Source organism: Enoplosus armatus, chromosome 21, assembly GCF_043641665.1.
Source record: "Enoplosus armatus isolate fEnoArm2 chromosome 21, fEnoArm2.hap1, whole genome shotgun sequence".
NCBI lineage: Eukaryota > Metazoa > Chordata > Actinopteri > Centrarchiformes > Enoplosidae > Enoplosus > Enoplosus armatus.
In genome coordinates, this window is record NC_092200.1 from 19,009,744 (window position 1) to 19,153,922 (window position 144,179).

The 144,179-nt window shown below is 44.5% G+C and overlaps 3 protein-coding genes across 3 annotated transcripts; 2 read left to right on the forward strand and 1 right to left on the reverse strand.

Moving 5' to 3' along the window:
* The first annotated feature begins 17,653 nt into the window (after nt 1-17,653).
* Nucleotides 17,654-57,036, forward strand: tgfbr1b (transforming growth factor, beta receptor 1 b). Its single transcript, XM_070928388.1, has 9 exons — nt 17,654-17,717; nt 37,885-38,136; nt 42,276-42,545; nt 45,336-45,566; nt 46,813-46,980; nt 48,026-48,182; nt 51,138-51,262; nt 51,368-51,498; nt 56,911-57,036. Exons 1-9 carry the CDS (start codon nt 17,654-17,656, stop codon nt 57,034-57,036), a joined length of 1,524 nt encoding a protein of 507 aa, XP_070784489.1.
* A 19,698-nt stretch (nt 57,037-76,734) lies between these two features.
* On the forward strand, nt 76,735-93,857 carry lancl2 (LanC lantibiotic synthetase component C-like 2 (bacterial)). Its single transcript, XM_070928351.1, has 9 exons — nt 76,735-76,917; nt 82,103-82,220; nt 82,323-82,530; nt 83,317-83,464; nt 87,963-88,109; nt 89,497-89,679; nt 92,519-92,695; nt 92,969-93,041; nt 93,781-93,857. Exons 1-9 carry the CDS (start codon nt 76,753-76,755, stop codon nt 93,855-93,857), a joined length of 1,296 nt encoding a protein of 431 aa, XP_070784452.1. The 5' UTR covers nt 76,735-76,752.
* Nucleotides 93,858-115,522: 21,665 nt separating this feature from the next.
* Nucleotides 115,523-124,191, reverse strand: vopp1b (VOPP1 WW domain binding protein b; the record flags this gene model as incomplete). The annotated part of the gene is made up of 4 exons (XM_070928574.1): nt 115,523-115,728; nt 118,872-119,005; nt 120,534-120,611; nt 124,127-124,191. Coding segments are annotated over 4 exons (483 nt in total), but the record flags the coding sequence as incomplete, so codon positions are not given.
* Between the last annotated feature and the right edge of the window lie 19,988 nt (nt 124,192-144,179).

The following is a 144,179-nucleotide window of genomic DNA, read 5'->3' on the forward strand; positions in this document are numbered from 1 at the left end:
TGCATTTTGGCGACTTCACACTGTCGTCAAACCCAGCTTTTCTCACTTGCACTTTCCATCTTAATGGAATATTACACTGGGAGTTCTGGGCATTTAAGCCCTTAAAGGATAAGTCCAGTTTATTACAACTCTGGCTGTGTTTTTGTGGTCCTGGCTGTCATTTGTGTGGCCTTACTTACTGCTGAGGTCCGGGATTCCCATTGGATTTTGTTGGAGCAAGCTCTGAACAATTAGTTTGGTACATTTGCTGACATACGTCCAAACTACAAAAATAAGACCCAAGTTGTAATAAACCAGAAGGAGCTTAAGCTGTGAACACCATTGCCATTTGAGGCTGCCAACATTGTGTTTTAAATAATGCAGCAGGGTGTGATCACACCTGCAGGTTGCTTTCTTTGGTATGAAACATAGCAGAAAGTCTTGCATGGACTCATAAAGCTCATTCATTGGACAGCATTTTTTTTTTTTTTTTTTTTAAACATTGGCTGCCATGTTGCAATTGAAATGTCACAGGAATTCTTATACCAGCCAGAGTCCAAACCGTGGCCTCCCACTGCGTCCAATACAGTGTGACAAGTCACATGTCCCAAAGCCACGAAATGTTCAGCCGAAGAGTTTGGCTTGACTGGGACAGGACTGCAATCGTGCAAACAGAGCACAGTCCATGTTTGCAGAGATGATCGACACACCTACAGTGTTTGGTGAGGATGAAGTCCAGCTCTCTTGCTGTAACTGTGACATCCTTGTTCAAAGTCCAGCTTCAAATCTAGTCGGATGTTTCTAAAATTCCATTTGGAGCCAGTTGTGGAGAGAAAACGGTCAAACTCGGATGGGAATTGGGGTCGAACTGCAACTGTTCAATCAATGTCTTTCCTGTGATTTTGCTCACAAAAAAAAAAAAAAACTATACTGAGGATCACACCAGATTTCATCCATGGCCGCCGGTGGCTTATGAGTCAAAAGCCAGTTTGCGCGCACCCACACGCTGTAGCTGCCAGCATTAATGTGGTCAATTTACAACATTAGAATGTTCTGGAGACCTGTGCGGTCCGAACATGCCGTTCTCCACCTCATTAGGCGGGAGAGTGGATGGCCCTCCAGGCTGGAGAGAGCCGTAGGTATTGCCATAAATAAAGAATCTCATGCAAATTGATTCCTCCTCATCGTCATTTACTTCATGACTGCGCCCTTGAAAAAGTTGTGTTGGACACTCTCCATTTTCTTGGCTGCGCCTCGAGGTCCTGTTCTTAAAAATCGCATAACCCCGGTGGAGCCCAACGCCCATACAGAACGCTCTTGACTTTCAGCTGAGAATACAGATACAGCTCCCACTTGTGCAAGGGACTGGACTGCACCTAGGAAATGGGCCCTGGAACCCTGTACTACTCAGAGGCGACCTCACAAGACGACCCGAGGGTCACGGTCGTAAGCCTTCGCCAAGGCTACGAAGCCCCTTTAGACTGGATGAGCAAATGTGACCCCTCCAGTATTTTTTGCAAGAACAAAGAGCTGGTTCACTGGCCCAAAAAACCCGTATGGAACCTACTTTGCTCCTCCTAAATCCGAGGTTCGATAATTGGCCGGAGCCTCCATTCCAGGTAACCTTTGAGCCTGAGCCTACGCTAAGAATTAGTAATGTTAAAACGTTTGTAATAAGCAGTAGTAGTGGTATTAGTAGCAGTTGTACTACAAAAACCAGCAGTAGTTTTAGTGGTAACAGTGCAGGGATCAACCTTTAGCTTCACTTGCCCAGTTGAACATTTATTGCAGGTTTTAATTGACCTTCTAAAAAAGACTCAACCCAGCCAAATAACATTTCTGGCAGTGCTACACCAGCTGCATAATAAACATGCTGGGCGTCCTTGCCCTGTCTGAGTTCGCCAGCCATCTGCCAGCTCTTTGCATCCAGCTACGTCATTTCACTACAAAAGACTGCTTGTCATTTGAACCGGCTGGCTAAAAGGTAAGACGCTGCTCCTTGCGAATCAGCAACAGATTTGTGAGAGTCAAAGCTTAGTAAGTCCTGTGCTTGCCAACCTCTTGTGTCAGAACTCGCACCGGAGCGTCCAAAACATTTTCACTCGTGTATGCGGCAAAATGCTGGCCCCGTGGATCAGTGGGCAGAGTATCAGATTATCGGCTTTATTTTATCGGATCCATACCAATCCATGAAAGTAGAGCCGGATCAGCTCCGATACCGATCTTTAGGATCGACCCGGGACGTCTCTAATCATTAATCCCCCTTGGGAAGTGCTTCTTTGCTTTTGCAGTTGCACCAAACAGGGCTTGATGCAGGTGGCTCGCCATCTCTTATATTAATTCAATGCAATGGAATTCATGTCATTCAATTTTTTTCTTCATGCTAATCTGTTATTGGCCAAAAACACGATGGTGAACTGGCACTCCAATGGAGGACGTCCTCCCTAACCAACCAGCAACCAGGATACAATATTGACATCGCGTTGGTCCAGTGATAACTTCCAAATTTCATCTACAATTCTCTACCACCGTGACAAACTGGCGGCGAAGCGACGGATAGATTCGTCATTTCATACAGTCGCGTGCTTGAAAAGAAATTATAGACAGACACGTGACGAGCGAATTATTTCCTCAAACTCAAACTGTTACCTGCTGCTGCAGGAACGCCTCTACGGGGACCACTACAAATGTCCTCAATAAACTGGACCACAGACCACATCCTCTCTGACCTGCCTCAGGTCCAGCAGGTCCCTCTCTCCGGAGCTTTTTGCCATCCCACATTAAGGGGTCCCTCGCCCTCTCAACGTTTAATAATTGGCCGATGATTCCGTCTCATTGAAAAAGCAAACAAGCCCCTCATGGGTCCTTGTGGGATTCTCCGCTGTGGCTCAGGCCAAAGGTCAGTCTCCTGCCGTCCCATCTTTCCGGAACACGGCAACCCCTTCGACAGTGAAGTGAAGCTGCCAGGGATTTTGGGCCCCCCCCATGAAAAGGCATCACGTTGGGCCCCACCACCACAGGCCATGCCAACCCTACAAACAAAAAAAACGTATCACTTCAAACTGTCCACTATCCAACACAGACTACTTCTTATCATTGAAAAGGATTTCATATTTCTTCTTTTTTTCATAATAATAATAATAATAATAATAAAGTGTTGTTGTTTTTTGCAGATAGGAATGGCGGTCCGAGCTATGAAAATCAGACTTTAATACCGTGCGTGCAAATGCGCGTTCATTTGTTTGTAGAAAATTCTAAAATGGTCCACTCAGTCTGTGAAAAGTCAAGGAGCAAATGACGCCGCATCAGAATCAGAATCAGAATCAGAATCAGAAACTGTTTATTGCCAAGTAACATACATTACAAGGAATTTGCTGTGGTCTGAAGGTGCTATTGTTTTGATAACAAATAAGTAGAATATAAAAGCTAAAATAACAATAAGAATAAAAATAAAAATAAGATAAGATAAATAACAAACAGTGCAGTGACCAGAATAAAGTAAAGTAAAGTGTCCAGATAAAGTGTCCAGTAGGGGGTGAGTGCGTTAATGTAACGCAGTGGGGACAGGGGTGATGTACGTTAATATAACGTATAGCTTGTGGTAGTGTTCGGGGGGGTGTCAGTGAGAGTGTCAGTGAGAGTTTGTCAACATCCGTATTCAACACAATCACGTCTGGAGCACATGAAGGACGCTGTGAGGTGATCTGACACGTTCTTACAGGGGGACCAGATTAAAAAAAAAAAAACATAAGACATTTAGGAAATGGCTGTCGCTAAAAGTCTAATCAGTTGGCCCAGGAGGGACGGAGCTGCTCATGCACAGCTCACAGCGGTGGCCTTGGGGCCCTGGCCTTGGCTTTCGCTCCGCTAGAGCGTTCGCAAGTAATCTGCTGTAGTTTTTCTCTCATTGTACGTAGGCAGACATGGACTGTCTGCGTCACGTTCCATCTGTTTGTCGTGTCGGAGGCGGGGGGGGGTGGCACAAAACACAAAGCGCAGCGGAGCCGTGTAACAAAACAATCGACCTTTAACCTGAAGAACTCAGCTGGAGAACTCTGCTTTTAGTGGTCAACGACAAACAGGGGGGGGGGATTCAGGGTCGCATTTTTAAGCCCTAACCTTGCTGTAATGTTGATAGTGTTTTGTTAAGAGCTTTATATCAGATTTGACATTTCGCATGTCAGTGTGTTGGAATTTAGTTTCATGAGTGGTGACAAGAACAAAACTTAGTGGGGAACACTGATTCCCAATGCAACATCCTCGTCTCCTTTCACAGTTCGTGGAGGAAAGGGCAGCGTAGTGCAATAGAACGAAATGTGTTCCGTCAAAGCGTGATTTCCTCGCGTTGGTAGCGGGAGAAAATCCATAGACCTTTTATTTTTGTTTTTTCTTTCCAGTCTTTGGTGAAAGGATGAAAGGCTGATGTAAGAAGTATTCAGATCCTTTACGTCAAAGTAAAAGTTACCAATGCAACAATGTAAAATGACTTTGTTAAGACTTCTAAAGTAGAAGTACAGACAGAAAAATGTACCTAAAGTATCAAAATTAGAAATAAAAGTAAAACAAAGGTTCTGCAATAAAAAAATAAAAAAAAAGTCTCCTGACTGATATAATATTATTAGATTGTTTAGACTGATGCAACAATGTGTAAGCAGCATTTTACTGTTGTAGCTGCTCGAGGTGGAGCTCCTTTTGACTGCTTTATTCGGTTTCGAACCGGTGGTTCCCAGCCCAGGGGTCGGGCCCCGTCCAAAGGGTCACCAGATGCATCTGGAGGGGTCAAGAGATTCATTTTTTGGCTCTAATTGCTTGACACATTGGATCATTTTACTCTTCGGTGGAACTCCCCTATCAACTCATAGACGTCCGAAATGTGACATGGGGTCCCAAGAAGTCACAGGTCAACACACCGGTTTTGTCTTGTTTCAACGATTTGTTGTATTTTCTAATATTATCATGTTTTTCTGTCCGTCCTCTTAATCTGAAAAGCAACTGTAACTACCAAGTGAATGTAGGGGAGTAAAATGTACAATATTTCTCTCTGAAAAGTAGAAAAGTACAAGTGTAACACAACAAACGTTGCCAAAACGGATTACTTTTGCAACCCGTTTACCTCATATTCGGCAACTTTGGTCACGTTTGATATGCACATCCGACACTGTGACATTATTTCTATGACAGGAAATAAGGAAAAGCATAATAGGTCCCCTTTAAAGTGCCTAAAACTTGTAGTATAGCGCTTCAGGAAATGTACTTTCCAGCACTGACAATCTACCAAAATATGATATAAGCTCCAGGTATATAATGTATAAGTTATTAGGACAGAAGCAGGATCTAATTTTGTTTGTTCTGTGTTTGTGAAAAGGAAAGTTTGGCACCACCGTGACACAACCAGCGTTGGTCTTTTTGGTGCGTGCCACGTTTTCAACATTGCTCTGCGGTTGCACCACCTTTAAGATCATAAGCTGCTGCGACTTCTCGGGGGGGGGGGGGGGGCCTCTGCGACCAACGCTGGGAAACTCCCACACACAAGTCGGCGGCCTTCGGCTCGGTGAAATTAACTCGGTGACAGGTTCTTTCGTCATTCCCCCTGGAGACGCATTTCATACAGAACGACAATGTGCACATGTGCACAAAGCGCCCGAGCCATCGGGAAATACGCTCGACCACGTGGTTTCTTATAATTAGGAGAAAGTAATTGTGAGATATTTATTTCGCTTTCCAGTAGAGGACAATGAAAGCTGATGGCTCACTACACCACTACACCTTTAGCAGCCTCATTACTCACATGTCATCTTTGCTGTATCACATAGTTTTTGGTTGGCTGCCACGAACCAACAGTCGCCTATGGGGACCGCTCTTCCTCTCCCTCTTCCTCCATCATCTGTGACTCCTGTCTTTTCCTCTCTCCTCTACCCACCTGTGTGCCCACCATCCATGCAGGTGACCGAGGGGTGAGATGGCGGCGGCGGCGGCGGCGGCGGCGGCCCGCCCCTTCCGTGAGTGTTAATGGGAGCAGCGTCCCCATCTGTCCCATCAGGAGCCGCTCGTTCCTCCTGGACGCCATCTGTTGCCAACGCGTCCTTCGCCACCACAGGAAGGCAGGGTGGGAGGGAGGGAGGGGGAGGAAGGGGAGAAGGGCGGTGTCATTACGTTCTAGAATGATCTGATTCTGCTATGTCAACAGGCCAATCCCCACAAAGGTCTGATTGTCATTTATTCAGCCTGTTTCCATTTGCACTCATCACCTTTTTGTTTTTATTAATACTTTCACATTCTTCCACTCAGGGTTTTTTTTCTTTTTTTTTTTAATGTGCAAATTAAATATTTGCATAAAAGCAGGTGGACGGAGACGCACTTAGTGGCTCGTCGCGTTTGCAGCAGGTCCACTCAATGTTGTTCACCTTTTCACCATCGGGGACAACCCTCAGACGAGGACGCTCGTTGCAATACCACACGTTTTGGCCGCGCGTCAGCTTGGAAACAGTTAAAGATCTCCCCCAGGCACGTTTTAAAACATAAATCCTCTGCACCCCTGCCACTGAAGGCAACGCAGAGAAGTCAAGGTGCTGCTTCCACCAGTCAATCTGCGGCCTCTGCTGGGAACAATGGCCTCAAAGAAGCATGATAAGCGACGAAGCAGGAGACAAATTACTTTTTTACTACCGAAGCACGGCTAATTAAGCATCACACACACACACACTGGGTAAAAAGACTCCCGGCCCCCCACGGCAGCAGACTTAATTAAGCAGAAATTAATGGAAAACTAATATATGGGGCAAAAAAATATGGCATATAGCAGTTGGGGCAGTGGTGGCCCAAAGGTCAGAGAAGAAGACTTGTGACCTGGGGGGGGGGTTAAGGCCTGAATGTGTTCAAATGGCACCGTGGCTTATGGGGTTGGGGAGGAGGGGGGGGGGCTACTTTTTGGGTCGGGAGAAAGACTAAGAACAATAATTCGCCGTTGCAAATGCTTGCTCTAATCGCTCTCCACAGAGAAACACTATAAAATTCCATCCCGTTAGATTTATGAACACGGCCACAGCCTCAAACGTTGGTCTTATGGAAAACATAAGACCCCCCCCCCACCCTCCCCTCCATGCATGAATGGCCACAGCAGGAATAGAAAGCGTTGTGTTTGTGTTTGGGCACAAATGATCTGAAATTGTTGGGAATAAACACACACGTTTGACAAGTACTTTAATAGTTGCCTATTACTTAAATCCTAAATATACGGGAAAGTATACAGTTTACACACAGAAAAAAAAAACACCCAGTTGCACCAAGAATTACAGTATTTTAGAGCTCTAACTAAATTCCGGGGAGCTCTCACTTCCTCCTGGAAAGTGCAACATGCTGAAAAGTCAAAATGGAGTAACACTTTCAGTGTATTTATACGTCAGCTCTGTGACCTCGTCCACGCATGGATCTCTGAAATCTGGCCATTAGTAGATAAGAATTTGACCTTGATTGGTGAATTTTGTTTGAAAGCTGCTGTGTTTATATTGCAATGTACGACAGGGAAGGACGTGTTGAATAGGTTCAGCTCGGCTGGCTGATGTTTTGCTGCTGCTGTGTTATGTTTGGTGTTTATTGCTGCTGTGTTATGTTTGGTGTTTATTGCTGCTGTGTTATGTTTGGTGGTTGCTGCTGTTGGAACATGTTTGGTGTTGAGGTTAAAGTTTTCTGAACACTTGGGACACAGGGAGGGATTTCCTAAATTTATCTCCAAATTATAAATTAGGGATTAGGGCCTTCGAGGCGGGCCCAGCGTAAAGCCAGGCGAGTGTCTGCCACCCTTCACTGTGGACCTCCCCCAGCATTGATCTTTTCCTTCAGGGGTCTTACTGGGGTACCACCAATCTCCAAACACCTACCGCACACACAGATATTCCTGCTGATATCCGGCCGTCTGCACATAGTCGACTATATAAGCCCTAGAGACGTGGTATTCCGGGAACGTAACTACGCTGCCCTCGCTACCTACAATCTACGCCGCTCCCCCTTAATCATATACCTGAAGACAGCCACGTCTGGAGCCACGGATGTTTGCAATATGTTAGTATGTGGACCCAGATGTACTATATTACCCCCAGTGATTGGTATACCTTATATCTCTACTTTGGGTGAGGTCAGGAATTCAAATGAGAAACGTTTTTTTCTTAGAGGTTAATAGAAATATTACCCTCCAAGCACATTTTGCCGCAGCATCCGATGCCTCTGGGCACATCTTCAGTGATGGTCCTGGAATCATCGGGTGTTTGGCGTCCTTCGATATCATACACCCTCCTCCGGGTGAGCTGGGGCTGATCAGACTGAGGCTGTGTGTGTGTGTGTGTGTGTGTGTGTGTGTGTGTGAACAAGTACATAGCAATAGATGAGAAAGAACTAAAATTTGACTAAAACTACTGTACATTTTAGTCAAAGCTAAACCAAAATCAGGTGCTGAAATGAGCGCTCCTTTGATCAAGTATGCCCAGTATGTGTGTGTATACATGCAGTACATAATAACATATCTTGGATCTTGGATCTTGGTTATGCTTGCAGCCTGTGTTTACACTCGCAACCTTTAAAGTGCTTCATTTGTGCATGTTTGCGGTTTTGACATCATTTTTCCAATCCAATCCGTATGTGCTTTGCGTGTTTTTGGGGTCCAACGTGCTGATACAGTGCGCCACAGTGGAAAAGGTCATACAGGTGATGTTGTGCTAAACACCAGAATGGCACACATGAGTTTAGAGTGGTGTGTAAAGGCAAGATCCAGAGTGATTCAAAAATGGCCAGAATAGCCCGAGACCTCCTGAGGGTTTAAGCATGAGGAGGAATCTACCACTGCAATCAGCTGCCGCGGGGTTTTGGCTGGAAACCTGCTGACTCATGGCCTCTGTGAGGCACGCAGCTTCCGTGTGCATTGTTTTGCACGCCGCGCTCCTTAATAAACAGCCATACATGGGAGAAAAAGAGGCTGAAATCCCAAGCGGGGTCAAGAGAATAACACATGATCGGAGTAGGAGCTGGCGGGCGTGGGCGGCGGAGGGGCTCCCTCTTATCAGCCTCCCACAAGGCTTGTCTCTGTGGGAAGCGAAAACAAAACCTTGCTGCTGGACACTCTCTCATTACCAACGGCGATCATATCGACTTTTGTTTGTTTGCTTTCGGGCTGAAAAGGAACTCGCTGTGCCGGCTACTTTTCTGGGCCAAATGGACAAAGATGTTTCCACCTCAAGATAACAGAGCCATGGTGAACTCCCACCGCCGGGGGGGCTGTCCATGTGCTGTGTGCTGTCCGCTGACGTTTGAGATAAATGGAAAAACTGCAGGTGGGGGGGGGGGGGGGGGGGGGACTCCCAGTAAAATGAGGGAGAAGCTGTTTCCTTACTCCGACAGAGCCGATTTTATAGCTGATGAAAAAATGAAAATGATTTAGAATCAAAATTAAAGTGTCTGCCGTCATGGCAACAGCTGCTCCGTCCTCCTGTCTCCCCCTTTCTGCCTCCAGCCTTTTCTGATTCATCATCTGCATTGTGCATACTAACCCTCTCCTGTCGTCCCAGGCCTTCATACCTGTCCACACTCCGTCCCTGTTTACTTTTTACCACCTCATCCCGTCAGCTGACCGCCGGGCCGCTCCTCGTTCCCAGTCAGCACCAGTGCAAAGTCCTGCTGTGTGGCAGAGTTTCAGTGGTTCCGTCCCATTCTCGGGAACGCTTTGAGGGAATTCCTTCACATTTGGCGCCAACGTCCACTGGTCACACACGTTTTTGGCCATAACTCAAAAACTGATGCAGTAATTGCAATATCAAAAGGTCAAAGGTCACCTTCCCTGTGACATCATAATGTTTTGTGGGGGGGGGGGTTGGGCCATTATTCAACACCATAACTCAAGGGAACAGACGGGGAGATTGTGACCATACTTCACAGCCGGTCGAACGCTGAATAAGTGACACTTTTTGACTCAAAGGTCAAAGGTCACTGTGACCTCAACATAGGTGTTTTTGGACAATAACTAGCACTAACTAGCAATAACTTGCCTTTCACTTCCCGCCTCGTTCTGAAGTTCGAGCGTCCACAGGAATCGCGCGACCGCAAACGACGTGTACATCCATGATAATCCCTCGTTAATCAGTTCAACAATGTATATTCACTGGAATCAGACACAATTATGTTTCACCAATATACTGATAACTTGCCATTCTAGTTTCTCTCTCCAAATCTGCTACTTCCTCCGTGTAATACTGCATTACAGGACGGATCGCTTGTGAAATACTCCAGATTTAAAATGAATCCATGAACCTCTGTTGAGTTCGTTCCAGCACACACTGATTGAGAGACGCCATTGGACAGGTCACCAGTGTATCACAGGCCTGACGCAAATACAGACAGATAGTCACATCTACAGGAAACTCAGAGTCTCCAGTTCTCATAACCTGCATGCTGCTTTGGACTCTTGGTGGGGGGGGGGGGGGGGTGCAGGCCCCAGCCAGCTAGTGGATGTGAACTCTCATTAACCATCTTGACAGCCATAACCCAGGTTTAAACCGGTTTTGAGTCATTTCTCCCACGTGAGTCAAGGTCAACGCACGTTCGTCAATGTCCACCTTTTAGCCGACGCACAGTCGCTGGGATGAAGCCAGTGGGATCAAGTAAAAAGGGAAAATGGCACATCCCAACCTGACGGCACCGGTGTGCGGAGCTTAGACTGACCCCGAACCCCAGAACCTGAACCCCAGAACCTGAACCTCAGACTGGTTTTATTGGCTAAATAACAAATGCATTGCACACATAAATTGGTTTAGCAAGAGCACAGCAACAAAATCACAGACTCTCACACATTTAAATGAACTAATTCATCCATGTATTGCTGAATTCCATCCAGCATTATTGAATAAATGTAATTTATCATTTAAAGCTGCAATAGGAAATATTATTGAATTATAATTTTGGTTGAGATAACCAATTCTGACCATTGCATGTCACTAACAATATCTAATTGAAGGGCTCCTTTAAAAAAAAAAAAAATGTGTGGGAATTTTCATATCTTAAATGTGAGTCACGTCCCTGGTATGTGAACTTGAACAGATCAGACTCAAGCACACACACACACACACACACACACACACACACACACACACACTCAGCGCGCCAGCAAAGCGGAGTTTCGATGAAACAACAGACCAGAGTATGCGATGAATGATTTCAAAGAAACTGAGAACATATTACACTTTCATTGATGCAGTGGCATGTGGATACATCTTAACTTTTCAGCATTACGCTTGAGGCCCAAGGCGCCAAAACTTTTTTTTTTTTTTTTTTTTTACATCAAAGGCAAATGTTGAATATTTTAGTTTGATGTTGCTTTTTGGAACTCTTTTGCGCATTTAAAATATGTTTGGCATTAATCTGGAGAGCTCAGTGATGCAAATTGGATGATACTCACTGGAAAAGGGCATAAATGTGTCTGTTGAGTGGAAGAGAATTTAGCTTATGCTAAATGACAGCTACAGTAACTTAGCAATATGGGGCAGGGAACTTGATGAATTTAAGTAGGTTGGAGAAACAAGTGTTTCGCACAACACGCACCTTAATTCGCGGATTTTAGTGAAACTGGATCAAATTTTATGGAGAAAACATGCTGTGGTTTCTCCTCCGGCTGCTCTGCCTAAAACTCTCCTGATGGACAGACAGCTTTAAAGTAACCGTAACTGCTGCTAACTGTTGCCGGGCAGAGTCAGCGAAGCTAATAGGGCCGCTAGCTGCACGGCTAACTAGCTGGCGGCCCTATTAGCTTCCCTGACTCTGCCCGGAATGGGAGCTCAGAGCGCCAGGGGGGTGTTGGTGAAGGGGCGTCCCTGTACTTTGTAGGTGTGCTGTGATTGGAGCAGATGACCTACTGGGGGCGTGGCTGTAGAGTTGTGACATCACAACCTTACGGAAGTCCTGGCGGCTGGTTTAAAGGCACCGTTCCTCAATAAGGGGTTGTGTGCATTTTCATACCAAGCACCCAGATCTGCTTTATTATCAGACACGGTAATCTCACTTTCTTCACTATGGGACCTTTAAATAATGTTCCATGGCTTCCATGTTTTGTAGACTCCAAGAGCTCACTTGAGCATTCAGAGGACATAAAACTATAATAAGCCACAGTGTGGCTATAATTATTCATGCCCTACCATGTAATTCGCTAAACAGGTGTAAGTTGGAACCAAAGCAGCGCTCTTTAATTAGCATATTTCCCCCTGCCCTACTCACTGTTAAATACCTTTTACATTACAGCGCCTGAGAGCCATGCATAATGTAAATGGATATATCCTCCACTGTAGGCAGACTGATTACCCCCGCCGCAGTCTCATCTGCTAAAAGACGTGTTGGGCATAATATGCTACTTTTAGCTTTAGAGGAAAATGACGTCTGGAGAATATCAAGGTGCTTTCAGCCTGCCTCCTTCCTCTGCCCCCTGCCCTCCATCCACGGACTCTTAATATTCAAAATTAGCGACAGAGATCCCTCGGTGTGTCATTTAGTAAGGAGTTGTCCCTCAGCCCAGGGGCTTCAAAGGCTTTTAAAGCTCCCACCTCCCAGTAAGGTTAGTAAGTATGGAAGATGATTCTATATATCAGTTGCTCTTCAAAGCAAGTTACTGCAAAGGCAGCATGCAAGGAACATGATCCAATAGGCAAGGGCCTATAAAAAGGTGTTAAACGCCCTGCCCAAAGGCTACTTTGGTGCAGGACTCCTTTGGTGGAATATTACACAACACTGGTTAGTGTGGATTAAATACTGCAGGAGCCACTGTATCCGATCTGAGCTGTGGCGAAAGAAAACAAGTAAAGTGGTGTGATATTCATTATTCTCAGAGCAGGCAATGGGGCAGAAGCTGCGAGGTTCATCCTCTGCATATTGTTTTTCATATTTGTATATACAGTACATATGTTGTTGGAGGATCAGGCCCTAGAAGGGCTAAATGAAAGGTCAAGGGGTCACCAAAAACATTGCCACTCATCCCATGGGGACCCCGAATTTGGCCAATTTGACGGAAATTCAAACATTTTAGTTTTTCTGCATTCCTTGTCTTGAACCGAAGTGCCAACCCTGTCTTCTAGGAATTAAGTGTATGTGCCAGCCGGTTCGCAACAGCAAGTACACGTTTGGATTAAATGTTACGTCACCGGGATTACATTTTCAGCGGCTGCTGAACAGTAAGGAGACCCCGTGAAATGAAAATGACCTGGACGTAACTCCAGTTCAATCAAGTATTTTGGGGCGGCTCTATATCACGAGGTAGCTGAACGAATGTAAACACGGTGGGGGATACACTGAGAGCGTGATCCCGTATGACACATGATTTTAAGGGCTGAAATCCTCCGCAAGACTGCACCCCCTTGCGACAAGGTTCCCTCCTCCTCCGTTAAAGGGTTTGTCCTTATCCGACTCGAGGTTCTAAGCATGGAGAATGTTGTGTGGGGCACAGATTGTGAATCCCTTTGAGGCGTTTATTTGTGTCATTCTGGGCTACATAAATGAATTGATTGTGACTGATTCATGCAGTCTCATACAGACTGACAGCGAGTGTGACTCCATGGGCGGTCTCTTGTCAGAGTCCCATGTATAACACGGCGAGAACAGAAAAATAATGAAAGGAAAAGAGAGATGTTTTAAAAGGAGGACTGCTCCGAGTATTTAGGCTATCTTTAACAATTCAAACATCTTGAACTAAAACTAAATCCCAATAAAAAATGGGGGGAAAAAAGGCGAAGAGGTGGATATATCATTTGTTTCTCGCGGTGTTTGGAAAGAGCTGGTGTCTTGGCGCCTGGGCTCCTTTGTAGGGTCGGGTCTGAGTCTAAAATAAAAGCAGAGTAGCGGTATGACTGGCAGAGCTCCATCCACACCACCAGATATCAGGGTGGAGTCCGAGAACGATCCCTGAACAGGGCACAGTCCGTTCCCTATAAACACTATGTAACAGCCACACTGTGAGTGTGTGTGTGTGTGTGTGTGTGTGTGTGAAGACAAAAACAACAAATGGTATTTTAGTGTATCAGCTAAAATAGTGTGTTTGCATGTAGGAAACAGCACATGTGACATTCTAAATAGTGAAATAATGGCTACACAACACAGGCTTGCAATCAGAAAGTACTCTTGTAACGGCTCAGAATCAGATAAGAATCCAAAAGCACAGCTCACAGACAGACTAAGGTTAAGATAAAAGTCCAAGTTTACTTTGGACAAAAGGCAGGCAAGGGTCAAGACAGCTAGATCAGGCGAACACGTCCAATAAGAGAATCATTTATACAGAATCAGTATTGAACTGTTTAGAATGATCTATTTATCTGACTGCGGCAACATCATTTATTCCTGAAATGCATTTTCAGTACTATTCATAACATGGACTGGGGCTTGAACAACTGAGAGGCATTCATAATGTGACCCTCTGCGACCCAGATCTGTACCCCCACAAAGGTGGCATTTTATTTTGCCTCTTCCTGCGATTCCCTTTTCAAATCATGCAACAAATTTGAACTGAAAAACTAAAATGAGCACCGGATTAAACTGCAGAATACAAACAAACTCAAATTAAGTCATTTTCCTAGTTATCTAAAAATAATAATAATAATAATAATGAATAAAAAACATTGATTAAGCCAAATGTTTACTTTCATGCATGCAATAAAAATATGAAACAAATGACTCGGGGATTAAACAGAGCATGCCATGCTACAGTGGCGCTCTTGAACAGTTCATGCATTTGCGAATCAACATCAAATCGTCTGCCTGTGATCTGGAATTTCATCCCTCAATCATTCCGGCGCATGCATGAATTTTTCATTAAACATCAAACCTGAGAATGTAGTGGTTAAATGTGCTCCGCATGTGAAAGACGGCGAATGGTGCCAGCTCCAGGCCTGGGTCCTGTGCAGGAACGGATCTAAGGATCTTGTGAATACACAAAGGGGGGAATAAAAGGTACTCGATTGTCAGACCGAGGTCAGCTGCATGTGCACTTGAAATAAGTAGGAGAGGAGTTAGCATAAAAAGTGTAGGCAACAAAAGAGGACGACACGCTTAAATGCTCACAGTGACAATGCCAACAGGCTAATGTATGGCAGGTATTATGTTTACCATGGTCACCATCTTGGTTTAGCATGTTTGCAAACTAAAATTTGCTAAAGTAGCACTGAACACAAAGTACTGCTGAGGCTGATGGGAATGTCATTCGTTTTTTGCAGGCTTTTGGACATAAACCAAAGCAATTAAAAATTCCACCTGAAGATGAAGTCAGAGGATCACCAAAGTTGTTGCAATTCATCCTTTGGGGACCATGAATGTGGGTTAGGGGTTAGGGGTTAGGGTTAGGGCTCCTCTGCTGACATGTGTGACATATATTACGTCGACGACTCCATGCTGTGAGGATCTAGTTATCTACGTCCACATGTGATGTTTAGAGTTTCCTGCATCAGTCAGTACAACCAGGGTTTTCTTGGGAGCCGGAATCTAGTGGCCTATAGAGGAACTGCAGCCGGAGACGCCCCCGACTTTGGCTTCAGCGCCCCTCGCTCTCCACCGCGTCTGCTTGCAGGAAGTGACACACCAGCCGTGTGTGTTGATACATTCTCTGTAGGACTGAAATGACGAATAGTGTGCGAACGCATTCTGGGCACGATTCACCATCGACTGCTGCAACTGTCGCTGTGCTCACACGCTCGGGCCAGTTGAACGGTTGGCTCTCAGTAAGTTTCGCGCTAATGGGACAGCACTTAAGATGGCAGCAGAGGTTCTCCTGAATGAGAGCGCCAAAGGGAGGTGAACGAGGACATATTAGAATCGCTAATGAAACGGAGCTTTCGTCATCTGTGCTCACCCCTGTCCTTCCCACCGACGGAGAGACCTTTGACCTTCCCACTCCGGACAGAACCACAGAGGGCTATTTACCTCCCCCCGCCGAATCTCCAATCATTGATTTAGTTTTTTTTTTTTTTAAAAACCAAACACATTTCCTCTCTCTGCCCTTCACTTGTGTCCTTTTCTTTTTTTGCAACATCATTCTGTGCTTATAGAGCTATCGTCACCGACCTTTGCGCTGCTTGCGGTTGCTTGCAATTTTGTGATTAAAAATGGGGGCTTATTCCGCCGCTTCCACACATTGCAAGTCACTCTGGATGAATGCGTCAGCTAAATGCCAAAATGCCAAAATTGTAAATGCAAATAAGACAGGTACAAGCGCGAAAACATGAATAGCAATGTGATTACTGCCAAGAGCAGGTGGTGCCTTTGTGTGTGTGTTTTAGGGGGATGGGGTGCCTAACCCTCTACATTTAGCAACATCTGTTGAAGTGAATATAACATTTAGGGGTTTTAAATAAGACCCTACATATTCTGTATTTTCTATCTATCTATATGTCGCTCCGTTCGTTTGGCCAGCAGCATATTTCTTATTCTCCATCGGCAATAACTACAATAAATATGCATGAGAGTGTGCCAGCCAGTGTGTGAGTGAATGAGTGTGTGCGTGTGCGTGCAGGCCTGTGCAGGGCTCAGTTGGACATCAAATAATAGGCCATCATTAATCCCTGTCACACTCTCCAGGGACTAGGGAGGATGTGTGTGTGTGTGTGTGTGTGTGTGTGTGTGTGTGTGGGTGTGAGAGTGAGGGTGTGCATCGGAAGAAGGGGGAATGGGGGCCAGGTCAAGTGCGTGCGTGCGTGTGTGTGTGTGTGTGTACTCAAGAGATGGGGTAAATGTAGAGGAAACAAAGGAAGGGTTACGGGCTTTAGAACAATGTACGTGGGATGTGTGTGTGTGTGTGTGTGTGTGTGTGTGTGTGTGTGTGTGTACGGTGCAGTGAGTGTGTAGGGCATCTGTCTTTGTGTGTGTGTGTGTGTGTGTGTGTGTGTGAGTGTGAGTGTGTGAAAGACTGACATATGGACGATGCACACGGGTCTAGCCACAGCATGTTATTGAGGATATCTTATCTGGGAAGAGTGGCAGCAGTAAGTAATGTTATCTCTCGTTTTCTGATGTTATTATTATGATGTTATATTGTGTTCCCTCAGCCAGAGCCACTGTGACACGTTCTTTCTGTCTGACAAAATCACATGAGTGTCACCTTCCTCTGTCTTCCTCAGGCACAAAATACTTTTTTCCCCCCCTCCTCACAAAGACATACTTCTCTGCAGAGGATTCTGTTTAATGTTGGCTGCGTGAGAGATGTATACGTTTAGCCTTTGACTACATTTTCTAACCATTTTTTAAGATTTTCTAATCTCAAGACACCTCCCGGGGAACAGTAAAGTATTTCTGATCTGATTTCCCAGTGTTCAGGCTGTTTAAGGAGTTTAATACAAGTTTTGTGGTTGTTAAAAGGTTATAATAGAACGTGTTGTTCATCAAAACATCTCTTATTATAGAAGTAATATGAGTGTAACCTGATAGATATGTATTATATATATTATTATATATTTTGTCATTATAGTGAATAGCAACAGTGTTTGTTTACAGCAGTGGTAGTTGCTCCAGTGGGGCGGGGTGTGGCAGGTCTCTCCGCCAATCGGCATCGACCTTCCCCCGAGAAAGCGCTGCTAAGGCGGGATCCGCGGCTTCAGCGGCCAATCAGCGTCTACCTTCCTCAGCGCTGGGAGAAGTTAGCAGTCGGCTGCCAGTCTGGTCCGTAGCCACGATGGATGCAATACCATGCCTTCTGATTGTCCTCCTGTTCTGGACAAGGATACAAGAAAACACCGGTGAGTGCTCGCAGAAGGACAACGTGGACTTGTGTTTTTGTGTTTCTCGTGTGCTTCTCGAAAGTTACGCTCTCGGGTCCGGACAGTTCCGCCAGAAAAGCTCTTTGTTCAAGAAGCCTGAAGAAGCAGAGTGTGTCTAACTAAGATGGCGCAGGGTCGGCGGCCAGCCTGCTGCTGCCTGTCTGAGGAATGTTTATTGTCTGGGGGAGAGAGAAAAAAAAGGAGCGGGGGTCTAAAAAGTCACATTGGGCATAAAAGGGCCGACGGCCGTAGCTCAGGACCAAAGCTGGCCTCTCTTCGGCCATGCTTCGGTCCCAGCTTTTTTTTTTTTGGATTCCGCTTTGCCAACAAAGAGCACCGGAGTCCGTCCCGGAGGAACAGTCCTCAGTTTCGAAAATGCAAAGTTTGCATCACTGAGTTGATGTTTGCTTTTCTGCCAAGCGCTGGTTATTCATTCACCTTGTGATTGTTGCCCATAATTGAACTGCATAAGTTTATGCTTTCTCGGGGCAGAATGCCTGTCTTGTTCCAGCGGACCGTTATCTCTCGGTGCAACCTCACGTTTGTCCCCCGGTTACTATTTTTCCTCGTCTCAAGATGCTATGACAATGATGTCCTAGCTCAGAAATGTTTGGACTCTTTTGAGTAAAGTGGGCAGTTGAATTCCTGACTTATTCCTCTGCCTAATATTTGTTGTCCAGTCTGGTAAATGCCTCCTCTAGCCTAGTTTGTCCTCTTGTCTAATTAGTGAGTCAATAAGCAGCAGGGAGTGCTAACTCGTATTTAAACTTGCCGTCTGACAGATGCTTATCTAACGTTACTCTGCACCATCTCGTTAGCCTGCTAGCATTTAGCCGCGGCTAGTGGCAGTGTTGAACTGGAACGCAAAGTCTTTCCGTTCTCGTGTTTTGCTGTAACTTGCCGTAACGGTGCTATAGTGGCTTGTTGTGTGATATGTAATGGTGACATTGGTCTTATTAGTTTAGACATGTGACATAGCGGGGGTTGGGAGGGGAGGGGGGACCGCTTGCTGTCAAACAATTTCTTCAGCACTTCTCGTTCTCCCCAGTTTAACAGTATACAACCCACCCGAGTACGCAAAACTCCATTCAAAAGCTGCCAAATTTAATGCTGCTCCGCACTATCCAAGTCTAATAACCGTTTTGTTGAAGTCCCCTGGTGCGTTTCTAAACTCCGCTCTGGGAGTAGCTTTTCAGTGATAGTTTTACTTCACTGCGTGCGATTGCCGAGGAAGGAAGGAGGCTGCAGTTGAAATGTTTTTGAGTCATGTGTAATGGGAGTGCTTGTGGTCGCCGACAAGCACTACTGAGTTACCCCCGAAAGATTTGCGAACCGGACTCGGCGTTTATGGCTCCTCATCAGAGAACGGCACTGTTCACACCAGTCACCAGCCGCTGGTGCCGTCCATGCTTGCCGTTGCTACGCTGAGATTTTGTGTTTTCATTTCGCAGCGGAACTGTGCGCGTTCTTCCTTGTTTCAGTGGTCAGCGTATTGCAAAAGGGGCGATAGTGTGTGTGTGTGCGCGCCCCCCCCCCCTATTGACTCGCAGACTCACGCGTTTCCTTTGTGTGACATTCCTTTGTGTGGAGAGAGAGAGAGAGAGAGAGAGAGAGAGAGAGAGAGAGAGACTCATCATGAGTGGAGGAGCATGCATACATAAAGATCTCATCTGAAACCTCCCCATGCCAGAAGCACGGTGGTGTCCTCATATACCCCACCTACCGCCGCCGCCGCCGCTGCTGCTGCTGCTGCCGCCTCGGATGCAGGCTGGCTATTAAATTGATATGTTGGCTCGGGGACACGCACAGAAGAAGGGAGGGAATTCCGCTCTCTTTGTCCAGCAATGGGATTGTCATGGCGTGGTTCCGCGGCTGGAGCTGCATCATTTACATCAGAAAAGCATCCAACATTATAGATGCAGATAATCTGACCCACAGATTTAAGAAAGGAAAAAAAAAAAAAAAAGAATCGGTGCACCAGTGCACATTTCAGCCGTTATGTGAGTGACATGAATATCAAGGCTGTATATTTAGATATTGCATAGTACATTCACAAAAGGATACACATGATTTAGCCAGAGAGCACCTTCACTGACACCTTTTGCATGACACGTTTCTGTTCAGTGTTCAGGACCACACCCCTGCAGCTCACACACACTTGCTTTAGCTGCATTCGCACGCGCACACACACACACACACACTAAAGCATCCGCACACATCCACAAGCGCTGGCAGTGGGTTAAATCAGGTGGTGTCACTACTACTCTCCTCATCCTACCAGCCCTCAGTCATCCTCCCATCGACCTCATGCTCTGTCACTCGTCCCCCCCCCCCCGCCTTCCAGTTTAATTTGTCTACTCTGAGTCCTGTGCATCTCCCCTCTGCGCCCTTTAGGCATAGTAAGTAAATGGGCCCATATTTAGCTGGAGTGGCTGGTATAAAGGATGAGCGTTGTGTCAGCACTCTCGAGTCAAATGCAAGCCGCTGTCAAGGGAGACTCCAGATCTATCCCGACTATCCCTGGCAACAGAGGGTGGGGGGGGGTTAGGATGAGCTTGTCTTGCTCCAGGGTCGCTCCTGGTCTTGGAATTAATTAAATTAATAAATAACTATGAATTCAGAGAGGTGTATATCCTGCAGTGTGTCCCAGTCTCATACTGCGAAGTTACAATGCTGTGGCAGTTTGAATGCAACAGGAAATGACACAAGGCATGTGCGGAAACTGCGGCACACGAGCCTTTATCCCAGTTTTGAGAAACCTGGGTATGCCAAAAGATAAGGCAATGAATCAATTAGTCCATCAACATAGAACTAATTGACAACTAATTTGATAATCGATTCCCGTGCTGCTTTTGTTGGTCTTATATGATAATAACTGGAATGTCTTTGGGTTTAGACTGTTTTGTGGGACAAAACAAGATATTTGAAAATGTCACTGTTACTGTCTGGTAAATTGTGATCAGGTCGATTTTTAATCAAGGAAATAATCAGCAGATTAATCTGTGATGACAATAGTTGGTGGTATAAATAGTTCTTTAATGCAGTCATTTTCCACCACCACTCAAAGCAAGGTTAGAACTAGTTTAAAGCATCCCCGGGGGGGATGTTACGGCCAGTCATTGAAACTCTGAAATTCTGATAACTGATGCAGTAAAATTCATCGAAAGCTCGAGGGATGTGGCTGTACACTGAAATAGCAAGTGCTTTTTTTTTTCTTCTTCCAAATTGATCGATGCACATTGCACTTAAAGTGCTCCATAGCCCAGGTGCGGTTGAAACCAGTGTTCACTCGTTTGGAAAAGCGCCAGCAAATCAGGATGGAATATTTTACAGTAAAGCAGCAGTCATGGAATTTCTCATCAAGGCCACTGTGGGAGTTCCGCTTCTTCTTTTTCTGTAGGCTTCAACTGATATGTTGCCTTGATACAGTAAAAACTCCACTGAGACCGCCGAGAGACGATATTTTGCACTTACTTTCATCTGCACCATGTTGTTGACCCCCCCCCCCCCCCCCCCAGCTGCCAGGGGGCCTTTTTTGTGTGTGTGACGGTTTTGTGTTTCTATGGAGAAAAAAAAGCTTGTGTAGCATTGTTTTTGTGGGTGCTGTGCTGCCGCTGTCAGTACTAGCAGTAGAGGAATGCCAGGCATGCGGGTGACCCTGGAAGCCCGTTGTCCCGGCCTAAGGGACCACAACTAATTTGAGAGGTTGTAGCCATGCCAATGGCCATCGGATTCAAAGGCAGCAATGCGTTAATGAATGCCCCCCCCTCACTCACTCACACACACACACACACACACACACACTCTGCTCTCCTTCATCATGGGGAGGCCAGGGAATCACAAGCTCCACTGCTGGGTTCTGTGTTTACGAGAGGGGCAAGTTTTGCTTGTTCATGTCAGATGGGAATAAGATTCCCAGTGCCAGTAGTTGATCTCTGCAGACGGGTTCCACCTGATCAGCTTTTGTTCTTTTTACTCCTGAGCCTTTGAGATAAAATGTTTTTAGACGGACACACCCAGCCTACCTTTTTTTTTTTTTAAAGTTCAATTTTGTACGGTGTCTGTCTGAAGTCCTTTTTTGGAGCATTTCTTTTCCAGATTTTGGCAAAGCCTCCCGCCCCACACCGCCTCTACCAAGCCAGAGCACACCATGTTGCCCCCCCACCACCAGCTCTCGTTTGTTTCCTCCATAGTAATGCAGCCAATTCACTGAATGTCATTGTGTAGTCATATGCGATGTGTTTCTCGCACCAGAAGCCGGTGTCTGTGTTTCCACGTACCACATTTTTGTGGCTTCTCTGGCACTGTTGCACCACTTGACTTGGCCATTTGAGGATCAGTGAGTTGGTATGCACTTTTTTTTTTGTCAGCATTGTTCAACGGGGGTCAGTGACAACAACAATATTATTGTTGCAGGGCTGACCCATGGGATGGTATTTACTCACCACTGCGCTAATGTATTCCTGATTATTCTAGGTCATTGTAGGATTTCTGAGACTGAAACTGCTTTCCCTTAATAGGTGTTCAGGGACCGACAAAAACCTGGCTGAACGGCTCCATCTCAAATAAAGGAGCCTGGGTAGCATATATTTAGGCTACCTGTGCAATAACTCAGGGTTCAGACCGTGCAACCACGTATCCTAATTGGATCCAAAGTCCAAATGATGCTCACAGACACTAATAAGTGTAAATAAGTGGACTTCCACAGCCGAACAGTGGGTTATTTGTTTCAGACATATGCTCACAGGTGAGCATAGTGTGATCTCCCACTTAAGAGCCTGTATTCGCATTGCGTTGCCAGTCCAAAAGCTCTCGGGGCTGCAGTGTAAAGTCTCACGAACACACTTACAAGTCTCAACAGTAATGTCGAGGTCACAGCTGAAACCGATTGCTGACCAGCTTTGTGTAAACGTTGGTTTCATCAGGTTATGACAGCACATCAGTCTCTCTTCCAGTCACCTAGTCCGAACCGAACTTTGATACCGGCACTGATCGTTTCGATACCTAAGGAGTAAATCTCATCAGCGTCAGCGCGCAAATAAGCTGCAGCACGCTTGTACTGAGATCTAATAATGCTGGTGATTGGCTGTCCGATGTTAGACAGTTGAAACGGACAATTTAAAGGGAACTTCTGGTATTTTTAAATCTGGACCCAATTTGTCGTAAGTGTCCTAACATTATGGAAAGGATCGCTACAGAGACAGACCTTTTTTTTTTTTTTGTGAAAGAGTGTTTTGTGTCCATTTTTGCTGTAATTACATCAGCATGCGACAGCATCGGTTCACTGCCAAAATGCTCCAGAATTTCTGTTCCGCGCGTGCGACTAGTAGACATAATGGTTCAGGACGAGTACATGTACTGCTACACCCTACAACTCTCTCTCTCTCGACTGGCTGTACAGCCTAGAAGAATAATCACTTCAGTGTGCTTTACCTTCTTTGTGTTCTGTTTTCTTCCACCGGAGGAAAACCACAAGCTGACAGCGCCAGTGCAGAGCAAAGCTGAAACAAAGCTCTGCAACCTTTTTTAGCAGACATGTCACTTTGTATTGTGAACATAAGAAAACAGGAAGAAACTAAAGCGGTCCGCTTTCTGCAATGACTCCGATTTGAAAATGCAGACTTTTAGTTGTTGCTTCTCACAGAGGAGTAGAAGCCATGTTGCATGCGGTACATCAGCTGGCTGTAGCCCGTAGTGTTTGTGGTGTTTTCCTTTTTTTCTCAAAAGTCACCCAAGACACTACCTGCCACCACATTACTGTCATTTGTTCTAATAACATTGCCGTGTGGGTTGACGTTTCTCTTTTATTTTGAAAGCCCAGCGTTATCCAGCGGAGGGTCTGTTTTGTTGTCAGACTCTGAATGTCGACCCAGGAAGCAAACGGAGAGAAATGTTCTTTCAAAGAAAAAAAAAAAGTTTTGTGTTGTGTGAGGAAGATATGATAAATTATGAAATTATAGGAAATAACTATTTACAAGAGTTTCAGTGCAATTTGTTGTTTTTATCTGGTGTTTTTTTTTAAATGAAAACAACTTGTTATTGTCAATTTCTTCATGTTTTTGACGTGTTCTTCACGTTTGTTTGGATTAAGTAGGAAAATGCTCATTGAAGTGAGGGTTCTCGGTGAACTGCAGCAGCGTTCCAGGGTTCTACCGGGGTCCAGAGGGTTAACTGAAGACATGAGGCGATGCAAAGTGTTTGGTCAGTCTGCCTTTTGATGATGTTAGTTTGGCTTGGTGTGTCACGGCCTAACTGAAAGCTTAGTGATGATGTGTGCTGATTTGTGCTTGCAGTCTTTCGCCAAAACAGCCAGTCAGCCTTTTCTGAGATCTGGGTTTTTGCGTGAAGTGGCTGCCGATGCCTGATGACTTGTTTTCTTTTTTTTTATATATGAATGGGAGTAATAAAACGGCGTGCCCTGGGGCAAACAGATCTTATTTGGCGAAATCTCTGTTGTCGGGCGGGATTTAAAGAAAGGAAATGTCTGCGTTGGAGACAGAAGGAAAATGACTATTATTGAAACAGTGAAGCCTAGAGCAGGAGAGCGAAACATCCAGGTAAAAATATTCCCAGGAAAAGCAAACGGGCCAGGTGATGAGATGCACCGATGGTCACATTTGAAGCTTTTTGAACACTTCTTGAGACGATTCCACACAAATTGAATCTGTGAACGATGGTTCAGATTCTCCTGAGGCCGCTGGTGCTGGTGAGAAAAGTAATTTGCCCAATTTGTTGTTGTTGTTTTGTTATTTTTAACCTCATTCCAGTCGCATTATTCCAGACGTACTCAGGAGTAATGTGGGGGAGACAAAAGACAAACATGGGATGTGTTAAAGGAAAAGGGACGACACTGTTTAAGGCCAAAACTGCATACAAAATATTTTATATTACATTATATTTGTTCCTTTCTGTTGCACATACTGCATAGAAAATGTCATTGTATGCACCACGCTAAATGTCTTGTCATCAATAGCTGTTGCTCTTGATAAAGTGAAGACAGACAAGACACCGGTGCAGCCAGCGGTGCAGCCAGCGGTGCAGCCAGCGGTGCAGCCAGCCAGACAGTCAGCCGGTTGAGTCTGAGCTGTGAGTCAGCTGCTTGAAACAGCTCTCCCCCCTCTCTGGCCTCCATTAACTTCCTCTGGTGCTCTCCTCCACCCCCGCCTCTTCCACTATCCCTGCATCACTCAGGAGGGTTTCCTCTGCGCGTGTGTGTGTGACGTAGTTTATCTGAAACTGCACTCCTGTTGGGACTGTCCAGCTTAGATAATGCTGTGTAGAAGGAGAAAGGAGTTACTGGGGTTGTTATTTCTTTTGTTGAAGACCCAAAACGGTGACAGTCCATGTTTATTATCCTAATCAACCCACGTTCTCTGTGTGCTCAGTGAGAATTAAATAGAACTGAAATAGAATCTGATTAAACTACATCCCTGAAATCGACATTTAGAGTCCCTGCGTCGCCTTTCGCCCTCTCTCAGTATGCGTAGATTGAAAAGTGGGAAGCCGGGCGGGTTTGTTTGTCTGTGTAATCCACCAACTGTAACGCCAGATGACTGTTTGTTTGAGAAACAAACTGAAGGCAGGAAAAGGAAGCTGGCAGGGAAGAATAAACACAGAAGAAGAATCCTTCTGAGGGTGTGTATAAGCATAACGGAACACAAAATCACTGCATTGAACATGAATTCTGTTGTTGTACCCGCAGTTCTGCGTACATTTGCCACGTCATAATATATATGTTGATGTGTTTTCCTATGCATCTAGTTTGTGGTACCCTCTCTGCTGTGGCGGCCCTGCCCTGCCTCACTGTCAGGCTCACACGACGAGAAATGCCGTTTTAGTGAAGTCATCTGTGTGAGGAAGGGGACTTCTGGAAGATGATGATGGCGGTTATTTGGTTTGGACTCCTTGATTAAGGACTCGTCCTTGAGCTCTCTCTATTGTAAATGGCTGTGTGTTTGTGTGTGTTTGTGTGTGTGTGTGGGGGGGGGGTTGGAGCAGCTGCCAGGGTGCAGGCTGTCTAACCTTTAGATCAAGCTGCTGCATATTTATAAGACCAGCGGCTCAGACAGATGTACAGCCCCCCCCTCCCTCCATTCTCAGTCTGTATGGCCTATACCTCCTCCTTTGTTTTGTCGGAAGAAAAAGCTGCCTCAGCTTTATTTCCTCTTTTGTGACGAAACATACAGGTTGCATGGCGCACCCATTGTTTTGCGGCCGACGCAGCTGTCGGCAAACGCTGCGGATGTCCAAATGTTCTGCAAAGTGCAACACATTTTGATAATTGATAAATCGTTTCAGTCATTTTTCAAGCCAAAATGTGAAACGTATGCTGGTTCCAGCTTCTTAAATGTGAGGATCTGCTGCTTTTCTTTGTTCCTTTATGACAGTAAAAGAAGAGTCTTTGGCTTTTGGACTGTTGGTTGGTGTCACTTTGGCCTTTTTTCTTTTTTTTGGACATTTTATAGACCAAACGAATCAATTCGCACACACACACATCGATGGTAATACTAATACCGCTACATCAGAGTAGCCTCTCTGGACCTTTTTAAGTTAATGCAGACTGTACTGAAAGTGTGTTGTTTTCAGGCTACCGCTGCACTCCCCTAGCCAGCGTGTTACAGTGTGGGCCACTGTTTGGTTTACACCAAGCGGCCGAGCTGCGGCTCCAGCTTCCACCCGCGAGGACAAACAATTCAGCAGGCCAGATAGCAGCCTTTCTGGTCCGTGCGAGGGAGGAGGAGGTTCATCCGGGTCTGGGGCAGTGGGCCCCTTTGCCCAACACACACACACATACAGAGGGCACATCTGGTATGGACAAAAGGCCGGCCATAATGGAGCTTGATGGGTGGATGGGACAGGCGTTTGGTGCGGGTAGGGGCCATGACCTATGGAAATGACTGTGGGAGCTGAATAAATCCCACTGAATAGGGGTGATCCACATCTAAGGAATGGAGTGGGGTGGGGGCAGGGCAACATGTGGACAGTAACATTTTGTGTTTAAACATAATGTGTGATATTTATGTGCTACCTGTGTAGGCTGTGGCTCTTGAGGATGGATCACAGTGTTGTCTACAGCTTTTACAGTGTAGCTTTGCGCTAATGCTGTTTACCTGGCAAATGTTGACAGCGGAAGAAAATGCTGCCACACTGGGGTCAGTCCATATATATTCTGGAAAGTAGTGTTTCTGCGTCAAAGGTACACAGGTGAACCCGTGTGTGCTTTTGTGTTTTTAACACAAGCCTGTACTCCAGGTTATCCGCCAGGGTGTACATTGCTTTTATTTTTCTCAAACACAGTACAAGTCTGGTTTCACACAGTTTTTTGTGTAAAAGGCGATATGCGAGATGTAGAGGTCAGAAAATCCTGAAAAGAACAGTGAGCCCGTCAGTCGCTATTAAAGCAGGCCCCCAGAGTGTCATGATGATGATAATAATAACAAAAGTTCACATTTAGATGGAAAATAATTACAACAGGGTCTCTAAGCATAATGCCATACAGGAGAGCACATCTCTCTGCAGAGATTGTGGTTGCCATGGCGATAGCGGCAATTAATTCTCCGCACGACCGGGGTGAGGAGAGGGTCTGATGTGTCCATGTGACTGCACATTCGCCAAGGTGTTGCTTCGAAAGCAGACAATGGCATGCCTCAGATTGTTGTTGGTGGGTGGGGGTGGAGGGGCAGAGTATTCATGACAGATGAGGCACTGCACTTTTTATTAAAAGACATTATATATCAGTGAAACACAATAGAGGGGCCCTCGGAAAACTAGTTTTCACCCTAGAAACAAGCGGAGGTGGGTGTGAAGGGGCTTTAAACAGGGGCTGTGGCTTAGTCTCGGTCAGCCCACCAATTCTTGAACCCAGAAGTGTTCTGAATTGCGTGCTCCTGCTGAATGAAGGTATCGACACAGATGTATGAAGACGGTATTGAAAAAATCGCACTATTGTAGGAGCTTTTTCCTGCTGCAAGCACAGTCTGACTATTTCAGACCCAGCAAGAGACTTCAATCAGAAAGAACTCCAGTCTACCAAGCTCTGTTATACAAACATGATGAAATGCTTTCGTAACATTCATTAGAGGAAATTTGCCTCACTGATCTGTTTTTATATCGAGGTTTGGAGAGGCAGTTCTGTCTTTTATCCGCCTGTGTTTTTATAGCAAAGAAGAAACCTGTCAGTTTGCGTTATTTGTCCCCACTGGCAAAGACCGACTTCATCTACAGGGGAGGCGCGGCTCCTCCAAAAGGCTTGTCAAGTTCAGAGGCATCTCCCGGTCGCAGACGACGCGAGGCTGAGATGCAAGCTGGGTGACAGTTCAGTCGGGACTGTTGTTTAATTCACGACGGGCGTTTTGGTGTTTGAAACGGCGCCGCTCTCCTTCAGATCCCAGGGAAGGCGAAGCACTGAACGTTTTGATTCTCATTCCAAGTGCCTCATGCCAAACTTGGGCTCTTTTATGTTTTTTTCTATCTATCTATCTATCTATCTATCTATATACTGTATATATATATAAATATATATATATATATATATATATATATATATATATTTGTGCAGCCTGGAAACGGGAGAAACACCCCCTCCCCCGGAGGGAGGCGAGGCGTCTTAAGTGCTTGACAGGTATTTGCTTCGTTGGAACGATGATATTAGCCTCTATCAGACAGGTTTGAGAGTGGTTATACTGTGAAGTGGACCCCTAAATGAAATGTCGTCACAGTCTCAAATGAATCCATACCCTGGAAGAGGAGGTCTGTGTTTTTTGGGGCATGGTCTTGTTTTGACCTGCACCGTGCGGGCCAGATGGGTGAATGAAGAATGCATGAGATCACGTGAATGTTGGCTTATTTGTCAGACACATGAATAAAAATTTTAAAAAAGTCAAAAATCTGTTGGGAACATATTCCAGCGACGGACTTGAGGGAAGTGGAAGCAAAGGCTGAGGTATCTTGACTTTTTAGTTCCTAGTATTGATTCAGTTTCAAAACACTGGGTCCTACATTTCCCATAATGCCACTCCACAGTGTTTTTCATCTTTCAAACTCCACGCTTCCAGTTTGCAGCACAGACTTTGTGTTTTGAAATCGCCCCTTAATAATTGCATTCATTTCTGACTTTAAAATGAATAAAATATCTGTCTTGAAATGAATACAATGCATATATTTAGATGTTAAATTTAGCTTCAGGTTGTGACCAAGAGGAAATGCTCAGTTGTCATTTGGTTAAAGGGTTGTAACTATGAATAAAGAACGTGTTCTAAGCCCCCCCCCCCCTTTTTTTTTTTTTAAATCTTCATTGCATGTCTACCCATCATCAGTCACTCACTGAAGCCCCTGAAACGTCCAAACCAGAACTCCCACACCCTCCTGCATTCGGCCTGCTGAGGCTCTCACTTCAGACATGCGTATAACCGTATGCCTGGCAGCAGAATAATAGGCTCTCAGCGCACAGTCCCAGCTTCCAGTAGACTGGTAGTAAGAGCCCACACACACACACACACACACACACACACACACACACACACACACACTCTCTCTCTCTGGAGTGTGCAGGCGCCGCTCTGTTTTCATTGACAATGTGCATCAGAAGTTATTCACCACAAAAAAAGGCACCATTTTAGTAGTAAATAGCTGAATGATGCAGAGAGAAAATAGTGTAGTAGTGGTAGTATAAAACCTACTTGTTCGCGGTGGTAATTTGGGCACAGGCCAACCAGGCACAGTTTTCAGGGACACCAAGGCTCTGGGCTTCCGGGGCCCTAAGCCACAGCCCCAGTTTAAACCTGAACTGAGTCCCCTTTTTAGTACTTAGTGTCTGCTGATATTTCTTTTTTGTTATATTTCTGCTCTCCCACATCATCTCATAATCCCTTTATGGCCCGGAGCATGTCGACGAAGCCCCATACTGACCTGCTGACTCTCAACAGTAGCATGCAAGCTAACGTTAGCCTCAAGGGTTACAATATTTCCCGTCGCTTGACTCCGGGCCTGAACCCCGGGCCTGGACCCCTCTCCCTCTCTCTCTCTCTCTCTCTCTCTCTCTCTCTCTCTCTCTCTCTCTCTCTCTCTCTCTCTCTCTCTCATCGGCTCATTGTGGTCCCGCTCGGAAAGCACTGGCGTAATGATCTCGCAAATATCATATCCGTGAGCAGGCCGCGGGGAGGTTTAAGACCGGATCTGTAAACCCCTCACACCCCGATTGCCGGGAGAGGTGAATCAGGGATAAATTGGCCCCCAACTCCCGTACTCCCTTTACTTACCCTTCTGTGGATTCAATTAACTTAAGCACTTCTACTAAAACCAGTAGCGATTGCTTGCATATGGTGAATTAAAAACTACGGCAAAAATGGTGCCAAAACAAGCCGCCTGTTTTCCTCTGCAGCACTTCACCCTCTCCCTCTCCTCCTCTCTGTGCTGCATAGAGCCCGAGCACTGACTGCTAGATAATTCAATTACTGGCTTGGACATTTCAAGGCTGCGTGTGTGTGTGTGTGTGTGTGTGTGTGTGTGTGTTCGTGTGTTCGCCCAGGTATGTGTGACTTTATGGTTTTGCGTAGGGGTTGTTGAATTGAATCACTATTGATTTTTTTTGTGCAATGTGAAGCCATTGTCTTTTGCCGTGCCTCTTTTCCCTCCTGCCCTCTGCTGCAAGTCGATGTATTAGATTACAGTTTATCCTCTCTTTTCATTTGCAGCATCTCCTGGGGGTCCTCTCTTTCTCCAACTCCCCCCCCCCCCCCCCCCCGTCTTCCTTTCCCCCAACAGTGTTTACAATAATGGCTCAGCCCTAATCAGATCGTCCAGAATGGCATCAGGTTCATTTAAAGGAATTACAGATGTTCAGTGTGTGTACTGTTTCTGAACTGCATCTGGACTGGATGTCTCCGATGTTTCACATTACTGGAGAGTTAATTACGAAGTTCCAATAGAAACCACCCTTCCTCCCTTTGTTGTTTGGTGCCATATATTTCCCCAACCCCACTTGGTACCCGTCTAAACAGTAATTTCAACATATTTGACCATCATGAAGGTAAAAATGTTTTCATATTCAACCTCTCAGAAGAATACAGAAGTTGCGTTTGATTCAGAGCTATTGATGATTAGTCAATTAATTGAGCAGCTATTTTTAACTGTCCTTGCAACATTTGCTTGTTCCAGCTTCTCAAATGTGAGGATTTGCTGCCTTTTCTTTGTGTAAATTGAAGACCTCTACCAGACGTCATCTTGTGCTCTGGGAAATTGTAACGGTGCACCACTTCCAAGCAGCGTGCTTTGCAGCTTTATTGGCCCTGCTGGAGGGAAGCTTGTAAAGGTTCAAATAAATGTCATTAAAAAAAAAAAAAAAAAAACCCACAAAAAAATATTCTTGGCATTCAGGATACTGATAATTATATGGATAATACTGTCACCATTGTTGAGCAGCATGTTTCAGGGACACTTCTCAGCAGTGGCGATGTTGATCACCAATGAGGCATGGCTCCGAGGCGGGGCGGGGCGAGGGTGGGGGCGTGGGGGGTAGGAAATTCATTCAAATCAATTTTATTAATAAATTATTTCTGGTGCGTCAGTCAGCCACACTGTCACACTGGGTGACACGTTTCCTCCATCACCACAAACACACACACAGTTGTTTATTCGGACTTTACACCGTCCTGCTGCCCCCCCCCCCCCCCCCCCCAAGACTCACTCAGCGGCGGTCGAAAGTGCAAGTGATGCTTGAGGTTTCAAAGAATTGGATGGGCTTCTTCTGATTGTGGTGTAGAAATCGAAAGATATCTCAACACAATGGATAAGACCCACTGTGGCACCAGACTACAGTCAGAATTGTTTCCATGGCAGCAGAGGAAATGTACTGACATGTTCAATCTAGGCCAGACTCAGATTCCCGGGGATCATGGGTCTCTAATACCCGCCACCAGGCCTCCCTATGATATAGACAGACAAGCCGAAACACTTTTACACTTTTAAATCCGCATCTCCTCCTGCGGAAGGTAGAATATATATATATATATATATATATATATATATATATATATATATATATATATATATTTTTTTTTTAATTGATGTATATGATAGCTGGTGTTGTGCCCCAGCTCCGTCTCTGCGGCGGGTTCAAATGTCCAGTCAAAGTGTTCAGACGCTCCGCTTCTCAGACACATTTCTGATTTATAGTTTAGAATTGATTTGAATTGATTTGAGCATTGAATACGTCTTTTAGCTCATTTATAATCAAACAAACAAAAGGTGTATGCAGCGGAGGTCCAATTGGGAAAGTGTTGTTTATGTTCTTTTCTTTCTTTTTTTCGTTGTTTTTTTCTTTTTTTAATCCCTCAAATTACGGTAAATAGTGTTCAGTATGATTTGACTCTTTAAAATGTGAACATCCAAGTGCTGAAGTTCACCAGCCACTCAATAGTTAATCATTGTTTTGTGTCAGAAATCCACCGGCCACTCTAATATTTGAATATATGCTCATTTCCCACCCTGTTTACGTTACTTCACTGGCTAACGTGCAATGGGAAATGCATTATTTACACCGACTTGCAGCGTAACGTAAATGGAAATCATTTTAGGTGCATGTACGCGCTGGAATGCGGCGTCGCCATACTAGCTATTAGCGGCTGCTTTAGGGCGTCTTCGTCGGGTTCTTGTCTGAAACAGACAACAGATACGGACGCAAAGAGGACTCCCAGGCGCCGGCTACCAACCAACAGTGAAGACAAAACTCAAAACGCGTGCGCTGCTGTCTCGCCGTTTTGAGGTGCTCGTCCAATAGCAGTTGCTGCTGCTGCCAGAAGTGACATGAACAGCACTAATGCTTTGTGTAGGGATGCACCGATCCAACACAGTTCCACTCACGTTTGCACTAAACCTGCTGTGCTCAGGTCTCTCTTGCGAAATATTGATCTCAAAGAGATTACCTGATTGAATAAAGGTTGTATAATCTTTTCCTCTCCTGACACCTCAACCCAGGGTGTCTGTCGATACCAATTACCGCTGCAACACCGGTGCTCTCACTAACCCCCAAATTTTAAGATCGGTCTACCGCATCGCGTGGCAGAACAAACTGAGCCAAGCTCCAGAAAGCCCCCCCCCCCCCTGTAGTCATGGCTCTGCGATGTCACCACGGTTCAGAAATAAGGTCTGTGGTTAACACAGACATAAAATACATCAACAGATACCCCTGCTCGTGAATTTTGAAGCATTTACGTGTCTTAAAAAAGGCTTCCGGGTTGGCCCACAAAAATACGTCATCCCTGCAGTGCTCTATTTCATGCTTGCATAGACTGCATTCTATTCACACACACACACACACACACACATAGTAACAAGCGCTCTGCCTTCACACCTCAGTGTTAGTCAGAAACGTCTCTCAGATGCATGCTGTGTAACTACAGCTCTAGTCTCTCCAAACACCTCCACCTCCCAGAGGAGCACACACACACACACACACACACACACACACACACACACACACACACACACAGACACTCTTCATATTAAAGTAGGCCAGATCAGCCTTGGGAGCAGCGAGACAGGCCATTGGTCCATGGTGTGTGTGTGTGTTGTGTGTTGTGTGTGTGTTTAGTCTGCATGTCTGCCTGGCGTCATTCTAAGCAGCGTCTCAGATTAGTCGACCGCATTCTGTCTGACCACATTGTTAAGAGCCTGGCCTTGTCTGTCTGCCCTCTCAAAATTTGTCTATCATATCAGACACACTGTGTGTGTGTGTGTGTGTGTGTGTGTGTGTGTGTGTGTGTGTGTGTGTGTGTGTGTGTGTGTGTCGCCCTGTGCTAATTTTAACACTGTAACTGTCCTTATTACAACAGAGCCACACTTCCTCAACAAGTGTCAAATCTTTTTAGGGTCAATTAGAAGCACGCTGTCCTCAATACTGACGTTACACCACGTGACAGATGTTCCTCATTTGACACTCATCAAAACATCTGTAAATCTATACTATCACATGTGTGCATGTGCATTTGTAGAGCGATCCCTTTTTGTTTTGAATGTCACTGGTGTCCTGTACTGACCCAAGAGCACATTGAGGGCACATTATTACGCGGATTATTGTTCATTCAGTTGATTTATTTTGGGACTGCAGCTGGGAGCTGAAATTTGAAATCTCTGCAGGTGACTGCTTTTTAATACACCCCCCCCCCCCGCTCACACTGAGCCATGGAGGAATGAGGAATAGTAGGATCAGACATTGTTGCCCTATTAATTACAGAAGTAATTGGTGTGTGTGTGTGTGTATTTTGTTTGTTTTTCCTCTACGTCTGCTGCTGACACATCTGTGTCGACTCAAAAGGCAAACAGCCGCTGTCTGCAGACCGATCGGTCTGGTCAGCTGACAGTGTGTCTACACACTGACTGACTCACAAGCTGCTGGAAGACACATAACCGGGTCCAATCCTTATCACTCATCGCCGCAAACTGCATGTCAGAGCCTGTGTGTTTTGAAGCCTTTTTGGTGTGTGTGTGTGTGTGTGTGTGTGTGTGTGTGTGTGTGTGTGTGTGTGTGTGTGTGTGTGTGTGTGTGTGTGTGTGTGTGTGGTGCACACAGGGCTTCTCCTGTCGCACGAAAAGACCAGGAGCTCTCACAGTAGCCCCTCTTTGACATGGAGTACACAACATCAGTGGCTTGTAATCATTTTGGCGACCCAGTGCCGGCGTCAGGTCCAAATCATGTTTCTCTAACACTCGTTCACAATCAATTACCTGCTGAAGTAAAAGACCCTCCCCATCAGCCATTGCATCCACTCGTCGTTAAGCGCGCGTTAGCATTTAGCTTAGTACAGCCTCACAGAGCTGCTAGCTGTCTCTTAATGTCGGTACGACATTTTTATTGTGCTCACACTGCAAGAACTGGGAGCGATCGTAGCTCTTAGAACGCTTTAGCTCCGGCTCCAGAGCAGGTAGACCTCCAGCACAGGAGGCACCTTGAGTGACGCTAAGCGTACGGCGATTGGTCGAAACACAAGCCAATGCGGCAGCGGGGAAACGTGTGTGAAACCCCGTGTGTGTTGTCTTTTGCCACCCAATGAGCCTTCAAACTCACGGATCTGTTGCTCAAACTGGACTTTCTGGATCATGTTTTATCCTCCTTGCTGGTACCTGAAACCACACAGCCCCACCTTTTTTCTTCTTCTTTTTTTTTCTTTCATAACACCATTCATAACTAATAAGAATCTACTCCAACTTATGCCAGTTCCAGCATGTCACCTTCTGTTCTACTGGCACAACCTGTACACACACACCACTTCCCCAAAAGCAAGGGACTTTTTTTTAAATACACGCAACAACACACGTGGAACATTTCAGCTGTTTGTAGTCTAGACATCTGAGACATACCTCATCGACAAAGTGCTGTGTGTGTTGGACTTGATCTGACTTATTTGTTCTAAGGCTGAGTCAGCAGAGATCAGTCTCAGCTGGCTTTTATTTAGCCGCTTCCTGTCGCACATACTCGCACAGTTTCGGGTTGTTTTGCTATTCACCTCCCCTCCCTTTGTCCGTCTGGAATTCTCCTCCAGACAATTCCAGGGATTCCTCGATCGAGGGAGGCTGCTGTTACATCAAAACTCATAATAGTGTTCTAACATTCTCAGACTGGTAGTGTATTTCTTCCCAGTAATGTAATGTAATGTAGTGTAATGGACAATATTACTTAATAATTGATGGCGTTTTAAATCCTCTCATTCCCACTGTGATGTTGCACCACAGGGCAGGTTTCCACTTGTGTACCTTTTCACACTGTTAATACCATCTTCCTGTGTTGTGTGTGTGGGGATGTCAGACACACTCGGCTTCCGTTCCTCAGCAGACCGCGTGCCCGCCCTGTTAATTATTCAGAGGTCTTGTCTTGGGAGATGTGTGTTGCTCTAACCCGGCCAGCCGTGCACGATGTGTTTCTGAGCCGCGTAATGATACCAGGCGCCCTCGGCTGTCTGTCTGTCTGCCTGCCCTGTGCTGGGGCGGGCAAGGACACCGTAGGGAGGGAGGGAGGGAGGGAGAGAGAGGGGGGGGGGGGGGGGGGGCTGGTTGTATTCACAGCACTCCAGAACAGCACCACTGATGGTTTGAGGCCTAAGGGATTGCTAAGCACACGTCCTTACATTAAGCACATTTCCTGACTGTGCTAGTTTTTCTAGTCTGCTAAGGTGGTTAGAGACGAGTTCAGTTGAGTTGAACCATGAAGAAGATTGTATGACTTCCATTCTAACTAAGTAATTTCAAGGTAATTAATATATGATAACACTCCATATCAACACAAACCCTGGAGGCACATCAAGTTAGTGGTTAGCTTTAATTAGCAATGCAGAAGATGAAGTGTTTATAATTGACTAGCCAGAGGCCAGATGCACAATACGACGTCGATTTAGGTTCAATTACGAGCAGTAATTTCCTCTCTGAAGCGACATTTCTGCACCGTATCGTTGTGGCGCAAAACGGAACGTTCAAACTCGCAGGGGAACTCGATGCTAGTCCTCGCCATGCGATGGTGAGATGTGACGTTGTTAGCTGACGGAATGAGAGCTGGTCTCGGAGCTGTTGGAGGAAGATAGTGCTGTCTCTTTATAACAGGAGCATCATTCATACAACGGTGCTCTCTCTCTCTCTTTTTTTTTTTCTTCTTCATTTGATCGAACGCTTCTCAAACAGGATCTGTTGGGGACTGTTTTCAGCTGCGGATTAATCCACTTTTGGTGCTGCAGTGAGTGTTTGGGGTGGCAGGACAGGCGTGTGTGTGTGTGTGTGTGTGTGGGACACTGAGTCAAAACAAACTACAGCGTGTGTGTCCGTGGCGGTGAAGGAACATGTCAGCCAGTGCAACAGTGCGGCTCACTGATGTGTTTTTTTTTAACAACAATGGAGCTCTATGGCACCAAGGAAGAAGACACACCAGGCTGTGGTACACACACTGTTAGTAGATACAGTCACTGTTGGTTTTGGGTCTTTTTTTTTTGTTGACAATAAGACAAAATCTAGAATCGCCTGACTTCAAATGTCCCATTATTGAATTTGCTTAAACATCAGATGTCACACAGATGTTTTCTGCAGCTGCTGCCGGGGGTTACCAAAGAGAAAGCGTTTCACTGAAAGTGCAGTGCAGCACTTGGCTAGATGTATAAACAAAGTCTAGCCTTGAAATTGGGTTGGACTTTGTAACTTCATGTTAATTATTAACATTAAGATCTGACTATTGCGACGACATTTTCTGGAAAGGATGACGAAAGGGCCTGACGTGCGTTTCCAGTCTTAGTGAGTTTGCGCAACTGTAAATTTTTTTTTGGTCTGATGTCAGCTGCTCGCTCTCCAGCTGTACTACAGCTGTCGGTGTGTGTGTGTGTGTGTGTGTGTGTGTGTGTGTGTGTGTGTGTGTGTGTGTGTGTGTGTGTGTAGAGACGCACACAGAGGCAGACAGACACACAAAGCAAAAATTTGGAGGAAAATTAGTCAGTGTGTGTGCGTAAAGTAGGACCAGAGTGATGTAACGTCTCACATTCCCTCAGTGAGAGTTCCCTTCCCAAATACCCCCCCCCCCCCCCCACACACACACACACACACACACACACACACACGCACCCACCCACACACACCCACAGACCTATACACCCAAACACACACACACTGTCAACATAGGACAGTGAAAGAAAACTCATTATTTAGAAATGTTGGAAAAAAAGGTTTCATTTTCTCATGTAAAATGTAACGTGGTGTGCAGGCTTGACAGCCCAGTATATAAACTCAGCCCCCCCCCCCTCAGACATGGGCAAATGAATTCCCCCCGAGATGTGCAACAGTGAATTGAAAAGAGTAAAGCGCATGTCATCTATAAAAAAAAAAAAAAAAAAAAGTGAACTTCAGATTGGTATGGGGAATGAAAAAGTAGTGTTGAGTCATCTCTAGTGCTTTCAGATTTATAGGTTTTCAGTCGAGGCAAAATGTCAAATATTTTTGTCTCTAAAATGGGACAAAATTTCAGGAAATCAGTGTTTTAAACCTACATGGCCTTCATTTTGTTGGATTATGACCGGATCTACCTTGACATTTGCATAAATAGGAAAGAAAAAAAAAAAAAAAAAGTCCAGCCTCAAACGTGTCTCACTCTTCTTCTCTTCTCTCCCCCCTCTTCCTCCAGCCCTCCAGTGTTACTGTGACCGCTGCAGCGCCAACTCCAGCTGCACCACGGATGGCGTCTGTTTCGTCGCCATCCGCAAGGCGGGAAGCCGGCTCACCACCGAGCAGCGCCAGTGCGTACACGAAAACGAGCTGATCCCGCGGGACCGGCCCTTCATCTGCGCCCCGTCTGTCAAACACGACTCGGGCATTTACCCGATGTGCTGCACCACAGACTACTGCAACAAGGAGCCCAACCACACCATCATCCCTGGTAAAGACACACACACACACACACACACACACACACACACACACACAGTCGTGTTTAATGTACTTGTTAGTGACGTTGGTGCACAGTCCAACCCCATCAGGACGGGACCTTTTTTAGGTTATTTTTTTTTCCCCCCAGGGTGACTGTTCAGTAATATAGTCAACAAGCCAAGTTATCCCTCCGAGCTAATGCGCGCTAACTGCGCTGACGGATTGAAAATATGCAACGGCATTTTTGTGCCAACGCTAAATTCCAAACGAAAGCCAGGGACTGTATCGTGACTTGACATAGCGGAATGATTTTTAGCCCCAGAGAGCAGCTTGAAGGTGAGGGGCGCTCACTCTGCAGCTACTTCTGGGGACCGAAATGTCCGACTGATTCAAATCTTCAGTATTTCTTACAATGTGGGGACATTTTCAGGTCTGAGATGTGAGTGTAGCTACGTCGGAGAACATTGCTTGCTAGAAGGGGAGGAGCGGGTTGACACTGTGCACTCAGCTGACACTCTGTAATTAATCACTGATTTTAATGCACCACCCGGTGAGCACACCAAGTGACCCAAAATCAATCGCATGTTTCAACCATAGACTGTATATAAAGATGGCTGACGTGTCTCCACCTACTCCCACTGTACAAGCTGCCATCTTGACAGAAACCATCTTTGGGAGAAATTTATTTGACGTGTACTTTCTGCTTTTTTAGTTTGGCCCATGTCCCATGCGCTAACATGGAGGGGGCGGGGCTTAAGTAGGTTATAGGTCATCTATGGTTGCAACCAACAGGTGAATGCTGGGTCTGGCTAACATGCTAAATGATAAAATGCTCATGGTGCGTCCTCTTACTTTCAGAGCGGCTGAGTGGACTGGTTATAGTGGGACGGAGTGGCTGAGTGGACTGGTTATAGTGGGCACATAGCTCACAGAATGTCATTCAGACAGGTGGGCATAACAACAAACTCAATTGTTGTTGCCACTCACTGTACAGATGAGAGCGTCGGCAACCACCGCGTTGCCTAGCAACGTAGCGCTGCTAGGTGATCAGTTGTAGGCTCAGGCTGCAAGTTGTTCCTTTTAGTGTTTATGCCGACATTAAACGTATTTTGTAGCCTAATGGTGTTCTTCAATTTAAAATTACGCGACCAAAGTCAAGCTTTTGAAGTTTGCCAAAGGTGGCAACTGTTACAGGGAGGTTTATTGGATTAGCTTCCACACTGGCTTCTTTTCATCTGGCTCTCAAGTGTAGGTGTCAAGGACTTTCAGATCAGAAAAATGGAATTGGTCTTTAACTCGTTGCCCGTGGCGAATAATGTGACAGCAATCTTACAGCAAGTTTGAATGGCACGCACAAATATCGACATTAAAAGGCCGCGTCGCACATAACAACTCACAACTTAACTTTACTTCAGCAACAAGTAAAGCTATCTGTCGTCCAGGAGGACATCAGACAGCACGCTTTGAGTGTCCTCCATCCACGAGAATCTGTATCGCCCATTTTGAGTGAGCGCGTACTTGGTTTTACTTGTAGAGCAACGCATACAGCAGAGTTAAAAATGACAGGCAAGGAATACGCCGTCTGTTTATTTGTAAAGTATGTAGGGATCACCAGACTGCATGCATGCCTACCCCGGCGGATTTTATCTGTCTGGACCAGACTGCTCCTCCTTCACTGGTTTAGCAAAGAAAGTTGGCGTGCTCTCACAGATAAGGCCGCATTTCCGCTACAGCTGCAAGTGCACGGAAAAGAACCTTTTTTTTTTTTACCCACAAACGCCCTTCGGATTGGATTACACCGACCAATTGTTCATTTTTATTGTCGGATTTTCGCTACTTTTTTTCCACTAACATATGGTTGGCTCGTTTCACTTTAGTTAACCGCTAATGCAGTGAGAAGCATACCTACTGTTGCTATGGTTACATGCAGTTGAATGTACAGTACCTTTCCACAGACTTATATAAATTTAATGAATACCTGCCAACCAGCCAGTTTTCATACCCCATGGACACCATAAACAATGTAGAACACATTTACAGTGGGCTTTGTGAAAACTGCACTGCGATACTGATGCATTATTGCTATTACGCTCACTATTACATCCTCAGTCTTTTCTGCGTATCCACCGTCTCTTGCCTTTCACTTTCCATCTCTGTTGCTTTAGCTCCCTTTATTTGATTTTTTTTCCCTGTTTTTTTTTTTTTCTTTCCTCTCCACTGTTATTTTCATCCACAGCGGTGGAGTTCTGACAACAGCAGCAGCCTTGAAAGGGTTTTTCCTGTTGTTCCTGCGCTTCGGCCACATTTTAGCTGAATCACCCAAACAAAGTCAAAGCCTTTGTAAGCTATTAAGTACCGCGGTAGCATGACATATCTATAGATAGATGTATGGCAGTCTTTTAAAACTGAACATTCCATTTTAGCCGTGCTTACGTTGGACCAAGTAGCATTTTAATATCTCCTTTTACACGGCACAGTCTGAATTGAATGGTGTCACATTGAGGTAAAGGGTACAGCAGCACAAGGTTAGTGTGTTTAGAGTGTTTCTTAAAAGCATTTCATTCATTTCATTTTGTTATATGTGCAAAAGCATTCCTGAGTGAGACAATGGATTCTTTGTGTCCGTATCAGTTCTTTTTCATCATACATCTTTACCTCTTTTTCATCTTGCGCTGTTTGGGCAAGAGGGGAGGAGAAGCCTTGCAAGGTTATTTCTTCTTTTAAAAAGTGTTCAGTTTCCAATAAAAATCTCATTTTCTAAAGGTGTCCTGTCTGTCACCCTTGTGACATAAAGAAACGTCTTCATCTTTTTTTGTCTGCATTCCTTTTTATAACGATACCAGCGAGGCCAAACCGGAAACGCCACAAGCGCATGCCATGAAAAGGTCTTTAAAGGATTTAGTTGAGCATTTTGCCTCCATTGTCGTGGATGGCGTTAGTGTCTTTTAGAAGCTTCGATTAGGCTACGAAGACCAACAAGCCATCCATCGGTTTAATCGGAGACATCACGGAACACTTGACGCGTAATGGAGACCTTTTTTTTTTTTAGTTTAATCGGCAAAAAGCCATTAGTTCAACAGATACTGCAGACGAAGCCAGCAATGTTACAGATTCCATGTTTGAAAAGGGCCTTCAATAGATAACATTGGGGGTCACTGTCACCCAAGTATATTTACGATTTTGATTTATTTGTGTATTGGTACGAGGCGATTTAACAGACCTGTAACATGCACGCTGACAGGAGTTTGGAACAAGGTACACTTGTGATCTTCCTTCACTACCCTGCCCTCATCCATCACACAGACAGTAATAAACTATTCGGTGAAGCTCCGCTTCCCGACTGTTTCAGAGGTTGAAAAAACTGAAACAGAGCAGTCTGAAGCCTGAGCTGTTGGCTCACAGGGATCACTGTTACATACGTTTACCTCATTATTTGGCAATGTTTAGTATGAATATCCAACATTGTAACATTATATATATATATGACAGAAAAGAAGGAAAAGTATAAGTCCTCTTTAATGCAAAGTGATGCTTGCTTATGTATAAAAATGCAGAGGGGGGATCGTTGACACCAGTATGTATGTAAATATTTACATATTAATTCTAGGCTATTTTACATTAAATTTTTACAAATATTCGTCCCCATTCCCAGTTGTTGTTAAGGTTATAGGGGACAAGAACCTATCCCTGCATACATTGGGTGAAAGGCAAGGAGAAACAGCCAGGACACAAGACAGACAAAGACAGTTATACCTATGGAGGATTCAGGTTGTCCCTTCTGTCTTTTATCTACAGTCACTCCAGTCGGATGAAGACGTTGCAGTTGCCCGTTTGGACCGTGTGGCACTGAGTGTGTATCTCTGTGTGTATCTGTGTGTGTGGTGCGTTAGCTACAGGCCAAATCTCCCATCAGCCGAGCAGATGGAATGTGCCCCCGCACCACTTGGCCCGTTAGCTTCCTGGCTCGTGGCTAGCACTTTCGCCCTGCCACTTGCCAGCCATCAGTATGCTCAGCGTTAACCCTTCCAGCAGTTGGCGGCCTCACTTGATCTCTCACACGCTGACCTCAGAACCCGCCACACTCCCAGGTCCACATATTAACTTTTGATCCGTCATATTTTCTGTGTCTGTCTCCTCTCTGTCCCGCAGTCCCCACAGCAAAGACTCCACCTCTGGGCCCCGTGGCCCTCGCAGCGGTGATTGCCGGCCCGGTGTGCGTGCTCTGCCTGCTGCTGGTACTGGCGTTCTACGTTTGCCACAGCCACAGGGGGCTGGGGGCCGGAGGCGCCGGGGCCCACCACCACCACCACCATCGGGTGCCTAATGAAGAGGACCCCTCCATGGACCACCCCTTCATCACCGTCGGAACAACGCTGAAGGACCTCATCTATGACATGACCACCTCGGGCTCCGGATCAGGTACAGTACTGCACCCCAGGGTCCTGGTCACAGTATGTGTGTACCATGTATTTCACCATTATGAAAAAAAAAAATCAATTATGGGATGTATCTGTTAACAAAGGAAAGAGCCGATCAGTACCACACGAAGCTATCCCGAATAGCCAGTTCAATTAGCTTAGCGTAAAGACTGGAAGCAGGGGGAAAGTTCTGTTGTTAACGGGCGATCATGTGCCGGATTATTTTGCGGCCACTGCCCGGAATCTCCTCTTGTTGCCTGGCAACCTCACCGCGACGACGAGGAAATAGTCTTTGGTGAGTTGTGGCATGAGGCTAAAGCAGCTAAAGGAAATGACAAGTTTCAAGTTTGAAAAGCACATAAACTGTGTTTCTGCATCACTTTGCAGAGCCGCGACTCGCAGTACAGCATTTGTACTGGCGTGGTGCGTCATCGTCATCACAGCTAAAAAGAACCCAACAACAAACAAACATGTTTTTCGAGGAAGACAGAGTTTGAACAATGAAACGCATTGATTGTTAGTATCACTCTGACATGCTGGCTGCCTTTCGACTGCAGCTGCCAGTTAATTAGAGGCTCATCAAGCGGCTGCTTGTGTTCCCTCTTTGTCCTGGTCTGCTCAGGTTGATCACGTTTTCAGTCTGGGCTCATTATCCTCCGTCCGTTAGGTGTGTGTGTGTGTGTGTGTGTGTTAACAAGGATTGATTTTGCTTGTTCACAATGCTTAATGTTAATTGACTCTTTTTTTTCTTCACCTAACAAAAGTTCCTTTTTACTTTTTTTAACAAAAGTTTAAGGTTTACACGTGGGAATCTCAAAAATATTGTAAAAACTGTAGTCGTAGCTCAGGGTTTATTTGGAATGCTTCTACCAATCAGGCGTATGCGTCTCCACCATCGACTGTATGTAAAGATGACTCATCTCCACCTCCTCCCACTGTACAAAAATGAAGCCGAGCTCTCCCGGGTACGGACGCTGCCGCCTTGCGCTGTTTTTTTAGCTTGGCCCATGTCCCATCCGCTAACATGGCGGGGCTTATGACCTACACTGCAGCCAGCCACCAGTGGGACGATCGAGACGTTTTGGCTTCACTTTCAGGGAGCGGTCATGTCATCCATCTTTATATACGGTCTATGCTGCCCACGTGTAAAACAAAGTGACATATTAAGAATATTTAATATAAGGGGAATTACAAACTGACATGGACTCTCCCTGTGTATGGTGGTATGCGTGTGTGTTTCTGTGTGCACACATGTACAGCAGTAAGACCCTGCAGCCGCACACATCTCAAAGTAGAGTCTAGTATAATGACTGGCTGCGTAACTGCACACACACACACACACACACACACACACACACACACACACACACACACACACCCTGCGCTGGCAAAAGCCGCTCTTTATGCTAGCCACAATTTAGCACCTCTCTGTGGAGACTGGCACCTCCAACACACTGCCAAGGACAGACTTGGATTCAATTTTTCATTCTAGCTGTTTACACTACATTGCACAATATGCAGTGGTGTGTGTGTGTGTGTGTGTTTGCAGAACAGCGTGGGCTGTTTCGGATCACTTTGCTGAGTCAGAATATGCGCGCGGTGCCGGTTGACATCAGGCCTGTTTCCTCATCAGCAGTCTGAGGCGACAGTTACAGTTGTTCCAGTGTTTTCAGTGTGTTTTGCTTATTGGGAACGTATTCCTCTTCAAAATGAACTCGACACAAGGTTGGCAAACGGCAAAGTTTTTGTGCTGACGGAGTAGTTTCGTCAGAATATGCTGTTACTGGAGTCACTGAGCAGAAGATCGGGTGGGAGGGGGGGGGGGCGCGCACCACTCGGAGAAGTGGGAGATAGTGTGTTGTTTAGTTCACGCGACTGGCTATGGGCTTTGAGTATGATGATGCATCAGGGCCAGTTTTGAAGGGGGGGGTGCGCAAAGTAAATAATGTTTATAAGAAGATATTAAATGGTGATGTCACACTACATTCGCTTTTTTTGTTTTTAGGTGTAAATGATACACAGAAATAACTGTAATGATAATTGTAATGAGGAGCAAGAGAGGTATGAATAAGTTGACTGTACATATTTAATGTTGAGTCACTCTTTTTTAGATAGTGGTTCCACTATGGTGAACCACTGTCTGGACCGTCAGTGAGAGGGGGGGGGGGTGACTTGGTTTAAATGTCGGCCAATGAAAGTAAAAAGATGTGGACATTAATACGAGCGTTAGTATGTAACAGTTGTATGAGTTCTGGATGGCCGCTCAATGTATTAATTAGGTCTTAATAAGGCTGAAACATCTTATTTCAATTGATTTATACAGCGCCAAATCATAACAGAAGTTACCTCAGGGCACTTTAATTTATTTATATATAAGAGAGAGAGAGATGGTCTAGACCGTAGTATGTCTTAATAATTGAACACAGCTGTATCTGTAGAAAGACACATGATCCCACAGCAGTTCTCTCACTGATATCAGGCTACTTAATATCATTTGATCTGATTTGTGATAGTTTATTCTCGAAATCTTCATTCTCCCGACTGTATTCTTCTAGTACTGTGACTTTTTGGAGCCACACTAATTCAGTAGTTTCAGGTTTATTAACTGAGGATTTTAGTTTTTTATTGTTGCATGGACTTCCTCCTCCTCCGGACTTCCTTCCTCTTATCCCTCTTTCCACCTTCCTCCTTTTAGATTTTTTCCCCCCCAAATGTTCCCCATCACCACATTGTTGTAAGCTTTTTAAATATATACATATATTTTTATTTATTCCTGTCCGTTGCTCCCCAGGCCTGCCACTGCTGGTCCAGAGGACCATTGCCAGGACCATCATCCTCCAGGAGAGCATCGGGAAGGGGCGCTTCGGCGAGGTGTGGCGGGGCAAATGGCGCGGCGAGGAGGTGGCCGTGAAGATCTTCTCCTCCCGCGAGGAGCGCTCCTGGTTCCGCGAGGCGGAGATCTACCAGACCGTGATGCTGAGGCACGAGAACATCCTGGGCTTCATCGCCGCTGACAACAAAGGTGAGAAGCCTCCAGATGACATCGGAAGATGAGTCTGCATTCAGACCAAATCCGGCGGTTGCGGCGGTGTGTGGGAGTGACGTTTATGTGACGTTGTGAACTTTAACCCCCCCCCCCCCCCCCCCCCAATCCAGAAGGTGGCGGTAATGCACTTAAAAGCAGTTTGCCAACTGCCTCTAAACAGCGAAAGAGAAGAAGAACTTTTAACCCCTGGTCTGAGTGCCACTTAAGACTGTACATATACAGCGAGGAAGAATAGAATACGAATCAGACTAGGGCCAGCAGCAAAATACAAGAATAACTCCACACAAAGAAGTGAATGAAAGCACAACAAACGGATTACGTAATCACGAGGCTAATTAAATTGCCTCCAAAGAATCAAGGTTTTGATTAAAGCGTATCAAATTCCAAACCCTGTAAATTAGATCTTCATCAGGCTGAGCTCATCATCCGCAAATGGCAGCGTGGGCCGCTTTGATTGAGTGAACCTTGAGCCGTCGGAGCCGACAAGCAGCTCTAAAGGTGAAGTTGGTGCAGGCGAGCGTTTGCTGTGAATAGACGTGCTCGGTAGACAGTGTGGGGGAGTAGCGGTTCACATTGAAGGCTAAGCACACATTACCACGCAGTCAAACAGTTCCAGCAGTGTGCGCGCGCACACACACACACACACACACACACACACAGGAGCGTTGTGGCCCCTCATTACAGGACTACAGCAGAACTCTGTAATTGTGTGGATATGCATTTCATTTTCATTTTAATGCCATCTGCAAAAAAACACATTCAGATTTCTTGTTCACAGAGTTAACCCTGTGAACAAGAAAAGTCACACGCCTTCTTCTGTATGACTCAAAAATGTCATGAGTTTGCCAAACGTCCCCTGTACGGTCTGACAATTATTTCTTCCACTTTGGCATACGGTTTCAGCATGTTGGACCCCAAAAACACGCAAAACACATGCAAATCACCGTCAAAACCACAAGCATGCATCCATGAAGCGGTGAAAGGTGTAAACACAGGTTGCGAAACATAACATGTGACAGGTAAAATTGAGAAAATCGAGATCATATCATATCATATCAAGACTACAATCTCAACAAATCTCAATATATTCACCTCATAAGAAAAAGGGAGAAGGGAATCGTATGTTTTACACTACGTGAGCATACGACGTGCAGAACTGAGCAGTTCAGGCTTCATCTTTTAACCCGTCACCTCCTTGCCCGTCTTTCCCGTCTGTGTGCAGATAACGGGACGTGGACACAGCTGTGGCTGGTGTCCGATTACCATGAACACGGCTCCCTGTTTGACTACCTGAACCGCTACACCGTCACTGTGGAGGGCATGATCAAACTCTCCCTGTCCACAGCCAGCGGCCTCGCCCACCTCCACATGGAGATCGTGGGCACACAAGGTAAGGGCACGCACACGCACGCCTTTCTGGGGATACTTTTCATAAACATGCAAAAACAATGTTTTTATTTATAAGAAAATGCTAATAATACACTCTCCTTAATGAATATCTGAATCACCTTAATCGAGAAGCAGATTCTTATCTTAAGAATAAAAGGTCTCATATAAAATGTCCTCAGGAAGATCTCAACCAAACCAGCAATCTGACATCAAAACAAGCCGGGTGCAAATGCGTCCAAGAAACGCGTTGACTTCCGAGACGCGTCACGGCGAAAAGTTGGAACAGTGTAAACGCAATCCATCTGTCCAAGTGAAACTGCATCAGAAAGCGAACTTCGACGGGGCCCGTCCCCTGGGATAATACCCTCGAGCGGGTATCCACACTGAAAACAGCCCAGTGCAACAGCTTATGGCACTGCGATGGTGGGGGCATGTTCTTAAAGGTCCCATATGATGCTCATTTCAGCTCTGTATTTTTATTCTAGGACTCCAGTCGAATAGCTTTGCATGATTCACAGTTTTAAAAAGTCTTCTCCTGGCCCTTTCTGCAGCCCCCAGTTCCCCCCCTCTGTCTGAAACAAGCCGTTTGAGACAAACTAAACAACCTCCAAACACTTGAAGAGTAGTTCCTGAGCAGAGCGCTCCGATAACTCAGACAGATTGAGCGGGTGGATGAGCTCGTCCCTGTACTTGGTGGGTGGTGCTGTGATTGTGACATCACAACCTTACAGAAGTCCCGACAGCTTGTTTAAAGGCGCAGTTTCTGAATACGGGCTGTGTTTCGTTTCTCCGTGGACCGAGCGTTTTGATACTTTCACAGCACCTAGACCTGCTTTATGATCAAACAAGACACGGAGATCTCACTTTCTACAATATGGGACCTTTTTAAAGCACTGGGGAGACAATTCACTCAATGATTGGTACAGATGAGGGAGCAGCATCCAGTTGTTATCTAGCTAGCTAAACTGCTATTGTAGCCGGGAACCACCTGCCTTCACTCTTATCTAAATGTGTCTCTTGTTGAACGTGTGACTCTCGGTCTCCAGGGAAGCCAGCTATTGCCCACAGAGACCTGAAGTCGAAGAACATCCTGGTGAAGAAGAACGGGACCTGCTGCATCGCCGACCTGGGTCTAGCTGTCCGCCACGACTCGGCCACCGACACCATCGACATCGCTCCAAACCACAGAGTGGGAACCAAAAGGTAATGCAGCACAGTTTTTTGTGGGGTTTTTTTGTCATATGTCTTTAGAATCCACTTCTGCAACTTTTGTTCTGGATCCGCTGTGGTTCTTTGAGGATAAACTCACCTCTGCTTCACTGTGTAGGCAGGTGGGACGATGTCACTGTGAGTGAGTGCTGCGAATTGGGGGCATAAATAGAGAAGCCGGGGTCATTAGAGTGCCAGGCTTTTCCGCCTAGACAGTTTACGCTCAACTATTTTAGCTCTCAGGTCAGGACTTCCTCTCTGGTCCAGATCAATCATCTTGTCACTTCGCGGCTAGCCTAATCATCCCAGAGGGTGGAAACCGTCTCTGTGATAGCATTGTGTTCACACTGACAAACCGGGCCACTCTGGACCTGAGGGCGTGGTGGACCTTGAAAAGAATTCCCCGCTAACTTGCCAAACAAGCAAACAAGCTTCCAGGGGCAACCACAACGTAGCCTTGAGTCTTTTCTATATACTCTTTATGGACAAGAGGAAAAACAATACCTCAAGCAAGTGCAAAAACATTCTATTATTATTCAAATATTTTTCTTGATTGTCACATATATTGTACAGTCACAGTAGTGCTCAGCTTAATACCATACAGTTACTTAATACTTAGCCACAAACCTCATATAATCATATCATTAATATCAGTGGCGATTCTAAGATGCAGGAAATGTTAAGGCAATTCGGTAGAAAAGACAGTAATATGCATTCACATTTCACACCGAGCCACACGTGGACTGGGATTCTTTGACTGAAACGTTTGCCACCGGGAGGGATCAGATCATCTATATGTAACGTGGATCTCAGCCAAGAGCCAGAGCTTCTGTCTCCACTGACCCGAGGCTCACTGAATCATTTAGTGGCACTGTAATACCGCCCTGCGGCATCAAACCACGGCACGGAGAAAGAGGACAGGAGAAAGTCGTAAACGGGGGGAGGGCAGAGTGGAAGGAACGTGGCGCTGGTGTCGCTGTGGGAAGGAGGACGCGGTGGAGTGTTTGAAAAGAGCGCCATCTGTGGCCCTCAGCGTGCTGCTCACTTTGCAATCCTTTTTGTGTGTGTGTGTGTGTGTGACTCCTGTAACTCTCTAACAATGAACCATATGTTGCGACTTCAACGTTACGCTGTTGAATCCACCTCGTTACAGATCATCAGGGAGGTTTTAGTCCTTACGGATTCGTCTGATTTCCGTGTGAGCAGAGATTGAAACCCGTCGGCCAATTTGATGTGAGGTTTCTGTGTTTCTATTTTGCAGCTCCCTGGTGTTGTTTTCACATGATTTAATCCGGGTACCCGAGGTGGGTCACCGTGTGTGTGTGTAATGGGTCCTAACCGCGATGTGGCACTTTTCAAAATCGGGGGCCGTTGAATCTCACATCTGTCCTGCATCCCTCAGATGGCAGCAGGGGTTTAATGAGCGGGAGGGGGGAGGGCAGCCGCGATGACTTATAATGCCATATATTCCCCATGTATTTATAGACGTTTTACTGTTACCGATCTAAATGCGTCTACTGGTCTCAGAGACAAAGCGAATGGAAACCGTCTGTCAAAGAATACACACCCTGGCACAACAAAAGATGTGGAAACTGAAAACGGAACACAAGAAGGTGGCATTTCAGACGGATGATATTAATAAATCAGGCTGTAATAGATAAAGATGCTTTGAAGGGAAATCAGTAGCTTGCACCTTTCCCCATCAAAGTGCTGGGGGGGGGTGATGTCGACAGATCTGAATCAGTGGTTATGCAACACATGGACACTTTAGCGCAAGTTGTTGTTGTTTAATGTGTTTCATGTTAGACCCATTTTCAGATTTCAGTATTAAGCACCACTTCCTAGCCCAGTGGTTCCCAACGTTTTTAGCTTGTGACCCTTTAAAACGATGCAAAATTAAACATAATTTGGTGTAGCAAATATATCTTTCTCTGCTGCCCCATCTTCTTAATCATCCAGTGACCCCTCAGATTTGTCTTTAGACCCTTTTTGCTCTGGCTGGAGCCACTGGAGGACGTTCACGCAAGTTGTCCCTTGGCTGTGTGCTTCAGGTCGTTGTCCTGCTGGGAGCTGAAACCTTTGGCCCAGTCTGAGGTCCTGAGCGCTCTGGACCAGGTTTTCATTAAGGACACTTGCTGAACAGCCCACATCACGATGCTGCCACCACCGTTCGGATGGTATCGCGCAGGTGATGAGCGGTGCTGGGTTTCCTCCAGACCGCGAGGCTTAGAATTAAGGCCAAACTGTTCGATCTTGGTTTCATCTGACCAGACTTCTGACTTGTTTCTCACAGTCAGGGAGTCCTTTTAGATGCTTTTTTTTGTAAACTCCAAGAATGTGTCCTTTACTGAGGAGACGCCACTCTGCCATAAAGCCCAGATCAAGTTTCTCCTTGTGTTCCTGGTCCTCTCTTACCAAGAGAAACGGGGAGGCACCTGAGCTAAATTTCAAGTGTCTTAGCAAGTACAAATACTCGTGTCAATGAATAGAGTGTAGACTGACTGACAGGTAAAAAATGAATTAAACGATTTCAGCATGAGGCTGCATTCTGACCAAATCCGACATTTGTGGCGACTAACGCAGGGTTTTGCTGCGGTGTGGGGGCTCTGGAGCCCTGGGTTGCCTTTCTCCACGTACTGTTTCTGAATACTTTCTGAATGTTTCTTACGACGCTCCGAGCCTTCTATGAGTGGGTAGGGGGCACTAATCTAAGATCATTTCTAAGAACGTATTACATTGTTTTTGTTAGCCTTAAGACCTTTTTTGGGGAACAGGCCTGGCTCTCAGTGAAGTCCAAGACCCAGTTTATTACACCACCGCACACCAAATTTCCTTTGCACTCCCACCTTTGCACGCTGCTCTGGACATGAAAATACCAGCAAGACAGACATAACATGATTGCTTAACCAAGAAAATGTTCGGTAACTGTCCATTTATCTTTCTGCTCAGGTATATGGCGCCAGAGGTCCTGGACGACTCCATAAACATGAAACACTTTGAGTCGTTCAAGCGGGCTGACATCTACGCCATGGGCCTGGTCTTCTGGGAGATCGCCAGCCGCTGCTCTATGGGAGGTGAGGATCAAATGAGAGGGAGGTGGATCAATGAAGGAATGAAGGGGAGGTTGACAGATTAACGTAGGGAGTGAAGGGTATTTTAACATCATATCCTTCTGTCAGGCATCCACGAGGACTACCAGCTGCCCTACTACGACCTGGTGCAGTCAGATCCGTCGGTGGAGGAGATGAGGAAGGTGGTTTGTGAGCAGAAGCTTCGGCCCAACATTCCCAACCGCTGGCAGAGCTGTGAGGTAGGACCAGCGTCACCGCACCATCCAAAGATGTCTAATGCACTCTGTGTCTAAAAACAACAGGAAATTAGTCATGTTGGCGCAATTTCCATCAAAAGGATCAAATCTGAACACGCGTACGTGACACACATATTTTTAAATCTCCGATGTCCATAGCGAATAAACGTCCACTTAGAGATCATAGGAAAAGAGACGCTCCTTAAAACTCCAGAACTTGCCTGAGAACCATCATCCATGGGTTACATCACAAACAGGAACTGCAAATATTTACATTTTGGCCGTAAAAGTAGGCGGAATTATCCGTCACTGACTCCATGGCAACATTTATATTTCGTGATTACAGCCCCCCAAAGAGTTATTCTCACAGTGTCAGGCCCTGGAAACCCCTGCACTAAAGTACATGTCAGAGTTTGTTTGAAAAAAACAAAACAAAAACTATAGGTATAGAATTCTTGTTTTCACGGGGTTCAGGATTCTGTTATTCAGCCTAGATCAGCCAGTTGTATCCAGCAGTAGATCTGAACCTCAAAGCCCTGGAGTTCTTCTCAATAACACTGATAAATCATATAATACACACACACACCGAGGCATGCTCATTCCCCCCCAGTACCCCAGAGAGGAAGCAGCCGCTCAGCTTGCGGTAGGAGAAATCACGTGTGTGTTATATCCCGTGCAGTCTCTGGTTTCAGTTTTAACAGTATTGGACACAAACGCGCGTGCTTGCGGTATTGGTTTGTTTACTGTGTTGGGAGTCATTACAATTTCAGTTGAGCTGCTTCTGATCAATTTGAGTTTGTTGTTACTCCCATTTTTCCCCCTATAAGCCACGTTTCAGTGGTGGAACCACACGTAGGCAGACACACGCACAGGGGACATGATATGGGGCTCTGTTCTCAGTTTCTAACCATTGGGTCTGTAGCCACCTTCACTATTTGATGTGGTCCACCATCGGCAACCACGAGCTCTGCAGACACGTAGCCGCAGTCACTGCTGCAAGTGGGAACTGACGCTCAGGTAGTTGCGTCTACTCTCGGCAGGCAGGGAACAGCACTCGGAGTGTTAGCGGCGGGCTAACATTCCGCATTCATTCTTTCATACTGACGTCTTAAGTCATCGCATATTTGTCCCCTTAAAGTGTATTTTTATTCGGTTATGATTCTACATTGTTTTGTTTTGACAGATAAATGTGCATATACTTACTTGCCGGTTAAACAACAGTGCTGTCTCAGGCGTCAAACAGATGTTAACATGTTGATTTGAGATTTTAAACACGCAAACTGAAAAAACAGTCTTACATTTGAGTGACTATCTACGAATAACAAAGTCAAAGATGCGTGACGGTAGCTCCAGCTCCAGTCAGACTGGACCACATCTGTCTCCACCTCCTTGGCTCTGTTCAAACCAGACTTCTTCATAAACACAGACTCTCTCATAAGCAGCCAACCCCCGCTGCCCACACACACACACACACACACGCGCACTTCTGAAAGCCGGATATAAATGCTCATCACGTCAAGTCAGAACTCGCATTCGTTTGTATATTTTGACCTCAGCCACCTTTTTGTTGTTGTTGTCTGGCAGCATCCAGACAGCTGTGATATTTGTGATCTGGAATGAATCTTTTAGGGGGTACAACTCCACCAATGGTCTTCTCCACACCTCTGCCCCGAAGAAGATCCTGAGAAATCCCCCTTAAAGCCTGGGGGGGTAATGAGACCGCCCTGTGCCAAAGGCAGCGTATTGATGATGGGTTTCTACAGTGAGCTTCGCAACCTTTTCACTGCCTTTTTTTTGTTTTTGTTTTTAATTAAACCAACAAAGGCTTTACTCCTCTCCGTGTTTACTTACTACTTTTGTTCCACTGGCTTTCAGTTCCCAGTGTATTTCTTTGTTTCTTTTGTGTCTCGGAAAACCACAGTACCATGCTGTAGCTTTTCAGTCTGTCGTCTTAACAAAATTGTATTGACTGGGGATGTAACGGAATATGACTCTTGATCTGAAATCGTGCAATATGCAATAGTTTTTTCTCCCCAGTGACACAATTTGCCTTAAACTCAGTCAAATCGAAACACACAGACAAAACAAATCTGCTCCTTTTTATAATATATAACCCTGCGGATGATCAAATTCAGACATGACCCCTTGCAGTACTCTCCGAAACGCCAGTGGAAGATCGTCATAAACCAACATGGCTGCACTCTGCACTAGAGCTTGTTGTTGCTGAGGAAGAATGTGTCTGTTTTTACCTATTAAATGCGGCGGCGGTCTCTCTCCGTGAGTTCAGAATCACGTGGCTGTCCCTGTGGTCTCTCATGGAAGGGGATCGTAGAGGCGCTTGAAATGACGTACCAGCTCAGCCAGTCTAGTTTCACAGGCGCCCATGTTGAAATGTCACGCCGCCTAGTTACAAAAATTCAGAGGTGCGTGACCACGCGCCGCGACAGCTTGCAGAGCCTTCGGCATGGCCCGATGACATCATTTTGGGCGCACAGACCCTCGCGCCAGAGACACTACAGCGACCATCAATCCAGCTTTAGTATTTTAGTGCTGAACTTTGAGCAGCTTGTACTTTGACAACCTCACTGGGCCTGTAGTCGTCCGTGACGCATGAAATCTGCTGTCCACCGTCAGGCCAAACCTTCTGTAAGCAGCACTTCTGGTAAACTAATTAAACAAATGGTTGAATTGGCATGCAGTGTGAACAGAAAAAAAAAAAAAGTGACCTTGACCTGACCCCGTGATCTTCAGGCCAACCCCTGCATGTCAATGCTATCTCCTGACATTGTTCATACAGTATATACAGTAAGTGTGGGATCTGGTTTCACTGTCTGGTCTGGAGGTAAACAGTGTTTCAAGATGATCCACAGACTGCAACAATGATACCCATCCAGACAGTCAAGCAGGTTTAGCAAGCTGAGACTAGACCGTACCTACAGATGCAGACCAGGGGTGTTTTGTAAAGCCAGCTCAATCTTATTATTAGCATAAGCGTGTGCTGGTGTGGCACTTTACCTACCCCGTATTGAATTCCTTCATGCACTCTGTCAAGTGTTTACTTGTTTTTGCAGCATATTGTTTGCGGCTAAAAACAAGCATGACCTTTGGCAAGAAAATCTGTCTTAATGAGCTACCAGACTTCAGCAAGCAAGGGCGTAGAAAAAGTACAATCCGTGTCTGTCATGTAATAGGCTTCTAAGAATAGAGTCTTTTAACAAGAACAAACTCGGCACAGTGCAGACGGCACTTGTGATTTCTACTCATAGGCATAACCTTCACAACTTGGCCCGCTACACATTTTTGAATGAATTTAGTCACAGTCAAACGCACAAAGAGACAAACACAATCTCACAACGTCTGCTACTTGCCAGAGGACACAATAAACATGTCATCAAACGGTATCAATCATAAGGATTTTTTTGGCTAACATTTTATATAACTTGACTCACATTAACTTATACATACCCGTATATAGTATATACAAATATTGAAGAATCCTTTGACGGGTGGTTGCTGTTCCTGAATAATTGCAGGTTTCACGCTTCCCATTTTCTCTTCTTACAGTCTGCAGCCAACTGTCGTCACTAACCGTCGGAATGGTCCCATGTGAGTCCTTGTGACTAAAAGTCTTAAGCAAGCCTATTTGAGGATCCTTGACAGGAACATTAACATCCCCTCGTGTAAGAACCACTCATTCGGAGTCGTCTCTTGCAGACATGTTACTCTGTCACTGTTGAAGGCGTTGGTTTTTAACAGCGGCATCCCCAGGGGGGACCGTTTTCAGTCGGCCCACCATTCCACCGTTTAGCCCATAAGTCAGAATAGCGGAGTAAAGTAAATGAAGCCGGGACTGAAAGCGTTTGAATGTGAAAGCCTTTACATAAGAAATGAGCTTCAGCTCGCTCTGCTGAAGGAGACAGTAGTAATGTGTGTGTGTGTGTGTGTGTGTGTGTGTGTGTGTGTGTGTGTGTGTGTGTGTGTGTGTGTGTGTGTGTGTGTGTGTGTGTGTGTGTGTGTGTGTGTGGGCAGATTGCTTGTCCGTGGCAGCGTAGAGTTGGCGCTAATCCACCTGATGAATGGAGGACTGGAATGTGTCGGCTGTCTTAATGAGCACTGTAGGAAGTTCCGTGGGACGGAGCGCTAGCATCTCAGCAGACAGACACTGTGAGAGACTGAGGCTGAGACACAAGACATGTTGACTCATGCATACCACATGCTGTTTACAGCCCCGCCAAAGGAGACGTGAAGGAATTAGTGTAAACTCTGGAGGCTCTGACGCTATTTCAAAGCCTATTTGAAATTTCCTCTTGCAAGAGGAAAGACTTTGTTTTGAAAGAAGTTAGATTCAACCACATTTCCCAGAACAAACCAAGCAATGATTAAGTTAATTAAAAACTGAACAGACTGCAAAAAAGGACAGAGGCATATTTCCTGTTTCAAAGCTTTAGGCTTTTCTTTAAACCCGTGATCATGATGACGGTCAAAGCAGATGACCGGCCACCTAGAGTCCTGGTTCTGCTCGAGCTTTCTGCCTCTTAAAAGGAAGTTTCTCCTTGCCACTGTCGCCAAAGTGCTTGCTCATGGTGGGAACTGTTGGGTCTCTGTAATAACGTTCTAAAGAGTTGGTCTAGACCTGCTCTATGTGTAAAGTGTCATGAGATGACTTTCGTTGTGATTTGGCGCCATTTTATTTTCTCAAGGATCAGAAGTACCGAAATATTGATCCATCTACAATTTTAATAAAAACTGGAGAACAAATCAAGAACCTAACCAAGGATGCCAAGTTTATAACAATATAGGAGACCAAGAAGACTATTTCGTATCCTCCAAACATCAGGGCAGTTAACTTACACAGCATCACCAATTCCATGATGGAAGATGGAGCCAAGTTAGTAATGAGACTAATTTTGAATTCTTTGGACCCCAGGGCAGCTGTTGTGCTGGTGACAGCTAATGAGGATCCAAATAAATATGGAAATCCAGCTCAGTGAAACCAGATCAGCCTTTTATGTCGAGTAACTAATTAGAGAGATCACAAATACATAAATATAAATATCACCAATGTGAAAATGCTACAAGACAATCAAACTGACAGGTACTGTGGCCGTAAAGGAAGCATGCAGACTGCTAATATAATGGGACCAAGAATTGAGCCTTGAGGAACCCCACAGATCATGGTGACATTCAGATTTTGTCATCGGTCTTGATTAACAACCCTCCCACCCCCTTCCTCTGACACTGCCTCCACGCCAGGAGGGGGTGGGGTGCGATTTTTGTCCACAACAGTCTTGTTTTTACATGTAAAACAGCAGATAAGTGTGTTTCCCTAAAGGTCAGACTCTTCCTGCATCACGTTGTAACTGAGTCCTGCTAACTCTCTGCGTCTCTCTCTCTCTCTCTTTCTCTCCTCTGCAGGCCTTGCGGGTGATGGCGAAGATAATGAGGGAGTGTTGGTATGCCAACAGTGCCGCCCGACTCACCGCTCTCCGAATCAAGAAAACCCTCTCCCAGCTCAGCCAACAGGAGGGAATCAAGATGTAGACACAACTACCAAACACACACATGCGCGCACACACCTCTGACTGTCATCCATATTACAGCATTATTATCTGCATTATTATTCATCCATCGTTCCTGCCCTTTGCTTTGAAGGGAAGCGAAGACTCCCCCCCCCTTGTGCTCTTTCTTCTTATCCCACTTCATTGACAAACTGATGCGTCCCGCACCTGCACCTGAGGAACCGTGTGTGTATGTGTGCGTTGCACTGGGCAGACATACGCACATGTAGCTGGATGGACGGATCTAATGAGGGCTGGTTGTGCCCGAGGGGGGATAATGGAGGCATTAAAGGAAGCCTCCCCCTCATTACCCTCCATCTTCCTCTGCTACGTTCATCACATGAAGTCTCTGAAACTGGTGTCCATCTCAAGTCCCGCCTCCACCATCTCATCACATACACCCAGCCAATAAGAGCTCAGCTGCCATCAGGTCAACATAAAGCCAGACAGGCAGCTGGGAATCACCTGGGGGGGGGGGTGCGGGGTGCCAGAGCTTCATTCTCATCTCCCCACGTCTTCATCATCACCCCCTCCATTTGTATATTATCATTTCATTCTTCACCTCAGAGATTTAAGCTACTCTTCAGTAGGGCTGCAAGTTGCTCGTTTTACATCTTTGAATATTCCTGAAATATTCAGACTTTCAGTCAAGTCAAAATGGAACTTTGGAATGATCCAAACCATGTGATCTGTCATGAGCCCCCATACATTCTTTAATGAATGTAGCACTGACATGTCACAATGTTCGGTTTTATGATTTTTCTTTGAAGCGTAAATGGAATCGCCAGAAGTAAGAAGCTAACGTTAGGCTGTAAAGGAACTACGACACGGTCGCATTACTTCAACGTCACCACCGCTGAGCTTTAATGCGTTAATGTTAATGTCTGTAGTCTCATTTAGCCACTTGCTAGCAACCGCCTTTATTAAGACACGTAAAAACCTTCAAAATTCACAAGTGGGGGTATCTACTGACGTATTTTATGTCGTACAACAAAACGTTGAAACCTCTTAAGCTTGTGGTAACCACAGACCTTATTTCAGGCATCTAACCAAACACTGACTTCCAGACGAGGGAACAGGAAGTGCAAAAATGCTGACTCGTTTCTGGGTTTCCTGCAGCGCTCTATAAAACACAGTTCAACTGGCCAAAGAAAGTCAGTCACATGATCTAAGACGGAGGTTCACGCGAGTGTTTTGAAAAGAATGGAGGTAAAAAGTAAAACGTTTCAGTGGTGTTTTTAAATGACAGAAAGAGATATTAGGTTGCTTCTGGAATTGGAATTGAGTGAGTGGAGACGATTAGCCTGTTCGTCTTTAGACTTTAACCCAAAGAAATGACAAACGGGGGGGGGGTGTGTTTAAAATCTAGTTTTCCATTTCGCTAACGTGCGCTCATCATGCCTCGTGTCATACACACAACGTTTGAATTCACCATAAACAATTGTTGTGGCCGTTGGCGTTGCCACTTGACACAATTCGTCTTAATGTGCGAGCTAACTCCGATCAACAGCATTTCACAGACTTGAAGGTGCCTCAACAAAGGAAGCCGTATGGATGTGAAGCTGTTTGCAGCCCTACTCTCGAGTCCTATTACAGTAGCATTGGGAACTGAAGCGAGGGAACTGAAGCGAGGACCCTGGGGGTCATGGGACAAGTGTGTAAGCCGCCCCCGCGGGGTCCAGACAAACAAATGGCTTCATCTGTTCCTCATCTAGTCGAGTTGTAAGCAGGATCTCTCATCTCTGCAACTATTTTGCACCTGTTTTCTTTTCTTTTTATTTGTTACTGTTGTATTTTCCCCCGTCTCCCGCCGTACCGGCAGGGAGTCGGGACAGGTCAGTTTAATTTATTGTGTTTTTTTTATTTTTTATTTTCTTTCTGGTGGCAGGGGATCTTTTTTTTTTTCTTCTTTTTTTTTGCAAAACTAAACTGGACATGATGACCTCATCCATTTTTGGCAAACATGCTGCAACATATGCAATATACAGTAGATAAATGTGTCTATTTTCTATACTCTGCTCTGCTAAACCACAAACGGCAAGAACAACAACAACACCAACAACAACACCAACAACAATCAGCTGCCACCATGCCTTCCAAGCCAGCTGTTACCGGAAAGTGCCAGTGCTTTAAAAAACAAACACACACCCAACTCCTCTCATGTCAGCTGCCCGTGGAGTGTGTTTGCTCTCGCGCGTATGCAACTCCGTGCGTGTGTGTGTGTGTGTCGGAGGCCTCCGTGACCATGCCCGAGCGTACAGCAAGCTCGTACTATGCACACCCAAGAAGCAAGACGGGGAGGGGAGGGCCGCGCACACTGCACACCGCAGCACCCACAACCCAGCCGACACTCTGGTGCCATTTCGTCACACCTGAACACCCGACCACCTCAGCAGCAACTCATTGTACAGCTTGTCCTCCCGGTGGACTGAGTCTGGAAAACTGAGCTCCAGCGTCTCAAACTGTGTTTAGTATGTGGGGGTGGGGGGTGGGGCACGATGCTACAAAAGCTCCCGGCGGCTTTTTTTTTCCCGAAAAGAGACACAAAGACTTGTAAGCATCACTGATGTTGCCCTATAAATGTAAACTCTTGGATTTCTTGGGTTCCCGTTCCGCGAATCAACCTTTCAAGCGTGCTTTTTTTTGTTGTTTGTTTTTCTTCTTTGTAGGATAATCAACAAATGAGGTACATTCATTTTAAAATATAGCAAACGGATATTTACTAAGCCATAGGTTTTCCAGGTTGTGTATTATTTTTTTTATTTTTATTTTTTGTGGCAAGGTCTTTTTCTACTAGAATGTACATTTACGAAAAAACAAAAGATGGAAAAAAAAATCTGCGTAAAATGGACAATTTCTGTCATTTCAGCTTAGCAAGCCTTAAGGGACCAACGCATAAGAGTCAGGATCTGCTCTCTTTTTTTTTTTTTCCTTATCTTTTTTTTTTTTTTTTTTTTTTTTTTTATGAAAAAAGAATATATATATGATAAAGTTAGTCATTATTCTATCTAAAGGACAAAAAAATATATATATGTAGCACCTGATTTAACAGTTTGTTTCAGTGAAGTTTTTGTCCTGTTGACGAAATTGCCATGCATCTAAACCCGTTTGTTCTTATTTTACGTGTTTACGTGATTTGCTCGTGCTTAAGTTCCAATCAAAAGACTTTTTAGTACACAGGTCAAAAACAAAGTTTAACAGTCAATAATTAATACATCCAGTGCATTAGATCTGCCGGACAAAGAAATCCCTCAGAGTCACTTGATTGTTCAGCAATAAGTGCACTTCAGAACCACTGCGGGTTTACATGTGTGGCAATTTGGGTGTCGGCGAGTCCGTCTGTCTCCATTACTTGTCTTTACGGATACATAATGTATTGATGTGCTGCTACTTGGTTGTCCGCCTCACTTTCCCGAGTGGAGGTTGAGAGCTGTCGTTGGATGTAAATATCCTCAGATATCTGATCTTGATGTGCCATGTCGCTGCGACGCAGAAGTCCAGCCTGTCGTCTTTTTTTTTTTTTTTCGGTATCCAGTCCTCCTCAGAAGATTTGCTGGAGTATGTTTGAAGAGTTGTCGTCGGCCACCATCCATTGGAAGTGCGGGAGTCCAGCCCGCCACCCACTGCAGCGGCTAATTTCACTTAGGAGTTCGGAGTGCTGATCGGTTCGATCGTAGAAGAGAGGGCTGCAGCCTCCGCGGTGCCAATCTAATCGCTGGGCATCGGAGCAGCTTGTCAGCTAATGGCAGCTCCTCTCCACTTTGATGCCCACGCTTAAAACACAGTTGGAAATGCTTTGAGACACATTTTCCTCTCCGAGAAGCCCAGGTGTCGAGGACGGGGGCAGGAGAGCAAACACCATCCAATTACTTTTGAGGTAACGATTTGTTTATCAAAAAGAGAAAACACCTGTTGATGCCCTTATAGCAACTGATTATGTAATAAAAAATAACTTTTTTTTGTTCGCGTGTCCTGGTCTCTGGCAGTTGTTGCTTTAGTGGATTTTTTAAAACCAACCACAGCAACAAAACCACTCCAGGTCAGATTGAAATGAGCAGAAAACCGTTCACCCTTGACCTCCAGAAACCGCAGTCAAGGTCCACTTTACTGGCTTGTTCCAGGAGCTTTCGACTGTATCTCACGGTCTTCGTCAGTAGATGAAGTGCCGTCGTGTGGAATGGAGGATTATATGAATGTAGAATACAGTGCAGTGTTGACATTTGGGGGTCCAGACCTTGACCTTGTCACTCCCCACAGGGAAAAAAAGCTTTGCATAATGGAAGGCTCGAACAGCAGCAACAGCAAAACGAAGACCGCGCGGTGCGGCCGAAGGCTCTCGAGCACACGAGTAAAGGGAGATTGAGGTTGTTAAATGCGAAGACATCGTTACCTGAAGTGAAAACTTTTCCATGAGCTCATCGCTCCTCTGGATTTAGAAATGCCGTCACATTTCTGCAGAACGAGACCAAATCATCTGCATAAAAAAAAGAAAAACACCAGCCGCATCCCGAGCCTTTAACATTTCTAATGTGACATGCCCAAGACATTATAAAGAATACGGCCTGGACCTGCTCTACATGTAAAGTGCCCTGAGATAACTTCGGTCACGATTTGGCGCAACATGAATAAAATTAATTTTGAATTGCATAATCAGTTGCTACAGGCTTCAGTTAATGATTTGCTTGTTGTCCTTCTTAAGTATAATGTCCTGCTAGTGAGTGAAGGATTCCTAAATGTGTAGAAATGGTCAGCAGTGGCAGAAGTGGCACGTGAAGCCTTGTAAATAAGCTTGTGGTGTAAACAAAAGAAGAAAGCTATCCTGTTCTTTGAAGAAAGTAATGTGGATATCGCTGCTATGCTAAATACAAAAAAATGAAAGGGGGGGGGGGGGGGGGGTGACAGACTATGCTGAATAAAATGTTCAATGTGTACAAAAGTGGTCAAATTAGTAGGGAAAACTGGTGCTTTGCTAGGGAAGACCAGGGCCAAGGATTGATCTTTCTAAGCCATGTGGGTTTTGGGGAGGGGGGGGCGTGGGTGGCGGCAGGGCTTAGGGTGGGTGATGGTGGTGGTGCAGGAAACGAAATTTCCAAATCTCAACGTATCCCTTTAAGAAAGCCCTGGCTGGCCCCCTGTTGGGCCAATGGGCGGGATTGAGACTGTATAGTTTGTGTATTCCATTAGCAATGTCATTCTCTGGGACATTAGCAACAACAAAAGCTCAACTCAACAGCACCTCTGGTATGCCTCTACTAGGACAACCTTCATTCTGTCTTAAAGTCACCAGCAGCCTTGTACTTCTTTCTTTTCAAAACCCAAGATGACTTAACTGTACAAAGACATGTTTGCACCCAGCTGTTTTTCTCTTGTGGTCTTTCTACAGCAATCTTTCTGTTCTTGATTCTTATCTTGCCTTTCTTTCTCTCTCTCGTCATTCCATGTTCTCTAATTGACGTAACGGATATGTCCTAACTACAAGGGCCACGCTTCACTGCAGCCGGTTCCCACCCCGGCGTCACAGCTCCGTAAAACTAAAAGATCTTAAAGGCCAGGGTATGTTTGAAACAAAGGCTTTGTTCGGGCGACGCGGTGAAACGTGCAAACGGGGGATGGCGGCCCGCGCCTCCTGGGACGGTCTCTCCTCGAAGACGTTACCGGTGTTCGCACAGAGCAAGTGACGGGGCGACTAAAGAGAGCTCGGGAGGATCAGACTTCCTCCCCCTCTCCATACGAGGCCCCGCCACTGAAGTTTAAGCTCGTCAAGATGGTCGGTTTCAGAAAGTTACAGCCCTGACGAGCACCGGCATTGCACTTTGTTTGAAGCATACTGATGCCTTTTTTTCCAAAAAAAAAAGAACAAAGTACTGCATGACGTAAGCATTGCACTCCTATAACTGATGGACAGTTTCAAGAAGAACATTTCTAAATCGATGCAGCAGAACCACTTCCAGACATTCTTTTCATTCCTTCTTGTCCACCTGAATTTGTTTGTGCGTTTCTGAAACCAACCAATCCACCAATTCTAGGAGAGACTGTCTGAAAGGATTCTCCGTTACCTCCATGTTAAACCGCCTCGCGCTCTCTGATTGTGGCCGCATTTATAACAAGCTTTTGCCTTCAGACGTGGCAGGACAGCAGGTTGCATTTTCTTGTTTGGAACATACGTTGGCTTTGGGGTTGTAAAAGGTGCCATGCTGTATGCGGTCCCTCCCTTTGTTTTTTTTTTCTGTCTGGAAAGATTGAACCTGTAAATCCTGTTTCTCCTTCCTCACTTTATGGGTTATTTGGGTTTGGTGAACAGGCTTTTGCGTGGGTATCTCGATCACCATCTGGGCCCGTGACCTATTTTGAACATGCTTACAAAGAAAACCCGCTGTACCTCCTCTTTGAGAATCTTACCTTGCCTTCTCTGTCCTTAGCTCTAAGGCTAAGACTAAAGGGGGGAGGGGGCAGGTCACTGTAACACTGTTGATATGCAGCCACCATGCAATTTCAAAAACTGGGTTCACCGGTCAACACAGTTGAAGGTTGCGGCTGAGCCGTTTTGTGACCCAAACCCGACAAATGAGATGCACTCTTTGCCTGTTAGCTCTGGTCAAATATGCAGCCTTTTTCGCGTTATTCTTTTTACGCCAAGAAAGGTACGAGACGCGCAGCTTTCTCCGCTCGGCGCGCGTCGATGGAGGGCCAAAGCGAGGGAGGTATCGTTAAAACTATGCCAGCAGCAGCTCGACCGCTTGAAACCGCGCACTGACTGAATTCCCCACAGCTGTGAATGTATCGGCCCTCCTCCCCCGAGTCGCCAACCAATCCGAGCACAACCTGCGCTAACTCAGCCCGAAGGTTCGTGCCAGCAACTTGCTTGTTAGCATGCAAACACATCCGCCGCACGGGTCCGTTTCTATCTCACTCTCTCTTGTTATGCAAAGTCTGGGCCAAATCGTGTCTGCCCACCCTCAGTCCCTCTGGATCACACGGGTCCACCCGACCCCTATCTATGCTAGCATGGTCCACACACTGTGATGAGGAACACGTTCGGGCTCAAAGGATCATCACGCTCCACCGTTCTCGGGGTGGGGGTGGGGGGTCGAGGTCGAGCGTCAGGGTCGATGTGAGGAGTGGTTTGGGTCACTAAAGGGTTCAGACTTTGGCTTTGGCTTTAACGGTTTCCTCTCCGGTTTTCGACGCTGCAGTGAGGCCTTCGCGGCAACAAGGGTAGCAGAAAGCTTTATCACGTTTTATTTGGTGCCTAAGTTCGACAAGACTTCTTTTTTTCTTTCTTTCTTTTTTTACTTTTCACCTCGAATGACAAGACTGCATGTGATTGTGTGTCTGCATCGATGTCTGCATTACCTGCTTTATAGATGTCATCGAACAATTAACATATTAAAAAGGTCACTTAATCAAAAAGAAAATACCTCCTTTTAAAGACCAATGTGTTTTACCTCACTGTGTATATATTCTCGATTTGTTTACTCCAAGTTTGCAATTTATCTTTCTCTTTTGTTTCTATGAAATGCTTAAAAAAAAAAAAAAAAGTTGAAGAGAATATTTTTCTTTCTGTTCAATGGTACTTTTTTTTTTTTTTTTTTTGGTCAAATGGCATTGTATTGTGTTTGTGTTGTACCCAAGCAGTATACTATTCCTCTTTTACATGCTCTGTATATGACTTGTCGGTTGTGTTCTGCGTGAGCTGTACAGTGAAAGCGCTTTACAAATGTCCAAGCAAATGCCCCCCCCCCCCCCCCTCTTCCCCTTCCCCTTCCCCTTCCCCTTCTGAGCTCTGGTACAAATGCCTTGTTCAATATGTTCTTATTTTTGTTTCATGGAGGAGAAAAAAAAAAGAAAAAGAAAAAAAAAAGAGTCAAACGTGGAGGTGGAGGAGGCTGGACGTGAAGGGGAGGGACTGTAAAGCGAAAAAGAAAAACCCTCGACAACCGCTGAACCCTCCTCACCTCGACCCTCTTGGATTTCTAAACATATTATCTTGACTTTTTTTTAATATATATATATATATATATATATATACATACATATATATATATATATATATATGTGTATGTATATATATAGTGTGTACAGATGAATGAGAGATCAACATAGGAACTAGAGGATTGACACTTGTGTTAACTTCTAACATAGCTGGAGTAGAAAATGGTGTGAATAAAGAAACAAAGTTTCACTACAGCATTTGTGGTTTTTGTTTTTATTTGTCAGCAGCGAAGGCAGCCAATAGAGCAGCAGTGTAGTAACAACGGGGGGGCGGGGCGGGGCGGGGCGGGACCATAGCGAGCCTGTTGAGGTGGTTCGGGCGTCTGATCAGATCACGGCATCCAAGAGGGTTCGCCTCTTCCTCACTTAGGGAGGCAAGGCCAGGGTCTCGTCCAGGTGCTTGCCATCTCCTGCCTGGGCTGCCTCGAGTCCCTCCTCTCTGGGGCCTCCCGAGTCTGCCGTCGGACCTCTGCGGCTTGTCCAGACACCACCGCACCACCCTCGCTCTCTGTTCGCTACACCGCCTCCCTTCTGCAGAATTAAATCCTAGACCTTTTAAAACAAAACATTTCACCTGAACTACCTGCACCGTGACATAAGTTTCCTTCCGGCCAAAGTCGCCTGCTGAAGATGAAGGTAACGCCATTGTTCATGTTGGGGAATAACTGTGCCGCCAGTTTTCAGTATTAATCCAAGACCACCATCCATCCCTGACCTTGGTCAAAGTGTCCAACCTGAACCATGAACATTTCAATCATGCTTGAGTGGGAAAACAAATGACGTATGTTATCAGTCGGAAAAGTTATTGCTATGATGCGATTAATATGAACATTTTGCACCTGGGGAGGCGACCGACGTATGCAGACTATGTGATGCAACTTTTACTGTTAAAAAAAGACGAACTGAACTGGATCCTCGGCGCCCTAGAGATGAAGCCTGGAGCTGAGAGGCGAAGTTCTGGAGGAGCCCACTGAGCCCGTTAAAACCATGATCCAAACGTTTTTGTCAGAACTCGCCGTGAAGTAGTCGCCAGACTTATCACCGGAATCACCGGCAGCTTGCATCCGGTGATTCCGACTAGTCTTGAAACTGGCAGGACAATTCCAAGCAGGCAGTGCAGAATGTGTCTTGTGCCAGCTCTAATAAATGCGAGTAAGTGCAATGGAGGTTATTTCCCCAACAATGCGCGAGCTTTGGCCCTTGTCATCTATTAGCTCTGTACAAACGGTTAATATGCGTTTATTGGGGGGGGGGCAAAGCATTAAAACTGGCACTTAATCCCAATATCGATTCCTTTGGCCCTGGCTAACCTGAGGCCACCAGCTCGTTGACGGCAGGTTGTCGTGGTGGTTCCGCACTGAGGCTCGTTTTCACCCGTCGGCTCCACTGATTTCAGTGATGGAGCCGACAAAGAGCAGACAGCTGTGATTTATACACACACACACACACACACACACACACTCTTACGTCCTTCATCTTTACTGAAAAACTTGAACTGTGTTTTTTTTTTTATCCACGTCTTCTCTTGCTCTATTTTTTTTTTTTTACTCCTACTTTATTTTTACCTTTCTGTTGCTATTTCTGTTCATCCTTTGTTCTGTCATTTTTTGTCCTCCTCCGCCCTCTCCGTCTCTTCTCATCGTGTTGGGGAGGCAGATTTCTCTAAACCTGAGCAAATTAAATTAACAAAACTATCTGCATGGACAGATACCATGAAGTGAGGAATATACATATATATATGTTTTTGCAATTGAACTGACCCTTTAAAGTTTATCCCCTCTGCAGAGAATGGAGAAGGCTACACCCCCCCCCCCCCCCCACCCCACCCCACACACACACACACACACACACACACACATAAAGAACATCACTAGATTTGTTTGATTATTTAGATTTCTCAGAGGCAGCTGTTCGACTATGTCGTCCGCAACTTTTATTGAATCGGTTCAACGAGCTAAAATAAGAGTCTTTACTAATAATAGTTGCTAAATGATGTAGTTCCCATCAGGCATACTGTCTCATTTCCAAACATGTAGGTCTAAATACTGTTCCAAAGCTGCCTCCACGCAGAAGAAATTCTGTATCCTGGTGGAAACAAAATCTGGTCTAAAAAAAAAAAAATACTGTTTTTAACTTTTAAATGTGCTAAACGTGGATTAATCCGCTGCTGAAAATAGTCCCCCCAACCAATCCACTCTTTCCTCCCGTTTGGTGGGAACTGTCGGGTCTCTGTAAATAATATTTTAAAGGGTTCGGTGGAGAACTGCTCTATATGTATATAAGTGTCATGAGATGGCATGTTGTGATTTGGCACCATATGAATCAAATTGAATTGACAGTAAGGAAAAAAAGTACCTTTTTACTACTACTACTTTATTTAATCTTTAATAACAGATGGGACAGTGTGTTCACAGTGAACCAGCAGATCTTACTTTCCCGCGTGTCCATGTACACTATACACTACAGTGCTGTACGGGAGCGAGAGGTCAATAGTGGAAATGAGGTAATCGATCGCAGCGCTCCTTGCCACCCCCGCTCTGCCCAGGAGCCACTGAGCTGAGGACTGCCGCAGCGCTTCTTATGGCGTAAAAGTGCAAGCTGCAGCTTGGACCATGCGGGGGGTGGTGGGGGGGGTCCCATATGGAGTCACATATATTTATATACCGTCATCCCTCAGCAATACTAGCAGTTTCCAGTTCCTCCTCGTCGGGCGCTTGGCCGCAGCAACGCCCATAAATCATTCACAACAAACGGTCTGATTAGAGCTCTGACACTCATCCAGGAGCTCCACCAGCTTTTTTTTTTTTCCCCCCACTGTACTTTTTTGGTAAGGATGATATTTCACCTGCATTGCATTGCATTGCAACACTAAATACGCCCCTGAGGGAGGGGATGAGGGACTGTATTGTCCTCCCGGGTCCATTTTGTGCAGAGGCTCAGAGTAGCTCGACAGGCTCTCTGCAGATCCACAGCGATGTGTGGATGCTGGCCCTCACGCTGTCAGCGCGCCCAGGCCTCCCTGCGGCAGTTGTGAAAAATAAGTGCGATGTTTTAGCCGATGTCTGATGCATTAGTGATTATTTGAAAATGACATGCCACTTCTAAAACAAATGGAGTCCTGCGCCGCCAGAAAGATGGCCCCAGGAAGTTGTAGGAAGTCTAATTTGTGTCAGTTTAGGGGTCCTTTGGACGTGAAAAAAGTTTGGGAACCACTGCATTAATGTACAGTAATTTATTTATGGAGACATATTTTATATTATTACAACTGTGTTTTTACTAGATTGTCATTCGTTGTCTGTTTGTACAGCGGCCTCCACTTCTTATATTAAATAGGGGGACTCAAAGTAAAGCGACTCACAGGTTGATTTGTGTACCTTGCAGAGATGAATGGAAGCTAATTGCTAAAGTGCTAAAGCTAAAGTGGATCTAGCTGCGAGTGTTTTGTGTCTTTTTTTAAATTTTTTATTATCTTTGAAACTACATTGATGGCGATCATCACGCCTTAATTGTTCCATGATGTCATCATTACCCATGTGACCACCAGGGCGCCACCTCATGAGCGAAATAAAGCATTTTGGAAAATCATTTTTAGCATTTATTCGGATAAATACATTCAATTTATTGTGTGGTTTCAAAGGATCATCACAATTTACTCATTTTATTTGTAATTAGAAACCAGAAGCTGTTTTTATATATGTATATATGTGTGTGTGTGTGTGTGTGTGTACACACACTATATACAGCAAAAATAACCTATATAAAGTTTTTTAATTATCATTCAGCTGATCGTGTTGTCTCCTCACGGCCCGGTAGCAAATGACTCTGTACGGGTCCCCGGCCCAGGGGTTGGGAACCTCCGCCGCAGGACTCTTGTCAGTAGCGGAAGAGCATCAACTAATGACCATTTTCATCGCTGATTATTCTATAAGTTGACATCTTCAAATGTCAAAAATATATCCAGTGTGCTATCGCAGAGGACAAAGAAGAGCAGACAATATTCCCATTTGAGAGGGTTTTTTTTTTTCTTTTTCTGTGGATCAACTTGATTGTTTGACTCATTGTTGCATCTCTAATACCCCCCCCCCCCCCCTTCTCTTTAAATGCGGCACACCAGCCGTCGTAACACCATCATGCCCTTGCTCAGTGCACGTCCTGCTCTGGGAGTGCCTCGCTGCAGTCGCAGGGAGCCACCACTGGGGGCCGCTGCTGCCCGTCACATCACTACTGCACGTTTCCAAAAAGGAGGACGTGCAAGGACCTAAGGTGCTTGCAGTGAAATGTGAAATGGGGGAAGTATAAGAAATGGACAAGCTGTGAGCAAGGCCTGTGATCAGCAGATGCAATCTGGTTACGCAGTAAAGTTTTTTTGGTCTTGATTTGGCTCAAGACACTGCTGAGAGATGCTTCACACGGGCCAAACCTGTGTCTTAATTCTGAACTGCACACGGATTCTAAGTAGGTTTAAAGGTACGTGGTGAGCTGTTGATGGACACTGTAATCCGACGCACGTAAATAAAACGTAGAGGATCCCACTCCCGGCAGCAACACATCCAGACACGTGTCAGATTAAACAAAGAATATTCAGTCTTTGGAGAGTTTTCAAGGCTGCTCCACTCAGAATGTGCTCTGTCGCACCTGTAAACACGCCCATCGGTGATGTCACAGGACTCCTGGGGTACACCTGTACGTCACTGCAGCAAGGTCACACGTTCTGCCACGTACTGCCGACTAATGCAGTACGGAGCATGAAACCGTAAATCCATACGCGTTGCCGGTTTCGCCGCCAGGACGTCCGTAATGTCGTGTGATGTCACCGCGCACAGCCATTTGTCCTCGATGCTCCTTTCGACACGAATCATTTATTTATTTATTTATTTATTTTTACAGCTCTTGTGATTGTAATCAGTGCAGGAACAGGAGCGAATGCACTTTAACGAAATTAAACTGATTTGGATGTGCGTTCCAGGCACCGGTTTGTTTCTGAACGTTCTTGAAATCAAATTTGCACGCTCACCTGCTCAAGTCAAAGAGGGGGGGGGGGTTACTGTTGTGTGGTGATGCAGTGCAGACTTTTTCCAATCTTCCAAAGGGAACATGGTCTGCAGTAAAGTACGTATGGGGTATAAAATGTGCTAAAACATGGAAATCTTCGATGTGCTTTGGGGCTCTGATACCCCGTCTATCTACCTATCTACTTATCTATCTATCTATCTATCTCTCATGGGGAGGTGGGGTGGGGTTAGTGCACATACACACACCGTCCGGCTGCCCCAGATACTCACTACAGCACCAGATGTGTCCACAGTGCGGCTCTGTTCGTCCCACCACGAAGCTCTCTCAGCTGTATGCGAATGTCAGTGTCATTAATGTCCAGGCCTGGGGAGTGACCGCTGGGCAGTGGTCGTGATCTCACTGCTTAGCTTAGCTTAGCTTAGCTTAGCTTAGTGGACGACCCACTTTTCTCTCTGATTAATTCCTCTGTGTGTGTGTGTGTGTGAACTTCCTTCACCCCGTCGTCAACATGGCAGCAGGCCCGTTGCCGCGGTGCTAATCTCCCCCGTCTACGTCTACAAATGCTGCGATCGAAGGGTCGCAGAGCTCGCAGGCGAGGCGGGCGCTTGCTGGGTAAATGGAGGGGCGGGGACTGTACTGAAATGGTGTAAATGATGTACATGTATACGTGTGGTCTCCGTGGTGCAGGGAGGAGGGTCAGGCCACTCAGGTCTGTTTGGCGACACCTGAAGTTGCTCCTGGATCCGCATTCTTCGCATATCTGTTTACAATCTATGTGTCCTTTTGTCATCATGATTGTCCATACAATCAATGTGATTTTACTATGTCGGCCCATTCTGTACGCTCAACGTCTACTTCCTGTCTGTCCGTCCTGGGAGAGGGATCCCTCCTCCGTTTCTTCCATTTTTTTTTTTTTATCTAACCCCGTACCCCGTATCCACCCAATATTTTGTATTTTATACGTATTCATATGACAAAATGACATCGTACATTGTGGGAAGTTACGCCGTAGGTTGCGGGGAGTTACCAAATAGGACAGGTTGTCCGCAATGAGACGTTGGACTCTGCAGCCCCGTGTCGCGTTCTTGAATCCTATTTGCCGGAGAGGAAATGCTTTTTGTTGATTGGTTTGACGAAGAGTTCCTCAAAACGATCGTTCTCGGGGGCCTCGACCGTTCAACCTGCACTTGGTCCTCCTGGCTGGGATTGCAGATAACAAGACTATAATTATGCAGATGACACATGATTGTTTGTGGCAAAATTTGCAGTTGGGATCAAACTGAAAAAAAAAAACGTTTTTGGTGCCAAAGAGGAACGATTGAAAGTCACTGCTCGCCTCGAAGCCCTAATGTTAAAGACCTCAAACCAAGCCAGAAGTGTTGGTTCAGTAGTGGACCTTAATTTACTGTGAACTACCTGCTCAGCACCAGACGGCAGACAGACAAAGTCGCTCGCCGTAACAAGTGGCCGAGAAAAAGAAACTCCATTAATGCAGGTTTAGCAAGAATGAAACGACCAATATCTCAGCAAAACTTCAAAAATACTTTCATCATTAGTAGGCCGCTCTACTGTAACAGTGTCTCCACGGGTATGTATGAACAGTGGATCAGGGTACTCTAGCAGGGCTTCTGCAGGCAGTTCTCACCAGGACCAAGAAAGAGGAGCACATCCCTCCAGCTCGCAGATCTTTACGCTAGATTTTTTTTTTTTGTCTGCTAAAGAATTGGTCTGTAAAGCTCTGGTCTCTGGTCTGCTACACGGAGAACCGTTCCAGACCTCTCGGATCAACCGGAAACTGGTCCGCTCACTGTCCCAGCAGCATTCATTCAGTTTCCATGCTCCACATATCTGGAACAAACAAAGGTCTGCTCCAACTCTCGGGTCTCCTGCTTAAATCCTATTTCATTCCTATTTTTTTTTTATATTTAGACGTTTTAATATATTTTTATGTCTTATGTAAAGCACTTTAAATGAACTTGTTACGCATTAATCTTGCCGACAGCTGAATTTTAAGATATTATTTAAATAACATTTAAATATTCAGATGTCACCTTTTGGGAAGGTTGTTGTCGTCAAGCGCTCTTAACACACACACACACCCCCCTCTCTCTCTCTCTCAGAATGTGCATGCACATGATTGCTTCGTAAGGATAATGAAATGGCTTCTCCGGCTCCAAGACGCATGCATTCATAAATGCGTAGACAAATAAAGTGAAAAACATTTCGCAACACTTATCGCTGCAGCGATAGCTCACTGGTATCGTATCTGGCCCGAGAAATAAGAGAGACCTTTTGAGATTACTGAGGTGAGGCATCATCTGGGTTCACACACACACACACACACACACACACACACACAGCAAGAGAAAAAGCTGAGCCTGCAGCTCTGGCTATTGCCCGATATTGCAAGAGCTGCGCCTTGTTATGGAAATGAGAGGCAAATGTGTGTCATTGGCGGGGGAGCGCAGATGAGAATTGATCTCTTATCCCTCTGGGGGCAAGAGGGGAAAAGAGCAAATGATAATGTTAAAACGTATAATGTCATTACTCATCAGTGATGTCCCAAATATCACTAAATGGAACCAAGAGTTTAAGAAAAAATGTTCTGAAATCATTTGTCAGACATTCCTCTGCTTTTAGTGATGGGTCCGAGCTTTGTTTAGCCTAGCTTGGCAGAAAGACTGGAAGCAGGGGGGGGTGGGGGTGGAGGGGGGGGGGACTACCAGCCTTGTATACATATATATAACATCTAAACCTGGCAAACCACTGCATGCAGTACCAACTGTACCCAGGGAAATTAGCCCCAAAGCTAACTCCGCCTAAAACTGCAATGTGTCGTTGATCCTCTTATCGGACTATGGATAGCGTCGGATTCAGTTAATAATAATAATAAAGTTTACGAAACTGCCAACCCTCGTGGTGCATCTGCACTGTGCGGACCCCTGGACGACCTCCCGAGAACTGCGGGGCACTGGCGCCACCATCCGCTTTCCCTTCCACGAGCAGTATCCCCCTGCTTCTTCCTCCCTTTCTCCCAATTCCTTCATCCTCTACATCTGTCCCTGTCTGAGAGTTAAATGTTTGAGAGTTTTCTTTACAGTACGGAGAGAAACGACCACTGCCCCTCCCAGTGCTGCTCTGATGCACCAACGCAAGAGATTTAGATGTGTTTGGAGCCCGTCTACAAGTGTATTAAGAACGCCATTACCGCCCTCCCGCTAAGCACAGGATCAGGATGGAGGGGATGCGGATCAGGCAGTAGCACTCAGTTTATAGTAGGACGTGGTGAATGCTGTATAAATTCAGCAAGTGAACCATATTAATTGCTCAACCGGCAGATGTTTCAAAGACGTGGCATGCCCTCTATAGTCCCCTTCCTCAAGCTCCTTGGGCTAAACGCAGTAGGTTAGCCTGCATCTCGATTCTTTTTCTAGCATCTGCTGTGTTCTCGGGAAATGCATGCAGCTGTGAATCGGATAGAAACGGGCTGTCCAGCGAGAAAAGTGACGACATTAGTCAGGAAAGGAAACAGGAAACTCCTGTTTTCTACCAGCAGGAACGCCGGTTCCTTTTAACCATGACCACAACATGTTTCCTAACCCTTAAAAGAGTACTCCACCCATTTAGTATTGTACTCTAAAACACTGTACTCTACTTTTTGTTCAGCGAGATAATCTTCACTAATGAACGCCACTTTCATGATTTCTGAAGCGTAAATGGAATCAGAAGTAAAAAGCTAACGTTAGGCTATAAAGAAACTACACCACGGTCGCTTTACTCCAACGTCACCACCACTGAGCTTCACTTTTAAAGAGAATATAGATAGATATAGATATATAGACAGATAGAGTATGAACACAACGAGGCTGTAAAGGCGGACTTTTAAGACGTTTAACGTCCGCGACAACCTCTGTGGTCTCATTTAGCCGCTCGTTAGCAACCGCCTTTTTTAAGACACGTAAAAGTATCTACTGACGTATTTTATGCCGTAGAACAAAACGTGAAAACCTCTTAAGCTTGTGTGTAACCACAGACCTTATTTCAAAGCATTTAACAAACAAAAAAAACCCACCGACTTCCAGACAAGGGAAACAGGAAGTGTAAAAAAAATGCTGACTCATTTCCGGGTTTTAGGACTCATCCCTGCAGCGCTGTATTGGGGTGGTGAATGGGCGGGTAGCGTTCTAATGCACATTTACAGGCCACACACGATGATTTGGACGACCAATACAGCCCGAAAGAAAGATCAAAATCGTTACGGTTAACAGTCTAAATGTGCCGATTCACGACAAAGCCCCATGGCTAATATGGTGAGTGTCCGCTACGTACACAGCGCTCACAGTAATTCTAGGTGTTTCAAACAAAACAGATGCATATCTGGAACCGTATATATTACACATATCTAATATGTGATGCACGCACAAATGAACAGGTGAACAGTGAAACCATAAGAAAGTCATTCTGATCATTGTGTGGAAGAAACGTCTTAATAAGAAGCCAAAAACCACCTCAGAACTTTTTGTTTTTTGACAGTGTTAAGAATTAACTGCATTATTAGTGTTATTGAAGACATGCTGACCTGAGCCCCTCCCCATTACTTAATGATTAGATTAAACAGAAAATCTACTTCCATGGCAGTTTGGGCAACAATGATTCCATTTCTATTAAAAAAAATTTTTTTTAAAAAGAGGTCAGCCACATACAGACAACCTATGGGAGGCGTTTATCTGTCTCACCCTTAATGTAGATGAGTCCCACTTGTTCAGCACACTCATTCAGAGCTCGTCCGTTTCCTGCGATGGAGGGCGGCGTGGCAGAACAAGACCAGATAGGCTTCACTGGGATGCAAGCATCCCAGATCAGCCTGCTGCTGCTGCTGCTGCTGCTGCTGCTGCTGCTTTAGAGGTCCCATTGTATTTATATTGGACCGGATTACTGCGACTCTGCCCTGGAGATATACTGTACGGGGCAGGGTGTAGATGGGGAGATGGTTGAATGGAATGCCATTAGTGTTGTGATCTCAGTCATTGTTAGAGCGGCCAGTCTGTTTGGAATCAGGAGAGCCTTTATGCAAAGTGCTCGTGGAAATTATGATTGAGAAAATGGTGATCCTTTAAAAAATAAATAAATAAATAAATAAACTGATGAAATCTTTTGCTCATAATGCATCACGGGATATATGCAGACAGTCATGAAAAATGATGCCTATAGAAGGCAGGGGGGAGAAGGAGGGAAGAAAGAGGCGCGGTGGTGGTGTGTGTGTGTGTGTGTGGGGGGGTGCGGTGGGGGGGGAGTTGGATCTGTTTTTGCTATATTGCCTAATCCCGGCAACATCACACACCAACACCATCTGTCACCATTCACATTTGGAGTCAACCTGGACTGGACTGGTACTGGCTACTACAGACACGGGTAGCCTACTGGTGGGTGGGTGGATGGTGGGGAGGGGGGGGGGGGGGGGGGGGGGGGGTTAGGACCCCTCCCGCAGCCTTGTGGTCAGTCTCTCAAGCCGGAGCGGAGGTGGAGAGGGGCGGTGGGGTTCTGATTTGCCAAGCAGCATCAGCAGCACTCTGATGGTTCGGCGCGCTCGGAGAGGGTGCGGGGAGGGTGCGGAGCGGAGAGGAGAGACAGAGAGAGAGACGCGGTGATGCGGTGACACATGGCTGCCCGGACCGCCTGCACGCCCTGACTGCGGCTTTCCACTTTCCGTGCACCGGGAGAGGGACCAAGGGAGGCTGCCGCCGGAGAGGCAGGGAGGCTGCCGATAGGGATCGACCGCAGACGAGCTCCGAGGAGACCCGGGGTGGGGGGGTAGGGGGTGGACCATACACAGACCGCCGATCGGACAGCCTGCCCATCACACGTTGCTCCTCGGTAAGCCCGCTCCACCTGTCATTGGTCCACACCTGCAGTGTTTCGTCAGGCTAATTGTAGCTGGGAGGGTGGGGGGGGGCTGCTAACACCACGGCAGTCACAGTGCAGCAACAATTGTCCTCTGTTCCGATCTGAGGCGCTCTGATCTGCACTTGCATTGTTCCCACTTACCCTCACGCTGTTGTTCTGGTTTAAGCCACCAAAACAAAGGAGCTGTTTAAAATCCAGCTGTTTCTCATAGCATTAAAGGGCTTTGCATGTTTTTTGTTGTTGTTGTTGTTGTTGTTGTTTTTAAATGCCATATAGGATTTTGTCGGGGCCTATGTGGACAGCTTAGCCTACTCAAGGTGACATTAAAGTTTTATCCTCAGGCGTTTGCCTCAGCCAATAGCCTTGGCTGCTTGAAATGTGTTGGCAGTTGATTTGGAAGTTTCGGCTATGAGCAAACTTTTTCTTTTCTTTCCAAATCAATTCTATTACAAATATTCACGAGGTTCTTGTAATGTTTTCAAGGCTGTCACTTTTACGTATTGCCATTTTTTGTTTCTTAGCTTGTTTGAAATTCATTTAAACATTTTGTCCTGTCTTTCCTTGGTATAATGAGGAGTAGATAGAATTTTGCCGATGCACTGCGGCAGACTTTAAACACACTTCCGTGAGCACATTCCATTGTCATATATTTCGTGTCACTTTGGCGTGGGTTAAACAGTTGAGTTGAATTTTTCTACAAAAACAAAACAAAAACAAACCTAAACACGATTGCTTATTTCCACTATGACGGCCGTTACAGTAAGTTTATCCCTGCCGGGCCGCCGTAGCGATGGGAGATAACGTGTCCAAGCGGCTGAAGCTGATCTCGGCTACGGAGGCAGAGATGGAGGAGCGCTCCTTCCCAAACCCGTACCCCGACTGGGACCAGGGTGTCCTCACCTCCAACTCCGGAGCGGACGTGGACTACAATGAGCCCTTTGATGCAGAAGGAAAGGTGAGATGTTTTACTTCTGCAGTATTTAAAAAAAAAAAAAAGAAATTTGCTGACGTGCTAATAGAAAGTACGTTAGAGCTAGCTTTGCCCTGACTTGCGCTTGTGTAGTAGTCGCCACGACTTGTCACTTATTTGTTGTATGATTGATTTGGGTGTAGTGAGTAAACTGAGCCCGACTGAATATAGCAAACGGCCGTGCGAAATGGAGACACCGGGGGCATTAGCGCGACAATTCTTGTGTCTCGCCAGCTCACTTTAATGCATGTTGTTAAGTTGGCTAGTTGAAGCCGGTAGAACGTTACGCCAAGTTAGCTGGTTGAAGCTGGTAGAACGTTACGCCAAGTTAGCTAGTTGGAGCTGGTAGAACGTTACGCCAAGTTAGCTGGTTGAAGCTGGTAGAACGTTACGCCAAGTTAGCTGGTTGAAGCTGGTAGAACGTTACGCCAGGTTAGCTAGTTGGAGCTGGTAGAACGTTACGCCAAGTTAGCTGGTTGAAGCTGGTAGAACGTTACGCCAGGTTAGCTAGTTGGAGCTGGTAGAACGTTACGCCAAGCTAGCTAGTTGGAGCTGGTGAACGTTACTGCGTACCATAGTAATGTCTGGCTTCACACGGTAATTAAAACATGGCTCAGTGGCATTTGGTGTGGAGCGCTTAAGAGCATCAAATATTACGTTTGAAGTGTCGTTGTTGAGTAGCCCACCATTGTGCTAATTTTACAGCTGCAAGTGAAATGCGAAAACCTCTGCCATCTGCAATGCTTTGCGTCAAAACTTGACCCAGGTCAACTTATTGGCTGGGTGACCCCGCGTTGACGCCCCAGCTGGTGCCAATGCAGCCATTCCCATTCAAATGAATGAATGAGTGCAGTGCTATTGTCTGTCTGTCTTGTTTTTTTTTTTGTATTATTATTATTTTTTTTAACTCAGCTACTGATAAGACTGTACGAATAACAAACCAACACTTTAGCATTGTCTATATTTTTTGTATGAAATACACCCCAACACCACTAATAGCAAACGAGGTGTTGTATAAATTGTGTGTAGTATTATGTTGTGTATGGGGCTGCAGGCAGACCTTCAGGCTTTCAGCCTTGCGTGTCATCTTTAGTTGTTTTGCTTTGTTCTCTCCTTTCACCCATGGGTGATTGAAGCAGTGACTAAGCACTGAGAGAGCAGTGGTTATAATACTCTGGTCAGATTCTTTGGGTTTTAGTCTTTAGGACTGTCTGTTGTGTGGACTGGACTGGACTATGGACTGAAAATTTTGTTCACATTTGGGTCACAGACTGTGACTTTAATGAGTCTATTATATTATTATTAACTGTTATCATAGTTATTAACCATATAGGGGGAAAAATCGGTACAAAAATAGAATGTTTGTAAACCGAATCACTGTACAAGGCTGGTGAGTTCTAACTTCGTCCTCAAACACTTAGGAGACACAATCTGAGACACAACACTCTTGGAAAGACCCTTCAACAAGTACCAGAGACACAATCTGAGACACAACACTCTTGGAAAGACACTTCAACAAGAACTGTCAACACTCAAACAAGAGACTGATTCTATTAAGTCTTTATTAAACAGACAAATGGAAGAACCATCAGGTCCCGCAAACTTGGCTGAAGTGGAAATCAAGGCCACGTTAAAGAGGCAAGAGGAGATAATTGCCCAACTCAATAACAGCAGCAGCAATCAAAGCCAGAACGAGGAGCTCGCCACCCAGGCAGAAGCTGAGACTCTCCACCAAGCGGTGGAGGAGGTCCACATGGAGCTCCCGTACCGCCCCTCAAATTGTCCAGTGTGGGCAAGACAGCCACCACAATACCACTTCAATGAGGTGAGGACTCTGCAAGGGCGCCTGCAGGAAACCGAGTATTATCTCCAGCAGGAAAAAGAAATGAAAATGAAGGCCGACCACAGCAGAGACATCGCGTTGAGCAAACTCCGGGCATCAGAGACGACACTGGCGAAGGAGTTAAGCTTGAGAGTCAGGCATGAGAAGGAGGTACAGAGGCTCAATGAAGACCTATATAAATTGAGTCTGTCCTACGAAGTGCCACAAGCTGAGTCCCAGGGCGAGCCAGCTACCACTGACCAACGCAAAGACGATCAGTCTAATGTCCACATAAGATTCAGGCTTCAGTTTAAGGATAGAGTCCTGAAGGACCTGAAGCTGGTCGAGAGGCTGGAAGCTGAAAAAGAAGCCCTTGAGCAGGAGATGGAGGAGATGAGGCAGAAAGAGGCCTGCAGAGAAGAGGCGACTTCTGAGCTGGAGGACCTAAAGAGGCAGCTGCAGGAGATGACCAGCTCCAACCTCGAGCTGGCCTCCAAATTGAGAGCGCAGGAAGAGGCCAATCAGGCGCTGGAGAAAAAGGTGGAGGCTCTCACGAATGAGATGAACACCCAAATGTGCCAGCTGATCCACCTGAAGGAGCCCGCCGCGGTCACTGAAGAGGTCGCCGCTCCGGAGAAGGTCCAGGACGGAGAGAAGAAGCCATCCGTGTGGAGGCGGTTCAAGAAGTCCATCACTCCAAAACACCGCCGCAAGTACAAGAGGCAGGGGAAGGAGAAGCAGGACCGCGAGTGAGACAGAAACACACACGCACGCTCACACAGGCCGCGACAGGCCATAGGGCAGCGCGGAGGTTCAGTGTTAGTCCTGACGGACAGAGGCAACTTGGTTTCTGTGTGTCAGGAATTTGCATGTCCTCTCTGTTTCTGCGTGGGTTTACCCCGGGTACTCCGGTTTCCTCCCACACAACTACTACCACAAAAACTATACTGCAATAATTAGAAGTAAAAAGTTAAATGAAAAAATAAATTCCATAAATATACATACTTCCTGTATAGTTGTATTTCTGTAGAGCAATGTTAAGTATTGAGAGTATTCTACTTTGATATTGAGGCAACTGCCTTGTCAATAGTGTTGGTTTGGGGGATGTAAACAAGAAGTTTAACGTTGGAACGTTAACGTGGAGTCAGTTAGCTGTGGGCTACAACATGAGCCCCCCCCCCCCACATTTGTGTACATTTTGGTAAATTGACCATTTAAAGGTATGCTGAATTAGCTATCAGCAGTTCATGTTTGCAGAGCGCCCATGGGCGTACAGACAGCCGTCACTGGATTATTTTGATACTGCAGAAAACATGATGATTCTAAAGCAAGTTTCTCAGAAACTGCTCTGAGGTTGATTTCGTGATGGATATCACACAATTTTGATTTGTGAAAAGACAAAAGTGTCCAAATTATTGAAATTCTGAACACGCGCAACTAATATGAATCTATTATATGTACCACAAAAAATAATGACAATATATAAAGGAGGCGGATTCAAGAAAACATACCAACACATTTCTTTTTGAGTAAATGTACTACCGTTATTTTCATGTATACTGATCTCAAATCTGCATGTGGTGTAGCGGTTGGTGGTGCTATGGGGCTTGCAGGTCAGTAAAACAACTACAACCGTGGACTTTAATCATCTTGAACATTAATTCTGTAAAGAGAGGCAAAGTGTGCATGCATGTGTGCGCACATATCATACTATTGGCAAGCATTATTAATACTGCAGGCGGTTAGAAGTGAACGTCACGACAGTAGTGAGTAAGACGACATCAGTAGTAAATAGTAGTAAAATGGCACAATAACAACGATATATGGCAACAAGAGAAGGCAATTTCTGAAGGAATTGCGGTGTGAATGCCGGCTGTTGAAAAGCTGACACTAAACTGGATTGCTGGCTGTATGAAAAAGCAGCTGAATGAGTATGAAATATGTGGGAAATGCTCTCAATACAATGAATGGCATTTAAAAGTTGAATTAACCTCAGATTACATTAAAACATGTCAAGGTTTGAATGGAGTTTCTAGCTCAAACTATGAATGAAGAGTAAAGACGCGAGGATGTCTCAGCGACGCTTCTGAGAACTCCAAAACTGGCTTGAGAATCATCATGTATGTTTGAGTGTCCAACTCCACGAATTAGCTCCGTGTGTCCACAGATGCAGTCAAAGGTCGCCATGGTGACGGTAACCAGTTCATTTCACTGAGATTTTAGCTCAGGCGCACCACTTGAAGTCCAGCTCACCAGGGAGAGACCGTTAGCTCCTGTCGTCTTAATAGAAACACTGTATAGAAACACCCCCCCCCCTTTCCTGGAAAAAATATTCCTTGAATATTTTGGAAAGTATGAAAGTTATGAATGAGAAAAATGAACAGCCCTTGTGTCCTAATTGAGCTGAATATTTTGATATTTGAATGAAGTTTCTACATTGAAAAATAAGGAAGGAGTGGCATGCCAAAAAAAAATAGCAGCAGAAATAATAATGTTTATAGTAATATTTTTTTTGTCTGGCTTTCCCTAGCAGCAGCAGCAGCAGCACCAGACCTAGAGCTGGGAAACCTATTCTCGAAACGGTTCCTGTTCACTTATCCACTTAGGCCAGCGGGTAGGAGTAAGTGGCCCTTGAGTCCAACAAATAGCTCCTGAGTTCCTTGCACACTCCCTGTTTTTGTTTGAAGAGGTGGCGAGTGAGAGGCTTTGATTCAGGGAGCTCCCCAAGCTCTTCTTTTTTTCATACGGTTCACACTGTAGGCTGGCTGCGAACGGAGCCCGGAGAGACTTAATCAACTCCATATCCACGATCAAACCAGGCTTTGAAGCGCGGTCTGCTGACCCTTTGTTGCTAAATCTGTAAAGGTAAATAGACCCTTGAGCCTTGTGGAAAATAACATAATTAACATCTCGAGTTTCCCAAAATTAATTCTTATGATGAAAAGTCCGGGTCACAACCGACTGGCTGATATCTGAGAAATGATCAAGCTTTCCGCTCTCTACAGTATGTAATAATCCAGTAAATGATGGCGGCGGGTTCCATTTAGCTGCTTCAGCTTCAGGGTCCTGGTATTGTGCATGATGGCTCACTGTCTCACTTACTGGGACACTTAAATACAACGGGGCCATTGTTAACTTTATCTTTAAGTCTCTTAAATGTATGAAAATGGTAAATAAAACTAAATGCCCTTCACAAAATTCTAGAGCCCAAGTTGACATGTTTGATATTGCTGGTTTTGTCTGACCAATGATCCAGAAGCCAAAGAGATTTAACGTGTCAATTAAGGCAAAATGTGTTTGAGAAGCTGGCTGGGGTTTTACAAATACTGCCCCCTCTCTCCTCCCCAGGTGAGCGCGGCGTTCAAGAGGAAGGTCCAGAATAAGATCAAAGATCTCCTCCAGCAGATGGAGGAGGGCCTGAAGACGGCCGACCCCCACGACTTCTCCACTTACACCGGCTGGACAGGTCTGTCGCCAAGCACTGTACAACTGGTGAAAGACATGCCAATTCCGTGTGTCAGGTTCAGACTGTGACTGATCCCCGCTATCTTCCTATCTTCACCGGCAGGCATCGCCTTGCTGTACCTCCAGCTGCACCGGGTGTCCCACGACGCCTCCCACCTGCAGAGGGCACTGGACTACGTGAAGAGGACCATGAGGATCCTGAATGGCCGCAAAGTGACGTTCCTGTGCGGCGACGCGGGGCCGCTGGCGGTGGGCGCGGTGGTCCACCACAAACTGAACAACGATGCCGACAGTCAAGACTGCCTGTCCAGGTGAGAGGCCGGGACTGTGGATGTTGGTATGGATATGATTCAAAAAATAAAGAGCCAGAGTTCCCGAGTTTTATTTACCAGCAGCTGAATATAGTTAACCCTGAAGTTAACCACAACTCTGCCCAAAGGAGGCTCCCTCGCGTTCCCTCGACCAGGCTGCACGATTATGGCCAAATTGATAAATACGATTATTTGGATCTATATTGAGATCATTTATCGCGATTATTATTCATTGATTTTAGGGACCAAATATTTTTATTGCACTTTCACGTTCAAATAAACAGAGCGCCGCTTTCACTTGTGGTGTTTAGCACTCTTTGCATACGATTTGTTCTTGCTCACGCTGGTCCAAGCTGGCTGTTAGTTTAGGAAGCGCTTGACTTGATGTGCAGCTGAGTTTTCTATGAGCAGGGCGAGCGTTTTAAACGTCAATATATATCGCATTCGATCGTGCTCATTTAATTGTGGGAAGCCAAAATCGTATATTAATCGAGATTATTATTTGATTCATTGTGCAGCCCTACTCCATACCCTAAAACATCCCCCTTATGGAATGAATTAACTGGAGCCATAAAAGTGGCCTCTCTTATGCTATATACTTGTGGGGTGGCTGCCCAAGTACAGCGCTGCGTCTTTAATGGTAACCGCAACCCTGTCAACGTTTCTTGATCTAACACCAGAGCCTGTGTGTGTGTGTGTGTGTGTGTGTGTGTGTGTGTGTGTGTGTGTGTGTGTGTGTGTGTGTGTGTGTGTGTGTGTGTGTGTGTGTGTGTGTGCATCGGTCAGGCTCCTCCAGCTGCAGCGGCCCGTGCTGAGTTCTGACTCTGAGATGCCGGATGAGCTGCTGTATGGCCGGGCTGGCTACCTGTATGCTCTGCTCTACGTCAACAAAGAGATAGGAGCCGACACGGTGGATGAGAGCATCATTACGAAGGTGAGACACACACACACACATGCATGCATGTATTTTTAAATGTATACCCTTAGTTATGCTAATGTGTAAAACTTTGCTCAGTGCAAGTTTTAACTCAACATCTAGTCCTCATGAAGCATGAACATGTTGCGGATTTTGGTCTTGGACTCCCATCTGAGACGCAGATCTTCATTACGGTGCAGCAGAATACTGAATTCAGATGTGTAAAGCTTCTCCTTTCACTGTCAGAGCCGTCCGTAAGTAGTAGTAGTAGTCCATAATCGATGTCAGGCTGGGTTGAAAGTAACCCAAGCTCGTATTAATAGCTATGGGCCAGCTATTGGTCACCACTCTGTCGGAGGTTGACCACAATGACCGGAGATCAGCCCCCATGTACCACCACAGGGTTCATTTTGGCTCCCGATTTTGAATGTGTCGCTAACGTTACTAGCTAGCCAGTCCAACTGCCCTCGTGCAAGAAAATAAGACTTGTAACATTAACACATTAGATACGATAAGGCATTCTTTTTTTTTTTCATCCAACTAAGAGGTGTAAACAAAATAATGTAGAAAATACCATTTTTGCCCTTTGTTTTGAAAAATGTAAACATTCAGCAGTGGCTCATAATTCTCACTGTAACAGTTAAAGCACCCAAATACTGACATATTGTCGTATATCTATGCTTAAACTCCTGTCGCATTAGTTTTAGTACTTTGGCACGGTCCGACTCTGCAGTGAGAGGCTGCCTGGACGCTGTGGGGAAGAGGACTCGCCTCCCAGTCTGGGTTGGACTCGTTCCGCTAATCGCTAAAAATGAACTATTTTGCTGCAGTCGGCACCATCTTTAATGGCTGCTTGACAAACTATGTAATGGAGACACTAATATCTGCCGATATATCAGCCTGACCGATAGCTGTAGTTTATGTCCATACATAAAGAGGAAGTGTGTCACCTTCACCTCTGCTCTCTCTCTCTATAGCAGAGGAGGTGAAACTTCAGATGATAGACACAACGATTTTTTTTGAATGTCACAATGCATCTATTAGAAGAAAAATGGACTAGTACCAAGGTGCAGAGGACACACACACACACACACACAGTCGATGATAATCCCTCCACACTCTATTTTGATTATTTATTTAAGCACGCACACACTCACTGCAGACACCGCAGGACCAGCTGTCACATTTGGTAAAGTGCCAGGCCAAAACACATGTACTGTTCACACACACACACTCACACACACACACACAGTGACAGAAGGGCCGCGAGAGTAGGCAGCAGCAGTGGGCTCACAGACGCAGAAGTGTTAGATGGAGATGTTATTATGACTAATGAAGGAATAAAAATGTGAAACTTTAAAGCTCCCGTTTCCCATTTTTCATTCTCCTACTCACTGGGGTATTTGTGTGTGTGTGTGTATTACACATAGTTTTCTGCTTGGGTTGGTCATGAGCATTACTTTGTCTCCTCTGACTGACAGCTTGTGGCATAGAGTGCTGAAAAAGACAGTTTCAGCAGAGGGTTTATGTTTGTTTTTTCCACCAGCAGATTGTCTATTGTTACACAGTTCCTCCACTTTGTGCCAGCTCGAAGAAAAATGAGAAAAAAGTACAAAGGTTTTGTGTGTATTCCAGAAAACATCAACTTAATGCCGATCTCCGTGATTTTTACTGGAAAGTCAAGTGGGAAAATGTTAAAGGTTGAAAGACAGTATCTTAAAATCCCTGACTGTTGACATCGTCTGACAGGATATATCGTCATTTTGACCAACCTTAGATGATGGTACTCGAGTAAAGATCTGGCCATCCTCAAAACTGTTCCTCCTCCTGGTATCAGGTATATATCAATACCAATAGTCATAGCAATCTGACTTTTAACAGCCCCCTTTTTTTTTTTTTTGGCCTTTTAAAGGCAACGTTCCGATCACTCAGATCTTCTTTAGGTGAATAAGATTAATATTGGCCCAGTATGCCGATGAACTCTATATGACGTAGCAGGCTGCTGTCCGGGCTCCAGCGACTGCTTATGTCAGCATGTCCTGACAGCCCTGACTTAACTTGAACATCCAGCCTGTTCAATCCTCTTGCCGCTGAATCCCACGGGCTTCGCTTCTTGTTTTGCAGTGATTTGATTTACGCTGCGAACAGATTAATTCCCCCTAAATTCCATTTTCTCCCTTCAAGAGACACAGTTGACTGCTTATTTGAATGCATATAGAAGCCCATGAAGATGCATGTGTGTGCATACATTTAAATGAAAATGTTTTCTCAAAAGAAGTGTAATTCCTCCACGCTCCAAGTGAACGTTGGCAGTATAGCTGAGTGTAGATGTACAGGACGTGTAAATGAGCTAGCTGGCTGTAAATCTGCTCTGTCATGAGGGAGGCAGTGCTGCTGCTGCTGCTGCAGAACTGTTTTCCTTTCTTTTCCACTCACTCCATCCTGCATGGGGACAGCAAACTGCTGACTCAGAACCCCCAGCCCCTAGACCTACCCTCCCCCACACACATATATATATATATATATATATATATATATATATATATATATATATACACTGCACTGTATAGGCAACACAGCTGAACAGAAACCCACAGCGTGGCTTGTAAAAACACCCTCAACACAGCCTGAAATGTGACTACTAAAACGCGCCACCAACCTAACATAAAACCCCACTATCTGGTCCTTAATCAATCCAAGCTGCACACAGCAATACATAAACGCATGCGCAAACCATTTTAGCGTAGAGCTGAATTAAGAGCGTCGTCTTGGTGAATGCCAGTCTCAGAATCTGATTCTGATCCCTAAAAATGTTGCATTCTCCTGCATTTGTTTTCCTAAAATACATGATAAAGAGACAGGAGCTGAAACGGCTTGTTTCAGACAGAGGGTGAACTGGGGGGGGGGGGGCTGCATGAAGGGCCAATAGAAGATAAATCAGGCCTTTTTGGAACTGCGAATCATGCAAAACTCCTCTAGTGGAATCCCAAAAATATAGAGCTGGAAATGAGCATAATAGCTCCCCTTTAAAGGGGAACCCAAACTCCTGACACAAGACTATAGTCTTTATTAGTTGTATTGAGTTCTACACGTGCCTAAAACTGAGACCAGGGAACCCTGACTGAACTCAATTTCGGAACTGAAACCTGATGCAGTCGTGGGTCAGGTAGCAGAAACATCCGCAGCACATGCTGATATTGCGCCTGTAGAGAAAGGGATCGGACCTCTGGCTTCCCTATTATTGAGTTTAGCTGTTGACCTTCTCCGCTAATTTTTTCTTCCTCTCAGGGCATGCTTGGCCCTCTGTTTGCTTTCCCCACATTCGCTCTTTCATTCCGGGAGGCGGTGATGCATGTGTGTAGGGCTCCGTTAGCCCTAAACAGATTTCAAATGTCAGTGGAGTCTACCGTGTCTTTTTAAGGCTAGCCTTTTCTTTTACTGTTACATTTACACATTCATAGTCTTGACCTTTCTTGCTTCTTTTACATTTTAATGCTCAGCATGAGAAAGAGCATCATGCATGTGGAGCATAAACTTGATGTAATTCCAAATTTCTATAAATAATCTCTGTCCAGCAGTCTTGTACTGAATTACGAGGCGACTGAGAACAGTGAGAGACATGGATGTTAATTCTGTATAATTAAAAATATACTTAAATTGGAAGTGACGAGTTCACACAGTTCATCACCTTGCATTGCTGGGAAACTTAGAATGTTAGACTTCAGCCTCTCATTGCTTTAGTATTTGTCCTTTACTGGATAAAGTTTCACTTCACGCCTTTGTGTTTGACTCTGTGGACAAATGAGTGGCTCTGAGGACACTTCAAACAGCGTATGAATGGTAAAAATACAAGCAGAGCACGGGAGCATGGGCCAGAACACTATTGAAAGCTGAGCTCCGATCAAGAGAAACTAAAGTACTTGTAGTACTTGCCAGAGTCTGAGCTAAAAGCAGATTATTGAGGATTTCGGGAAGCGTTGTTCCTGCACTATGCAAGACCCTGTGAACCCTCCTGAAGAAGGAAATCTCTCAACAACAGTGCCATTTCTGCACATCCATACATATTATTAACTGGTGTGCCACAATCTTCAATCAATCTTCAATCAATCTCTTGATTTAATTCAGGGTTGTAATAAACGTCATCATTCAAAATCTCTTATCGTTGGAGTCTGAAGTTTGTTAAGTATGACACTGCAAAATGTCCAGTCTATAACATAATCCTGGCTAATGTCTGGAACATGTTTTTATGTTTGACTAACCAGTGTTAATATTTGATATAATGATATTTGAGTACAAATGGTAGAAGAAACAGACGACACACTGCAAAGAAAATTCTTACTAACAGTTAAGGCCCTCAAATGCTGGAATATTGTCAATAAAAACAAATGAATAACAACCAGGATCAAGATTCGTTGTTCTATAACTGTATGTTTCTGCATTGCGCTGGCTGTGAAAACCAGTTCCCCCCTCTCCGGGACAATGTGTCTAAATGTAATCTAATCGCTCCAATCCTCAGGTGGTGACGGCCATCGTGGAATCGGGGAAGAACATGTCAGCAGAGCAGAAGAAGACGGATCGCTGCCCTTTGCTCTACGAGTGGCACAAGAAGCAGTACATCGGTGCTGCCCACGGCCTGGCCGGCATCTATTGCATGCTCATGCAGGTAAGAGAGGGGGAGAGGCAGAATGCAGTGTTTTCCCACTGGCTGAGAATTTTACTTGGTGGTGGTGGACGGCGCGGCAGCTTTGTGACGGTCCGGTTCAGTAATCAACTACCCATAGTCCGGAGGCGAGGGTAGATGGGTAGATGGACCTAGTAGAGTCTATGTATGGGCAACACTGGAATGGGAACCAGTGGTTTCTTGTTGTGATCTATGATCAATGTGGGTTTTTGGTCCTTCGGTCAACTGCAGAGTTGGTGATTATTCTCTGTGGGTTCGTCACTGCCAGCCCCCCAATTTTATTTATATGGCGCCAAATCATAACAAACAGCAGGTCTAGACCGTACTCTTTCAGATATTATTACAGAGACCCAGCAGTTCTCACCATGAGCGTGCACTTGGTGACAGCGGCGAGGAAGAACTTCCTTTTTAACAGGAAGAAACCTTGAGCAGGTCCAGGCTCAGTTAAAGTACATTATTATAGACATTTGTGTCTATAAGTAATGTGTTGCAAACTCATGTTCCAAACGTTCATTTCTCTCATTTTCCCATTTTCTTAGATTGCAGAAACAATTATAGGGAATTGTAGGAAAAGATGGTTTAAATACGTAGGCCAGTATATTGGCACTTGCGATATTGATACTTACTGTCGATCCGTCAGAATTAGGACCACATTGCCCATAAACCCTGTTGCAATAAAGATAAGGTCAAACCCTCCTGGCACAGCTCTGCCATTTATGGTAATGTGTCTAAATGTTGGCAAAATACAGCAGACTCTTTTCAGTCATCAAATTCTCCAGTGACTCAGCTTCATTATTGGCAAGAGAACCATCTTTTAAAGCGTCCCAGTGTACAGTGCAGCAAGAAACATCCATCAGTAGGTCAGTGGTTTAATGTTGGCGTTTGAAGGGTCTTACTGTCCTCTGTTCCTGTTCACTGATGTTCTCATTAACACGCTGAAGTCCTTGCGGGAAATGAATAATTCATGTCTACTTCAATCTGAGGGTGTGTGTTGCTTCCATTTGGACCAGTTAAAGCTACAGTAGGCAATATTATTGAGTTACAATTTTGGTTGAAATAACTCATTTTGACCATTGCATGTCACTAAACAACATCTAATTGAAGGGCTCCTTTTAAGAAAATGTATGTCTGTGAGCACCCGCCCCCCTTTTGTATTTAGCCTTTCAAAAAACTGGACCAGGTCTGAATCAAACAACCAGTCAGGGTAATCAGGGGGTTCTGTGTCTTGATCCCTCTCTTCCAACTGTTCAGCTGTGCAGTTTGTGCAGTTTTGGGAAAACATTTTCTTTCCAGGTAGCACCCCTAAGCAATATTGGAAACGTGTCTGCCAGCAGAAATTCAGCCGAACTTTGTCTCTGTCTGTCTCCAGCCAGGAGCAAGGGTCCATGCAGACATTCTGTCGGAGTTGGTCCGTCCCAGCATCGACTACGTCCGCCACAAGAGGTTCCGTTCGGGGAACTTCCCGTCGTCGCTGAGCAACGAGAGTGACCGGCTGGTCCACTGGTGCCACGGCGCCCCTGGCGTCATCCATCTGCTCATCATGGCTCATAAGGTGAGACCCGCTCATGCTTTGTATCACGTGGGTCCGCGTTGAAACAGCTGAACAACATCAAGTATCTGCCTGAAGTGATCCAGACATTATGAAACCGCCCCGTCCGTCTGAACAACACTGACACCTTGTGGTATGGCTTTGCACTGCATGGACAGTATAAGGTGTTACCATATATGTTGAAACGTGTAGTATGTGGCCATTTTCAAGAGAACAGTTGTAAAAGTGCCTAGTCTTTTTTATTTAACTCACACTTTATCTTGTCGACAGATGGGATATGAACCCCCCCCCCCCCCCCGCTGATTAAACACCAGCTATCTTTCATTTCAGTAGCCTTGCCAGTGCATACACACATACACACACATACTGCAGTAATGCATTGTAGACTCATTTTCTTCTTTTCCTTGCCCATTAGGGAGGGCCGCTTGGCAGCTAATGCGCTGCCATTCTGGCATTCTCATTGCTCTCACTAATGCAGAGACTCTTTGGCACCACACAGAGAACAAAGCACAATGGGAGACACGACTGCTTATCGCGGTCACACGATTGACTTGTTCGCAACAGAGCTTCCATTTGAAGAATCCGGGAGCACAGGAAGATGTCAAAGGCTCCAAGGAGTGCTGCATCGCTCTTGTTGCTATGCAACACAACAGCTTGTCAATAATACCAGCCACATGATTCATTTGCTCACCTTAAAGGCCCCATGAAATATGAAATGATGATATATTTCCCTTTTGAAACGGGTCAAAGAGGGGGTCATTCTTTTTTTTTTTTTGTCCTCATCTGTTATTTACCAATCACAATGTATCCATCCAGTCTGAAATTCATTAAGGAACCATGCCTTTCATCTTAACAACCTTAACCAAACACAGTGGAAATGACACTACTACATGTGCACAAAACAACAGAAAACACACACACACATTACCAGGTTATTACAGTGAATTTACTGAGGGCAGTTAAGTCAGTTGCAGGATTGTTAGTTAAGTCCATGACTGGTTGCCATATCTTGATAAATCCTTTGATATTGTCATGTGGGTCAGTTTTTCCAAAGGTGGTATTACCATAACATACTTACCACTGAGGGAGCATCTTTAGAAATCCAGAATTTAGGAATAGCATTTCTTGCTAAATATAGCAGTATTAGTTGTGCAGAGGGTGCAGGATGACATCAGCTCTGATGCGTACACTGTATTTCAGGAAGCAGCTGTATTCCAAGAAGCTCAAGTGCCCATTTCATAGGAGCGAGTTGTCACGCTGCCTAAAATGGCTGCACGTGTTCCAACTAGCGGCTAAGGAAAACGATGTGCTAACTCTACTAGCTCGTTTTACTGGTATTTACTGGATCCCTGAATCATACACCTCTTCACGCAGAGGTGGAGTAACTCTGATCGGGATCAGGTTGAAAATGTTTGCCTGATAAACTGATAAAATGTTTCTGTCAGTCAACAAATTGATTACTAGTCTGCGATGCCAGGGGTCAGCACACCTAGGTCCCCGCCTGGCAAATGCACCCAACCCCAATGCCTATCGCTGTCAGTGGTGGGCCCACAAGGCTGCGCCCGACCGGGCCCCTAGGGTCAAGATCTGGCCACCAGATGGCTGGCAAGCTTCCCTCCCAGGTCTGGCTCCACAAGGGGGTCCCGGTTTCCCTATTGCGGGCGAGGTGCTGCAGCTCCCTCTTGGCCAATTCTGACGATTAAAATGATGTTAAATGGAGCATGAGTTCGACAGGCGGATTGGCGCGGCGTCAGCAGTAACGCGGCTGTTGTACCGAACCGTTGTGGTGAAGACGGATTCCAACCCTCACCTGTCATGAGCTTTGGGCAGTGACCGAAGGAACGAGATGGCGGATACAAGCAGCTGAAATGTGTTTCTACCTTAGGGTGGCCGAGTTCATTCTTAGAAATAGGGTTGGGAGCTCGCTCGGAGTAGAGCCGCTGCTTATTCGCGTCAGAAGGAGACAGTTGAGGTGGTCCGGGCGTCTGATCAGGACGCCTCCTTGATGCCTTCTTTTGGAGGTTTTTTCCGGGCACATCCAACTGGTAGGAGACCCTGGGGTATAGACCCAGAACACGCTGGAGAGATCATTTATCTCCCCCCTAACTGCGAACGCGCTGAGGGACGCCTGGACTACCTCGCTTAGACTGCTGCCAGCTCCGTGAACACAGGCTGCTGCTTTTCAAAGCACTGCTTCCCGCTTGGAGCCATCGGGGACCTCACACTACTGCGGGAGGCTGGCTTTTATAATCACACCTAATCAGACAAATTGTCAGATATCCACTATGTTCACACTCATGTCTCAGTTTGTCTCATCAGCTTCATACGTATCCGACCGGTCTTCTGTCAGCTCTGTTATAAAAAAAACGTAGTTGCATCACTCTACTCTGGATTAGATGTATTACCTACTAATGAGGTCTGGGCATGAGGGAGCATTTAGTCTTTTATAAGGGCTCAACTCTTATCTGTTCTCCAGGGAAAGATACAACACACCAACCAGCCTCTCAGGAAGCTGATGTTTTACAGCAGATATTTTGTGCTGATATTCTGTATCCTTGAAATTTGGGAGTTTGATGCCAAAATATACAAGTAATTACTGTTGCCCTGAGATATTTTTTTCACGCCAGAGTATAAAGAAACAATGTTTTCAGTAGACTACGTAGTCAAAAGTTGACAAAACTACAAAAGATTATAGTAACGTTGTGAATTTTCAGAATGCTGACGTCTGTCATGAATCAGAAGTGCAAGGACAGCACACTTGAACTGCCTCACCTCATTAACGCTGGTTGTTGCGGGCTACTCTGTTGTAACCATTCATTGGGCCTCGTCCGCGTCTCCCCAGGTGTTTAAAGAGGAGAAGTACTTGAAGGAGGCTGCAGAGTGTGCCGAGGTGATCTGGCAGCGGGGCCTGCTCAGGAAAGGCTACGGCATCTGCCACGGCACCGCCGGCAACGGCTACGCCTTCCTGTCCCTTTACAAGCTCACCCAGGAGAAGAAGTACCTGCACCGCGCCTGCAAGGTAAGAGCAAGCGTCAGCCCCCCCACGGCCCGGCTGACCGTGTCTTAACTGGATAGCGTGGTATGTCGGGCCCTCCTCCCCAAAATCCCAGCAAAGGAGCAGTTGAGTATTCTTTGGAACAATGGCTTAAACGATCAAAGTAGCTTAAAAGAAAGTAGCTTTTTGAAAGCGAAATAAAGAACATTTCGTGTGCATTCAATCAATTCGATTTCTAGTGTTTTTGCCTTTTCTCAACATGTACTGTCTTTAAACATGTTACCACCTTTCCTCTAGTTTGCCGAGTGGTGTTTGGACTACGGGACCCACGGCTGTCGCATCCCAGACAGGCCGTACTCTCTTTTCGAAGGTACCAAATTTTTATTCCTCCAACCGTCCGCCAGATACAAACAAAAAACTTTGACATTTTGCAAGAACCTTCTCAATCGATGTAATAGCAGGCCTGTAATTTGTATTGCGAACATTAAGTCTGCAGCCGCTGCCTCTTATTCCATCAAAGGTCAATTATACAATTTTACATTATTATTATTATTGTTATTATATGCAGATTTTAGCGTAAGATTTTTTTTTTGCTTGTAATGTGATTAATTTAAGATAACAAAGATTGTATTTGAGCGAAACTAAGCACACATCCAGCACACTAAAACAGCCTAATGTTACCTCAGGCAGGCTGAAAGAAACACGTAGTCTGTTTTTAGTGGAACCTTTTGAATTTTGAGGCTCGATGTGGAGCAGAGAGAGCAAAAAAAAAAAATGTATCAGCGAAAGCCATTAACGGCCATTAATCATTAATCTCCCAACAATTACCACTTCAGCACACAAGCAGACAAAAGCATGAACACGTAACTGGCGAGGCGCTTGACCTCAACTTGACACGAAAAACACAAATGTTGGATATTAAAAATACCCACATGTCCAAGTACAAATGATCCTACAAGGCAGCATCTTTATCATCATTATTAAACAGCATTTCAATCAAGTGTCAGCTCCGAAGTGTTAGCATATTTCACATTAGCTCGTGTGGTACAACTTGACTGATGGACAGCGAAGTCCTTAGCTGGCAGTAACTGGTGCGTTTCTCCTCTCAGGTATGGCGGGGGCCATCCACTACCTGTCAGAGATCGAAAACCCAGAAGCTTCCCGTTTCCCTGCCTTTGATCTTTAACCTGCCACCTGACGGGGCCGAGTATGACGAAGGGAGGGGGGGGGGGGGGGCGTGGGACAAACTGCTTTGCAAACGATTTTGTGTTGGAGCAAACATATGGTTTGGTTTACGAAATTGAAAACGTCCGAAAAGATGAAGGGAAGATTATTCTTCGGGACAAAGGTACATGTTGAGTGTTGTTGATACATTGAAAAATAGCAGCAGCAGGTGGACTGAAGAAGACTAGGTTAACGGATGATTCCGTCTCTTGAAGATGGACACTTGCATCCTGTGGGGGCCTATCATAGGAACCTTGTCCTTCAGCTCTGAGGTCCCCTGGCGTCCTCCAGTGTGTCATGGTGAAGACACGGACCCCCATGTTTATTGGCAGCTGGCGTGGACACCGAAGAAGACACTCGAAGCCCCTCAGCCTTCAACATCGTAGCTCCTAGGCCAAGAAAGAGGGTGTGTGTGTGTGTGTGTGTGTGTGTGTGTGTGTGTGTGTGTGTGAAGTGAACTAAAGCTTGTTTTGGTATGTCTATGCCTCTGCATGCTCACTGTAATTGGCTCTTGTCCTGTCAATGTAGTGCTTTCCTCTTGTGTTTGTAAGTGTGCCGTTTCACTTCTCCAGGTATTTGTCGCATCGTGGGGGGAAAAAGGTTTCACTCGTCCACATAGCATTAGCTACTGTATCAATCATTAGTTATTTAAGCCTTATCTTAACTTATCCGACCACTCGGAAAGTGGAAGCTAGCTAGCCTCGCTTGCTAACGTTAGCCCTGATTCCCACAAGACATGACGTTTTTGACCTCAGTGTAGTGTTTGTTCTACATTACACAAAGGAGGAGGTCTAGTTGATGTTAGCCGTCTCTCTTTCATGCTAAAATCACACATGGGGCTAACGGCTAACAATGTGCCCCTTATTTTTTGGAAATTACAATTTTGACTAAAAGCCAGAACAAACGCGAAGGATTAAGTTCTTAGCACGTTTTTTGGACAAAGTAACACAGCAACGCTACTGAGCTCCTTTCCTGAATCCAAAAGCTAGTTAGCTAGCTTATTAGCTTGCCATTTCAAATAGCCATAAAGCAGAGGACTTCTTCCCACAATGTGACAAAGTGTCAAATGAATTGAAATAAAAGTGCAAGTACTGTGCTGAAACGTTTTTTTTTTTTTTTTTTTTTTTTTTTTTTTTTACATTGCTCCTTTAGCTGCATTGATGGCATTCCTGCTGAAACCGGTCTAAGCTAGCTTGTTAGCTCGCCTCTAGCAGCAGGCATTGGTTTTCAGTGAAGTGTCAAAACATTTTAAAATGAATAATTCAGGTGTAGGCATTGCCACACATGGATTTGGGTATAATGTATTATGTGGCACATCATGCAGTACACAGGTGTTAAACCGACCCCTACCGCAACGTGTGCTAATCCTGTTTCATTTTATCTGTCGTGTGTGCATTCATGAGCTGGTCAGGAGTGGATTAAACATGGGGGTGCTGAAGCACATTAGCTTATGTGTCACTTGGTTTAGATTGGCAGGTGCGAGCTATGTACCATTGTAGTTTTAATTAAACCAAGTGGATCATTTTGAGTAGTTTTCTACTATCAACACCTGACATCAGTTAAAACAGAATGCTCCCAAACAAGACGAGGTTGTTTCCACCTTTTTATAGGTTCAGTGTCCTATCAGAGCCAGGCCTAAAACATGTCATGACCCTGCCTTTTTAAAAGGAGGGTTAGAGCTAATTGAAATTGAAAAGCCATTGAAACAACAAACAAAACTTAATGAAAATTAGATCATGAATTACTTTCAGCATCGTGCTGTTTTCAGGAGATTAAATCAGACTTCACAGTAGGCAGTTGACATGGTTCAGTCCAGGCCATAGTTTAGTTAGGCGAGAATCCAACCCTAGATGGAGCTTAGATCCTGGTCTGCAGTACCAACAAGGGAGCCGAAATGACACCCGGTGGTAAAAGTGTACAGTATATCCAATTATCCCGACAGCACATGGATGCACATTTAAATCCCTGGTTCTCCTGCGGAGATGTCATCATGAATGTCTTTGCACGAGGATAAATGTGTGTATGTGTGTGTGTATTCGTGTTCCATCTGTCGGTGTTTCCCTGTTCACTGTGTCCCAATGTGTCAACGGTGGTGATTCATATCCTGATCCCAGCGGCGACGAGTGTTTTGACCTCGCCAGTGTATTTTGATTTGCTCTCGTGGCGTCAAGATGTGGACGTCTGTGTGTTTCTGTTCCCTCTGTAAACTCCTGGGCTTCAGCGACAGCAGGCAGCAGTGACGAGTAAGACGTCGCCGTTGTTCTCCTCAACCGCTTTGCTTTTTTATTTTTTTGGCTATTCAGTGCTTACAAAGGTCAAGTAACGGAATTCATGCAAGGTTTGATATTGTCGGAAATAAAGAGTGAATAGAGCTCCTGTACCACTTTTTTGGGTAATTCTTTCACACAAAAAGTGCTTTATATATATTGAGTTTAATTTGGATCTGAAATGAGGAGAGGTCGGGAATGAATTTGAAGTATTTGGAATTATATTTGTGTCTCAATTCTTAACGACATTTTGTAGAGGAATTATCGTGGAAAGAATCAAATCATGCTCAAGAAGTACATTTGCGGGTTCGCGGTCATCCTCTCTGGTATTTGGGAGACGGTAAACGTGCGCTCTCAAACCCGTCTCCCCTCCTTCCCTAGTGACCCATAATCCTACTACTGATTGGTAGCATCATGGATGGGAGACAAAACAGCCAATCACCAATGGCCTGCTCCTGCAATTCTCGAAAATGGCTTATTGTGGCATTCTGTAACAATGTCGTGAAAACACACGATTACATTATGATTCATTTGCTCAAATGAAATAGTTCTGTGTGTGATAATATTTTCTTTACAAAGTATTTATTTATTTATTTGTGTGCAATTCAGAATTTTGATACCGGTATAATGCCACAGTGTAGGTAACGCACGGCGGCCGTCACGTTCAGGGTGGGAAGCTCAAATGCTGTTATGTCGTGCTGCTCCGCTCCAGGTTCGAGTCGTATATACGTGGGCAATCTGACAAATCATTATCATTTCACCGCTTCTTGATTGATCAGCAACTGAAGAGACTATGGCTACTGAAGATCTGGAGGGACATCACACCACTTTTCAAGGTACAACGACGTATGACACCCAACGTTAGCATTCAACCACTTCCTGGTGACTGAAAGGTTGTTTCAGCCTCAGGATCACTTGATGTAATTGATGACAGTTATATTTGACAGATTAAAGCCCACTCAGTAATTTTTGTCTTTTCAGTTACTTTTTAAAGGGCCAATACAACCCATAAAATGCCGTTTAAAACTCACCTTTTTAATGAAATCAAGTCATTTTGAAGCAAAAACAACGTTTCAGTCACTCTGTAGGAGCTGCCATCACTTTTTGGAACTTGCCAATAAGTGATGGCAGCTCCTACAGAGTGACTAAAACTTTTTTTGCATCACAATTACTTTATTTCATTCAAAAGGGTTAAATTTGACAGATTATGATGCAAAAAAAAAACATTATAGTCGCTCTGTAGGAGCTGCCATTACTTATTGGCAAGTTCCAAAAAGTGATGGCAGCTCCTACAGAGTGACTGAAACGTTGTTTTTGCTTCAAAATGACTTGATTTCATTAAAAAGGGTTATAGGTGAAAGATTATAGCCCACACAGTCACTTCGACCTGTTCAAATACATTTAAAGGGCCAATACAACCCATAAAATAAAATGCATTTTGAAGCTTGCCTAAAAGATGGTAGCTCCTACAGAGTTGATACATTTTTTTTTCTTCAGAATGACTTCAATTCATTCAAGAGAGTTATACGTGAAAGATTATAGCCCACACAGTCCTTTCTACCTGTTCAAATACATTTAAAGGGCCAGTACAACCCATGAAATGCATTTTATGGCTTGCCAAAAAGTGATGGCAGCTCCTACAGAGTGACTGAAAGGTTGTTCCTACCTAAACATGACATGACATCATTCATGAGGGTTATATTTGACAGATTTAAGCCCACCCAAAGCTTTCAATCTGTTCAAATACATTAAAAGGGCCAATACAAACCGTAAAATGTAGTTTAAAGCTTGCCAAAAAGTGATGGCAGCTCCTACAGAGTGACTGAAATGGGTTTTTTCTGCTTCAAAATGACTTGGTTTCATTCAAGAATGTAAAATTTTAAAGATTATAGCCCACAAATTCCATTCTAACTGTTAAAAATCCCGTTAAAGGGCCAATACAACCCATAACATGCAGTTTAAAGCTTGCCAAAAAGTGATGGCAGCTCCGACAGAGTGACTGAAAGGTTTTTTTTTTACTTCAAAATAACTTGATTTCATTCACGAAGGTTAAATTTGACAGATTATAGCCTAGGAAATCCTTTCTGCCTGATAAAATTACCTTTAAAGGGCCAGTACAACCCATAAATTGCAGTTTAAAGCTTGTCAAAAAGTGATGGCAGCTCCTACAGAGTGACTGAAACTTTTTTTTGCTTCAAAATGAATTGATTTCTTTCAAGAGGGTTTTACGTGAAAGCTTACAGCCCAAATAGTCTTTTTTGCCTGTTAAAATACATTTAAAGGGCCAATACAACCCATAAAATGCATTTTATGGCTTGCCAAAAAGTGATGGCAGCTCCTACACAGTGACTGAAACGTTGTTTTTGCTTCAAAATGACTTGATTTCATTAAAAAGGGTTATAGGTGAAAGATTATAGCCCACACAGTCCTTTCTACCTGTTCAAATACATTTAAAGGGCCAGTACAACCCATGAAATGCATTTTATGGCTTGCCAAAAAGTGATGGCAGCTCCTACAGAGTGACTATAATGTTTTTTTTTGCATCATAATCTGTCAAATTTAACCCTTTTGAATGAAATAAAGTACTTGTGATGCAAAAAAAGTTTTAGTCACTCTGTAGGAGCTGCCATCACTTATTGGCAAGTTCCAAAAAGTGATGGCAGCTCCTACAGAGTGACTGAAACGTTGTTTTTGCTTCAAAATGACTTGATTTCATTAAAAAGGGTTATAGGTGAAAGATTATAGCCCACACAGTCACTTCTACCTGTTAAAATACATTTAAAGGGGCAATACAACCCATAAAATAAAATGCATTTTGAAGCTTGCCTAAAAGATGGTAGCTCCTACAGAGTTGATAAATTTTTTTTTCTTCAGAATGACTTCAATTCATTCAAGAGAGTTATACGTGAAAGATTATAGCCCACACAGTCCTTTCTACCTGTTCAAATACATTTAAAGGGCCAGTACAACCCATGAAATGCATTTTATGGCTTGCCAAAAAGTGATGGCAGCTCCTACAGTGACTGAAACATTTTTGTTGCTTCAAGATGACTTGATTTCATTCAAGAGGGTTATACGTGAAAGATTATAGCCCACACAGTCCTTTTTACCTGTTCAAATACATTTAAAGGGCCAGTACAACCCATGAAATGCATTTTATGGCTTGTCAAAAAGTGATGGCAGCTCCTACAGAGTGACTGAAACATTTTTGTTGCTTCAAGATGACTTGATTTCATTCAAGAATGTTAAATTTCAAAGATTATAGCCCACGAATTCCTTTCTAACTGTTAAAATCCTGTTAAAGGGCCAATACAACCCATAACATGCAGTTTAAAGCTTGCCAAAAAGTGATGGCACCTCCTACAGAGTGACTGAAACGGGTTTTTTTTTACTTCAAAATGACTTGATTTCATTCAAGAGGGTTGAATTTGACAGATTATAGCCTAGGAAATCCTTTCTGCCTGATACAATTACCGTTAAAGGGCAAATACAACACATAAAATGCAGTTTAAAGCTTGCCAAAAAGTTGTGGCAGCTCCTACAGAGTGACTGAAAGTTTTGTTTTTACTTCAAAATGACTTTATTTCATTCAAGACAGTTAAATTTGACAGATTATAGCCTAGGAAATCCTTTCTGCAGTTTAAAACTCGCCAAAAAGTCATGGCAGCTCCTACAGAGTGACCGAAACATTTAGTTTGCGTCAAAATGACTTTATTTCGTTCAAGAGGGTTTTGCGTGAAAGATTACAACCCAAATAGTCTTTTTTGCCTGTTAAAATACATTTAAAGGGCCAATACAACCCATGAATTGCAGTTTAAAGCTTGCCAAAATGTGATGGCAGCTCCTACAGAGTGACTGAAACGGGTTTTTTCTGCTTGAAAATGACTTGGTTTCATTCAAGAATGTTAAATTTCAAAGATTATAGCCCACGAATTCCTTAGTAACTGTTAAAAATCCTGTTAAAGGGCCAATACAACCCATAACATGCAGTTTAAAGCTTGCCAAAAAGTGATGGCAGCTCCTACAGAGTGACTGAAAGTTTTTTTTGTTGCTTCAAAATGACTTGATTTCATTCAAAAATATTAAATTTGAAAGATTATAGCTCATGAATTCCTCTCTGCATGATAGAATTACCTTTAAAGGGCCGATATAAACCATAAAATGCAGTTTAAAGCTTGCCAAAAAGTTGTGGCAGCTCCTACAGAGTGACTGAAAGGTTGTTTCTGTCACAAAATGACTTGGTTTCATTCAAGAATGTTAAATTTCAAAGATTGTAGCCCACAAATTCCTTTATAACTGTTAAAAATCCCGTTAAAGGGCCAATACAACCCATAACATGCAGTTTAAAGCTTGCCAAAAAGTGATGGCAGCTCTTACAGAGTGACTGAAACATTTTGTTTTTACTTCAAAATGACTTGATTTCATTCAAGAGGGTTAAATTTGACAGTTTATAGCCTAGGAAATCCTTTCTGCAGTTTAAAACTTGCCAAAAAGTGATGGCAGCTCCTACAGAGTGACTGAAACAAGTTTTTTCTGCTTCAAAATGACTTTATTTCGTTCAAGAGGGTTTTACGTGAAGGATTACAGCCCAAATAGTCTTTTTTGCCTGTTAAAAATACCTTTAAAGGGCCAATACAACCCGTAAAATGCAGTTTAAAACTTGCCAAAAAGTTATGGCAGCTCCTGCAGAGTGACTGAAACATTTTTGTTGCTTCAAAATGACTTGATTTCATTCAAGAATGTTAAATTTGAAAGATTATAGCTCATGAATTCCTTTCTGACAGTTAAAAATACCTTTAAAGGGCCAATACAACCCATAAATTGCAGTTTAAAGCTTGCCAAAAAAGTGATGGCAGCTCCTACAGAGTGACTGAAACAGGTTTTTTCTGCTTCAAAATGACTTGGTTTCATTCAAGAATGTTAAATTTCAAAGATTGTAGCCCACAAATTCCTTTATAACTGTTAAAAATCCCGTTAAAGGGCCAATACAACCCATAACATGCAGTTTAAAGCTTGCCAAAAAGTGATGGCAGCTCCTACAGAGTGACTGAAACATTTTTACGTGAAAGATTAAAGCCCAAACAGTCCATTTTGTCTGGTCAAATACATTTAAAGGGCCAATACAACCCGTAAAATGCAGTTTAAAACTTGCCAAAAAGTTATGGCAGCTCCTGCAGAGTGACTGAAACTTTTTTGTTGCTTCAAAATGACTTGATTTCATTCAAGAATGTTAAATTTGAAAGATTATAGCTCATGAATTCCTTTCTGACAGTTAAAAATACCTTTAAAGGGCCAATACAACCCATAAATTGCAGTTTAAAGCTTGCCAAAAAGTGATGGCAGCTCCTACAGAGTGACTGAAACAGGTTTTTTCTGCTTCAAAATGACTTGGTTTCATTCAAGAATGTTAAATTTCAAAGATTGTAGCCCACAAATTCCTTTATAACTGTTAAAAATCCCGTTAAAGGGCCAATACAACTCATAACATGCAGTTTAAAGCTTGCCAAAAAGTGATGGCAGCTCCTACAGAGTGATTGAAACGTTTCTTTTTTTGCTTCAGAATGACTCGATTTCATTCAAGAGGGTTAAATTTGACAGATTATAGCCCACGAAATCCTTTCTACCTGCTAAAATTACCTTTAAAGGGCCAATATAACCCTGTAAATACTCAACATTTTCAATTTCAAAATTTTACCTTTTTATTTTTTACTTATTTATTGTCTGTCAGATTATATGTTAAAGCACCATCAGACCACGGCAAATTCCTTGTAATGTATGTTACTTGGCAATAAACAGTCTCTGATTCAGATTCTGATATAAATGCAGTTTAAAACTTGCCAAAAAGTGATGGCAGCTCCTACAGAGTGACTTAAAAGTTGTTTTTGTTCCAAAATGACTTAATTTCATTCAAGAGGGTAAACTTTGACAGATTATAGCCCACCCAGTCCTTTCTACCTGTTCAAATACCTTTAAGGGACCAATACAAACCATAAAATGCAGTGTGTGTGGTGCACAATCTGGTGGTGAGGAACGCACTCCCCGTCTCATCTGAATGCATCAGACCTGATTCTACATTCTAACAAAGGACAAACTAGTCTAGTTTTATTCCTTGTATTTAATGAGCTTTCTCGTGATTAAAAGCACCCTGAAATTTGTATCTTGCCGACACTAAGTTGGTGACCAACTTAGTTCTTAGTTCAGCATCCAAATGAGAAATTGGAAATGAAATAGAAAACACCACTGTGGTATGAACAAACAACTTCAAATAAATTCATTAGTCAGTGTCCCATTTTATCAGAAGTGACATTTATTTACATATTTCACAATGTATAATGGCATTTTATGTCGAAAGCCTCGGAGCAGATGAAAAGGAGAAGAGGAGGTTAACAAGGAGAGAGCAGAGAGAACACGAGTTTAAGATGCTTTAACATTTCCTGTACCTGTTGCATAGTTTGATGTGATTAATACCTTAATACCTTCTAATATTGTGCTGTGTGTTCCCATTATCCAACAGCCTGAGACCAAAAGTTGTTGCTGTGCGGGTCCCCTGGTCTCATTCTGAAACCTGCTACAGGGTGGTATCGGGGGGTGGGGGTCCTCTAAAGTCGGCACAGTCCATGACCTACATTATCCTAACAAAGTGCCAATGCAGGCTTTGCTGTTGTATGGATCTGTTACGACCCCCGTCTGGAGCCATAAGGGGAGTCCACTGGAGGACAGTCTGTTAATCTTTAAATATACAACAACTGGGCAGGAAAAGGAGAAATACACACATAGACCGGATGTAGGTAAGGTCCTGACAGAAATAAATAATACGCATAATGAGACCTTATGTCAATAATTGCCTTTAACACAGATGAGCTGCTGTAAATGATGCTGAATTCATGTTCTACCAAGGTATAAATACAGGCCAGATGACTGGGCACTTAAATGTGTTTTTGATATTCATGGTGACCCTTTGACCACCCCTTTAGTCTCTGGAAGCCCATTTCTGCTTCTGCAGGGGACAAAAAACAAAACACTTATGACTTCTTATGACTTCTGACTTCTCATCATGATTGTATACAGCTCATCATTTCTGAGATATTAAGTCATAATAATGAGAAGAAAATATTTATTAATGGGACTTTTTTCCCCCCAGTGGCAGAATTGGGCTTCCATATATATAGCACCCTCATCAGGTCCAAAGTTCCACTTGTGTAAGAAAAGACAAAAAACCTCTGAGAGAGCACATTCATCCTCCCCTGAGGAGCATACCGTGGGCGCATATTACACTTTTTTACTACACATATATTGGCATTAGTACATTTTTTTTCTATCACTTTTTTCTTTTTTACTTTACTTAGCCATGCAAGCCACAAAGTAAGTGTTTACTACTTCCCTCAAGTCTATCGAGCTCTGTGCGATGTGCGTCGCGGCTTGCCAATTTAGTGAGAGGTTTGACAATCGCACAGAAAATAAGTACGATGTTTGGAAGAAAAAGGACACTACAATGTGAGAAGGCCCGCTGTGTTTTCAGAAAAAGTTATGGCAGCTCCTGCAGAGTGACTGAAACATTTTTGTTGCTTCAAAATGACTTGATTTCATTCAAGAATGTTAAATTTGAAAGATTATAGCTCATGAATTCCTTTCTGACAGTTAAAAATACCTTTAAAGGGCCAATACAACCCATAAATTGCAGTTTAAAGCTTGCCAAAAAAGTGATGGCAGCTCCTACAGAGTGACTGAAACATTTTTGTTGCTTCAAGATGACTTGATTTCATTCAAGAATGTTAAATTTCAAAGATTATAGCCCACGAATTCCTTTCTAACTGTTAAAATCCTGTTAAAGGGCCAATACAACCCATAACATGCAGTTTAAAGCTTGCCAAAAAGTGATGGTACCTCCTACAGAGTGACTGAAACGGGTTTTTTTTTACTTCAAAATGACTTGATTTCATTCAAGAGGGTTGAATTTGACAGATTATAGCCTAGGAAATCCTTTCTGCCTGATAAAATTACCGTTAAAGGGCAAATACAACACATAAAATGCAGTTTAAAGCTTGCCAAAAAGTTGTGGCAGCTTCTACAGAGTGACTGAAACGTTTTGTTTTTACTTCAAAATGACTTTATTTCATTCAAGACAGTTAAATTTGACAGATTATAGCCTAGGAAATCCTTTCTGCAGTTTAAAACTCGCCAAAAAGTCATGGCAGCTCCTACAGAGTGACCGAAACATTTTGTTTGCTTCAAAATGACTTTATTTCGTTCAAGAGGGTTTTGCGTGAAAGATTACAACCCAAATAGTCTTTTTTGCCTGTTAAAATACATTTAAAGGGCCAATACAACCCCTAAATTGCAGTTTAAAGCTTGCCAAAAAGTGATGGCAGCTCTTACAGAGTGACTGAAACGAGTTTTTTCTGCTTCAAAATGACTATTTCGTTCAAGAGGGTTTTACGTGAAGGATTACAGCCCAAATAGTCTTTTTTGCCTGTTGAAAATACCTTTAAAGGGCCAATACAACCCATAAATTGCAGTTTAAAGCTTGCCAAAAAGTGATGGCAGCTCCTACAGAGTGACTGAAACTGTTTTTTTTCTGCTTGAAAATGACTTGGTTTCATTCAAGAATGTTACATTTCTAAGACTGTAGCCCACAAATTCCTTTCTAACTTAAAAATCCCGTAAAAGGGCCAATACAACCCATAACATGCAGTTATAAGCTTGCCAAAAAGTGATGGCAGCTCTTACAGAGTGACTGAAACATTTTGTTTTTACTTCAAAATGACTTGATTTCATTCAAGAGGGTTGAATTTGACAGATTATAGCCTAGGAAATCCTTTCTGCCTGATAAAATTACCGTTAAAGGGCAAATACAACACATAAAATGCAGTTTAAAGCTTGCCAAAAAGTTGTGGCAGCTTCTACAGAGTGACTGAAACGTTTTGTTTTTACTTCAAAATGACTTTATTTCATTCAAGACAGTTAAATTTGACAGATTATAGCCTAGGAAATCCTTTCTGCAGTTTAAAACTCGCCAAAAAGTCATGGCAGCTCCTACAGAGTGACCGAAACATTTTGTTTGCTTCAAAATGACTTTATTTCGTTCAAGAGGGTTTTGCGTGAAAGATTACAACCCAAATAGTCTTTTTTGCCTGTTAAAATACATTTAAATGGCCAATACAACCCCTAAATTGCAGTTTAAAGCTTGCCAAAAAGTGATGGCAGCTCTTACAGAGTGACTGAAACGAGTTTTTTCTGCTTCAAAATGACTATTTCGTTCAAGAGGGTTTTACGTGAAGGATTACAGCCCAAATAGTCTTTTTTGCCTGTTAAAAATACCTTTAAAGGGCCAATACAACCCATAAATTGCAGTTTAAAGCTTGCCAAAAAGTGATGGCAGCTCCTACAGAGTGACTGAAACGAGTTTTTTCTGCTTCAAAATGACTTTATTTCGTTCAAGAGGGTTTTACGTGAAGGATTACAGCCCAAATAGTCTTTTTTGCCTGTTAAAAATACCTTTAAAGGGCCAATACAACCCATGAATTGCAGTTTAAAGCTTGCCAAAAAGTGATGGCAGCTCCTACAGAGTGACTGAAACATTTTTACGTGAAAGATTAAAGCCCAAACAGTCCATTTTGTCTGGTCAAATACATTTAAAGGGCCAATACAACCCGTAAAATGCAGTTTAAAACTTGCCAAAAAGTTATGGCAGCTCCTGCAGAGTGACTGAAACATTTTTGTTACTTCAAAATGACTTGATTTCATTCAAGAATGTTAAATTTGAAAGATTATAGCTCATGAATTCCTTTCTGACAGTTAAAAATACCTTTAAAGGGCCAATACAACCCATAAATTGCAGTTTAAAGCTTGCCAAAAAAGTGATGGCAGCTCCTACAGAGTGACTGAAACATTTTTGTTGCTTCAAGATGACTTGATTTCATTCAAGAATGTTAAATTTCAAAGATTATAGCCCACGAATTCCTTTGTAACTGTTAAAATCCTGTTAAAGGGCCAATACAACCCATAACATGCAGTTTAAAGCTTGCCAAAAAGTGATGGCACCTCCTACAGAGTGACTGAAACGGGGTTTTTTTTACTTCAAAATGACTTGATTTCATTCAAGAGGGTTGAATTTGACAGATTATAGCCTAGGAAATCCTTTCTGCCTGATAAAATTACCGTTAAAGGGCAAATACAACACATAAAATGCAGTTTAAAGCTTGCCAAAAAGTTGTGGCAGCTTCTACAGAGTGACTGAAACGTTTTGTTTTTACTTCAAAATGACTTTATTTCATTCAAGACAGTTAAATTTGACAGATTATAGCCTAGGAAATCCTTTCTGCAGTTTAAAACTCGCCAAAAAGTCATGGCAGCTCCTACAGAGTGACCGAAACATTTTGTTTGCTTCAAAATGACTTTATTTCGTTCAAGAGGGTTTTGCGTGAAAGATTACAACCCAAATAGTCTTTTTTGCCTGTTAAAATACATTTAAATGGCCAATACAACCCCTAAATTGCAGTTTAAAGCTTGCCAAAAAGTGATGGCAGCTCTTACAGAGTGACTGAAACGAGTTTTTTCTGCTTCAAAATGACTATTTCGTTCAAGAGGGTTTTACGTGAAGGATTACAGCCCAAATAGTCTTTTTTGCCTGTTAAAAATACCTTTAAAGGGCCAATACAACCCATAAATTGCAGTTTAAAGCTTGCCAAAAAGTGATGGCAGCTCCTACAGAGTGACTGAAACGAGTTTTTTCTGCTTCAAAATGACTTTATTTCGTTCAAGAGGGTTTTACGTGAAGGATTACAGCCCAAATAGTCTTTTTTGCCTGTTAAAAATACCTTTAAAGGGCCAATACAACCCATGAATTGCAGTTTAAAGCTTGCCAAAAAGTGATGGCAGCTCCTACAGAGTGACTGAAACATTTTTACGTGAAAGATTAAAGCCCAAACAGTCCATTTTGTCTGGTCAAATACATTTAAAGGGCCAATACAACCCGTAAAATGCAGTTTAAAACTTGCCAAAAAGTTATGGCAGCTCCTGCAGAGTGACTGAAACATTTTTGTTACTTCAAAATGACTTGATTTCATTCAAGAATGTTAAATTTGAAAGATTATAGCTCATGAATTCCTTTCTGACAGTTAAAAATACCTTTAAAGGGCCAATACAACCCATAAATTGCAGTTTAAAGCTTGCCAAAAAAGTGATGGCAGCTCCTACAGAGTGACTGAAACATTTTTGTTGCTTCAAGATGACTTGATTTCATTCAAGAATGTTAAATTTCAAAGATTATAGCCCACGAATTCCTTTGTAACTGTTAAAATCCTGTTAAAGGGCCAATACAACCCATAACATGCAGTTTAAAGCTTGCCAAAAAGTGATGGCACCTCCTACAGAGTGACTGAAACTGGGTTTTTTTTACTTCAAAATGACTTGATTTCATTCAAGAGGGTTGAATTTGACAGATTATAGCCTAGGAAATCCTTTCTGCCTGATAAAATTACCGTTAAAGGGCAAATACAACACATAAAATGCAGTTTAAAGCTTGCCAAAAAGTTGTGGCAGCTTCTACAGAGTGACTGAAACGTTTTGTTTTTACTTCAAAATGACTTTATTTCATTCAAGACAGTTAAATTTGACAGATTATAGCCTAGGAAATCCTTTCTGCAGTTTAAAACTCGCCAAAAAGTCATGGCAGCTCCTACAGAGTGACCGAAACATTTTGTTTGCTTCAAAATGACTTTATTTCGTTCAAGAGGGTTTTGCGTGAAAGATTACAACCCAAATAGTCTTTTTTGCCTGTTAAAATACATTTAAAGGGCCAATACAACCCCTAAATTGCAGTTTAAAGCTTGCCAAAAAGTGATGGCAGCTCCTACAGAGTGACTGAAACGAGTTTTTTCTGCTTCAAAATGACTATTTCGTTCAAGAGAGTTTTACGTGAAGGATTACAGCCCAAATAGTCTTTTTTGCCTGTTAAAAATACCTTTAAAGGGCCAATACAACCCATAAATTGCAGTTTAAAGCTTGCCAAAAAGTGATGGCAGCTCCTACAGAGTGACTGAAACTGTTTTTTTTCTGCTTCAAAATGACTTGGTTTCATTCAAGAATGTTACATTTCTAAGACTGTAGCCCACAAATTCCTTTCTAACTTAAAAATCCCGTAAAATGGCCAATACAACCCATGAATTGCAGTTTAAAGCTTGCCAAAAAGTGATGGCAGCTCTTACAGAGTGACTGAAACATTTTGTTTTTACTTCAAAATGACTTTATTTCATTCAAGAGGGTTAAATTTGACAGTTTATAGCCTAGGAAATCCTTTCTGCAGTTTAAAACTTGCCAAAAAGTGATGGCAGCTCCTACAGAGTGACTGAAACGAGTTTTTTCTGCTTCAAAATTACTTGATTTCATTCAAGAATGTTAAATTTGAAAGATTATAGCTCATGAATTCCTTTCTGACAGTTAAAAATACCTTTAAAGGGCCAATACAACCCATAAATTGCAGTTTAAAGCTTGCCAAAAAAGTGATGGCAGCTCCTACAGAGTGACTGAAACAGGTTTTTTCTGCTTCAAAATGACTTGGTTTCATTCAAGAATGTTAAATTTCAAAGATTGTAGCCCACAAATTCCTTTCTAACTGTTAAAAATCCCGTTAAAGGGCCAATACAACCCATAACATGCAGTTTAAAGCTTGCCAAAAAGTGATGGCAGCTCCTACAGAGTGATTGAAACGTTTCTTTTTTTGCTTCAGAATGACTCGATTTCATTCAAGAGGGTTAAATTTGACAGATTATAGCCCACGAAATCCTTTCTACCTGCTAAAATTACCTTTAAAGGGCCAATACAAACCATAAAATGCAGTTTTATACCTGCCATAGACTGCCCAATTTTATTGAGTGAATTGAAGTCTTTCAATACATATTTTATACAAAGAAGTCACACTGACAACGGCGTCCGTCAGGCAGTTTTAAGATGAAGCAATGGTAATTAACTGGCTCGTGTTCAGATTGATGCGGCTGAGTTGGGCAATGAAAACGGCCACTGCCACTCATAAAGGGCCGTTCCGTCCACGTTGACGCTGATCCCAATCGGCAGCATGAACAGGCACACAAACCTGTCGCGTTTCGGCAAAATTCGATGCTTTGATACCCAAATAGGTCACCTATTTGATTCATGCAGATCTGATAAATAAAAAGGGAGATGATTGTGCTTGGATGCCACAGGTGGTAGACTACTCGAGCAGCCGGGAAAGGTTTGTAAAATAATAAAAGTGCGTGTGGTGCACAATCTGGTGGTGAGGAACGCAGTCCCCGTCTCATCTGAATACGTCAGACCTGATTCTACATTCTAACAAAGGACAAACTAGTCTAGTTTTATTCCTTGTATTTAATGAGCTTTCTCGTGATTAAAAGCACCCTGAAATTTGTATCTTGCCGACACTAAGTTGGTGACCAACTTAGTTCTTAGTTCAGCATCCAAATGAGAAATTGGAAATGAAATAGAAAACACCACTGTGGTATGAACAAACAACTTCAAATAAATTCATTAGTCAGTGTCCCATTTTATCAGAAGTGACGTTTATTTACATATTTCACAATGTATAATGGCATTTTATGTCGAAAGCCTCGGAGCAGATGAAAAGGAGAAGAGGAGGTTAACAAGGAGAGAGCAGAGAGAACACGAGTTTAAGATGCTTTAACATTTCCTGTACCTGTTGCATAGTTTGATGTGATTAATACCTTAATACCTTCTAATATTGTGCTGTGTGTTCCCATTATCCAACAGCCTGAGACCAAAAGTTGTTGCTGTGCGGGTCCCCTGGTCTCATTCTGAAACCTGCTACAGGGTGGTATCGGGGGGTGGGGGTCCTCTAAAGTCGGCACAGTCCATGACCTACATTATCCTAACAAAGTGCCAATGCAGGCTTTGCTGTTGTATGGATCTGTTACGACCCCCGTCTGGAGCCATAAGGGGAGTCCACTGGAGGACAGTCTGTTAATCTTTAAATATACAACAACTGGGCAGGAAAAGGAGAAATACACACAGACCGGATGTAGGTAAGGTCCTGACAGAAAGAAATAATACGCATAATAAGACCTTATGTCAATAATTGCCTTTAACACAGATGAGCTGCTGTAAATGACGCTGAATTCATGTTCTACCAAGGTATAAATACAGGCCAGATGACTGGGCACTTAAATGTGTTTTTGATATTCATGGTGACCCTTTGACCACCCCTTTAGTCTCTGGAAGCCCATTTCTGCTTCTGCAGGGGACAAAAAACAAAACACTTATGACTTCTTATGACTTCTGACTTCTCATCATGATTGTATACAGCTCATCATTTCTGAGATATTAAGTCATAATAATGAGAAGAAAATATTTATTAATGGGACTTTTTTCCCCCCAGTGGCAGAATTGGGCTTCCATATATATAGCACCCTCATCAGGTCCAAAGTTCCACTTGTGTAAGAAAAGACAAAAAAAAACCTCTGAGAGAGCACATTCATCCTCCCCTGAGGAGCATACCGTGGGCGCATATTACACTTTTTTACTACACATATATTGGCATTAGTACATTTTTTTTCTATCACTTTTTTCTTTTTTACTTTACTTAGCCATGCAAGCCACAAAGTAAGTGTTTACTACTTCCCTCAAGTCTATCGAGCTCTGTGCGATGTGCGTCGCGGCTTGCCAATTTAGTGAGAGGTTTGACAACCGCACAGAAAGTAAGTACGATGTTTGGAAGAAAAAGGACACTACGATGCCGCGTGAGAAGGCCCGCTGTGTTTTCAGAGGAGTCGGTGCATCGCTGCGCGGGCATATCGATGGGGAAGGGAAATCATCATCATCGATGTATTTACTGCAGCACAAAAGTCCAAAAGTTCTTCAGCAAAATGACCATCATCATCATCATCATCATCTGTACATACTGGAGCTAAAACATCACCCTTTTCTTTTCTTTCTTTTTTACAAACACGAGCTTTGAGGAAACACAAGTATGCGTTAATTCAGATCTGACAAGTATACTGGTTTGTGCTTTCATGTGACAGTTAGGAGACAGTTCTTTACTGGTTGACTAAGGGAAGCTTTCAGGTCGGAACCGATTCTAGTGAACCGTTCAGGTCTGATTTCAATATTCACAAATTGCTTTCCATCCTGTTGTTGTCCTGGCTTTCAAAATAGAGTTCTGGCGGGAATCCGGAATTTCTTGGCATGAAAATGGTCACACTTCACCACGTCATATAGCCCCGAACCAGTTCCCATTTCCACATTTTCTTTATGGACTTTAAAGCTGTGAGTTGTTAGTTATTCATTCGAACAAAAATATTCAAATTTTTGGGAAAGGTGCTTATTTGTTTTCTTGTTTAGAGAGTTGGAGGAGAAGACTGACCCCACCCCCATGTCTGTACAATATATATGAAGCTACAGCTAGCAGCCATTTGGTTTAGCTTAGCATAAAGACTGGGAGGGGGAAACAGCTAGCCTGGCTCGGTCCAACAGCAACAAAATACCTACCAGCAGCTCACTTATTAACACGTAAATTTCACTTGTATATTGTAAATGTGTATATTTTTATTTTCTATTTCTTATTTTTATATTTTGTACATACTTTTATTTCAAAATTTATGCTGCTTTCTAATCTTGAATGGGAGCACCAGTACTGTAAAGTCTCCCCCCGGGGATCAATAAAGTATTTCTGATTCTGATTCTGATTCTGATGTGTAGTTTGTTTAATCTGTACGAAAACTGAAAAGTGTCTGACTTGAGTATTGACTTTAATGGAAGAGGCCTTTCCCTGTTAGCATAAAGCGTGTCGTTGGATTTTTTCTTTTTTTTTACAGCTTTAAAGTCACTAAGATTTCCAGGAGATAGTCGCGATATGTAGCGTGCGGCCCCCGGATGAGGGAAAACACTGAGAAGCTTGCGGATGACAACCTTTGAACGGCCTTCATCCCTTCTACAGTAAGGACGTCCTGCTGAGAGCAGAGCCGCTTCACATTCAGCAGATCGTGTCTCTCGCTCTCATACAATCACATTTAGCACACCAACACTGAATTATTCAAAACCAAGGAACAAAGGTGCTCGTGTGTGTGTGTGTGTGTGTGTGTGTGTGTGTGTGTATGCTCCCAGCAACACACACAATATCAGGGAGTGTGCATGAAAGAATTAGTTGGACAAAAATAAATATTTCACTTAAGAAAAAAAGATGCGCAACGAAGTGCGTCGTCAAATAAATTAAGAATAGTAATTTTGTTAAATCTTTATAATTTACATAAGGTCCTTAGAATGTATCTGTAAATAAATAAATAATGTTTATCCTTCAAAATACACCCAATAGTGCCCTTAATCCCCATTTTCGCCCCCCCCCCCCCATCTCAAAGCTGTAAAACAGTGGGTGCTACAGTAAAATCACGTGGTTTGAGGAATAGTTCAACATTGTGGGAAATACACTTACTCGCTTTCGCAAGTTCGATGAAAATGTCAACTTCATTGTCCGGGTGTTAAGCACATTGCTGAGTCCAGGACGCAGTTAGCCTACCTTAGCACAACGGCAGCTAGCCTGGCTCCGTCCAAAGTTTAAAACGCCACCTCTGAAGCTCACAATTAACATGTGGCATCAGAAACGTTAAAAATAACAATTTGTGGTTTTAGGTGGGGCTTCATGCTGGAACTATTTCTTGGCGAACAGCTGGGTGCAGTGGTTTCCCCAGAGTTTCCAGCAGGTAACTCCCCCTAAAACCACAAATAGTCATTTTTATGTTTCTGTCTGTGTACAGATTAAACAAACAAGAAACATGAGCTTTAGAGATGTTGGTAGGAGTATTTTCATCCCCCCCCCCCCCTCTATAAAAGATGTTAGCTCTCATGCTAAGCTAATTGTCACCAAGCTCCATGTTTAATTAGGAGTGCGAATGAGCGAATCATTTCCCACTATGTCAAACTATTCCGCTGCATTTTGGAATGCGAAGCGCTTCCTTACACACCTTAGAATTTGCAATGAACATTTTGGAGGCATGTAAATGTGTTGTTTCTCACCACATTGGCAGCTACAAACTGTACAGTCCTTGAGCTAACAACACAGGTTTCGCTTTCCCTTTTCCTCTGATTTTCACCACGTTTCTAATAATCACATTGAAAAAAACCCAAAGCGGTTTGGATTGTAATAAAGGGTTTCTTCACTGTATTGCTCCCGGGTTGTGAGAAATAATTCGGTATTTTACCTTTAACGTGCTTGAGATGTTTGTTGCAGCAACTTGAAAGGAAAAACAAATATCTTTACATAAATCCACTCAACAGTAATGTGCAGTCGGTCTCGAGCAGCTGATTTTTCCTTCACTAGATTTCCATAGGAAGTGCATGGAGAGAGGATGCAAAGTCACGTTTTTTTAAAGCGGTCACTCTGGGAAGCGGCTTGATGACGCACGAGGCTCTGGGCACGTAACGCCCGATGACTCAGCAGGGAATGTCGGACGGACATGGATCACTCCTGCAGCTCCACAATTACTCTCAACTACAACATCAACCTCACAGTCGACGGCGTGGATTTGCTTTGCCCTTGTGAGCCAATCCACTTTTCGCGGGAATTTCACAGTTTTAAATGCTGGTGTGACCAAGCCTCGACAGAGTGTGTGTGTGTGTGTGTGTGTGTGGGGGGGGGGGGGGGGGGGGATAACCGTCTTGGAATAATGCCTGAGTACTCCCAAGGCAGAATAACAAGACGTTTTCCCTGTTCTTCCATGAATGCAGCATCTGTCGCGGTAATGATTGAACTTTGTCCAATGCTACACTCACCATGCTAGCTGTACAGTACTGATGTGTAGCTACGGATAGCCTCACTGGGTTAGCTGCCAGAAAAGTATAGCATGACCATCGAGGAGTGGTTATCTTCCAGTATGTTATGGCACTGACTTCACACAGTATCTAAAAAGTGAAAAGTGGCACATTGCTATAGGCTAGTGGGGGTGTGGTGGAACACAACGCTTTGGCTACATTGAACACGTAATGCATGCGGATTGGATGCGCAGCGGAATCGATCCTTCTACCGGCTACGCCTGCAAGCGCACACAAGGGGGGGGGGGGGCGTCGAGTCGTGCGAGTCACAGGCAAAACAAGACGGTGAGCTTTCCTTTTTGAGATTGTGTCCTCGGTTCACAGCGCTTTGAAACTTCCACTTTTTCACCGAGTCTGTGTAGTATGGGTAAGTTAACATCTACAGACTTGCGCGTAAGGGATAAAGTTACCAAGCAACCGCCAGCTAGTACCGGCAGGGTGATCAAGACCCCAAAGTGGAAGCCCCGTTTGATACAAAGGAACGGATAAACAGTATGACTAAATATAGAAACTTTATGACCCATTTCTGTGTGAAAGGGCACGCCTCGCGTAAAAAAGTACCAATAGAAGACGGCGTAGTGCTGCAGCATGCGCTCCGTGTACGCCCCCGCGTGCGTTAGGTGTTCGATGTAGCCCGCCTGTAGGACTCACGCGTACCATCAGCCACTGCCGTCTCGGCATCACTCTGTCCATGTCTGATTCATCTTGCGGTGAAGCTGAAGCCTTCGTTTGCTGCTAACAGGAGTATAAGCCAGTCTCTGCTGGAGCGGCTCATTATGTCATTACATAACCGGACTACACACACTGTAATAAAAAATGTATCAAGAACTCATCATTTAGTAAAGGGCCCATCTTGCAGTAAAATGCTGGATAGAAAAATCCAATCAAATAAAGTCAGTGTCATCCTTGAAATTGCTTTTAAGAATGGTTTGTAGAGACACCAAATGTCCTTCACTTCCAAATGTCCTTTTATAAATCATCATATTTGACTTTGTTACATTTCTCAGCTGTTCCGTCGGAACCGTTTCTTAACAATTATTAAAACACCATCCATTAAGACAAACAGTATCCAGCATTTTAATACATTATTAGAGTTTGACTGTCATTTTCTGCACAGTTCTGGCTGTGGTTGCATTGGGAGGGGGCGGGGGAGACAGGTGACGGGGGTGGGTGAATCCAAAACCTCAACCTGAACTGGGTCCATCCTCGCTCGTCTTCAGTTCAGTTCACTGTACATAGATCCACATAAATCAAGAGTAAATGACGCACTGCAGATCAAGCAGTGTGTGTGTGTGTGTGTGTGTGTGTGTGTGTGTGAGTGAATGAGTGTGTGTTTGTGCATCTAGATTCTGGTTACTGTGCCTCTTCAACAGGACAAGAGATTGTGTGTTTTCCAAGTCTTACGTCCACAAACAGTAAAAGGTGCAAACAATTGGCAGGCTTTCCTCTTCCTCATCTTCATGTGAACTTCCTGCTAATTCAACCTCTAAGTTACCTCCTTCCTTCCCTTTTCCTTGTCAAGTTCCATCTGCTTAGTTCCTTGCGGACGTTACTTCTTGTCGGCGTTTTGAAATATTTGTTCGTAGGGCGGAGGTGGGTGGTTGCAGTAGGACGGAGGCGGAGGATAGGAGCCCATCATCATATGGGCAGAGCCGGGCTGCGCCGGGTACGCCGGGTGCGTCATGGCAACCCCTGGGTCGCCGCCCGTCATCCCGTTGACCCCGAAGCCCTGCATACTTCCCGGCTGCTGGGAAACTGGAAAGAGAAACGGTTATCATTTAGTATCAGTTCTCTCGTTATGGACTGTGTGGTCTGCGGTTATCTTTTTGACACACCACCCCGTGCTTCGTCATTTCATTAAACAGCACACAGCATGTCACAAAAACACCTGATCTAGGATGTTTGGGGATCAGCTGGTTGAAGTTAGACCTACATCCACACTTAATCCACACAAAACTGTCCTAGGGCTGAAGCCTAACTGTACTTTAGCCCTGGAGGAGCTCACTGGACCCGTTAAAACCACGGACTTTGAAAACAGTAACGTGCAGATAGCAGAAGGGGAGGAGAATGGCGACTGAAATAGTCCTCAAAAATATACATACAGCACAGCTAGTGTTTGGTTACATGAGCTCTCTTCACCTAAAATCAGCCATCAACAAGCTTCTGGCAGAATTAGCTGGATCTTTGACCTGTCTTCTTGGCTGAATCGGTAACGTCAACCAAATTTGTTGGTTTTTCCTTGCATGGCTCGTCTTTTCAGGGTAGTCCATATATTCCACGTGGGACTGAGGTGAGGATTTTGGGGAAGGCCATTCCAACACCTTAGTGCTTTTGATGTGTGTTTGGGGGTCACTGTCCTGTCGGAACACCCAGCTGCGTCCAAGATTTAACCCTCTAGCTGATGGGTTGAGGTTGTCCCGAAGAATTCTGGAGGTAATCTTCCTTCGTCATTATTCCATCCCACTTTCTGCAAAGCATCAGTTCCACTGGCAGCAAAACAGCCTCAGAGAGCATGAAACTACCACCACCACCATGGTTTTCAGCTTTAAGGTTCTGATGTTGGAGCAAGGGCTTCTTTCTTGGAGGGTAGCCTTTCAGCCCATGGACATTTGGAGTTCACTTGTGTTTCAGCAGCTTCTAAATCATGGAAGACCAGTTGTTTGGGGTGACTCTTCGATTACATCGGACCATCCAGACCAATTGTCTCTCAGCAGAGGGTGATCATTTGGGTTTGACTCCAGACACTGGCAAAGACTTCCCAACACTTGCAGTTGCACAGTAATTGATTGCACCGACGATCCTGGAAGCTGAAGTTTCTTTGAGATGGCCCCCAGGTGACATTCCTGACTTGCGTAAATCTATCTATCTCATGATGTTAAATGACATTTTAGAACTTTCTACTCCACCAGTATATATAATATACAGCACTGTGAGTATACTGTATGTATATTTATGACCCATCAGATTTTGCCAACCAATTCGTAAAAAGATACCAACTCCCCACGTCCATTGGCATGAATGTCCTTTAGAAGTGCATCTAAACTTCAGAACAGCAACTGTAAATGGAGCGCAGACGGCACATGAGTAGAGATATGACATTGAATCTCTGTCAGCTGATACTCAAAGAGCTGATACACATACATCCCCTGTTTGTATTCAGCTATCATTGCATTGAATTTCATCTTTTGACAGCTTCTGTTTATTTGGATCTCGCCTTGACCATTGCTGTAGTGTTGAGTTTCAAAAGTTCATTCTTGACCTTGGGAACGGCAACCGACAAAAGCTGTCTCGCCACAAAGACTGTTTAGTTGCTGTTCTGATTGCACTTTGAGGACTTCTTGTCCATGGTGGGTTCAGAATTAATTCTTGAAAGTACTCAGAAAAAAAAAAAATGGAACATTGAACATAGATTCTGCGAAAAAGTGATGGCCTTAAATACTTTCAAACTGCTACGTTTGGTGTAATGAAAATCGAAGGAGCACGTAACTCCAAAGTGACAGCTAAACGGATCAGGAGGTAAAAGGCTGAACCAAAACCATTCATCTAATGAATAAATGAGGCTTTGAATGTAGTCTTTGACATGATGTCCTCACCTCGTTCACTCAGTCTTCTTTTTGTCTAAGCTACCACTGGCACAGTTCCATCACTAAGATTCCTTAATTATCTCTTCGGGGATAAAAAAAAATGTTTGGCTACAGTCCAAAAGCCCAAAATGAACTCTCATGAAATCCTTTCATGTTCTCAGAGCAGACTGTCAGAAATGATTAGAGCGAGCAGCCCGTGATACTGACTTTGTTTTGGAGGGAGAGAGGAACTGGTTATGACTTCCTCTTCTGGGTACCTTTCTAGCATCTAGAATGCCTTTTCACATGGTTATTTTTGTAATGTTCCATTCAATTTTCTTGCTTGGCTTACTATGTAATATATATATCTATACTATATTAAATTAATAATATATTTACTTGAGAGTCAGGCAGAAAACGCAGTATGCCATTTGATTGATAGAAAAATGACCAACGGCACATGCTAAATGCAACACATGAGCGGGGTAAGCCGAACTCTCCCGTCGCAATGCCTTCCTCCCATACATCGGGCCCACACGAGGGGTCCAAGTCAGATTCACCAAACTCGGAAACATTTGTAAAACGCTCGTTTCAGCCTGATGAATGCTGCTTGTTCATTTGCTCCTTTACGAAGGAGTGAAAATCAGACTTTCACGCCGCAAAGATGGAAATCATCAGACAAAAAGCATGAACAAATCTAGAAGTGTCAGTATTAGAGGACCTGAATGCAAACATGAAGAGGGAATGTTCTGACATTAAGCAACGCGGTCCAAGACAAGTGGTCATGTGACAGTCTCAGAGATGTTACATGAGAGAATATTATAACCTGCAGTAGGTACACTGAGAAGGGCCATGAGTCAGCTGTCGGGAGTGAGAGAACTACTGTACTGCTGTTTTATTTTAGTTCATTTTCACATCACAGGTATTAAACTCAAGAATCGCCTCAATCTGAATGAAGTTTCAGTCTTTTTTTTTTTTTTTCCTCTTGAAGAAAGTCGTTCTATCTGTACGCGACTGGTACGACAGGTCCACCTGAGGGACCTGTTTGTCAGCAACGCCAGAGTTATAAGTTTCAGGACCCATAAAGAGACACAGCACATTTTCTCAAAATGCATCCAGCTTATCACAAACAAAATAGTTGGCTTAGATCCCCACTTTCTTAACAATCTGGCCCTGCATTTGTCCCAATATCTTGCTCTGGATCAAAGGAGCACAGATGAACTGACCCACGGGACCCACAATTTTACCTTTCACATGTTCTGTTTGCAAAATGGCCAAAATAGCCCGGGACCTCTGAGGGTTTTAATGCGTGTATTTGTCTGGACCCTGCTGTACCTGGTGTTGTGACAGGGTGCCTGGTGAAGGAGACGTTGAAGGCTGGATCGTCTCTCAGAGGGGACGGGTACATCCTTCTGCGGATGAAGAAGCCAGCACCGCAGCAGAACAATACCCCCATCATCAGCAGCACCCTGAGTGGAAAACAAAAGGGACATCTCAGACCTTCTATCGACACCAAGAGTCACATGGAGTTGCATACACCGACAAAAAAGGACCCCCCCCCCCCCCCCCCCCGCCAATCCCTCATCCCACAGAAACATGCAGTTCAATCATATGTGTTCCCAGTGGGGACGTGCTGCCACTAAGCACATTTTTATGGGTTTAGAAATGTGCTCAGTTTCTCATTTCTGGCACATCTTTAGTTTGTTTTTTTTTTGTCCGGTAAGCAGCCACAATAATCCACTTTCGAACATCTGTTAGGCCAGAAAGGCTCACAAGGTCTCACAGTCACGTCCGTCCTGTATGATTCTAAAATGCTTTTTTTATGACATATCAAAAAATGCAATACTTTCTGTATTATTAACAGACAAACATGAGTCTACAATGAGAGGGAGTGTACTGTGAAGTATCAGCACACACAAGATCATCCAAAGTCCACTCCCTGCTCCCGTGACCACATCACCCCTGTCCTCCAGAGCCTCCACTGGCTCCCTCTCTCTCCTCACTCATGAAGTTCTCCATAACCCCCCCCCCATCCGAGGCTCCACTGACGTGCCCACGTTCAAAACACTAATCAAAATTCACCTTTTCAGAACTGCCTTTAATGTCTGAGTACCATGAATACCGTCCTGTAAATAAAATGTATTATTATTATCACTATTATAACATCATGAAGAGTACGGCCTAGACCTGCTCTATATGTAAAGCGTCATGAGAGACTACTTTCAACCACATTTCATGGCCTTCATCATTATATGACCTAAGCATGGAAAAAAACAATAAAGGTTCCAATGGAGCTCCGGGGGGAAAACATAGTAAATGGACCTTGAGTTAATGTTTTTTTGTCTTCCTGGGGACTTGGGTTTGACCATGGACTGTATAGAAAGATGGACGACATGACAGCTTCCTGAAAGTGAAGCCAAAACGTCTCGATCGCCCCCTGGTGGCTGGCTGCAGTATATGTCATAAGCCCCGCCCCCTCCATGCTAGCGGATGGGATATGAGACAAACTAAAGGTAATTCTTATCACGCTGACGTTCGTGTTCATTTTTCTGATGGTTTTATCTTTGGAAAACCTTTGGTTTTTAATTAATTATTGATGCTATAAAAGTCATGATTGACAGCTGTGACTGACTGTGGTGTGCTCACGATTGGACTTCGCACCGCACGGCTCCACCCCCCCGATCACATTCTTGAAAAGTCTGTTCGTTTTTTTCCCCAAAACCTTCAACCACATTTTATTGCCTTCATCATTATATGACCTAAGAATGGGAAAAAAAAAACCTTCCAATGTTCCCCATTCACTTGGAAGCTCCGGGGGAAAACTTAAGTAATTGGACCTTGAGTTAATGTTTTTTTTAATGTTTTGTTTAACATGCAAATCAGATTTTACTAAGAGGTTAAGAGGTTCTCAGCACAATGTTGGCACAAGAGAATGGCTGTAGCTGTAGACACTATACAGCACAGAGAACAGTAGACACCGCCCAAACTGTAACTCACCAGAAGTACCATAGTCTCTGAATGGACAGGGCTCTCACACAGCAGCGAGTCCCACAGCAGTCCTCATAGGAGCGACATCTACAACAAAATAAACAACAACAAATATAAGCATATAAGTCAGCAATAGCACAAATACAGGCAGCCTCAAAATACAGTGCTTAACAAATGTATTAGACCACCACCCAGTGTAAGGTGTTTGCCACCGCTGCCCTAAATGAACAGTATTGCTGATGACCAAATTATTTGATGTCTCTGTAATGGTTAATCCACCAGTCTGTGCAAGCCAAGCTCTTTAATCAAAATGATCTCTTTAATGCTAAAATATAATTATTGTTGTTATCCATGAATTCTCAAATTTACTGTTTTACAAAAAAGCAGAAAAAAATTGTAAAGCACATTATTATTTTTTGATTGAGATGCCAAGTTACAGTTATTTACTTGCATTCCTGAACAGAAACATTTTTTTGTGGTTGCAAAGAATGCAAGCTGTTATCAGGGCCAAAGGAGGTCGTACAAAATATTAAGATGTTTGGTTAATATATGTGAATAAGGACTATTTAGTTGTTCCAGTTTGTTATTTGCCTAATAAATAACAATACAATTTTTAGTTTGAAACAAGTTTTTGACAGATTTCTAAAATATTTGTGTTTTCTCATTTTTATGACAGGTGGTCTAATAAATTTGTTAAGCATTGTATATACAGATACATACACACTCACACACACACACACACACACACACACACACACACACACTGAGTACTGTGAGCTCTTTAATGAGCTACTGTAAATGAAACAACAGTACATTTGTTAACTGAAAAATGCAGCTTGCTGGTTAAACGATGTTTGAAACCACAGACTGTATACAAAGATCCCTGAAAGTGAAGCCAAAACGTCTCGATCTGCCCCCTGCTGGCTGCAGTATAGGTTGTAAACCCAGCCCCCCCCCCATTTAATTTCGCTCACATTTGTAACATTTGGTCTGATGAATCCATCATTGCTCACCAGTTTAATCCCGTCATCAAGATTTTCAAGTGTTTGTTTGTGACTAAAGGTGTGAGCCCAAGAGACAGACTGACAGGTCGAGATATTCCTTTCCAGCTAAGCTTTTAAAATTCTACTCCCAGAGAACACACTTACATTTTCATTAATCACATCCTGTCTGCGGGAGAAAGTTCTCCGCATCCACCTCCCTTTTTAAATGGCTTACTTAATTCCAAGTCATACAGACACAGCGCTTACAAATGTTCCCTACAAAATACGTGGAGGGACCTGAATTCATCTACCCACGTTTTTCATTTGCACAACAAAACTTACACCTCCTCTTTAAAGGCAAGGAACAACTTCACAGCACACGTCATACGTGTCAAAGATGATGACAAAAGTCTTCAAAAACAGGTATGGCCAGCCACCGGATCACATCTCTGGAACAGGTTCAATACAATACATCCAGTATCCCGATGAATTATGTCCATATAGGACGATTCCACCCCACCATTTAGGCCCAGTGCAGTGGCGTGTGGTCCATTAAGGGGCGTTAGGGCACTGCCCGACGGCGGTATGTGTGTAATATGTTCGGCTTTCCCCGGTGGCCCCTGATTGGTCGACACCGCACCAGAAAATAACTGGATCTTTGAAATGTTGCCAGATTGGGGATAGAATAGGGAAGGGAAACCCTTTCCCTGTGTCTATATGCTGTTTTATTGCCGGACAGAGAGCATCACTATGAACAGCCCCTTTCATATTATACATAGTCATTTGATCCATTGTAGCTTTAACTGCTCAACAGGGGAGGAAGTACAGAACAGAGGAAAAAAATAGAAACTTTCCCTGTGTCTCTATACTGTTTTATTGCCGGACAGAGGCCATCACTATGGCGCACTGACATTTCCTTTGCTACAACAAGCCTCAAAGCAACAGGCACAGGTGTATTGTGATGTTGCCATTCACCATGTTTTCTGCTTTGCAAACAAAACTAAGACGTTTTTTTCGACAACAAGGTTCGCTGTAAACGGCAAGCCCAGCAGCCGAGGAGCCAAATATTCAGAAAAGAGGCCAACTGTGATTGATTCGTCTATTAGAGATCAGCAGGAAACCTGCATAAATACAGCTGAAATAGTAACAGGGTGTGTGTGTGTTGTGAGATAGATGACTGTGGATAGTCAGCATGACAGTGTGTACCTCAGACTCCCAGTCCTGCCTGGCATTTCAACACTAGACCAGGGATGAGCAACCATTGTCCCTGTAGGCCTCGGGGTCCGCAGTATGAAAACCAGTAGAGTCTTTCCCTGCCTGTTTGCATATATAAATATCCTTTGTACTGGAGGTACGGCAGTGAATTTAGAATACATTTAGAACAGTCCGATTCTGTGGGCCCCCACAAGATCCTAATTAATTCTAATTCAATTAGATCGTAATAATGAGCTCTTCTCTCTTAATTATGAGACAGTAAGTCATAATTGCGTGATAAGGCCTCTAATTTTGGTATTAGAGGCCGCTGCATGGTGTCTCGCAATGCACTTCCGAGCCTTAGCACTGTCAAAAAAAAAAAGCAATGATTGAAAGAAACATTAATGGGTTTTGACACTCATGATGCTTGAAGTTTTGGAACTACAGTTCCCATTGATGCTTTCATGGATGTAAACAGGAAGAATAATGGCTTGTTTATGCTCGCGCGAGCAAGCCGCCGTAGGTGTTGCGCGAAGCTTTGGAGATTGCACGGAGGCGTTTATGCTCAACGGGCGATGTGTTGCAGTATTCTCCAAAACGCCAGGGGGGTGTAAAATAAAAAACGAGGGGAAGATCGTCATAAACCAACATGGCTGCACACTGCGTTGGAGCTTGTTGTTGCTGAGGAAGAATGTATCTGTGTTTATCTATTAAATGCGGCGGCGGTCTCTCTCCATGAGTCCAGAATCATGTGGCTGTCCCTGTGGTCTCTCATGGAAGGGGGTCGTAGAGGCGCGTGAAATGACGTACGGGCTCGGCCAGTCTAGTTTCACAGGTGTCCATGTTGAAATGTTGCGTTGCACGCGTCGCCTAGTTTCAAAAATTTAGAGGTGGGCGACCACGTGCCGCGAAAGCTTGTGGAGCCTTCGGCATGGCGTGATGATGTCATTTTGGGCCCCACAGACCCTCGCGCCAGAGACACCGCGGCGGCCATAAATCCAGCTTAATGACGGCAAGGATTCAGTTAACCCCAGTTAAATCTGCACCATTAAAAGTATGCTGAATTAGCGGTCAGCAGTGTACCCATGGATGTACAGACAACTATGTCTGGATTACTTGGATACTGAAGGAAACCTGAAAATACTGTTCAGGTTCGACTCAGTCTCGTTGGACTGAGGGCAGACTGGGCGCTGCAGTGACTCACTATCGTGAGGTACAAAGTGGTATTCCAAGACAGGACGGGCCAGAGGCTTGCTGGTTAGTATGCTAACTTCAGTAGACGGCTTCGCAACACAATACACATTATGTCTTTGACATAACGTCAAAACTCTTACTTCTTCACATTCTGTTGATCATTTTAGTTCAGTTTTGAAAGTTTGAAACTAAAATTCTTACATGTAGCTCCTTTAATGTTGTGGTACTTACATGAAGTAGATGGGGTATCCGCCTTCAAAATACCAGCAGTACTTTTTGGCTTCTACACACTGTAAAAGAAAGACAGATTAAGGTTAAAAAGTGACAAACATTAGTTTTTCTACTGAGACAAGGAACAGAGAAAGATTGACACATAAGCCAGTTTTAGCTAGCCTGGATAGCCACGACTCTCGCCACGGAAGGTCTTACAAGGTCGAGAACGTATCTCCACCAAAGTCCCCCCCCCCCCCTCTTTTCCATGATATAATGAGCCAGAAGATCACAGAGGTCCCGAGCCTTAGTTGTTTAAACCTCCTGGACCCGAGGCTGTGACAGGCCTTGTAGGTTCCAAGTCCATTGAGGTACAAGAGGGAATAGGAGATGTCACAGAATGGTACAAACCTACTGTTGGTTCTCCTTAGCTTGTGTGATGATTGGTAATAGCTAGGGGGAGAGAGACAAACCACTGCACCATCATGCCGCCTTTAGACCTTGGACGCTAGTTTTGAGTATGGGCGTAACCTTGCATTTCTGGGAAAATACCAATCTGTCCTGAGGTCTCTCTTTGGGTTACTTTCTTCACCAAAACATTTCCAGCTTCCAGCAGTGGTTAGCACTGCTTTATGTAGCCTACAACTTTTAATTTTGGAGGGATATTGAAGCATAAATTGCTTTACTCGATACCAGCGCATCCTGTTAATGCACTGCACCCTGCTGGCCCAGAGGGTGCACAACACCTAATACTCAAAAATCTGAACAACTCGCAAGCTCCAAATATTTAGAGGTGCATCTTCTGTCATACAGGAAAACATTTTCTTTGTCTATTTGACACCAGTAGACAATGACATGCAGAGCAGTGTGACTCAGCGAGGATCCCCCTGCATTCCTTTGTGTGTGTGTGTGAACCTTTCTTTTCCCCCCATTACTGGCTTCAGGTCAGACTGCGCAGAGCACCGACACTGGCCGGCCGGAGAGAGCGCCTTTAATGAACAGAGAGGGGCGGAAAGCAGCCAGGTGGAGGGGGGGGGGGGAGGATTCTGTGTAGAGAGTGCATACAAGGTATCACATTCCATTATAGTGGAGACATCTTGAAAAGATAACAAAGTCGAACGGGAGTCTCAACGCAAATGAAAACATGCAGTTTTTGGACATGGTTAGGAAATTGATATGACATATCACGTTGTTATGGGCTGAACTCTATTAACTCCTAGTGGAGATTAAAAAAATGAGCACTCAGGAAATTAAAAGTAGCACAGTGAAGCAACCTCCCCATACCTGTCTGCAAAGGGATAGAACACAAGGCACATTTTGCTACTGCGGACGGGATTTTACATACTGTTGCAGTTATTTTCGGTCATACCGGATGTTTCTTGCCCCAAGCAAGTTCTGTGTAGTGGGACGTCTCCTACATTGAAAGGATCGGCCGTGCCCGTCTGATCTTACGTTTGGCGACGAGTTCGGTAAATCAATTTTAAAATGTGTTCTGTCAAGAGTTGGGGCCTTGTTTTACGCCGTCATATGTTCGGCTGACAGTAGCACTGCCAATGATAGGATCAGGATTAACAAATAGGCTGTTTCTATAGTTGGTCTGACCAGCAAATAATTGGAAAAGATGAAAGTGTGTCCACTACGTAGTCTCTCTACCAGAGAGCACTGACAATTCGATTCTACACTGCTCAAAACACACCTCGCAATTCCTTAACAGCCAAATTTAAGGGATCCTTGTCAGAAGTGTTTAACAGTAGATAGTCTCTATTGTCCAAGCGGGAGCGCTGTTCTCACAGCCTGTACGTATTTTACACAGAAACATGCAGATATACATGTAAAAATATTACGTTATGGTTATGTAAAATAATATTGGCCAATATATCGTTATCAGATTGTTTTAGTGGTTAAATATTGATATTGGCCCTTAAGTCCAGTATCAGTCTGGCTTTTGATACACTTCCTGATTTTATAAAAGTACCCAGTAGATGTGCTGCAGGGGTGACGTATTTTTGTAGGCCAACCCGGAAGTGAGCATCGCCCTGGTTCCCTCGACAAAAAGCCAATGGGATTTTCCCATGGGGTTTTGGATTATTGCAGAAAATAAACTCCGTGGCAAAACAAACAGTTTCGGATATTTGAAGCGCAAATGGAATCGCCAGAAGTAAAAAGCTAACGTTAGGCTGTAAAGGAACTACAGCACGGTCGGATGACTTCAACGTCACCACCACTAAGCTTCACTTTGAAGAGAATATAGAGAGATATACAGTAGATATATAGACAGATAGATGTAGAGTATAAACACAATGAGGCTGTGAAGGCGGACTAGTGAGTAGATGACGTTAATGTCCGCGACAACCTCTGTAGTCTCATTTAGCCACTTGTTAGCAACCGCCTTTTTTAAGACACGTAAAAGCTTCTAAATCCACGAGTGAGGGTATCTACTGACGTATTTGATGTCGTAGAACAAAACGTTGAAATCTCTTACGCTTGTGTGTAGCCACAGACCTTATTTCAGGCATCTCACCAAAAACCCATTGACTTCCAGACGAGGGAACAGGAAATGTAAAGATGCTGATTAATTTCGGGGTTTTAGGACTCATTCCAGCAGCACTCCAGTTCCTAAAATCTCAATCTCTTCCCTGTTTACCACAGTAACCCAGGTACATCGCACTGGACGCGAGTTCTGAAGCTGAATAAATAAAAATGTTGCTTTTCAGGAGTGCGATTGTCGGAAAATAGAGCATCGGTGCCACCTGTCCTTAAATTACGTGAGTGAAGGATTTTTACTTTTACCTTTCACTTGTGTCTAAAATGTTTGGTTTTAGCAGTTAGCAGATAATTAGACAATACCCGACCCACATCTCTGACACTGTGGAGAGCAGAGCTGCGGGGTTTGGCATGCCAGGTCGAGTTGTTTTGGTGGCTCACAACATGGCAACACAATAGGTTATTTGTCAGGCTACTGGTGGAGGATGGGACCATACTGTGGCACTTGGGCTGAGAGGAAATGGCAGGGACACACACACACACACACACACACACACACACACACACAGGGAGAGAGACACAGAGAGAGATGGATGGCAGGGAAGATGTTAACAAAGTAGGTCCGCAGCAAAGAGAAAAGCATCCCATCCCCTTTCACTGAGACAATGTACATCCACTCTATTTGTGCAGACTGTGTTCTGCCATCACTGGTGGGAAATCGTACCCACACAGGAAGTGAGTGATCAAATCTTCACAGGGATACTCATCTGAGGAACAGTGAGCCAGTCCACTCGATCGTTTGTCTCTGTCCTCTTCTGTCTTACATCTTTGTATTTAAAAACACAGAGCACACGGATTGAAGGCTCTGCTTTTTTTGTAACATTGAGTACGGAAGTGCTGTTAAAAAAGGGAAACACCTGACCAGGCAGTGGCTCATTAAAATGACGGGTTTATCCTCAGAGAAGCATGAATGAGCGCTGCAGATTTCTGTCTGCTATCGGTCTTGTAAGGCGGCATTCAGACCAAATCCGGCGTTAGGGTTAGGGTTAGGGGTGAATTAGCACAAAACACTAAACCAAAACAGTAAGCCTGTTTTTGGTGCTGGTCGGGGGGGAATCACCAAAGTCATGAGGATTCATCCTCTGGGTACCATGGATATCTGTACCAAATTTCTCAACAATCCATCCAATAGCTATTGAGATATTTCACTAAACCAACACCTGATGGTGGGGCTAGAGGAATCACCTTAAAATACATCATCTGAGACCTCGAATGAATGAATCCAATGGCTGTTGAGATATTTTAGTCTGGACCAAAGTGGTGGACCATTTGACCAACGCTGCCATCCAAATTAAAAGGGTTCATCCTCAGGAAAACATATATGTACTCAGTAAACAATCTTCCCATTAGACTTGTATATTTATTGTTAACAAATATTTTGGACATGGGACGTTAACAGAGAAAATATGATAACAAAAGTGGTGGAGGAAGAAATCAGGATTCGTCCTCTGGGGACTATGAATATCGACAGAAAAAAATCAGCAGATAGTTTTTGAGACACCTTGGGTATCAAATATCAGAAGGTCACCAATGTCATTAAGAGTCATCTTCTTGAGACCATGAATGTAATGCTTAACATCAGCCAGAGCCATTAAATAAGCACAAGTGCCTGGGCTTGAGAGAGAACGCGCCACTAACCTCATGCAAGTACCATCCATCCATCTGCCTTCCTCTCTGCATCAATAATGTCAACTTTTCTGGCCTCAGTGCTACTGAAGCAGATCCTATGAACAGCCTAGGCTCTGATATGAACACTCTTTACCCCCCCCCCACCTCTCAATCCTCCTCAGAATCTAATAGCTCTTGGCCTCTGATCTCAGATTATATTCAGGCCAACATTAGATTTTATTTTATATGACTCAGTTAACAAAGTCACCTCTGGCAGGATGGATAAATGAATTCATTAGCATACCATGTGCAGAACATGCGAAAAACGGGAACGACTGCGATGCCAATATGTAATATAAAAACATATTTTTGATACAGAAATACAAACAGCAGGCAGGATAACAAAGCTTTAATTTCACAATTATTGACATTGCTGCTATGCTTCTACATTAGTTTGGGCTTAATTGTTATCCAGTAGCCAACGACTCTGCCAGCAGTGGTCACCGTCCAGCTCTGTTCATTGTCTTTCTCTAATTAGAGCTCGCTGAAAGCGCTGACAGCGGAGGAAAATGTCTCTCTGTGCTCCCGCGGGCCAAAAATGACCGTTACGCAACCAGAGAATTTGTTTTCCTGCTTTAAAAGCTGCTCAGATGGGTTTTGGCTAGAGGACACATGGGGGTGGGGGGGATAAATAGTTCAAATGGTGCTACGCTTCTACGCTGCACATTAAAGCTTTAGAAGCAGGAGTGTGTGTGTGTGTGTGTGTGTGTGTGTGTGAGTAGGATATGTTTTGCCTTTGAAGTTGCAGGATGCTGTAGATGTAGCTCGTGAAAGGAGACGGGTCAATAAAGACGCTCCCTGTCGGAAAAGTCCGACATTACCGAACTATTCTAGCTTGCAGTCTGTTACAAAAACCTTTCGAATGGGACATTGTTGATCCCATCGCACACATTATCCTGGACTTCAAGGCAGTTTTTCGTCTTTCATTATGGTCTAAATGGTGTCCCACCCTGCCAGGAATGAACTCTAAAACTCTTGTGTAATTTTGTAAAATGACAAGCACTTGCCGACTGAGAAGATATCTTGGCATGAAAATTGTCAAAAAGAGATTTTGAATATTGACACAATTGCACCAAAGATCATATTTGTCTCCCTTCACTTACTAAAAATCCCCCCCCCCCCCAATTTCCCACCCATCCACCTCCCCATCTCCTTCCTGTCTTATTGATCTCTGCTGACCACACAGATGCCTTGGCCATTAGCAAGCAAGCAACAGGCCAACGAGCATCACTTAATTGTCAGTGTGTGTTTGGCCTGAAGTGGGACAGTTAGGTGGAAACGGAGCTGGGGGGGGGGGGGGGGTACAACATGTACTGAAGCACTACTGATCTGCCTGTATGCATTAGTGGGCAGTTGTTACCATTTCTCTACGGTTAGAATGAGGTTTTAGCGCCTCGTATTAGTTCAATTAAGATCAAAACACTGTATAATGTATGTAAAATGTATTACGTCTTATTTTTCTACAAGAATGGTCAAATTATCTCTAAAAAAAAAAAAATTGCACCCTGTCTCCTGCCTCCTTGTCACTTCCATCGGCTAGCAAACAACAGAAAAATGGCTAAAAGCTGCTGTGTGGTGGGACACGCTACAAATGGGGTAAAGAACTCAGAACTAAGTTTTTATAAGCTGCTGGGGGAAAAAAAAAAAAGAGTCTTTAAGAGGACAAAAGTGGATACAGGCAAAACGAGGTGAGGAAAACTGTCGCTCAGTTGGCCAAACAAGCTGTAGAGGTTGAAACTAACTCATCTTTGTTAGGTTAAATGATGATCTTACCTGGTGATCCGATCGAATGGTTCGTAAATGTCAAAGTATTTCACTTCTGGCCAATCCGAGGGATCATTTCTCCAAGAAAAGCAAAAGGTAGCAGACAATAGTGAGTTTGTCAATACACCTTTTAATCTCGGTGCTAAATCGACCCTCTGACATGCTGAAATCTAATGTTTTTAGCCAGCTGCAGGCATTTTGTTGGCGTTTCAGCCCTTGGGCGCATATTGTGGCGCAGACGGCGGGCGGTGGTTTTCAGAGCGTGATGCGTCTCTGTAGACCTGCCAATACCATAATACAAAAGCAAAGCACTGTCATTAGTTTTTGTGAGGAGGGGCAGGAAGCTTTTTCTTTTTTTTTTTTTCTCAGATGGAGACGCATCATCCATGCCAAAATTAAAAAAAAAAAAAAATCAACTGTCCAATCGCAGCCTGGGGGCGGGAACAACGATTTGAGGTTATTTAGCCATTTTCTTCCATGTACTCTGGGCCTATCAGCCTGCAGTTCTCTTGCGAGCTCGGTCAGAATGTTACCTGTTACCTGAATTTCATGTTTGAGATATCTTTCGAATCTTTTGATGCACGCAACTAGGACTGTCGAGTCCGGACAGGAGGTGGTATGTTGCTGTTATTTTTCCCCAGAGCCTGTGTCAGAACCACTTTCACACCAGTGTTTCACACATTCACGTAAACTTCCTATCTGCTGGAGGGGGCCATCACCCCAAACATCTCTGCTTTCACTGATGGCGAAAGTTTGAGTCTGCCACCACAGTAATGGCAGCGTTACTAGACGGTGCAATGCATAAATCCAATCTAGCTGCCATTCCACTAGGTTCTGTAACTCATGGAGTGTTTCTTTCATTAGTCTTTATCAGAGGTTCATTTTCTAAAATAAAGTATTTAAAATGCTACTTGCTATTAGGTTTAAAACCCTTTGTGATTGAGACAAAGTCAAAGAAGCATTAAGTTGCCAACGTTCAAAAATTACAGCTCCCATTAAGTTACACGCCACCCCAACTGTTTCTCCCATGTCCGTGATTTCCCCCCATGCCTCTTCCGTCATGTCGTCTTTCCTAATCTTTGGTTGTCACAGCTCACCACTCGACCGGCCTCAATAGAGCGCTGCAGGAGTGAGCCCTAAAACCCGGAAATGAGTTAGCATCTTGACACTTCCGGTTCCCTCGTCTGGAAGTCAATGGGTTTTTGGTCAGATGCTTAAGCTTAAGAGATTAAGTCTGTTCACTAGTCCGCCTTTACAGCCTCGTTGTGTTAATACTCTGTATCTATCTGTCTGTATATCTATATTTATCTGTATTCTCTTAAAAGTTAAGCTTAGCGGTGGTGATCTTTGTCAAGATGGTGATGTTCAACCTGAAACAGTCTAGAGATTGCGGGAAATGCTAATAATAAATGCTGGTAAAACAGAAATATCAAATAAACAATATAATAATAATAATAAGGCTGGAATGTTTCAAAGCTGGAATTGTCACGATTTGAATTATTAAAAATGTTGATGTGATTAGATTTCAGCACTCTATTGTGATTCAACCAGTCATTTAAATGTTTCTTTCACATCCCAGCTTGTCAAAGTTAACCGACTGGTGCTGTAAGCATCACATGGAGCAATTCAAATACGGAAATGTGCTTTTTAAATTCATGAGGCTCTTGTAGCATTTTGTCTTCTGTTCTTAAATGGGACTCGACGAAAATCAAATCATCCAATACAACACTAGAATCAGGATGCAGGGGATTTGCTGTTATTCAGTGTCAAAGCCTCTATTGAGTATGGAAGTGAGGAGACAAGCAGCAGAGAGAACAAAACTTCATCATATAGCTGCGTGATAATGCAATCACATTCTAATTATAGGCACAGGAAATGGACTGTTTATTAACCGGATGACTGCACACAACCAGCCTGCTCTAGCACAAGGAGGGATACGGTGGCCTCGGCAGGTCAAACCTGCCCATTGCAACGTTTCTTACTGAAGATCTGTATCGGACACCAAGACAACTACTCCCTTTATCTTTGCCTTACTTCTACTCTACTTCTTAATCATGCTTAAAATTGTAGTTCCCACAATGCTTTGGGGAATGTAAACAGAAAGTATAGTGTTACCATGACTAATAAAAAAAGCGCTGCCCACAGTCTTTGTCTGTGTGCCGAAGGGCGCACTTATCTCCGCACGATGGCAGTATGTGTGTAATATGTTCGGCTTTCCCTGGTGGCCTCTGATTGGTTGACACCGCACCAGGAAATAAGTGGAATGTTGCCAGATTGGGCGATTTAGGTGGCTATGTCGGTAGACACAAAATGGTATACAGGTGGTATACTCAAAAGGGTGTACAGGTGGGCACAGGTGAGTTGAGTGCTGATACTGACAATGGATTTTAACAATCTGAGAGGCAAAGGAAGAAGGCGTACGTGTCAAGGCTGGGTCCGCCACACCAGAGGGCTTTTACCCCCCTTGCCTGTGTAAACAAAGCCCTCTGGCCTGACCCAGCACAAAGACGTGATGCTGAGGGTTTAGGGTTTAGGGTATTAGGCTATAGTGACAGTCGAGAGAGATAAAGAAAGGTGGGAAATAGAGAGGGGGTGACATGCAGCAAAGAGCCCGGGCCGGAATTGAACCCGGGCGGCTGCGGTAAGGACTCAGCCTTGGTACATGGGACGCCGGAATATAGAGGACAAGGGCCAGGAGGAAGCCACTAAAACATTAAAGCAGGTCCCATCTAACAAGATGCACTGCTAAGCACCAACACACAGTGGAAAAGCCTCTGGAAGGTAATGCTGGCACACCCTGAGGATGTCTGTGTGTGTGTGTGTGTGTGTGTGTGTGTGTGTGTGTGTGTGTGTGGCAGACTGTACAACTAAGCTGCTGAACTGTAAAAGCTATGATGTGCCTGGTGCGTCTTCTCCTTGGTAATGTTAGCATGCTTCTATTCAGCTCACAGCACAGCGGAGGTCGAGGCCGAGTACAACATAGACCAATGAAAGGTGAGCCACACCTGACAACGTAGGGCTGAGCCAGACCAGCTGAGTCTGAGGAGTCCTGATCTTACTCCTGTACGGAGGAGAAACCCGTTTGACTCAAAAACATGGTTTTGCTCTGACATGACAAATAGTTATTTGGACACTGACACAATGTTTGTTATTTTAGCTATTTACCAAATCATATTCAAGTTACAGCTGTATGGTGAATATGGGCTTAGTGCAGCTTTGACTTGACATCCAAATTGGAGGAAGGGTTTCGGAATTACAGCTCTTTTATAGGTAGTACCATCTTTTTCAAGGGCCCACAGGTAATTGAACAATTGACTCTTTTCATGGACAGGTGTGGGCTACTCCTTTGTTACTTCTTCTTCAATTAAGCGGGTAAAAAGGTCTGGAGTTGATTCCAGTGCATGGCATTTGCATTTTGGAAGCTGTTGTGAAGCCACAACACACGGTCAAAGGAACTCCTAATGCAAGTGAAACAGGCCATCCTACAAAGACAAAAAACATTATGCATCAGAGAGATAGCGGGAACATCAGGAGTGGCCAAATCAACAGTTTGGTACATTCTGAGAAAAAAAACAAAAAACACAAAAAAAGGCCTGGATGTCCAACGGAAGGGGGTGGATGATCGCAGGATCCATTCCATGGTAAAGAAAAACCCCTTCCCAACATCCAGCCAAGTGAAGACCACTCTACGGGAGGTATGTATCATTCTCAAAGTCTACCATGAAGAGAAGACTTCACAAGACACAACAACACAGAGGGTTCACCACAAGGTGCAAACCGCTGATAAGCCTCAAGAATAGAAAGGCCAGATTCGACTTTGCCAAGAAACACCTAAAGAAGCCAGCCCAGTTCTGGAACAGCTTTCTTTGGACTAAGATCAACCTGTACCAGAATGATGGGAAGAAAAAAAAAAAAAAAAAAGCATGGAGAAGGCTTGGACCATGATCCAAAGTATACCACATCATCTGTAACACACGGTGGAGGCGGTGTGATGGCATGGGCGCGCATGGCTTCCAACGGCGCTGGCTCGCTAGTGTTTACTGATGATGCGACAGAAGCAGCCGGATGAATTATGAAGTGTATAGGGATATACGGTCTGCTCAGATTCCAGCCAAATTCAGCAAAGCCGATTGGACGGTGCTTCACGGTACAGGTGGATAAAGACCCAAAACATACTGTGAAAGCAACCCAGGAGGTTTTTTTTTAAGGCAATCGAGCATGCTTTTCACTTGCTGAGGACAAAACTAAACGTTTGATACAATATTTTCATTCAACCCCTTGAAACAATCGAGATGCAACTGACATTCAGCTTTAATTCATTTCAAATCCATTGTGGTGGCGTGCAGAGCCGGAATTATGAAAATTGTGTCACTGTCCAAATTGGTTTTCCGGACCCAACTTCATATCTGCAGATGATTGAGATTACTAAATAACTTCAACAACACGTTAAGCTGCACTTGATTCCTCAGCAAAAGAAAAACAGCCGAGTCAAACCAGCATCGCAGCACGCCTTGGCTAAATAACAACACTAAAGAGAATGCAGAGGAGCAGAATGGAAACGAAAAGAGGACGGTCTGATGGTGTCGTATGAAATTCTGAAAGGACTAATGTCCACAAACTTTACACGAGAAGCTCTGCCTCTTTGGCGTCTTGAATTAAATACAAAGTTTGTGGTCGGAGCAGAACAGAAACAGTATGCTGATGCAGTGAAGTAAAGTGACAATCAGTGTACGGTCACACTCTGGACTACATCATCGAGATGTAAAGCCATTGTCAAGCCTCTGTTTTGGTGAGTTAGTTACAGTTTGACCGCATTATTTGATTAAGACCATCTTATTTTAAAATGCAACAATAATTAAAAATCCCACGGTAAACACGCGTGTCGCATGACCTCATTTGATAAAGATCTTTTCACGTTGTGTGCCATGCAAGTTCATGAGGCCAAAAAATAAATGTAAATACCGTTTGGGTGTAAAGAGGTTTGCAAATTGTAACTCTGTTGTGAAAACTGAGCCGAAAGGAATTGTGAAATGCTGTCGTAAAAATGGCGGTGCATTGAACTTCTTGTTGCAAAGTCAAATGAATGCAGTTCTATGTCCTCATCATGCAAATTATTCTCCATGGTGTACATGGCCGTTTTGAGACACTAGTGTTTGTTCCCCATCATCCTCCCAATATGGAACATCTGCAGTCCTTGTCACTGCTATCCCTACTGTTGACCTGCTGTGTACAAGTAATAAAAACATAGAAATATGCAAACTGACTTGTTTCATCAGACTTACAAAGCCATTCATATATGCATTTACTGTGTGTTACAAATCTCAGGGAACAAGCCAGACACGCCTTTCCTATCAATACGTCTGCCTGCTCCGCCACCCGTTAGACGAAACACAATGTCACCAACAGACCATGTTCACACGGCGGCCATTTTCCTCTAACGTCACGCTCAGGGTGGGAAGCACAAATGCTGCTATTGTGTCGTCGGCCATATTTCAAGGCAAAAAAAACAAAAGAACATATTTGATATACCCATTAGCTACCGCTCGACAACAGCCAGCATTAGCATTCAAACACTTCGTAGCTAACGCTGACATTACCGTTTGACAGTGTGCTGGATGTAATCAAGCTAGCAATGTGACGGTACGTGCAGTGACGCAACGTAAAGTCTTTCATATCGTGTCACACTATCAAACGGCAATGATAGCTAGGAAGTGGCTGAATGCTAACATTAGCTGTTGTCAGACGCTAGCTAATGGAGTGCGCATATTCTCACGAAAATGGCACGCACATGGTTTTGGTTGGGGCATAACACATGGGAGGCCCGCGCTATCTGAGCAGCTCCAACTAGTAGCACTCTCTAGTGCACAACTAGCCACGAACACCGCTACATTGTGGGCTGCTCGGGAGAACACACGTCATTCAAGGTTGTCAGAACCACTTAATCAAAGTGAACACAGCAGCACCGAGACATGGTCTTGGGGCTCGGTTCCCTCTAGGCGGGACCGCTCGCCATTCAAAATGGATGTGCTCGCCAAGTCAGCTGAAGGAAATAAAATAATAATGACGGGGAGTTAATAATACATGAATAGACATAAGTGTCAGCGGTGCTGGAGAGGCAGGAAGAGTGGGGGATCGCGGCCACATTGTGCTACCTTCAGAGCCCCGTAAAACGACATTAAAGCTCGCGGCCGTTCCCTCATTCTCCTTAAATGACCCTAAAATCCCCCCCCCCCCCAAAAAAAAAGACGTAAGAGAAAAGAACGTTACCGCGGCTGTCATATTATACTCATTTCGAGACGTCAAGGGTAAAAAGGTGAAAAAAAAAAAGAAAAAAGGACAGAAGTGGCTTCACAAAAAGTAGAAATGTATCGAGGTCTGATATATCCGTGGTAGGTGACTACACTTAAACATCACACAATATAAAGTAAAGCATCACTTATAGACCTGGATTCAGCCTCCTGCTTCCCGTATGCCTACACTCTGTGATTGTGTGTGTGTCTCCTACAGGCCCAGTAACCTAGTGGGTAGTTTTGGGGGTCTGGGCACAAGGACAAAGGACGACAGAATCGCAGGTAGCTCCGGTGCCGCCGTGGTCTCCGCTCCTCGTTTCAGCGTGCACGTTACGGCCACCAGCGTCACCTCTTTCGACAGTTCTCGTTTCGCTCTCACTTCCCCAATCGAGGTGGCGGCGTGGGGTGGGGGGGGGGGGGGGGGGGGGGGGGGACGGCGTCGACCTGATCCAAAACTTTGAGATTTTATTGATATTGCGTGTTTCTCGGTGGGTCACGCGGACGCCGAAGTTACCGGAGGACAGTGTGTAGCTTATGGACAGTCACATTGGTCCTCGGCCGTGCGTGTAATTAAGGCGACAGGCGAAGGAATATTGAATTATGCCAGTTTTGAATTGAATTTGGCGAACAACGCTGTCAAAACAATACCGAGCGGCACGTATCGGAGCTACATCACGGGCAGCCTGCTGGCAGACCTTTAAGCGCCACACACACACACACACACAAACCAAACAAAACGACTTCTTGCCTCTACATAATAAAAAACACACTCACGGGGACACACTATCCTTTCAGCCCAGACGCGCGTGTCTTATCACGGCTCCAGCAGCGCCGTCGCTCGTGGTAATAATGGCAGGCACCGCTCACCTCTAGAAACAGCCAGAATGTCAGGGCCAAGTCGGCCAGTGGATTCCTCATATCTCCGCCGGTAGGAGAGTGGACGCCGAGCTCCGCTTCTGGAGGAAAGGACGACGGGGAGGAGACGCTCCTTTATATATATATAAATATATATATATATATATATCACTGTGTCGGTTTCATCCCGCTACTGGAGGAGGAGGGGAGGGAGGGAGGGGAGGGGGGCACACCACAAGCTCAGGTCCAGCCGGTGCGACGCGGCGTCCTCCGGGTGACGGGACGGATGAAGGCAACCTGGGTGACTGTCAGACGGCCCACAGACGAGAGATTAATGGCATGGTGGGAGGCAGCGTTAGCCTGTGATGTTGCCTTATTCCACGCCCCTTTCCCCAGCCAGCCCGCCCCCCTCCTCCTCCCTACAACTAGTACATAAGTAGCACACTGTATTTTTTCCATTTCAAACAATTCCACTCCTCAAAACGGCATTTTATACACACACACACACAAAGGATTCTTTGCTGTATGCTAAGACGAACGTTAGCCCTAATGTCTCTTGGTGCACTACAGAATAGGTCCATATAAACAGAATTATCTATATCTATATATAGCCAATCAAATCACAACAAAAGCAAACAAACCGACTCTACAGGCTCTTTTTTTTTTTTGGCAGTATTGCCTCTGTTTTTTTGTTGTTTTTTTTAATCCATAAATCCCATTAAAGTGACCAAAACCAACTGCGAAACTATAAAAACACTGATATAAAATAGCACCAGCCGCATCCTTTAAGCGAGAGACAGTTCGCCAGGCAGCCAGTTATGCCTTTAGCACATACCAGGCAGTAATGCTCTGTGCAACTAGAGTGTGTATTTCTGGAGGGCTTCACACAGCTGTGGCACTCAAGTGGGGGTGTTTCAGATTCAGCACCATGGACAGCACCTGAGCTGAGAGACAGAGGAGACAGCTGGACAGGTGCTGACAGGAGACACTTTTTCTTTTTGATTGGTTGGTCAAACAGAGCAGGAAACAAACAGGAACACAGCTGGGCGTGACCATATATATATATATAAAAAGATGGACGACATAGCAGCTCCCCCAAAAGTGAAGCCAGAAACGTCTCGATCATGTTAGTGGACGGGACATGGGACATTTTAGGTTGTTCTTATCACGCTGATGTTTGTACGATCAGAATTTGATCCACATGGGTCTAATAGATGTGATAAGTCCAGGGGCTACTAATAACATTTACAACGGCTCACTTCTAGAGCCAGCGTCCCATTAAAACTACGACAGTGGGACAGCGATACCAGGACCCTGAAAGTGAAGCAGCCAAATGGAATTCAGCCTTCGTTCATTTCATTATTTACACCTTTGTTTTTCCTGCTGTCACAAAATGTCAGTGAAAAAAAAGCATAATCTTTGTCACCGCTGTGTGTGTGTGTGTGGGGGGGGGGGGGGGGGGGGGCAAAGACTTATAGGGTGGTCAGGCAGGCAGGGGTCAAAACCAGGAAAGGCAATATAAAACCGACAGGGAGCCGGGGCAAGAAACCGTTCAAAAGTCCAAAAACTAAGTCTAAAAAAGACACTGGGAACACTGGGAACACACAGCAATAACCTACAACGGACTGGCACTGGGGAGAGGGAAGCACACAGACTAAAACGCAGAAGCCAGGTGGGGGTAACGAGGGCCAAGGTGAAACCAATCAGGGCAGGTGTGAAGGCAGGAAGTCAAGTAGTCCGAGACGAGAGGAGAGTAAACTAACAAAATAAAACAGGAAACACATGATTGAAAGAGCTAAACACACATAGGGAGCCAAACTGTGACAGTCTCCTTTATTTACCTTTTGCGTTCGCAAATATTCGACGTAACTTGTGCGAGGGGAGCCTTTTGTGCCACGGCCTGCGAGAGCTAACGCTATGTAGCTTGGTTAGCATTGGCGCTCCTGGTAGCTGCCATTTCACGGCGCGCCATTTTAGCTAGCTGGGTGTTTCCATAAAAGGTTTTTTGGAAAGCGTTGCATACAACTTTACCTATATAAAAGTGCATTTATTGGTTTCCAGGAATTGGTCCCCCTCCCCCATGTGCCTGCATCCTTGATTTTGTTTTGTTTTTTGTAAATGGCAAGGCTGTCGGCCAACCAGAAGACTACAACATGGGACCTTGGATCTAGGACTTCAACTGGTGGGCTTCCTCCAACACCAGAGATGGAATAAATCTGCCTGCCAGGAGCAGGTTTGAATAAAAAGCCCGTTGGACCATTTTGAGGCCTTTTTAAAATCAGATACATAGATTTCAAGTTAAATGTCACTAACCGCACAGAAAAGTGCTGCTGAACTGCTCTCCGTGGACTGGTGTGCATGACCCATCACCCATCCGAACACCCACGTCAGTTTTTAGGGGGGGGGGCGGCCGGTGGTGCAACCTGTGTGAAAGCCTCGGCCATTACGAGTGTTTGATCTGCTGATTTCGGCCTACTGGCACCAGACGCCGGCAATAATACGTCTCATTGTGAGGGGAGATGAGCCTAGTTATATTGTTTTTCCATTCTGTGGAACCCTCAGCTGTGTGTGTGTGTGTGTGTGTGTGTGTGTGTGTGTGTGTGTGTGTTACAGAGCAGCAGATTGTGACTCACTCTGACAGGAGAGGGAGGAGGAAAGCCGGATGCTACTGTTAGGGAGGAGAGATGAACGGCACGCAGTGGTATATGGACAGCTGTGCTTCGCAGCATCCCCTGGGGGAGAGACAGCATGGTCCTGGTGATGGACTTGATATCATGAGAGTGGATTAAACGCACCTTGACTAGTCAGGAAAACCCATTTATTTAGGTCACAATAACTTCTTGTGATCCTGCAAAAAGCTCCCATCACTTTCAAAACACTGCCACGACTCACGCTGAGATGCTAGCCGCTTGTTAGCTGTGCCCGCTTCAAACCAAACGATCACGTGACGCGTTCATTTGCAGCGGCCCCCTCGAGACCGAGGCCTCAGCTGGCACCTCACGACTCTGGTTCGTTTTTAAGATTTCGAGACGTTTTCGAAAAAATGTTCACGTCCAAGGCTTCGCGCTGGAGCCAGCATGTGGTTAGCTTAGCTTAGCATCAAGACTGGAAGTAGGGGGGGGGGGGGGGGCAGCTAGCTCTGGCTCTGTCCAGCGTTCAAAAAGCTATGTGGTACAATATGCAGTTTCTTTTTACGGTATCCCAGGGCCTGAAGGGTGTCATCATCATGCGTAGATATACAAGTTCATTGTATATATAGGGGGAGATGGTAACCCCCGTCTCTGTCCTCCTTGATCGTTCTCCGGCTGTCCACCGACTTCCCAGTCAACGCCGTGACCACCAGGTCACCTGGTGGCGCCTGGGCAGGTTCCATTCAAGGGTCAAGGTTGAGTTGGAAAACATAACAGCGTACAGCTTTCCTCTCCATTTCCTCCCACATTGTCGCCTGTCACTGAATTTGCGACTTGCGGCTAGAAGTGGTCTCACATGGCCAGAGATAGGGAGGAACTGTGCGCTACTTAGCTTAGCTTACAATTTCATCTCACCGTAACAAACCATAACACCATACACTTCCACCTATAACGTCGCCAGTTGACCAGTTATATACGTCTATATCTTCACACATATGCATTATGTTTGATTTGTTATTTGTTCTCATTTAAATCTTTAAAAGGGATGTTTGGTGTACTACTTATGAATCACAACGGGACGGGGGGTGGGGGGTGGGATTGAGACGTGGCTCTGGTGCTCTGCTGCAGCCACTTGTGATTTGGCATAGAGATCCCATTGCATAAGAATCATCTCTCTCTCTCTCTCTCTCACACACACACAGAGACTCCGATTCTTCACCACTTCAAATCTTTCATCTGCTCTGTTTCCAGCAGCAGCCCCCCACCCCCACACACACAGACAAATGAACCCTGATGTAGTAATTACCGGGTATCAGAGGGGGTAAACACTTGCAGAGATTTGCAGCACCATTCGGGGCGATTAGTCAGCTTTTTCCGCTGTGTAACTCAGTGGGCTTACGTTACCGTTGTAAAAGGGTCCACATCTGTGTACGTGGGCCTGATGTAGGCCAGGGAAAACACTCCAATCAAAATGCGCCAAAGACAAAAACAAAAACACACAGGGAACAAAGCACGCAGACAAAAGTGGCATCCGAGGAGAGTCCACTCTTGTAGAATGAAAGTGAAGGTACGATGCGAAGTATGACCGAAGGCGGCAGCAGCAGGCTGATGGATGAGTGCGACCTTGAAGAGGATTGTTTGATTTATATCTGTCAGGTCTCAGGGAACAGAGTCCTTTGCTGCCATGCAGGTGAATGAGAAGGAAGGAAGCAGGTCCCGAGCAGGGTCCAGGGGAACTGGTCGAGAAGGGATCATCTAGGAGGAGCAGGGTTTGGCCGAACAGCGGGCTTTGACCAGATATGGGAGGTAGAGACAGGACCAGGAACCTTTTACTAACTTTTGTAAGCCGTCTGTGTGTTAGATACTTTTGCGGTTTTCACAGGTTTTGCAAGTTTCATTCAAGCCCTTTCCTTGGCCGGCTGTAGGGAACCAGCATGTTCGATACTCTCAATTCTACTTGAACAAATTCGAACAATTCTAATGATCTAAAATGTACGCTGAGAGTTGTACCATTAGGAAAAAATTGTTGGATCATAAAAACATGTTCAGGACAGCCATAGGTGAAAGTGTGATAGTGATGATACCTGCACCCCAGCACAGGAACGATGGGATGGGGCAGAAGTCGAAGGCACTCTTGCACAGACGGTCCGAAACCTGGGTAATGTTAGAATCATACAGGAGGTGTCAATTGCCACATCACGTTCCATATCGTATCCTTGTCACGGCTGGGGGCTATCAGGGTACCAGGAACACACGCAGGGGGATGGGACCTGGTTGCAGACCGCCGAGGCAGAGCTTGATGCAGAAAGGTCATTTAATAACAAAGAAACCAGGGCAATGAGGACGTATAGCGGAAAGGTCCGAGGGCATCTGGCGGACGGCTCGAGGATGGCAGGTCCGGGGAGTTGAAGGAAAAGGGACATGTCCACGGAAGAAGTGAGCAGGGGCTGGAGACCGGGGGGGGGGGGGGCGGCTGAGGGGAACTGAGGAGCAAACTGTGACGAATCCTGCTTCTGGTTAGAAGACGTGGCAGGAGCTAGCGCTGGTGTAAAATGCGCTACATGTACAGACGACCAAATGATGGCGACATGAAAACACACCAGGATTTGGAGGGGAGTTGGACTAAGTGAAAAACGTCAAAAATGTCCAGAAACAGCCCTGATCCAGCCACGTAATCCCCCCACCCCCCCCATTCTTCTTGACATATTGTTGGATTATAAACCCCCAGCCCCAGTTATTACTTCTACTGGCTTTCTCTCTATGAGGCAGCCGGTTGGTCTCTGTGGATGTTGTGTTGTACTACCTAGCATGTAGCATGTAGTATGTCCACTATGATACACACCACGGGAAAAACAAACCGACCAATTGTCGCACCCGACGCCCGTCAGCTCAGGCTGATTATCGGGCTGACATTGTGTAGTCCGAACCTGGCATGGTTCAGCGTTGCTGTTGCTGGTCCAGTCTGCCCCCCCCCCCCCCCAAAGACAACAAAACAAAACGTGTTCTCAGGAACTGTGGTGCTGAATATCAAAAACTGGACCAGTTCTGAATCAAACCAATCAGGGGTTAGCTAACACGTAACTGGCCAACTGGTGTGTGTGTGTGTGTCCAAGACAGAGCTCCATGACACAGGAGGGGAATTGGCGTCGGGTTTAATTAGTGACTCCACACTATTAACAGACGAGCATTTATATATACGTGGACTGGCAGCATCTGTCTTTCCGCTGGGTGAGTGTTTGAGTGCATCTGCGTCTTCACTGCTGCCTGGCAACATCCCTCCTACTGACAAGACACACGGGGACATATTGTACATTCTGCCCAAGACGGTATACTCACACACACACACACACGCTTGTGGGTGTTCACCAGGTTGAAAACACCCCCCCCCCCCCACCCCTCTCCACAAAAACAGCTGCTGCCGAGACGCCGCTCAGATGCTAACGCGAGAGGTCTGCAGCTGAACAGAGCAGCTCCCAGTGTTGTGAATCCAGAGCTCTGTTGGGTATCCATCATCCAGGAACAGGAAAGAGAGAAAGAAAGCAGGTCAAGCTGAAATCCTGCAGTGATGGAAAAGACAAAAATAGATACCAATGTGATGTTTTCTCAGCATTTCTCTGTTCACCTATTTATCACACTTGTATGTTTTTATATGTCTAATGCCTTCTTTTCTTACGGTCTTCTTATATATTTTTTTGAAGCACATTGAGTCTTTGCTGTCGTATGAAATGTGCCATATAAATAAACCGGGCTTTTTTTTACATTGAGGAGTCGACGGGTAACACAAACTCTGAAAACTGTGGCTGCTTTTGGGAAATATTTCCAAAACGCTCCATACTTAAAGCTACAGTAGGCAATATTATTGAGTTTTGGTTGAAATAACTTGATGTGACCATTGCACGTCACTAACAATATCTAATTGAAGGGCTCCTTTAAGAAAATGTGTGTCTGTGAGCACCCCCCCCCCCCCCTTTGTATTTAGTCTTTTTAAAAAACTGGACCAGGCCTGCATCAAAAACCAATCAGGGGGTTAGCTAGCACGTAACTGGCCAATCACGTCGACTCTGTGCAAACAAGGGCTTCCACTTTCTGGATTTGGAGTGTGAATCGGAACGCTTGGAAGAGAGGAATCAAAACACAAGAACCCCCTGATTAACCCTGATTGGTTGTTTGATTCAGACCTGGTCCAGTTTTTAAAAAAGACTAAATACAAAGGGGGGCGGGGGCTCATAGAAACACTACTTATACGTTATATTAACGCACATCACCCCTGTCCCCCCCTGCGTTACATTCACGCACCCACCCCCTACTGGACACTTTACCTGG

What these genes read in the sequence shown, in the direction of transcription:
- lancl2 (XM_070928351.1), top strand. Translation starts at nt 76,753, where the DNA reads ATGGGAGATAACGTGTCCAAGCGGCTGAAGCTGATCTCGGCTACGGAG. An exon ending in TGCTCATCATGGCTCATAAG is followed by an intron (nt 89,680 to 92,518) that starts GTGAGACCCGCT and finishes GCGTCTCCCCAG; the next exon opens with GTGTTTAAAGAGGAGAAGTA. An exon ending in GCCGTACTCTCTTTTCGAAG is followed by an intron (nt 93,042 to 93,780) that starts GTACCAAATTTT and finishes TTCTCCTCTCAG; the next exon opens with GTATGGCGGGGGCCATCCAC.
- tgfbr1b (XM_070928388.1), top strand. Translation starts at nt 17,654, where the DNA reads ATGGATGCAATACCATGCCTTCTGATTGTCCTCCTGTTCTGGACAAGG. An exon ending in CACCTCGGGCTCCGGATCAG is followed by an intron (nt 42,546 to 45,335) that starts GTACAGTACTGC and finishes GTTGCTCCCCAG; the next exon opens with GCCTGCCACTGCTGGTCCAG. An exon ending in GGAGATCGTGGGCACACAAG is followed by an intron (nt 46,981 to 48,025) that starts GTAAGGGCACGC and finishes CTCGGTCTCCAG; the next exon opens with GGAAGCCAGCTATTGCCCAC.